At 38.2% G+C, this 144,179-nt stretch overlaps 2 protein-coding genes across 2 annotated transcripts; both read right to left on the reverse strand.

Annotated features, from left to right (window-relative positions):
* Positions 1-39,789: 39,789 nt before the first annotated feature.
* On the reverse strand, positions 39,790-110,518 carry LOC145991890 (uncharacterized). Its single transcript, XM_083127925.1, has 5 exons — positions 110,480-110,518; positions 99,516-100,517; positions 67,601-68,596; positions 44,011-44,137; positions 39,790-39,808 (listed from the first exon to the last, which is right to left on the reverse strand). Exons 1-4 carry the CDS (start codon positions 110,516-110,518, stop codon positions 44,105-44,107), a joined length of 2,070 nt encoding a protein of 689 aa, XP_082984051.1. The 3' UTR covers positions 39,790-39,808; positions 44,011-44,104.
* LOC145991287 (uncharacterized) lies at positions 55,867-57,956 on the reverse strand. The gene has a single exon (XM_083127275.1). It carries the CDS (start codon positions 57,944-57,946, stop codon positions 56,861-56,863), a length of 1,086 nt encoding a protein of 361 aa, XP_082983401.1. The 5' UTR covers positions 57,947-57,956; the 3' UTR covers positions 55,867-56,860.
* Positions 110,519-144,179: the final 33,661 nt, after the last annotated feature.

Here is a 144,179-nt window from a genome sequence, read left to right on the forward strand (position 1 = left end):
CAGAGCCTCGTTGCCATGCACAAACGCTATGTCCGGGGATGTGCTACGTGTAAGTGAGAGTAACATTGGAATACCTTACAACATGACGACGTTGAGGAAGACATTGGCCTAGACTATTCATCTGGATTTTAACGAAGATTCCCTAACCAGTGTAGTACGAGGGAGAGTCAAATGAAACCTTCGAAGTCCAACAAAAAATGTATGACAGACTGTATAGAGTTCAAATTTACGTAACGCATCAAGTATTTGTTACACAACAACCTCAAGGCTGCAACACTGATCACGTGAACTTCAAAACGACATTTTTCTCATTTTAAGATGTCGCCTCCTCCACACACTCGCACCAGTGAATAGCGCTGGTTTCTTGCCCGCTGGAAGCATCAAACTTAAATTCTCCCATAAATGAAAATTCATTATCTCTATTTGTACTTACTACACCAGCAATAACTACTCACTTTATCCGTGGAACTGTTTTTTTCTTATTTGTTCTATTAGTTATCTACTACCGCGACTCTCTTCCCAATTATGATTACACCAGCAAGTTCACAAACGAAGGAGGAAGTTCCACGATATCCTAAATTCGCAGGCAGATGGGTGGAAACTCCTTCGCAGTGGCTCAAAAGTGGCGGAATGTACATCCCAAAGATTATTGATCTTGAAGCATAAAGGCACTAACTCAAACTTGAAATTATATGTAGATCAACAAAATCTATGCTCAAGTTCAAGAAACTTGTGCAACCCTACATGAATAAATCTACTAGATAAAAATCAGACAAATTAAGGTTTTCATTTGAATCTTCTTGTGCTGTATTTAATGCCTGGAAGGTTATATCCCCCACTAACACGCTTTTGAGCATGCCAGTGGTTACGACATTCTACTTGTATGCACAACTGTACAGTGCGATGCGTAAGTATTGCTTAGAAAATTGTTCACAAATATTTTCATAAATTTTTCTCTTGCATCCTATGAATTTTTAAGGAATAGGTTTGCTTATGCAGAGGTTGTCATCCGCTCACTGGGAGCTATGTTTCACTTCTTGATTCTCTCAGTACGTAAAATAAATACAATAAATATGGTGGTGGACAATTTGCTTCATAATATGTATGCATCCAACTATACAAGTGCAGCTGTCCCTTATCTTGCAAGAGAGTGTATAAGATTGCAGAATTTGATCCTCTAATCCATATTATAGAAAATACAATACATAACACACACAAGTAATTATTGGGGGTGTGGTGAGAAGTTGACATAAACAACATTACGAGTACATAATTTGGGGGAGAAAGTGCGCCTATTGGTGTATGTGTTTGAATATCTTGGCTATAAAGTGTATTGTAAAGTTAGTTAAGTTGGTGTTTTAAGTCCACTTTATGCACAGTAAGGCTAACTGGGACTGAACCTACAGTTTAAAGTGGGATCCGAACCACTATGTGCCTCCACCGGGTATCGAACCCGGGACCTCTTGACTACAAGGCAACGACGCTACCATTGCGCCATCGGGGAGACCTGTATTGTAAAGGGTGCCCCAAAAAGATAACTTTGGCTAATTTTTATTTGGCTCATTAAAATACCCAAGGCAATTAGACTCAAGAAAACATTGAGTATAAAAAAAATGTAGGTATGTATACACACCAAGTTTGGGTCGGGTGGGCCCAGCCCAGTTTCCCCCACGTGGGTTTTTAAAAATAAAAACCACCTCGAAAAAAGACCACCAAAAAACCCAGTCAAAATTTTTTTTTTCTTTCAGAAAATGTTGTAAATTATTGCCTCAAATGCTTGTGAGATTCTACAATTGTCAAAATATTTTGGAAAACTTGAAAGAAAAAGCATAGCAGAACTTGTAATATTAAAAATAATGAATGTAGTACAAGTCATAGTGGTTTTTTTCAGGCTATTTTCCTCAAATCATGCTAGTAATTGAATTTTAACAGAAATAAAAATAATATGTATCCAATAAACAAAAAGGAAAAAGTATCATACATTTTTAGATAAAACGTTTGCATTGATTGATGCAGCGTAGTTGAACAAAGCTTATAATTTTGAAATGTGATAGCGCTTTGGTTATCAGTCACTCACTTCCTTATGTGGAGGAAACCATAGTGGCACATCATAGTTTCAACTGTGATGATCAATTGATACAAGAAATTGTTGCATGATTAAGCATTACAGAGGAGAATCTAGTACATTTTATTGAAATGTCATTAACTGTGGCATAATTAAATGGGAACACTCTTTAAATAATTTTTCTCATTTCTCATCATAATGGGTTACTTGCCTATGCAAGATAAATGTTATTTATGTTAGGTTAGGAGCTCTATACCTATGTAAGTCATCCACCTTCATGATCTACCAGAATTTCAGTTTTTTTTCTTACTTTTTTCAGGGTGTAGGATACTCAAGTAAATACAGTGCAAATGTATACTTTCATACTTTGATCATTTTTGTCATTTTGAAACCTTTGAATAGACTATAGTTTTGACCTTTGTGCATGGAACTTACAGGAGCATTATGTACTTGCACTATAATTTGACAATACAGTTATCAAAATATGATGCATAAGTTAGGGTGGATGGGCAGAGAGCGATAAGTCATCTATTGAGTGGCCATGATAACTGTTGCAAATTTAGAATCATTTAGTTAAATTATTTCTACAGCTAGAAAACTTGTGAGCAAAATAGGGCAATGTGTTCCAAGATGGTGGATGAAAAACTGATTTTTTCCATGTTGCTGGCTATATGCTATGCTCTACATTTTTGGAGGAAAATGAATTAAACTGAGTTATTTTAGAGATTTCATTGGTTCACAATTTTGCAGTAAAACTTTTAAAATAATATTTCATAGCTTAGGAGAGGAGTGGTAGTAAAATCACAAACCTTGTATGTATGATAAACCTTTTGAGTTGCAAATTTTTATAGCTGCAATATAACTTGAAGGATTGGTCTCACATTGTATTTGAGAAAAATTAGTCATCATGCTTAAAGATATTAGATGGGTTTAACATGTCTTGTGAGAGCTTTAAATTATGCTCATATTTGACTAGGTTACATTTTCATAGATTAAGAAACACAAGCCTCAGCAATGTTATGGCATCACTTGATCTTGAAGATTTTAATAAAAACTCTGTAATATAGTGTGTTTTAAGAAGGGTGGGGTAAGACACTAATTTTGGGACCATGTAACTGCAGCAAATTTAGAAGTTTTTAGCTAAAATTAATCACAACTAGATACACCTCGGGAATGATTTTGATTTGCATTAGTTCAAAGCATTTCAAGATTGTAGATGGAAAATGGATTTTTCATGTGCTGAGGTAGGTTCCAAATTCTGAATGACACTTTCAAATGCCTAAGCTACATTTTTGAGATTAAGAAAAGAAACTCTTTCAAGAATTTTAGGGTATCACTTAAGCTATAGTTTGATAATAAATGTTTTGAAATATAGTGCATGTTTGGGGAGCGTTGGGGACCAAATTGGGGTTCACTAATGTTTTGAGCATGGAAAATGCCATTTTCATAGCAGTCAGATATTTTGGAGGATGTATAGGGTATCCATTTTGACGAAATCAACCAGACAATTAAATATGGGAAACTTATAATTTGGCATGGTTAATACATGGAGGAGATATTTATGCTTGAAACATCCAGAAAAATAATGGGAAAACCAACTGTGATAAACTGTTAACAAACTGTATTGAAGCAGATTTAAAACATTGTGTTGCATAATATTTTTGGATTATTAAATGGTATATGGCATAAAAAATGTGTTTGTAGCTGTAACATAATTCATTGTAACATTGACACAACACTGCAATCACAAAATAATTTGTTTCATAAACTGAAGTTCGGAATGGAATATTCACTAATAGTATTTACTAGCGCTGAGCTGATACCACTTTGAACCTATACCGATGCCGATACTCTTACCAATTCCCACCGATACCGATACTTAGAAATTGCAAAAAATATATTTTTTTATTTTAAATGTTGGTGTGTAAATATTCTTCTCGAATTATATGCATCACTTTACCAAGAAATTTGCTTTAGAATATTCAAGAATTACATCAGAATATTAAAATTGAAGTTAAATACAGTTTCTCGTGCAAAATTGGTGCAAAGTAAATATAAAGTTTGAATTTTGCATAATTTCCAGGGTAATTAGACTCCGAGAAAGAGTCGCGCGGAATTTTTCCGGATCCCGTGAAAGACCAAAATGCTGGAAAAGTATTGGCTGTTATCAATAGATGAATTCCAACCGAAACTTTCCGATACCGGTACATCGGCATTGGTATCGGCTCAGCCCTATTTAATAAAAATGAGCTGCATCGTGAAGAACATATTACCATAACATGCTTAAATTTGAGTATCATTGCAGAGGGAAGAAAGTACCAAGACTGATTGATAAAATTAGAAGTCTCACTGTAAAGAAGTTAGTTATTTTTTTTCTGGGAAGAATGGTTCCGACACTATTCAAGTTGATTTGTTGTTACTTGTTAATGTGTTCATCATAACAACTAATCAAAATTGTGTTATGTCTACAAACGATGATGCAACCAATTTTATATATATATATATATATACCGCGTGAGGCACCTAAAAGTACCACCTGAAATAGCGAAGAAACCAGAAACAGTAGCGATGTGAGGTTTGCGGGAAACAATAATATCAAATGGGGCTCGTAAATCGGAGGTATGGGGTGGGTCGAAAAATATCGACAAATGGGGCATCTGGAGCAAAGTCATATTTTTTTTTAATGGAACGATATACAATAACATGCATAATATAAAAGAGCTCACGCAGAGAAACACAACGCCGTTGGTCTCATGCATCTACTGCACATAGGAACGAAGATATGGCCATGTGAAAATATGTAAACAAACTAACAAGTGGCCCACTTGACCGTCAGTACCACGGCATGTAAGACTTCTCAGGTGCCTGACAGAACTGCCTTTAAGCAGAGCAAGTTTTGATAGCAGGTCCACGAGATCGTGTTAGTTCATAGCAAGCAGTCGTAGTGGTAAGAGCGAAGATTATGGTGTTCACAAACATAGAAAAAGCGGACATGATCCTGATTTATGGAGAATGCCGAAAGAATGCCTCAGAAGCCTACCGTGTGTACGCAGAGAGATATCCGGACAGACGACAGCCATCTCGACGTCTGTTTGGTAAGTTATTTATTAAATTAAGAGACACCGGAAGTGTAACACCAAGAGCACGTGTGCGGAACAAGCCAACTACAGGTGAGGCAGGTGCAACAAATGTTCTCGCCGCTGTTGCTGTGAATCCGCACGTTAGCTCCCGTGAAATTGCCAGGGATGCTGGGATGAGTCAGCGAAGTGTATTGCGCATTCTGCACACACACACGTTTCACCCATATCATATCTCCCTCCATCAGGAACTTCACGGGAATGATTTTGTGGACCGTGTTCGGTTTTGCACATGGTTGTTACGACACGACACACCCGATTTGTCACGTATCCTCTTCATTGACGAGGCAACTTTTACCAATCATGGAAATGTCAACCTAAGGAACATGCACTATTGGTCGGTGACAAATCCACATTGGCTTCGCCAAGTGGAACGCCAGCGCCCATGGAGTGTGAACGTGTGGTGTGGTATAGTGGGTGAACATCTCATTGGCCCTTTTTTTATACAAGGGACACTGAATGCTGACCGATACATACAGTTTTTACAACATGAACTGCCTGTACTATTGGAGGACATACCACTTCAGACAAGGAGGGAAATGTGGTACCAACATGACGGGTGCCCAGCTCACAGTGCAAGAAAATACATTTCCAAATCGTTGGATTGGACGTGGAGGGCCTGTCAAATGGCCGGCTCGTTCCCCAGATTTGACACCGTTAGACTTTTTCCTGTGGGGAAAGCTGAAGGACATTGTCTACCGGGATGTGCCAACAACTCCAGAGGATATGCAACACCGCATTACTGCAGCCTGTAGGGACATTCCCGAGATGCTACATTCTGTGCAACGATCTTTGCGTGGGCACCTCGTTGCCTGTATCGCAGCTGACGGCCACCACTTTGAACACACACTTTGACAGGTTTTCGCTTCTTACGCAGTGGTTCTTCGACATACTGTCATGGTCATTTTCATTATGCTGTAACACTGTCAAATACATGGCGCTGACGATGTCTACTGTATTTTTTCTTCCTTTAACACGTTCTGTCTTCATCTTGTCCAATAGCTTCCGACATCTCATACTTGTACATGCCGTGGTACTGACGGTCAAGTGGGCCACTTGTTAGTTTGTTTACATATTTTCACATGGCCATATCTTCGTTCCTATGTGCAGTAGATGCATGAGACCAACGGCGTTGTGTTTCTCTGCGTGTGCTCTTTTATATTATGCATGTTATTGTATATCGTTCCATTTAAAAAAAAATATGACTTTGCTCCAGATGCCCCATTTGTCGATATTTTTCCCACCCCATACCTCCGATTTACGAGCCCCATTTGATATTATTGTTTCCTGCAAACCTCACATCGCTACTGTTTCTGGTTTCTTCGCTATTTCAGGTGGTACTTTTAGGTGCCTCACGCGGTATATTTCCCCTTGTTTGGTTGATTGATTTGGTGTATTTTGCTTCTCTTTTCTGCCACATTTGGCTAATCACGAAGATTAGAATGAGTGATGATATGATGAAAGTGATGAAGGGACATACAAAGAATACCCATGCCTAGGCTGGTATTCGAATCCGGGACCTCTGACATTGTAGGCATTTATCTTGTTAAAATAAAGTGTTATTAGTCCTCACCTATAATAAGGTGCCAATATAGAGTACCGTTGTTGACCGTCAGAAAAAAAATCACTGGTTATAACATAACCAGTTATATGCCAAAGTATGTGTCTCCTCAGGGAATGCAACCCTGAAAACTGATCACAAAGCAAGGACATTAACTATTACACCCTCCTGGATGAGTAGAATCAAACTGTTGGACGAATATTCTAAATGTTAAATAGTTTTTGATTCAGTCAACTATACCCTATTCCAATTATCTCTGAAGCAAGGCTGCACATAACAGAGAAGGGGAGGAAATTGAGTGGGCAGAGCAAAGCAGTGCACACTCCTGCGAAGGGTGATACTGTAGAGTGACTGTAACTGGTGGAGCCATTTCGCGTCCCTATTTGCGCGAACACTTGTTTTCATTTGCCTGCTTCAGATATAGTTGGGACAGGGTATAAAGCAATACAAATTGAATGTTAACTGTTAACGACACATTACTTCTAGGTATTAATATATTTCATTTTTAAAATATATATTTTTAAATTAACATGAAAAAACACAATAGAACCCAATTTTGCCCGGGTTTTATTGAATCTTATTTGAAAAAACCGAAAAACCCACCCGGGTTGGGTTTTTTCGAAAAAAAAAAACGTGCAAAATGCCAACTCTGATACACACACACTTTTAAAATCCATAATACAAATATTTCGAAAACGAAGCCACATATTCACATTACGTTTTTACATGATTGTAACCTGTTGAGACGCACTTACAGTAAAACAGTGTGATCACAAACGAATTGTGTTGCCACCTCAGAATAAAGTGTAGGATCTACATTTTTTATTATCTATATACTTCAAGTCTGGATTGAATCTGGAACTCTCAGCACAGACTCCGTGGGGGAGTGGTCAATGTAACACATCAAAGAAAAAAGCAAAGTAAAACAACCAAAATAGAAATGAAAATAACATATTTGGGTTTTAATTTGTAACCAAAGAACTCTACAAGTAGAAGATGGGGACAGCAGATTTTTGTTGAACATATTTTGATCTACTATAACACACTGAATATGTCCATAATATTAAATAATAGTCATCAAAATGAACTACGTTTAATTATATTTACATATAAAATCACGTATAGCTGATAGCTAGACATATTTATCCCTCAATAGTTTCATACACGTTGTACTCAGAATTAGTTCCCAAGGAAATAATTGGGAGGTATTCACAAGTTTCGTTTTGAATTCGAGGTACAAGATATCCTGAACTTGCAATGTCTGAAAAGGTATCCACATATCCACCTGAATCATGTTGCTGAGGATCTTGATTTAAGTTTCTTAGTTCCAAGAGCTCAATTCTTCTTTGCTGTTGATTATTTTGAGCGTGTAATTGAAAAAGAGAGAAAAACACAAAAATAGCCAAGATCCCAACGAAGAACATAAGCAATATAGTTACGTATATAAGCACAACCTTCTCATTCTGTTTCTCTCTCGCATCTTCTTCCTCTCTCTTATCCTCTTTGTCCGTCGCTGTCTGTGTGGTGGTGGTCGAGTCGGATACCACTGAGTTTTGCAGCTTTGGTACATGAGGGTTACTTTGGGTACTTTCCTTTGTTGGTGGTGTATCCTCCTTGTCTCTCTCATCCTCTATCTCCGTCACTCTCTCTGTGGTGATGTGCGAGTCGGGTGTCGATAAGTTATTTCTTCCTTGCACCGTTAACATTTGTAGGATACTTTGGGTACTTCCTTTTGTGTGTGATGTAGAACTCCCCTCACTCGAGTCTTTGCAAGATCTTAGATGTTCCAAAGCTGTAGGAACGTTAAAGGGATAACAGGCGTCTGAAGATACATGCCTCATCCGGGCCCATTTAAGGAAACTGAGCATGGGGCAATCACATACGAAATAATTTCGGTAAACACCAAGCCGTTTCAAATTTGGTAATTGGTCGACTACATCAAGATCAATGAATTTTAATTTATTATTTGGTAGATATAATGTCGTTATATTTTGCATTTTGGAAAAGGTCTCTCTTGATAAAGTTTCAATGCTACATAAACTTAAAGACAATATTTCTAAGGAGGGTGCATTGAGAAAAGGCTCATTTTTCGGTATTTGCAGTTGTGTATTAAGTGATAAACCAAGATAAATCAGGCGACTATTTTCAGCAAATGAATCAGGATGAATCGTAGTAATGTGGTTAGTACTAAGAGATAGATGTGCTAAATTTGTAAGTCTCGAGAAGGCAGTGCTTGAGACTGACTTTATATTATTATGATCTAACAGCACAATTTCCAGGTTTTGCAGCCCTTGGAAATCATTGGAAGACAATTCGGTAATTCTATTATAAGCACCATTTAGAAGAATGTAATTTCCTTTAAGTCCATACGGTATACTTAACAACTCTTTAAACATGCAGGCTATTGATGGTCCGGAACATTCGCACACAGTACAGTTAGCCTCAACTATTTTCATAAATGTTGCAAGTATTAATATGAAACAAAAATTGATTTCCATTCCTCTATGATGTTGCAGTGAAATTTCGTATCTGCAAGTAAAAGAAAACAGTAGTGGGTAATTTTGAATAGTACCTGTCACACACATACACATATATACATACATACATACATATTCCCCCGAAAACAATAAGTAGACAATTATTAAGTATTTAAATTGCATTGACTTCTTAATGAGTGAGCGATATTCAACTTGACGTCATCACGCATGCACGTTGAATACGCACGAAGTCCGGCAAACACATACGCGGGTGTAAGGGAAAGCGTATGAGAGGCATTCTTACAGCCAGAAAATTTTCGATATTTTATACTTACACATTCCTCATATGGCCATGATAATCATATCTTGAGTCACTTGGGAAAAGACCACATGCATAATGCTTACCTGTCATGTTTTCAAAGCAGGATTGGATCTGTTTGCCCGAAATATGACGGCGGGAGTGATTTCGCGGAATGAATTGTGGGCGAAATTGTTCGCTAAATATCATCCATTGCAATACTGGCATGTCTACAGTTGCTCTTGTGACTATCAGGAACAATTTTTCATTTATCTCATATAATTTATAACTTGAATACCATAGTAATTGAATAAATTCTGTGTATATTCTTGTTCAGCATAAGTAACACTATACAAGACCAAAACCTTCATATTAAAAACTCTTTGGTAAATAGTATTATATTTTTAAACAAAACGTTAAATTTGTTACGAAAAAAATTGACTTGAAGATTAATTTAAAAAATATAAACACTTGAGAAGTTGACGATATTTTATTGATATTTTTACACAAGCAACAACAATTCTTCTTGTATACAAAGGTAGAATTGAAGTCATTAAATCCAAAATCAAAGATTCTAGAGGCATGTAACATTTTGTCCAGCTTCTTTTATAATACGTTTTGAGCTGATATTTTGAAATCCAAGCAAGATAACGATGTTCTGCGTTGATAAGAATGTGCCACATTAATGGAAAAACAAAATATAAATGTAACATTGCCACATGACCAAGAGAGTTGCCACCTCGGAAAAAGATCCACTTTTCTTGCAAATCAAACTTCAATAGTTTAATTTGCCATTTCAAATGTATATTTTAAGCAAATCCAAATACCACATACTTAAATCACTGTTGAATACTTTAGAAGTTACAGATGTCTCAAGATAGAGATAGCAGGTTTGTACAGACGTAGATTTTAGGTAATGCACAAGATATTGAACTACTTTTTGTAACACAATGAGGATACAGTAATGCCTCCAAGCTTACTTTTCGGTGTTGCTATTTTTATGTTATTTACTGTATCTGAATATTTTACTAGAAATAGGAGACACACATTATTTGCACACACAAAAATACACTGAATAAAGAGGAGGAGCAATATATGCTATTTACAGCAATTGCAATTTTCACTTGAAAAGCACATTTGTGGAACATCGATGCAAATTTCTGATACCAATTTGATTTTTTTAAACGCAGATTCGAAGTATCTAATCAATCAGTACCTTGTCCATAAAAATAAATAACTTTGTTCTGAAGTAGCAACACGCTTTACATTGTGTTTCTCACTTTATCATCTTACCAAAACAGAACGTGAATGTTTTTATTTTGCTTTGTTTTCAAAGTATTTACATGGTGGATTTCTTAACTACTCAACTCGTGTCTCTTCGTGGGTGATATAATACCATTGTTTCACAAACTCGAAACCAATTCCGAAAATTGTTGGCTTGTGCATGGGGTTTTCCGGAAGCCGGGGGAATGTATGTACCTCGTAGGGAATCCTAGGTCATTACGGATATTTTGCAAAGATCTACTCGTCGTGATTATAATCTCTCTATTATAATATAATCTCTCACCAAATTTATATCTGCTTTGCCTTTAGATATATTGGATAGTCTGCCGACAATAACTTCTTTTATATATAAAAAAAGGTAAAGTGTTCCCCTGTGCATAGCACCACGCCATGAAGGCGTATAGGGGGTGTGGGGGTAACGCCCCACACTTGTCACGGGCTGCTAATTTAATAATAACTAATTAACTCAATTAACTCAACTGAACTGAGCTTAGCAACGCAACAACGAAGAATCTCTCGCCTCACCTGCTGGGCGAATTAAACATTACATGAAATATAATACGGTCAGGATAAGTGCCTAACAGTCGGAGTTACCGAGAATAAACCTAGGAGGATTTGATTTTAAATACCTGAAATGACGTTACATAATACTACGGTGTTTCTGAATATACACATATATATTAAAGCACAGATAAATACACATTACATCTTGCCCTCTTTCACTCGATCTCACATTCATTCTCTCATTCTATGGCATATTGCGACAATATGACAAATACAAAGGTTAGATTAATTACTACTTTGACCATACTCTTGCTATGTCTTGGCTACATTGCCTTTTACAATTTATCGTTTAGGATTTTAAGTATAAAGTGAATAATTGTTCCTTGTGCGAACCCCTTCTATCTTTTCTGAAGGTATAAATATATTCAATGAACTATTGTTTGCTGTTAACATAAACTCTCATCTTTAACATTTGATTACTCCGCCGGAAAACAGATGTCTAGGGTTGCCATAGCACTGATTTAAGTTATGCAATGATTTGATTTTACGCAGATTCGCGGTAGATAGTCGTCATCTTTCTCACAAACGCACATGGTTGGATCTTACCTTCGCTGCATTCCCTCTGACCTGGGTTGGGTGAAAGTGGTCCTACAGTTCTGGAAGGCCTCCACGCTCCATTGTTGCACTTCACGGTTATCCTGGTTGGCGAAAGTGGATCAGTCGGCGGCTCCATCTGGCATCCTCGGATCCTGGCTTCACTCGTGCACTTCGCAGGGACGTCCAGGACGGTACACGTTCACTGTCGACTCCATACGACAACTTGCGCAATAATAGGTCAATTCTTCGCGGTCACTCGTAAGTACAGATACGTGACTTGGGCGATGAGACGAACATACGCGATGAGCCATTCGCGGTTTCACATGGATATCAAATATTATTAACTTTCACTACTTTGGACGTTGTTTCGGACGATTCACACGGGTGGACGTGTCTGGCGTTATTCTCACATACCACACGTATGTGCACGGATGCGTTGACGGCGAGGGGGAGGAACCCCTGGTTCTATTCTGCTCTACTCCATGGCTCTGAAACACTCACTCGCGGAAAACAAATCCAGACCTCGAGTCCGCTTGCAACTCGCAGCTCGGTCGCGCGTAGCTCACACTCCGGTGACGATTGTATGCAAAACTGTGCGAAACTGTGTCTCGCTATTCCTTTTATTCCAGATTTGAACGTAGTGACGCTGTACCCTCTACGATCAGGTGCTTGTTTATTGTTTCTGGTGCTTTGACCGTTGTCCTCCTATCCTGGCCAATGCTCACTCCGGTCCTTAACCTTTGGTAGCAGCCCCTCGCGCAGAGATTAGGCTAACTCTTCCTCTTTTGTATTCAGTCACGAAAAGCAGGAACAACTCGGTAGGGTAGCGTCTCCCTTTCAATTCGGCGATGAATCTTTAATAAATCATAACTCCCGTATTTCTGTTCTGATTAGGCTCAAATCTTGGAATCAGTACTTTGATGATGTGTTCTTCCGCTGGTGAAAATCTCATCCAATTCGGTCCATTGGTTTAGAAGTTGCATTTTTCTTGATATTCCCATAAGAATGCATGTAAATCCGAATTCGGGCGAAAAACGGTGGTTGAGCAAGCTAGTGCTGGCTAAGACAGTTCGCTAGACACCTGTATTCGCGACGGATATTAATATTACTAATTGCAATTAATTCCTACTAACGGGCAATTAGATTAATTACTTGTCACTCAATATTTGACCGTTATAACATTCCCCTCCTTTTAATTATGATTTTTTTTCAGAACGAACTTGCGAGTGACAGGAAAAAATTCATACCACATATTAATGATATTTGTTATTGATCGCACACATAGGCGTCTGAATAGGGACTCGAACCCTGGACTGTATAACTTTTAACTCAACATTACAATGAAGTTATACTTTCTGCAATTGTGATATAATCATGAGAATATAAGCGAATATGATAAAGTATACAAGAATACAATATAAAGTACATTTTGACATCGAAATCTCAACGTATATTACCACATATATACTAACTTTGGATACACCCTGTAGTTTTATACATAATAATGTGAATACTGAATAATAAGCCAAATAAGATATAAGTAAATATTTGGGTTGCAATTTGTTCCCTCTCACACATATGTTTGCATACATCTTGCATTAATTATAAGAAACGTCTACATTTTTTGCCTTTTAATATAAAAAAAATAATCTCTAATTTTCCTATTGTTTACTTTACAATCGGGGTGGCTCTAGTGCAATATTTTCTTCAGTGTCTCCTTTGACATGAGCCGGACTGACAAAGGAGTCTTCTAGTCTCCCGTCGGGCCTTGAATATCGGTTATCTGCTCCAGAGATCGCTGTTCTTGCCTCAGTCTACCTCGTCTGGGTTGGTAATCTGGGGAGAGTGGGTCCAAGTTACGGCTAGTAGACGGTCTATTCCAATCGAGTAAATTAGCACCAGTCTGTGGGGACACGACTGTTCTAACCGAATTCACAGCACGATTCCTCTCAACTTGACTCGGGTTGTTTTGACCCCGGCAGTGTTGCCATCTCGCGTTTTCTCCTCCCTATCGTCTCTGAAGTGGTGTTGTTGTGGGCGGCGATTGCTGTACTGGCCTCGCTGGGGATAAGCTTCTCTATAGTTCCTCCCAGAGTTCTGTCTCCGACTATCGTTCGTTGCCAATTTTACTTTCGGGCATCCCTCTTGCCTTTCTTCATCAAAATTTCCATACTTTCTCCTGTGATTCTTGTTTTCCCAGGATGCTCGTTTCTCTTGCTCCAGTGCGTCCAAATCGCAAAGAATCATCGACATCGTGTCCAGGTTGGAAAGTGCGTCTCCGGTTAGCTGACGTTGCACATAATGCGGAAACATTGCGCGTATTGCGGCTAACATTTCAACTGGCTCAATTCCGGGCTTCAGGGCGTGGAAATCACTCACTCGCTGCCAAAAGAATTGTTTATAGGTGATTTTCTGACTCTCATCAAACCTGCGATTTCTAAGCAAAGTGATTTTGCGTTCTACTAGCTGGCGACCTTGAAATTGTTGCAGAAATGCTTGTTCAAACTCTTCAAAGCTATTAAATAGTGGATTACGCTGCTCGAGCCAGATCCTTGCACTCCCTTTGAGTAATTTTCGCATCAGCCTCAAGTAGTCTGGGCTATCGACACCGTACAACAAACAATCTCTCTTGAAGTCCCCTATGAAGATTGAAGGTAAAGTCTCGTCGTGATCGGGGTTGTACGTTTGAAAATGATCTAGGCTGACCTTTGAGAAGATTCCGCGAGTATTGGACTCCGGGTTAGAAACACTGCGTGTCTCCTGCTGGGCGAAAGCGTTCAAGCTCGGCGAGCTCCCGCTCCGGCCGATGACGTCACGCGCTGCTTGGCGATCCAAGGAAGTTGGTGCTGATTGACAGGTCAGCTGGTTGGTCACGTCTGCTGCGACGAGTAAAGGAGTTGGGTTCGCATCACTGGACGTTGTCTCCAATCGGCGAATCTCTTCGTCCTCGTTTCTTCTCCGTTGCGTGATTTGGAAGTCCTTCTTTAATTCCCGTGTCGCCTCTTCCAGTCGTTCTAATCGGCTGGTTATGCCCGTCTGATTCTCGGTCGTTCTTGCGTCCAATGTTACCATAGCTTCTTGAACTTGACGTAACTCTACACGCAGATCTTTCTCCATTGTGACTACATTGTTGCTAGTCTCCTGATGCCTCTTTTCGCATTCTTTCTCCGACTGAAGTACTTTCTCCTTCATTCGGTCATTTTCGGATAGCAGTACTTGGAAACGGCGGTCCCATCTTTCTTCCCACTCTTTTCTTCTTCTTTCTTCCATTTCTTCCTTCTGTTTTCGGCGTTCTTCCTTCTCTCTCCTTTCGGCAGCCTCTATCTTCCGCCTTTCTTCTTCTTCTCTCTTCCTCTTCTGATCTCTTTCTTCATCTCTGGCTTGGATATAGCTGATTAGCTGAGAGAACATGGCCTGCACGTCCATCTTCTCTGGAACTGGCAACCCTGTTACCGACTGATCTTTCCTTAGATCCTTATCGACGTTATCGGTTGACGAAGCGCCTGCGTCTGTGGAATGCTCAACCCCTAGGCGGTCCATGGTATTGTCGGCTAATCGCTGGCGGCGTCGAGTGGTCCTTTGCATGCCAATCTCCCTTCTTCTTCTTCTTCTTCTCGTGGCTGGCTATCGCCGAAGGAAAAAATCAAAATTCTTTTCCTGGTTTCTGGTTTCAGATCCCGGGGATCGCACCCCTCACCTGCTTCCGTGTCATAACGCGTGTCCTTTTGTCCTTTATCGTCCGAAGTTAATAACGCCCATTGTTAATAAAATAATAAAATTCTCTAATAATTCTGCTATGGAAAAATGCTATAGTCGCGACAAATTATTTTCACTATTACACCATAAAAAACACACAAAATGGTTCTAGCTACACATCGATTGCATATTCAGTTAATTAAAATCACCGTACAAATTACACATTAATACTTTAAATGAACACGTCTTTATAGATTCTTATCAGGATTTTCAGTTACAGGTTGCAATTATTTAATTTTCAACAAAATCTTAGTTCCCCCTTAGCGTTAAATTCTGGTACCCTGTCGTAGACATTCGTAGGCTGAAGACTCTCTCTCTTTAAAAACAAGTATTAAATCCCCTTGGGTAATAGACATAACTGATTGTTAACCATTACAATCAAACTTAATAAAATTCACATTGAGTAGATAAGCAACTAATTAGAATACTCGTGACCTCCAGGTTCCTTACTAGCCTGCCTGTAACATCGTTCTACGAGCCTAATTCCTATTTGCTTCCTATTTGCCTACTCTTCTATTTGCCTATTCGTCGATTATTTGGGCCTACTTTTTACACCCCTACTTGTCTATTCACATACTCGTCGATTATTCGGCGTACTATTTTACTTGCCTACTTATTTTATTTACCTACTCGTCGCTTGTTCGGGCAACCTTTATATGCCTACTCGTCGCGTGTTCGGGCGACTTTTTATATGCCTACTCGTCCCCTGTTCGGGCAACTTTTTATATGCCTACTCGTCGCGTGTTCGGGCGCCATATTTTGTCACGGGCTGCTAATTTAATAATAACTAATTAACTCAATTAACTCAACTGAACTGAGCTTAGCAACGCAACAACGAAGAATCTCTCGCCTCACCTGCTGGGCGAATTAAACATTACATGAAATATAATACGGTCAGGATAAGTGCCTAACAGTCGGAGTTACCGAGAATAAACCTAGGAGGATTTGATTTTAAATACCTGAAATGACGTTACATAATACTACGGTGTTTCTGAATATACACATATATATTAAAGCACAGATAAATACACATTACATCTTGCCCTCTTTCACTCGATCTCACATTCATTCTCTCATTCTATGGCATATTGCGACAATATGACAAATACAAAGGTTAGATTAATTACTACTTTGACCATACTCTTGCTATGTCTTGGCTACATTGCCTTTTACAATTTATCGTTTAGGATTTTAAGTATAAAGTGAATAATTGTTCCTTGTGCGAACCCCTTCTATCTTTTCTGAAGGTATAAATATATTCAATGAACTATTGTTTGCTGTTAACATAAACTCTCATCTTTAACATTTGATTACTCCGCCGGAAAACAGATGTCTAGGGTTGCCATAGCACTGATTTAAGTTATGCAATGATTTGATTTTACGCAGATTCGCGGTAGATAGTCGTCATCTTTCTCACAAACGCACATGGTTGGATCTTACCTTCGCTGCATTCCCTCTGACCTGGGTTGGGTGAAAGTGGTCCTACAGTTCTGGAAGGCCTCCACGCTCCATTGTTGCACTTCACGGTTATCCTGGTTGGCGAAAGTGGATCAGTCGGCGGCTCCATCTGGCATCCTCGGATCCTGGCTTCACTCGTGCACTTCGCAGGGACGTCCAGGACGGTACACGTTCACTGTCGACTCCATACGACAACTTGCGCAATAATAGGTCAATTCTTCGCGGTCACTCGTAAGTACAGATACGTGACTTGGGCGATGAGACGAACATACGCGATGAGCCATTCGCGGTTTCACATGGATATCAAATATTATTAACTTTCACTACTTTGGACGTTGTTTCGGACGATTCACACGGGTGGACGTGTCTGGCGTTATTCTCACATACCACACGTATGTGCACGGATGCGTTGACGGCGAGGGGGAGGAACCCCTGGTTCTATTCTGCTCTACTCCATGGCTCTGAAACACTCACTCGCGGAAAACAAATCCAGACCTCGAGTCCGCTTGCAACTCGCAGCTCGGTCGCGCGTAGCTCACACTCCGGTGACGATTGTATGCAAAACTGTGCGAAACTGTGTCTCGCTATTCCTTTTATTCCAGATTTGAACGTAGTGACGCTGTACCCTCTACGATCAGGTGCTTGTTTATTGTTTCTGGTGCTTTGACCGTTGTCCTCCTATCCTGGCCAATGCTCACTCCGGTCCTTAACCTTCGGTAGCAGCCCCTCGCGCAGAGATTAGGCTAACTCTTCCTCTTTTGTATTCAGTCACGAAAAGCAGGAACAACTCGGTAGGGTAGCGTCTCCCTTTCAATTCGGCGATGAATCTTTAATAAATCATAACTCCCGTATTTCTGTTCTGATTAGGCTCAAATCTTGGAATCAGTACTTTGATGATGTGTTCTTCCGCTGGTGAAAATCTCATCCAATTCGGTCCATTGGTTTAGAAGTTGCATTTTTCTTGATATTCCCATAAGAATGCATGTAAATCCGAATTCGGGCGAAAAACGGTGGTTGAGCAAGCTAGTGCTGGCTAAGACAGTTCGCTAGACACCTGTATTCGCGACGGATATTAATATTACTAATTGCAATTAATTCCTACTAACGGGCAATTAGATTAATTACTTGTCACTCAATATTTGACCGTTATACACTTTCTTGATCCGGTCGTGAGTGGGGGTGATGTGATCAGCATCACGCCCCTGACCGCCTTTACCCCCCAGGGTTTCCCCCAGGTACCCATGTTATTCGACGCACTTCTTTTATAAAGTTGACTTAAAACACCAACTCAATCAATCAATCAATAACTTCTTTTACCTATATGTACGTCTATAAAATCAACATTAGATACTCAATTGCCATCCACATATATAACTTTATTCTCCACCTATAGAACTATACCCACGCAAATATGGTTGAACACAACACAAACTTAGTTTTTTTTAATGGAAACCCCATTCTATTTTTAGCTCATCTGAAAGTACGGAAAAAGTAATTGAAGGGCCAGGGGGAAAAACGATGAATGTTCATTCGAGACAATTTGCCAGGAAATGAAAAACAAAGTATTTCTTTTCATAAGTACGTTAATATATGCCAAAATAATAATGCGTTTTTCAGGCACTTCTCATCCTTTCCCAACCAAGGCCGTTCTCATTCTTATAGTACAGCTTCTGAACTATCAGATGGCGTTGCGATCTCAAAATGGGCGAAAAATCGACATTCATCGTTTTTCCCCCTGGCCCTTCAATTAAGAATGGCGTTTGTTGCATTGTAATACGTCAAGTAGTTCTCAAGTAATTGTAACGCGAAGTTGACGCTTGAAACAAACATTCTCACAAGTTGATTCGTGTGTCGTATCATGCATATCCCCCTTTTGACGCCATTCGTGTATCGTAACAAACATGTTACTCTTCTGCGTAGCTTTGCGTTGTGCTTAGGAAAGTTGTTAGGATCCAACAACTGCGGGTTACAATAAAATGTGTAGTTTGTACATAAGTAAGCTTTGACACAAATTATCTAAAATGATTTGATACATCTTTCTGAGTTAACAAATATTTGTACATTACAAATTTTAAACATTCCACCATCAGTTACATACATAAAGATTAGTACATTAACATCTTTCTAATTTTTAATTGGCGTCCATTCATTTACGTGATAATTTTTAGTACACCGGAACAATCAACTCTTCTCGTTTGGTCATGAAATCTTTAAGTTTTCAACTTTTAAACTTTGCATCTTATATTCGTACATTTTTCTCTCTTTCTTTCTAATTGATTTATCAATTTTATCAAATGAAGCAAGGGCGTAACAAAGTACACGAATTAACCATACGTTTTTTTCAAACTCTAAAAAGGCCGAGATGATACTTATTTATGGCGAGTGTAGGAAAAATGCAGCCCAAGCGTGCAGGCTGTATACACGACGAAATTTGCGCTGTGCTCTGCCGACAGCCATAGTGGGGATGCGCCTTCAAGCTCAACTTCACGTTACAATTTACTTGAGAACTACTTGACGTATTACAATACAACAAACGCCATTCTTAATGATTTTTTGCGTACTTTTAAATGAGCCAAAAATAAAATGGGGTTTCTATTTTAAGAAAAACTAAGTTTGTGTTGAAAATCGTACTTCCTTACGTAGTTGAATGTATTGTGTCCGCTAATTTCATGAGCCCCTCGCATACCTTTATATCTGCGAAACAGTTTTTCAATATTTATTGTTGTTTACGAAATATTTCCGGTGGTAATTTTAGGTAACTCACCCGGTATACATTTATCTGTGGTGTTACTTTTGCCACACTTTTCATTGTGATACAGCTGTGTTCCTTGGCAACCGGTAACTGCTTCTTAAGTACAGTGTTAGCAATTTAAGCGATTGCAACCATTCCTCATGCATAAATGTTACACAACAATATTTAGTTTCCATGCACAATAATATGATAATTTCTGAACTGATTCTATTTTTTCTGTATGGCATTTAGTTTCTGAGCTCTATCTACTATATCTATTCACTACCATATTCTAGTAATGAACGTAAATTTTGACTTGTAAAAACGTGAAATTTAATAACGTAATTGGAAACAACGAAGTGTGTTTTTCTCATATGAATTTGTATTTATTAAGATTAATTTGAATTGCATTGTTTTCGCACCATGTCACGGACACTTCTGGGTTGTAACAAACTCACTGATTTTCCATGATGTGGTCACAACCCAGAAGTGTCCATGACTGTACCACTCTCAGAAACGTAACATCTCTTAAGTTAAAAACCACCCTATACCTTTAAGATGCAATACTCGTAATATTAATAACTGCAGTTTTTCTCGCTACAATTGCATTGTTTTGTCATATAGGCTATCTCGATAATTCAGTGCATTGAAGAGAAGATACTAAATTATTCTTACCTTTTCCTTATGTAGTATGCTCCTTCAATTTCGAGTTGTAATTGAGCAAGGAAAACACAAAATTAACAACTGTCTACATTACGTAAATACGATAAGCAATGATAAGACAATAAATATCAGATAAAAAAGCAGTTGTTCTTTAAGCATTCTATTGTGCTCCATAAGAAACTTGTAGGGCATATTAGTCGTCCGTATGTGGGTTCAAAAATTCCTGACTAAAGGACGAAAATAGGGAAGGAAATTATTTCCACCACCAGAAGAGATGTGAGATGTCGTTATGGAGAATGAAAGAAGAAACAGCTGGAAAATAATCTAAAGTAAAAAATCTGTCTTTGGCCACTATATCATTTAGGAAGGCGAATTTAATGTGGAATTTAAAATGGTTATTAGCACAGCGCAGTATGACGCCAGGGGTCCCGGGCTCAAATCCAGGCATGGACATGGGTATTCTTTGTGAGTGACCCTTCATGAATTTCATCGTATCGTCACTCATTCTCATCGTCTTGATTAGCTAAAGTGGCAGAAGAGTAACGCAAAGTAACAAATGAAATCCATTCTTTTCTTCTTTGCGATGCCAGAGGCCAGCATATCTTCACGATTTGAAGTTTATCCTCATGCAAAAGCAGAGTAAATTGTTTCGGCAATAGTTCGTTAATTATGTCATTCATTTTCGTTCACTACACGATGCAGCACAGATCATTCAAAACATATATACGTAATTCACTCACTCAATACACTAAAGAAAATCCACACAGTAAGAAACCTAATTTTCTTAAACTTCCTTCAACGTGATATCCACTCACAAAATGCCCTTTGTCATCTCCAGCCAGTCAGTCTACCCCAGCCAGTTTGTTGTTTTGGCCTAGAGGACAAATTCCCTATCACATGCCAGCCACTCTTTTCCCGTTCCTGTAATAGTAGTTTAGTTTCAAAATTTCCCTTACCTGGGAAAATTTCATGCTGGTTAGCGCATTGGCATCACTGTAAGGTTTTACCGCAGTTGTAAAATGAAGAGTTCCATGTCTAAGAAGCCACTACAAATATGTCACCGACCACCTCCAGGCGCTGGTCGGGGAAGAATTTAACCGCTGAAGTCTGGTGGCAGTTTTAAAGGAAAGGAGTCCATCCCCATGTATAGAGCGAGCACAAGGAAAACAGACCTTGGACGAAAAACCCCCACGCAGCCTTTTCTTCCATTCAGCTCGGGCCATAAGGAAGCATGGTCCACTCTCCACCTCCTCTCCTCGCGGGAGTACAGTGCACAGGAGTCGTTTTCTCCCGCGGTCGTTGTTTGAGACTGAAGCATCAGTCACATTTGATAGTCGATCATTTCCTGTATTTAATCTGGGCTTCGGCAATAGCCTAGGTAGCCTAGAATATACGTGCCTGCAACCAGCTACTGGGTGACGTGTGGTCAGTATGACGAACCCCCAGTCGTTGTTGTAGGTTTCCTTGACTGGGATATGCTTCCTACTCATTCATAGCTCCCCATTTTATCAGGATGGTGGGTGGCCACTGGTTTCATACACCGGCCGAAATCTCAGGACAAAAGTTGTTACGCTTCCCTTAGGAGACGCGAACCTGCGTGCATCCCATAGCCGGAGCCCAAAGCATAATGCCTTAGACCGCATGGACGCAGTGTATTAATTAGATATAGTAGAAATAAAACATCAATGCAGACTTGCAAGTAAAATAAAAATCAGAAGTCTGATAATTCTGCCAATTCTTATACATATGAAAAGATGTTGATTTACCGACGGTATACCAGGTTACATGAGTGAATACGCCACTGATATCATTAAAAAGTAGATGAATTTGAAAGTTTATCTTTTTGGATTTTTTTTATTTACATTCCTCTCCTGTCCACTTTTACTTAGTTGCTTTTCAAATTCCTTTGCCTACATAATGTACAAATGCATGCTAGACACGAGAGCAATTTTTTAAAAAAATAATGTATGAAGAATTCTGCATTGAGGAGAAGTGTCTCCATAGTCAATGTCATAAAGCCGGCCCCTGTGGTGGAGTAGTTATCATATCGCGCTATGACGCTAGGGATCCCAGGTTTGAATCCTGGCCTGGGCATGGATGTTTGTGAGTGTTCATTCATCAAATTCATCATGCCATCATTCATCTCTATCTTCGCAAATTAGCCAAAAGTGGCACAAAAGGCGAAGTAAAATAAAGCAAATCAATGAAATCAAATGTCAAAAAAAGGAAAACAGATTTTTCAATCACAATATTCCCTACCATTTATTTATAGATCTTACCTTTGCATTTTTTAGTTGATCATTGTGGTGTGAGCAGCACCATGCTCTGTGTGCACCTATCTTCAATTTAGTTCAACCTTGATTGCCAACTTTATCATGAGTAGTGTTTTAGAATAAGCAACTGGTCATACATGTTCAGGAATTGAAGCCAGCTCACTATGTTTTCTGTTAAATCAAATCTACCTGTGAATTTAATCAGGCATAAAATGAAATTACTCTATACTTGCCTGTTAAAGGTTTTTGCAAATGGTTGAGAAGCTGGCCATATGAAGTTCTTTCCTCTGATGCAATGTGTACATTGTAGAAAGCACAAGTCAACAAACCAAAGATGATTTGGAAGTTACCAACTATTATAGTAATAACCTCCTAATTGATAAGGTAAATTCAATAAAGTTGAGAAAGTTGAGCAGGAACTTTGAACATCAGCATAAATGATTGAGGGGGAGTCATAACATGAACATCAGTTCACAGGATGTTAGCAAAATTAATCTTAACGTGTAATTTGTATTAAATCTGAAGTTGTTTTTTTTTTGTGGAGGGGAACAAATACCTCCATTGCTCCCAAGTGATACCTCTAATTTTGAAGGTCTCATGTTTCTCATAATGTTAATTCAAATGATGTGTAATTAGAGTTACCAGATCACTGTAAGGGAAATGTAGGACATGCTGTCCCAAAATGTAGGACACAACACATTCTCAATAAATAGGACATATTTCTATAGAACACGTTAGAAAGTAGTTGAAAAATGACACTTTTCAGTTTTTAAAAAAATGAATTCTCAATGAATTTTTAAATGCAAGATTTCAAAACTTGTAATCATACTAATCTCTTACTACTTGATTTAAGTGGTACTTCTCAGAGGAGATAATTTTTATCAAAATTTCAGGTTTAATCAAACTATATATTTATGTTAGAGTGGACAGTCAAACTCTTTGAAATTATAGGGACCAATACCAAACATTTTACAGACTTTATGAAAAAATAATTTCTCTCGTGAGTCTGTTGTGCTGATGGTAATGAAAGTACTCTCTCAACATTTGAATTATGACCTGTAATGGCAAACAAATATTCAGCAATTACCGAAATTTAAAATGGTTCCAGATGTTTCATCTTGGGTATAGTTTTTAGTTCAATAACAGGGTATCTACCAAAATAATGCTTCCAAAAATCTTGACTTTTTCTGGACTATTCTAGACCCCTACTTAGGTAAAGTTGAAAATTAGTAATTAAGAAAATAAATATTTATTTAATGAAAATCCGTACCAAAGGGCCAGTTAAAATGAAAACTGAAGCTGAATTTAAGAAGAGAATTAGATCTGCTATCTCGTATTAGTGCATTCTGAAATGTGTTTGGCAGACAAGCGAGGCTTTGGCATCTGGACTCACATCCTCTTATGTGGGGTTTGTGTCGGTTGTCCCTATATGTTTGTGACTATCCATTCATCCATCTTTACCACCATTCATCCACATCTTCGTGAGTGGCCAAAGGGACAGAAAAATGTAAAGTAAAATAAACTAAATCAACCAATCAGTAGCAAAATTTCTTGACCATAAGAATAATGTATTGCCTTTCTATTGATTTCTTGACCTACTTGTTGATTTTTACTTTTTCTTGACTTTCTTGACTGGCAGACACCCTGAATAACTTTGTTCTCTATACTCCTGCTTTACAATCAAATTATATTGAATAAGAATGGGCAACACATTGTTCCATCAGTATAAACCCTAAGGCAAGAAATTCTGCTCAGGAATTGAACAGTGACGTTATCAGAAAGTGGTCCCAAAACTTTGTTCATTAATTGCTTCTGTTTTCCCGTTTGTTTAATAGCAGGACAAACTTTTTTCTTTTTGTGCAATGACTGAATCAAAATACATTTCACTATTGAGTTTGGAAGCGCAGTCCATAGACTTGTAACTTGCATGATTTTTTTTTTCTTTTTGTGCAATGACTGAATCAAAATACATTTCACTATTGAGTTTGGAAGCGCAGTCCATAGACTTGTAACTTGCATGATTTTTTTCTGTTACGTATTTTCCTAATTAATATTATGAGACGCTCAAAATGTAGGACATTTATGATATTTTAAAAATTCCTCCCAGACGCCGGACATAAGGCTAAAATGTAGGACATGTCTGGGAAAAAACGGATGTCTGGTAAACCTATGAGTAATACTACAATGGAATATGTTCTGAAATATAGCCTTTCCCTGCACATTACAACATGCCATTAAGGCACATAAGTTCAGAGATAAGTGCCCCACCCACACTATGATTTCAACCGTAGTGGAAGTGATGTGATCAGCAACATGCTCATCATCAGTCAGACAGTTACCATTGCCCAACACACATTTCAGAAAGTGTTACTTCGATCGTGATCCTCAGTTGTTAAAGCCCAAGTAGATAGGGAACATCGCTTCATTCTTAGTTGCTTCAGCATGCCAAACTTTCAGTTAGGTATACTGAGTTCCCTCTGATATGCTGAGTTCCCTGTGATTCCCTAGTACTCCATTTCAAAGCCTCTCTCAACCTGGTCCTCTTGTACTTCTGGCTTTATCATTATGTGCCACCCTGTATCAGGGTTGGCCCGGGTAGGCCCAGCCCAGTTTTCCCCAAGCAGGTTTTTTCAGAAAAACCCACCAAAAAACCCAGTCAAAATGTGTTTTTTTTTTTTTCAGAAAATGTAAATTATTGCTTTAAATACTTGTGAGGTTCTATGATTGTCAAAGTTTTTGGAAAACTTGTAAAGAAAGGCTTATCAGAGCTTATAATACTAAAAATAGTGAATGTAGACAAGTTATAGAGGGTTTTTCAGGTTGTTTTCCTTGAATCATGTTAGAAATGAACATTTAACACAGAAATTTTTTGATAAGTCATATGCCTTTATTTATGCAGCATACTTGAACAAAACTTATAATTTTGAAATGTGGGAGCACTTTGGTTATCAGTCAGTTCCTTATGTGGGGGAATCCATAGTGGCACATCATAATTTCAACTGTGATGATCAATTGATACAAGAAATTTTTGCATGTTTAAACATTGCAAAGGAGAATTGAGTAAATTTTATTGAAATGTCGTTAATTGTGACATGATTAAATTGGAACACTCTTTAAATGATTTTTGTCATTTCTCATCCTAATGTGTTGCTTGCCTATGCAGTAAAATGTTATTTTATGTCTGGTTAGGAGCTCTGTAGCCATGCAAGTCATGTATCTTCATAATTACTACAATGTCAGCTTTGTGCACAAAACTTGCAGCAGCATTATGTACTTGCACTATAATTTGACAATAAAATTATCAAAATATAGTGCATGATTTAGGAGAAGCATGAGTTAGGGTGGATGGGCAGAGAGGGATAAGTCATCTATTTAATGATGATGATAACTGCTGTAAATTTAGAATCATTTAGGTAAAATTATTTCTGCAGCTAAGAAAACGTGTGAACAATTTGTTTCAAGGTGGTGGATGAAAAATTTATTTTCCACATGTTGCAGGCAGGCTCTATGCTATGCTCTACAATGTTTTTTTTTTAATGGTCTAGAATACATTTTCAGAGTATAAGGAATTAAACTGAGTAATTTTAGATATATAATTGGTCCGCAATTTTGCAGTAAAACTTATATAATAATATTTCATAGCTTAGGAGAGGAGTGTAAGCTCACACACGTTCTATTTTTGATAACTGCCATAAATTCAAAGCTTTTGAGTTGAAAGATAACTTGAAGGATTGATATCACGTATTTGAGAAATATTGGTCATCATGTTTAAATATAGTACATGACAGACTGGTTTAACATGTCTTGAGAAAACTTTAAATTATGCTTATATTTGACTAGGTTATATTTTCGTAGATTAAGAAACAAAAGTCTCAGTAATGTTACGGAATCACTTGAGTTTTAAGTTTTTAGTAAAACTCTGTAATGTAGTGTGTATTTTAAGGGTAAGTCACCAATTTTAAGACCACAATAACTGCAGCAAATATAAAGGTTTTTAGTTGAAATTAATCACATCTAGATACACCTCGAGAATGATTTTGTTTTTCATTTGCATTTGTTCAAAGTATTTCAAGATTGTAGATAAAGAAATGATTTTTCTTATGCTGAGGTAGATTCCAAATTCTGATAGACACTTTGAAATCTCTGCCTAAACTACATTTTTGGATATTAAGAAAAGAGACTAGAATTTTAGGGCTTCGCTTAAGCTATAATTTGACAATAAATGTTGTGAAATATAGTGCAAGTTTGGGGATCGTTGTGGACCAAATTGGAGGTCACCATTGTTTTGACCATGGGAATTGCCATTCTCATAGCAGACAGATATTTTGGAAGATGTATAATTTGGATGAAATCAGCCAGACAATTAAATACGGGAAACTTATAATTTGGCATGGTTAATACATGGAGGAGGTATTTTTGCTTGAAATATCTAGAAAAATAAATTGGAGAACAGTAAACACAACATATGAAATAAATGAGATAAAAAATGCGTTTGTAGCCATAGCATAATTCATTCCAACATAGGCAGGCACAACACTGCATTCACAAAATAATTTGTTTCATAAACTGAAGTGCAGAATGGATTTGATTCATTTGCTTTTTTTTTAATTCGCTTTTTGTGCCACTTTTGGCTAATTTGAGTGATGATATGATGAAATTGATGAATGGACACTTGCAAACATCCATGCCCTGGCTGGGATTTTAAACCAGAATCTCTGGCATTGTAGCACGATGTGCTAACCACTCTGTCACAGGGGCTGGTGAAGTTCACAATGGAGTATTCACTAATCGTATTAACTAAAAATGTGCTTATTCTTGAAAAATAAACTTTAACATGCCTACATTTGACTATCATTATGTAGGAAGAAGGTAGCAAACCTGATTGATAAAATTAAGTCTGTAAAAAGTTACAGTTATTGCTTTTTTTTCTGGGAAGAAAGGTTCTGGCACTATTCAAGTTGATATGTTACCGTGTTGTTTGTTAATGTGTTCATCATAACAACTATTCAAAATTGTGTTACGCTCATAAACGATGATGCATCCAAGCATACACACACACACACACACATATACATTTCTCTTGTTTGTTTCACTGGTTGATTGATTGATTTGCTTTATTTTACTCCTCTTTTCTGCCACATTTGGCTAATCGCAACAAGTGATGATATGATGAAGTTGATGAAGGGGGACAAAGAATACCCATGCCCATGCCAGGATTCGAACCCAGTACTTCTGGGATCGTAGGCATTTCTCTTGTTAGAATAAAATTTTATTAGTCCTCACCTATAATAAGATGCCAATATGGAGTACCCTTGTTGACTACCAGAAAAAAAAAAACACTGGTCATACAATTTTTGTACCCCCATCCCCTGCAGTCTGATTCTTGGATACCCCAAAGTATGAGCCTCCTCAGGGAATGCAACCCTGAAAACTGATCACAAAGCAACAGCACTAACTATTACACCCTCCTGGAAGAATAGAATCAAACTGTTGGATGAATATTTTAGAACAGATTATGTTAACAGAATTGTTAAATAGTTTTTGACTCAGTCAACTATTCCCTGTCACAGATATTTCTGGAGTAAGGGTGCACATAGCATCAGAGAAGGGGAGGAAATCAACTGGGCAGAGCGAAGCAGTACATGCTGCTGTGAAGGCTGGTAACTGCAGTCGCTTGCCCCCCTCCAGGCAATCCATTTCTATCTCCGGTGGTGGAGCCATCTCACGTTACTACTTGCGCAAAGACTTGTTTTCATTCGCTTACTCCAGAGATAGTTGGGACAGGCTATAAAGCAATACAAATTGAATATTACAATGCATTACTACTAGCAGAAAAAATATTTCATTTTTAATATATATATTTTTAAACATAACCTGAAAAAATCCAGTTTTACCTGGGTTTTATTGGGTTTTATCCGAAAAAACCCACCCAGGTTGGGTTTTTTCGAAAAAACCCAGGCAAAATGCCAACCCTGCCCTGTATCCTGAAACTGTGCAGACCACTGGTGAATGACATCTGTCGATGAATGATAACTAAAGCCCGGATTTTTATGTAATATCAACCCCTAAAATATGTACATAAATATGTAATAAAAATGTCTGAAATATGTAAAAAATATGTAAATTCATAATGAAATATGTACTATAAATATTTATTCCAAACGTTACTTCCTATTTTTGTTACATTTTTTCCTCACAAAGGGATATGTTTATTTCAAAAAGACTTACAAAAATTGAAGTTACAATATTACAATGCTTACATTAAGTATTTTTTATGTTTTTATAGAGCAAAAATATTAACCACAATTTGAATATATTCAATATTTAATATACAATGTCACCAGGTACCATTCAAAATGTTCAGTAGTAAATTTTCGTTTCCCAAATTTTTCACTCAAAAAGCACTTACAAAAATTCAGGTTACCTTTGATCTTGGGGCAGGCACTGTATTTAATTATTTAACTTACAATATGTTACCAGGTACATTTCCAAATGTTCAGAAGTAAATGTTTGTCGCCGATCAGATAATATGTTCTTGTACGCAGAGAAACTTCTCTCCACATCACAAGAAGTAACCGGAGCGTACTTCAGGAGGTGAATGTGGTCGGGAGAAATATCATTGGGAGGGTTAACTGTTTCACCATTGAGAATGCGGCTCACTGTAAATAAGCTGACGTAACCTGGGTTTTTTTCAGTCACTGCATCAAATTTTCTTCGAGCTTTCTCTCCCACATCTCCTCCAACAGCAGACAGTTTCTTTCTTGCATCCACATATATATCCATGGCTTCCAGGAGAGGAAGCCCAACAGTTTCAAGTTTGTTTATGCTTGTATCAATCCAACCAAAATTGCTGTTTATGTATGCCATATCGCAAGCAAGTTTGGTGTCCTTGAAGAGATTTTGAGCAGTGTGTTCCGATACAGCTGAGTCCGCCGAAAATGAGTCAAGCAGAGATTTCACTTCTTCAAAATGTTCGTTGTAAAACTTACTTGCCCGGATCCAAGTGCCCCATCTAGTAAGAATAGGTTCCGGAGGAAGTGGTACACCTGGCCAGTTTACAACCTTGTAAACTTGCACACGTTGTGGTGCCTTCAGAAACACCTTTTTCGTGGAAGAAATAAGTTGGTTGACTTCCGGGAAATTGCCTCTCACCTCCTCAGCAATGCGTTGGAGAGCATGTGCCAAGCAAGTAAAGTGGATCAAGTTAGGATAAAACACTTTAAGTGCCATAGCAGCTTTTAACATGTATGACGCACTGTCTGTGAACATGAGAAGAACTCTCTCTTCTTGTACGCCATCCGGATACAACAATTTAAGACTGTCATTCACAAATCGTGCTATGGTGGAATGATTAGTACGCTCTAGAACTTTGCATGCAATGAGATGTGGTGTAGATGGAGAATCAGCAATTAGCGTTCCAACAATGAAATTACTTACATACCGTCCCAAAGTATCAGTTGTTTCGTCGATGGAAATCCACACATAGGAACTGCCTACTTCTGCCCTAATTGATTCTAAAGTTTCTTTGTAGGAATGTGGAAGATATCGCTTTCGAAGGGTTGACTCGTCAGGAAGTTTATGGCCACAATATTTTACCAGAAAATCCCGGAACTTCGGTACTTGAATTTTATACCAAGGGATGTTTGCTAATCATTGCTTTGCACATTTCCTTGTAAAACACACTGAATGAAGAATCCTCTTGCATCTGGGTTAGTAAAACTTGCTTCTTTTCACTCCGTAGTTGTTTGTTTTTCACATGAAGTGAAGTGCGAACATGTTGATCTAATTGAGACTTCATAGTGCACCCAACTTTTTTATCGCACACTCGACAAAAAATAACTTTACCATCCGTAGTAAATGCATCATCGACTGCTATCCAAGATCGCAGATAACGAGATAACGAGGAGGTAGGCAGAGCCATTCCAGCTTTCTACAGCTAAAACACTGTTTAAATACTGAGGCAAGCTCTTCTTAAAACTCCAATGGTTAAAATGAAAAGGCGACGAAATATATATACGAAATTCTACGGTTGAGTTAACAATACTTCATTCAAGATTTGTCGCCGCCGGCTGCAAAAATCAAAATGATCACAACAATATACGGATGAATGGTAAGTGCCTCTCAGCATTGTACTTGCCGCCTTCCATTGTTGGTTCTCTTCGATTGCTGTGTGTTGCTTGCCGCTCCATGTTACAAACTGGAAACTGAAACACTGTCGAATCTTGATGTAATTGTTACGATGCGGCGAATCAATGAACTGCTATGTACGTACAACGAAGGCAAATCGCACTTTTAAGTTACTACATTTTTTTAGACCTGGAAATGGGGAGGGGAAGTGAGAAGATACTTTTTTAACTAGTAAGCCAAAAGTTCATTGGATTTTCCTCTTAAGGACTGTTTTATGTAAAAAATATTTCATATCTTAGGAATATTTAGTAAAATATGTAAAAATATGTCATATAAAACTTCACTGTGACATCTCTACTGACGTAATTCGTCAATATATTTTAATTTCACGCTTGTACATATAAAGGAAAAAATATGTAATTACATAGAAATCCGGGCTTTAATGATAACTAACAGATGATAAAAACCCTTTCTTCGAGCCGGGATCCACCATCTTATGAAACCTGTCTCCTAGCAACCAAATGCATAATTACCTATTACAAACATAAAACTTTGAGTGTGTTTCCATCAATCAGTGCAGTTATAAATGTCATATGTTACATGACTTGACCGGCGCCAGCCCCTGTGGAGGAGTGGTTAGCACATCGTGCTGTGATGCCAGGGGTCCCGGGTTCAAATCCAGGCCTGGGCATGGACATTAGAGTGTTCAATCATCAATTTCATCACAATCACTCATCCCCATCTTTGCAAATTAACCAAAAGTGGCACAAAAAGCGAAGTAATATAAAGCAAATCAATGACGACCTGATCAGCAACAAATATTGAAACCCCAACAATCATTTTCAATTACCCTGTACATGTATGTGTAGTGTGTGTTCTTTTGATACATTTAAAATTGTAGCACAGTTAAGGCTAACAACTTTTATGAAGAGTACTTTGTAATTCCTTTTGGCTAAACCAAGTTTTGTGTATACTATGCTATATAGTTGTATTACAGGGATTGACTAGAGGTTCATTTTTATCTATTTTCAAATTTTTCTCACTGGTCTCCATATCTCTGATATCAATCATAACATTCTTTCTGGACATTTCATTTTCATGACAGGAAAGAAAAAATAGCATGTGTTTTTATTTAGGGAATATATTAAATATAATTCACATTACATTTCGTATGAGTTTATTACAATTAATTCCATAGATATTACAGTTGTGCACATTTCAATAAACATCAGAACATTTTTATCATGAACAAAATAAAATTAATCAGTTAAAAATATTTACAAATTTGAACCTAAAAAATCAAACTGAATACCTATTTAGCAACACATTTTACAGAATTTTAAATTTAATGAAATACATTCCCTTAATTACTGTTTTAATATTATTCCTTTGTGATTTCACATCATAAAAATATACAACTATTGTCTAGACATGTGCCATGTATTTCTAAATTTCGAAACTACTTGTGTCCATCAGGGAAGGTGAAGATTAAATGCACATGATTGATTGATTGAGTTGGTGTTTTAAGTCCACTTATGCACAGTAAGGCTTATCTGCACTGGACTTACAGTTTAAAGTGGGATCCGAACCTCTATGTGCATCCACTGGGTATTAAACCCGGGACCCCTTGATTACAAGTTGACAATGCTACCACTGCACCATCGGGGAGGCCCTAAAAAAGCACATGAGTTAAGAACAAATTAAAAGTTAAGGATAAAAGTAAATAATACCTAATGGCCAGCCAGACAAGAGTGTACATGTGTCATGAAGATTTTATATTTTTTATGATTAGACATTAATCATATTTAATCTGGAGTACCTGGTCTCTCCAGTAGCACAGTGGTAATGTAATTGTCTTGTAATCAAGGGTCCATGGGTTTGATACCTGGTGGAGGTACATAATGGTTGAAATCCCACTTTAAACTGTAGCTCCAGTTTGATCAGCCTCTTTGTGCATAAAGTGGGCTTATGGGTTTGAGTCTGCCAAGGTTCAGTCTCTGGGTTTTCCGCCTGTGTATAGGACCGGTGGCAACCCACCCTCATGAGGAAATTGGGGAGCTACGAGTGAGTAGTGTTATCCGGTCTCTGAAAACTCATATAAAGGCTTATGTTTCGACGTGCTGACCCCACATCACCCCATTTCCGGTTGAAGAATAGGCCAAGGCCATTTCAGGTCAGTCAAGCCACGGATTATTATTATTATTATTGTTATAAAACAAAGTTAATTCTAAGACTAGTGCTGTAACAAATAATGAAAACTAATGATATGATGAAGCAGGAAGTCGACTGATTTCAAAATACTTGCTTATGTATTTTTAAACTGAGATGCGAATGTTTAACCAATTCTGTTAACGGGGTCTGCATCTACATTGTCTTTGTTAAAAACACTGTTGCGACCTGCTTTTCTTGCTCTCTCATTTAACTCTTCTATAATTTTCCACATGTTTTTTTTTTATATTTATAAGACAGAGTCAAATGAAAGCCAAGATGTTACTTCGATGAAAGCAAATTTATGTGTCAGGGAAATGCACCCCTGGCACTAAGACACTTGTCCACTGTGTAAATTAGTCTAGTGATTCCTAGAAGTCCTTTGGTAGCTGGGTTAGAATTTCTGTGACTGCCTCCTGCGTGTTTGTGACCTTTCCTCTATAGTTTACCAAACACACGGAAGTCACACCATGAAAGGTCTGGATTGTAAAGAGTGTGCTGAGGGGTTTTTCAATTAAACTCCACTAGAGTTTGCAGTGACTGATTAGCTGTAAGTAATCTAATCACATCATACTGTTCGTGGAGTATCCATTGTGATACAGATCTTTGTTTGTTTAGCATGCAGGACCCACTGTACTTTGCATCACAACAACAATGCAGAAAACAACATTATGGGTTTTTGAATTAGTCATATGGATTGCCAAGTCACTGGACTTGACCTAGGGAAAGACTGGCTTACTTTCATTTGACTCACCCTTATATAATGAACTTCACACTTAGGGAGATTTCACACTGAAACGACATGCTACAAGTGTTGCTTGGAAGTGAACCCTCAGTAATCAATTGAACCTTTCGAACTGAAGCAACGTGACAAGCTGCACGTGTTGCTTGTCGCTTACCTGTCACTTGGACTGTTTTTTTTCTCAACACCATGCATCGTGTTGCTTTAGTTTGTTGTTCACACATCAGCAATGAATGCTTCACCCCATTGAGCTATTGAACTCTAGAAGAGAGCCAAACCAGCAACCTTACAACATTTTTGAAACTAATTTGTTGATATAATAAAGTATCAACATGTACAGAGCCACGGTAGGGCCTCCCAGATGGCGCAGTGGTAGCGTCGTTCGCCTTGTAATCAAGGGGTCCCGGGTTCGATATCCAGTGGAGGCACAAGTGCTAATACCGTGCGTTCATTTCGATCTGCATCCGAGAGATCGGGAGAAGTGTGGCGGGCGGCGCTCACGGAGATGCCGACATTTGCGGCCTGTAATGCCCGCTTATTTTTATGGACTAATGCAGACATTTATATAAATATTGCAAAACGAGCACTAACCTGTGTTATAACACGCAAAATTTCTTGTGTAATTTATCACACAAATAAATACGCTTTAGAAACGATGTTAAGAGCCACAGATAATAAAACATTTTAATCATAGTTTTGACCAGTAACGTCCTGCTTAAGTTTATATCCTTGAAAAAGTTTTGTATCGATGAGGATCGTTTGGAGGTTTCGAATGTGCAACACTGTATCAAGATTACGCTGCAGACGAAACCGTCAAAAGTCAATGGTTTTCGTGAGCTTCCTTGCAATCCGAAATCTTCGAGCTCGAGTTTTTGTTCCTTCACGACTAGATTAAGACAGAGCTGTGAATATAGTGGCGAGCAGATGTATACCAAGAGCATGTTAATTTCGTACTGTGCGCAAGAGTGTTATTCTTGGTTACTTGTCGTTACTTGTGTTATTGCAGTGTGTGTGTGTGTTGTGTCAGTGAGACGATTGGAATGCCAGCTCAAGTTTCACTTTAGAACAAAGAATTTTTATGTATGACACTTACGTGAAAACAGACTCGTCTCGGGAAGTGTGTAGGCAATTTGTACATAAATTCCCGAGCGTTTCACCTCCACATAGAGATACGGTTAGACATCTTGTCCTTAAATTACGATAAACTGGATCGTTAAATTTTAAAACACCTAAGCAAAAACGAGTGATTCTAACCGAAGCAAAACTCGATGAAATTGGTGCAGCGTTAGAACGTTCTCCAAACAAACCTCTACGCCGTGTTTCACAGGAGATGGGCGTGTCAAAATCATCAGCACATACAGCCACTAAGGTACAAAAATGAAAACCGTACTCTTATAACAAAGGTTAGTGCTCGTTTTGCAATATTTATATAAATGTCTGCATATGTCCATAAAAATAAGCAGGCATTACAGGCCACAAATGTCGGCATCTCCGTCAGCGCCGCCCACCACGCTTCTCCCGATCTCTCGGCCGAAGATCGAAATGAACACACGGTATTTTAACCTGGGTCTTTGAGAAAACTATTTCGAAGCATCAAGTGAACATTTTCAAGCCTATCACATACATTTATCTGCATCTATCTATCTAACTATATCTATATCTAGTGAAACAAAGGAAGGAGTGTCACAAAGGTTAAATAACAGGGGAATGGGAAACACTCACCAGTGTTGCACCTTTTACTTGTTATATCTACATCTAACGTATAGCTATGTATATATGACTATGTTTTGTCTTAAGTGCTCAAATTATTGTGTTAGAAAAACTAGTGTTTAACATATCGAGTGAAAAACGATGGATCTCACTGACCTTACAATGCTTTTTTGATAGTGTGCTAAAATAGCACATACAAACTTTGAACTAGAAACTATAAATTTTTTTTTAAAAAAAACTGACACCTTAATATTTGACATCTGAATTGCAATGACATATTACAGAATGTTTGGCAGATCATGTAGTACCATATGCACCATTCATAGGCCCGGACTTTGTTTATGCATTTGTACTTACTTCAGTTTCTGCAACATTTAATTAGCCTTCGAATCAGAATTTATGCGTTATCACAAAAAATGCAAGTGTCCTGTTTATTTTGTCCAGCAGTGTAGAATTGTACTATTCTATTGTGCTATGCATTTTTTATATTAAGATCAGCCCTTATATTAGGTTTTTTCATTTATAATAGAATATTGAAATGATTTGCCTCTGTGAATCCTCTATTTTCTTAAAAGTGTGTTTGAGAAGATTACTATCATATATTTTATGGTTTAATTGTAAGAATTAAAAGTTTTTCAAAATAATGATTAATGTAGTATGTAAGTATATAACTCTTATATTTTATGCATTAATATACCAAGATTTGAGCTTTAAAATATTCAAGAATTTCATCACAATATTATAATACATGTTATTTAATCACAAATCAAATTTTCCACATAATACTGGTGCAAAATTAATGGAAACTTTAAAATTTGCATAATTTCCAGGATAATTAGACTCCATGCATTTGTTTATCCTGCGAAGGTATTGGTCAATTTTGGTAAATAAATTCCAGCCAATACTTTCTGATACCGATATGTTGGCATTGGTATTTGCTCAGGCCTAGTTGAAATCTTCAGTGATTTGTAGTTACTAACAATACTTAGTGCTTTGTGTACACAGTATATCCATGTAAAACACATCCACGGGATATTACAATATTTAAAAAAAAAAAATTCTGTTATTTCATTCAGAAGCTTGTAACAGTATTTGTGTTAAGTCTCTTGGTAGCATTGACTTCTGTATTAGCTCATATGGCTGTGTGGTCTAAGGTGCCAGGTTTTGGGCTTGCACTACAGGATGCACCCTGGATCGAGTCTCGTGGGAAGAATGTAATAACTTATTCTCCTGAGATATTCGACCAGTGTATGGGACTAGTGAACACACACGATCATGAGTAAATTGGGAACCTACAAATGAGCATTATAACTAGGGCTCGGATTTTTAGGTAAATCAATATTTTTTCTGCAAGTGGATATGACCTCGTAAGTGAGTTACAAATTCCGATCACGGTAACTGGAGCCTATATACCAAATTTTATTTCACATAAAAACACATTTTATATTTTTTTAAATGTAAATACATATTTCTTAATATTCGTTTATAAATGCATAAAATGCATGTTTTGTCACAGAAATTCCACATAAAATTTAATATCTACTTAAATTTTCTTATATTTTTTTTAAGATATCCCAGAAAGAAATCATTGTGTAACATTTCAAATGTATTGGACAGTGAACAGGAAGAAAATATTGGATATTTAAGCGTGAGTGAAATATCATGCCTTAAGTATGCGAGGTTGAGTTCGTGTGACATGAAACGAACATTTTTGCAGTATAAGGCACTGTTTCTGGACAATCGTCAGTCCTTTGTGATGGACAATTTAATGATAACAGTCGTGGTGTATTGTAATTCACCATTATTCACCAAAACATGCTAATTTCATCTGGTGAGTAGAGCTGTTTTAAGCAGAAATTGTTAACATTTTTAGCACATAAAAATGCATATTTTCCATGTTTAAGTACATAAAATGTAAATATTTTCCATATTTTGAGCACAAAAAAAATTATTTGTCTGATTTTTAGCACCTAAAAATCCGAGCCCTGATCATAACCAACCTGGTCACAGAAAACCTACAATAATTACTGGAGGTATGTTGTCTAAATCACACATCACCCCGTAACTGATTACATGATCCCACCTCTACTGTGGCATGTGGGAGTGAGGTTGGGAGTTGGTAGGTAGGCCTTGACCGTCAAGGGTTGTTGTGCCACAGGTTATTTATAGAGGCACATATTTTTGGTAAATAAAAAAGCAAAATTTCGTTACAAAACAGTCAAGTTTGGGTTCAATAGTGGTAAATAGAATAAAATTTTGATGTTATAGCGGTGAAAATCGGATCAAAGTTGACATTTTGGTTTTAAAATTATGAATGTAATCCTAAATTTGATTTAAAAACTATATTTATTGCACAAAATAAAGATTTCCCTTCTAATAGCACATTTATGTAGTTAGCAGAATATTAAGTTTATTCCTGTGTATAGGAATCCATTTTTGCTTCTCAAATATTTACATCAGAATTTATCAATTTTCCATGAATTGCATAACTCACAGGATACTTCAAACTTCAGAAGGTGTTGCGTTGGTAAATAAACTCTAAATTTCATGTTTAAGAGTATTTTGTATTTCATTTCATTACAAAACAGTTTAGGAAAATGCACCTCACATCTTTCAGAAACATGAAGAATGAAAATTGCAGTATGTTATTTCACATTTCGTGTTTTCGTCAAAAACAAAATATGCATGCCTGGTTATAATTTTTATTGCTAGCCTCTAACACTAGCTAGTAGTAACACTAGTTTTTGTTCAGAATACACTCTTTAAACTGCAGACACAAGTCTGCTTTTTCTGTCTTTTTAAGAAGTGTGCTAAAAACAAACCCTGTCACAATATTCTGCATTAAAATCAGAATGAACAAAATATATATGAATTATCAAATGCATTAATAGTTACTGGGAACTGGGCTATCAATTTCTTCATAAATATGTTGGGGAATTCTTTCTTCAGAATTGCTGGGTGTTGGAACAATACGAAGATAATCATGGTAATCGGATGGTTGTCTGGGCTCAAGATATTGCCTACTATATGTGGTTGAAGGAGCACTGGAATACCTTCTTGAATTTCGGGTAAGAGTTGGTGTTGGCGAATACCTGACACTTTGTTCCCTCTGTTCATTTTCTTGTTTCATTTTACTGATAACTGTTTCTACAAGCTTTACATCTCTCTGCTGTTGGCTTCTCTGAGAACAATGCTTGATACAAAATGCAAACAGGACAAGAATTATAATGCTGCTAATGATAAGTAGTACAAGTATGGTTGAATCGGAAAGCAAAGTTGTAACGTAACTTGAGCCTGAAGTTTTAATATTAAAATCATTGTCTCTCTTAACCAAATCATTCTTAGTTTGACTTTTCTCTGTTGAGTGTGTTTGTGTTTCATGTGATTGTGATTGAAATTGATCCTCCTTCATTGATGATATTCTCTCAGTTGACGAGAAGTCATCTTCCACCATTGTTACAGGGGTGGTTGCACAGTCTGAGCTTTGCTCATGGTTAGAACATATGTTGTCATTCACGTCTATGTTGTTTTTACTAACCCAATTTTTAATATTCTGCATTGGACAGTCACATTTTAGAGAATTTTCATTTAAATGAAGTATATCAAGGTTTTCTAAGTGTTGGAATATATCTAGGTTTAGAGATGTTAGCTTGTTGTCCTCAAGGTAAAGGGAATTTAGATTATTCATAAGAGAGAAAGCATGTTTTGACAATGTTCCAATGTTACAAGAGCTTAATATTAATGTTGTTAATGTTGGTATTTTTAGAAAGGGTCCATTTTGTGGTATTTGTAGTTCCTTATTGTTGCTTAAGTCCAAGTACTTCAGCAAACTGTTTTGTAGAAATGTGTCAGGATGTAGTTGTGTTATATTGTTATCCTTAAGAACAAGAATTTCTAAGGACAACATCCCATAGAATGCATTTAATTCAATAGTCTTTACATTGCTGGAACAGAACTCAAAGTTTGTAACTTGAGACAGGCCTTGGAAAATACTTTTCTGTATTGTTTCAATGTTGTTGTTAGAAAAATCCAGTTCTTCGTATCCTCCTGTGAGATTGGGTGGAATATGTTGCAATCCTTTTCTGCTGCAATCTATTATTTCGGTAGAGCATTGGCATTTTTGTGGGCAATTTTCTGTGGCAACACTTGTCAGCAAAGTGATGAGCAACCATATACAAGAGTTGTTTTTGCTTTTTGACATCTATGCATTGATTCACCTGCAAGTAAAGGAACCTCTAAGAAATTGGAATTCATACTTTTTTCTGTACATCATATTTGACCTCTGTTTTCCTCTGTTTTGTCTATAAACTTTTAATCTTAAGTACCATAGTTCAGGTGTATGAAGTTCAAGTTGAATAAAACATAAGATAAATGTAAATGTTAAAATGCATTACCATATTTCTTTAAATCTAAGGTGAATTTTTTTGAAAATTTTAGTCCACATTGAATTCAATGCTGTCTTCATTTCAAGTATATATGCAGAAATACACCACGATTAGGGCTGAGACAATAGCGATGTATTGGTATATGCCAATACCAGTGGTATCAGTATCTGTAAGTATCGGTTGAAATTTTTCCACAGATGCCAGCCAATACCATTGTTTCCTTTCAAAGGTTCATTTACTTTTTCCAACTTACCTTTGGCTTTGAAGAAAAGTGAAAAAAACAAGAATTTGTGCATTTGTTAATTGAATGTGGACTCCAGCAAGTACGTGACAAAGAGCCATATGCAGATAAGACTCATGGTCAAGTATCTTGTAAATCAAGGGTACCGTGAAATTATCCCCACAGGAGTTCCTTTGAAGTCTACCAGGCTTTGATCGTACAGATGTGGCCTCGTGTAATAATAATCCCAATGAGGTCCCTGCAGCCAACGAGGCACCTGGTGTATTGTGGACATCTCTCTCTTTAAGATCCCCTGTAGTCATCGGCCATGTGAGTGGTGGACGTATCTCAGATATAGTACTACGTAGCATATTCCTGGAAATTCTAATACCTGGGCTAATCCCCCTTTTCCTTTCCAACTTTAGACTTTTGTTTGTCCTGACCTGTATAACTGGGTTTCAACAGGCATGTTTTGACACAGGGAACGTGGCAAGGGAATAATTTTCTTTGAACAACAGTTGATTGCACTTACTTTGTGTAGTGATGGGTTTAGATATCCTTCCACGCCAAGGGATAGAACTAAGCATTTAATTTTTGTAGAAATCATTTGCTGAAAGTATATATGTCAAAAGTAAAGTAACCTCGGAATATCACTGTACCGAAGTCAATCACCTGATATAGAAGCAAGAGACTGGTAACATTTAATTCTCTACTTACATTTAATTTATTATTTTTTATTCTCTTTGTTAAAGCACATAAAAGAAATGAAGTAGGTTTCACAAGGTAGTTTTACTGTTACTTTCAGATGTCGTATCCGGGGCTGGTAAATTGCCAATTATTCTTGTATCCACGGATGATTTAATGTTAGTTTGGAAGGAGTGATCCCTTAGTTTTAGAAGAAGTTGAAGGGGCATGATCTCATTTTTCAACATGGGGGGGGGGGGGGGTAAACAGGTTTGTTGTTCCGAAACAAGGATGTATTTCTTTCTGTAAGTGTTGAAACAATAAATTACTTATTTGCGAAGAGCATGCCGTCAAAATTTAGATCTTTTCCTAGTTGTCAGTGCTAACATTAAAGTGATAAAGCCATTCTTCACATTAAGAATCTCAGTAGTTATATTCTATCAACACACACAAATTTTCACTTTCCACGTGAAATGTTTACCTTTTCGTGTTTCAATATCGTGAGTGTGTTTGGTTGTGCTGTCTAAGGCAATAATTTGATACTTACATTTGCATGTTTGAATCCAAAGCAATATGAAACTTTTTTTTCTAGCAAAACCATTATTAACTTTTTGCAATGTGATATCAAAACTGTAGATTGAAAGAATAAAATTGAGAATTTTGCTTAAATCAACTTATAGATGATATTAAATTAAATGCGAGCCTCAGCTACTGGACGGGTCACAGGTGGCAGTGGCAGATAGTGAAACATCCTTCAGATATGAGGGGAGCTGCAAATAAGGGAAAACCCAAATAAGCAGTACTGGATCGAGAAGGCAAGGCTATCAGGGTGTGGAGGGTGTCCAGTGGCATGAACATACTCAGCAAATACCACAGATAGCCATCAACAGCCTTGTGTCATGGCGAATAAACACCGCCATAGAAGTGTTTGCCCCCACTGCCTTGTGGGCCTGGAGGGATCCAGAAAGGCTAAGGGGGTTGGAACCCTGACAGAAAACAAGGGTGTACCCAAGAACCCACAGGTGGCAGCCCCACCACCCAGGTGTAGGCTGTGACAGCTTATTAGCCGACAGCCGAAAACAGACAATTTGAGATAAGAAAGAAGGAAGCCAGACTGAAAATTAGAGATGACGCGAGCTATGAATAGGGACATTGAATATTGGAACACTGACAAGAAGGACTGAAGAAGTTGTGGATCTAAGGGAGAGAAGAGGGATCGACATCTTTGGAACGAGCGAAACAAAATGGAAAGGAAGAGGAGAAATGGAATTGAGGATAGACTATAAACTGTACTGAGCAGGAACTGAAGAGGGCAGACGAAGTGGGGTTGGATTTGTAGTCAGAAGCGGAATAAGTGAGGATGTAGAAATGGTAAATGACAGAATTTTATGAAACTAAAAATGAATGTAAGAGGGAAAGTAATAGAAATAATTCAAGTGTATGCCCCACAAACAGGATGTACAAGGGAGGAGAAAGAAGAAGTCTTTCGGTGATTTATAAACTACGTTCATCACTGCACTCTGCACTCAGTAATGGGTCTCGTCGTTACCTTGTAACCAAGGAGTCCCAGTTTCAATACCTGGTGGAGGCACATCACACTTTAAAGTGTAAGTTTAGTCCCAATTAGCCTTTCTGAGCATAAAGTGGACTTAAAACAACAAATCCACAATGCACTCGGTAAGTAACTCCACATATAAACCATTCCTATCCAGATTGTGTTGTTTTATTAGTTTCTTATAACACCATATTTTTTGGACAATGAGATACAATTTTCTTTTTTCAAAAATACTGTCTGAAATTTAACCCTGTCTTATTGTCTGAATGTCAGTTAGTGCAAGTTGAAGTGAAAACTAGTAAAATCCATTACTTTATGATTTGGCCATTTTGGCAAAAAATGCATGCTCGACCAGCACTTGAACCTGTGTCTCTGGCATACCATACAGTTTCTCTACCAACTAAGCTACCGAGCCAGTCCTGGTTTCACCTGATCTTTCACTCTTGCTGTTTTATTGTGTGGAATTGTTTCTGTCGGTGCTACCAAAACAGGATCTGTTGCCTTTGAAACACTGTAGATGTCGACATTACCTGGTTCCACCCAGTGTAGAGATATGAATTACATCGGCAGCTCAGTTGGTAGAGAAATGGCATGGTATGCCAGAGACCCAGGTTCGAGTCCTGGTTGAGCCTGCATTTTTCACTAAAATTTCTACACAGGAAAATCCAGGTTTTCACGGCAATGTGAGAGACTACGAGTATAAACACCCTTTAAGGAATGTTGTAAACAGGAAACTCTGCTTCTCATATCTCTATTCATTTGTTCTGTTTTGGCTTATCAGTACCGGGCTTACCATAAATGTGTAAGATTGCCAACAGTTTTAAGTGATGTTTAGTGATCAAGCTTTTGGCACTTTGAACTAGAGTAAATTTCTAAGCAATGCTGCCTGTACAGAAGAGATTCTCATACAGTGATGCATTTAAATTAATTGAATATAAAGTGTAATGGTTATTCCTTGTACAGTCATGGATACTGCCGGGTTGTAATGAATACATTAACTTTTAATGGAATTGTTTCAAGCTGGCTTTGTCTGTGACTGTACCAGTAAGGTACTGATATTTTAGATGAAAATATGATAGAGTTGTGGTTCGAAAAATGCAGTAAATGTTTCAAATTCAGTACACGAAATAAACACACACACACACACACACACACACACACACACACACACACACACACACACACACACACACACACACACACACACACACACACACACACACACACACACACACACACACACACACACACACACACACACACACACACACACACACACACACACACACACACACACACACACACACACACACACACACACACACACACACACACACACACACACACACACACACACACACACACACACACACACACACACACACACACACACACACACACACACACACACACACACACACACACACACACACACACACACACACACACACACACACACACACACACACACACACACACACACACACACACACACACACACACACACACACACACACACACACAAAAACTAAATGTGTGTAATGAAAATAAAAGAATCATGGATGTAATACTTACAATTTTTTGATGTGATGTTAAATCTTGGTGTAGTATGAGTTTTTACATGTTCCATCAATTTCCATTGCAAGTAGTAGCCCAGCTTTTGAGTTGATTAGCATATATCTTCTGTATCACAACGCAGAATCTGTTTTCATAAAATGACATAATATTCTTGCGATTAGAAAAAAACAAAAACAAATGTACATTGAATAATATGAACCTTTGTTTGTCTGTTGCTGTGTTTGAAATTAACATAATTTATGCTAACCCTGTATTACACAAAATACTATTTGCTGAAAGATCTGATATTTCAGAGCACAAACAGTATAAAATTATTTTAGTAAAAACTTCACGTGTGTTTATTTACACAATGAAAATTGTGACAAATAAAGTAGGAATAGACTTTTTAATTATTTCTGACCCAGATACTTTTTGTCTATGGAAAAGTTGTAGAGACGCTTGAAAGAACATTTTTGTCAAATGAACCACTTGACTTAGCTATTATAGTTCAGTGGGAAACTATTCACAAAGAACAATATGTAATGGGTGAAGGAACATGTGTTTGTTTATTTTATTTTTTTCTTTGTTTGCATATTTTGTGGCCCAGAAATGCTACAGACTACTGATTCGATACTGGTGCAGTGACTCATTCAGAAATGTTTACTATATGGTTGATCCCACTGTATGGTGACAACAATTCCATGTAACATGTGCAACTGCAACAGTATGTGTTGCATGCACACCACACTTCTTTTTCCAGATTGTAAAACTAGATAATCCGGATTTTTGAGGAATCTGCATTTTGCAAGATAATACATATTTTGCAAAAAATCAGGATTTTGGAAAATATCTGGATTTCAGAAAAAATCTGATTTTGGAGGAAATCTGGATTTTGGAGTAATTCGGATTTCGAGTTAAGTCTCCTGAATCTGATTGCAGACAAGTCCATTTCCATACTGGGAAAAAAATAGCAGTTAAGTAACTGAAAAGTAATGAGATTTTGTGTTGTGGTGGCAACCACATTGTTTGATGTTGGTTTTAGATTCCATATCAGTGATAGCTGTTACACAAGAGTAGAATTTTCATTGATTCGACAATTTTGCACTCAATGCACACCCACTGGAGTACTGCATTGGGCCACTTTTGCTTGCTCAAACTCGATGGAATCTCCCATGCTCGAACGTGATTTACTCGAGTATATAGAATATCAAATATCATTTCAATGTGACAATAATCATACAAATATATATATATATATATACCGTGCGTCCATTTCGATCTGCAGCCGAGAGATCGGGAGAAGCGCGGTGGGCGGTGCTGACGGAGATGCCGACATTTGCGGCCTGAAATGCCCGCTTATTTTTATGGACATATGCAGACATTTATATAAATATTGCAAAACGAGCACTAACCTGTGTTATAAGAGTATGGTTTTAATTTTAGTAGCTTAGTGACTGTATGTGCCGATGATTTTGACACGCCCACCTCTTGTGAAACACGGCGTAGAGGTTTGTTTGGAGAACGTTCTAACGCTGCACCAATATCATCGAGTTTTGCTTCGGTTAGAATCCGTCGTTTTTGCTTAGGTGTTTTAAAATTTAAGGATCCAGTTTCTCGTAATTTAAGGACAAGATGTCTAACCGTATCTCTGTGTGGAGTTGAAACGCATGGGAATTTCTGTACAAATTACCTACACACGTCTCGACACGAGTTTGTTTTCACGTACGTGTCATACATTAAAAAATCTTTGTTCTAACGTGAACCTTGCGGCTGGCATTCAAATCGTCTCACTGACACAACACACATACACACTGTAATAACACAAACAAGTAACTGCAAGTAACCAAGAATAACACTCTTGCGCACAGTACGAAATTAACACGCTCTTGGTTTACATTGCTCGCCACTATATTTACAACTCTGTCTTCATCTAGTCGCGAAGGAACAAAAAACTCGAGCTCGGATATTTCGGATTGCAAGGAAGCTCACGAAAACCATTCACTTTTATCGGTTTCGTCTGCAGCGTAATCCTGATACAGTGTTGCACATTCGAAACCTCCAAACGATTCCCATGGCCACAAAACTCTTTCAAGGATATAAACTTAAACAGGACGTTACTGGTCAAAACTATGATTAAAATGCTTTATTATCTGTGGCTCTTAACATCGTTTCTATAGCGTATTTATTTGTGTATATAAGAGCAGAACTTGGATAAATTACAGAAGAACTTTTGCGTGTTATAACACAGGTTAGTGCTCGTTTTGCAATATTTATATAAATGTCTGCATATGTCTATAAAAATAAGCGGGCATTACAGGCCGCAAATGTCGGCATCTCCGTCAGCGCCGCCCGCCACGCTTCTCCCGATCTCTCAGCTGCAGATCGAAATGGACGCACGGTGTATATATATATATATATATATATATATATATATATAAAATTCGTGCTGGTAGTTTCAGCCCATAATCATCTATTCATTTTCATATATTGCTATGTATTGGTAAGATAGACTAAATTACATTTTAACATGGAGATGATGACTATGTTCACTTTAGTTTCAATTTCACTGCGTTTTACACTTCGCGAAGCCCACTTGAAGGCCCACTACCACAGATAAATTACGGTTGTATGTGAACTACTGGGCTTCGAGCGTATACTGATAGTTTGCCTGTTTGAGCATTATTTGCTCAAGCAAATTCCGTAAGCCATCTAGAGTCAGCAAAAAAGCCTTGATGCAGCACTAACACACACCATCTGATGCCAAAACAATATCATCACTTGCACCTACTTCTTTACCCAGAGCTCAAACAATGGAATTCTATACAACTAATTTTTCTTTCTGCTTTCGACGAAACTGTTCATGCTCTCATATGTCATATGTACAAACATTCAGATTGCGTGTAATTGTTGCGGAACTGATACCAACTTTGTGTTAAGCTATGCCAATTATTGTTGGCCAAAAGAGAATACATATAAAAGGTGGCGCAAGAGTCGTCATCCTATTTGAACTGACCTTTATTTTGGCATCTAGTTGTTTATATCAGTAGTGTTTTGTCAGTTAAATAGAAGATACTCACGAAATTTATTGTGTGTGAAAATTAATAAGTGTACCCCACAAGAACGTGGAAAAATTGCGACAATATTTTTAAGGAATAATCTATCTGTAATCTTGACACAATGAGAATTTAGATGATACTTTCCCAATCGTCCCCAGATTTGACCGCTCCAGATTTTTTTCCTTTGGGGATATTTGAAGTCATTGGTTTATGTGAATAAGCTAAGCCAGAGATGTTACAGCAACTAAAGGACAATATTCAGCTTCCCTGCAGATTTCCAACACCATGGAAAATGCAATAAAAAGAGACCAAATTTGCATCAATTCAAATGGTGGCTATTTATTGGATGTTATCTTTAAAAATTGAGGACATAAATCTTACAAGTATCGATAAAAGTTTAACACAAATAAACCTAATTTGTTTAATGTAAACCCCAAGCTATAGGCTAAGAAAATCAGCTGATAACTTTTCCGCCACCTTGTACAAGTACTGATAAATGTAATGCAATCAGCTCATTGAAGAAGGGAAATCCACTGTATTGCTAAGCACGGCCAGCTTCTATATAATTTTGTTAATAAAATATTAAAACAGGAAGACAGGGTGGAACAGTTTTACAAAGCTCTACTCCGAGAATGCCATAAAATAGGTTTAAGTGAAAACTTGCAGAGGTTGAAAGGGAGAAAGAATGGTTTAATCAGGAAAGCGATTTATCTGAAGGCATGATTTGTTATAATTGTGTACAATTATATAGTAAGATTGTTTCTTATTGACTTATTCTACAATCTTGTATATTTATTTTCCTCATATATTTATATATAACTATATTTGTTTCAAGTCTGCTTTATTGTGGGACTGCAGGTACTGTTTAAAAATATGGAAACTATCTTTTTTCCACAGAGAATCGAACTTATGATTTCATAATTATAAATTTTTTGCGATTACGTAAGTCTATTAAACTATTGTTAATATCTAGACAACAGTGAAAGAAAACTACATAAAAATTCATGTCAGTGCTCTAGATGGAATTCTAAGCGTATGTAATTTTTCATATTTTGAAATATCCAAGAGGTTTTTTGAATGGAGAGGAAAATTTGAAAAAAAATCACCCATTCGCATGCCAAAGGTCCAGCCAAGCCTTAAGGCTTGTGGAGCAGGTGGAGTGTTTTCATCAGGATATAAATGAAATTGAGAGCAATACCAGATTAGTTGGGACACCTCAATGTTAGCAGACTACTATTAGTTTCTCTACAGGGAGGTAAAGAGCTCATCATACAAAAAGAAGTAAGTCCATAGGAGTCAACTTCCAAATGTAATATGTAGGATTTTTTGTTATTCCCATATACAATATTGTTTATACCTTTGCTCCATGATTACAAAGAAACTACTTATTCTTCTTCTAATGTCCTTTAATCCTTTAAGAATATTATACTGTACAATATCATATTTAAGGTAAGAAAGCTTGAAGGATATGTTGTCAGTTTGGTGTACATGCTGTATATGGTAGTGATTTTCGGACCACACTGTATATCTAAAAACTGTGAGGTGGTACACAATTTTGGATAGCGTTTCTGAAATCTGCACATATGAGTTAGTGAAGAAGACCATTTTGTTTCTGATGCAGAGAAAAAGTTAAAACTTGTTACACAGTGTAATCAATTGACCAATGGGTGTGTGAGTGCAAAGGGAGGTGGGGTGCAGATTGAACCATCTCTTCACACATTATGCACATGCCCAACATTTGTATTGTTTTAGGAATCTAATTGGGAGATTGTGTACGTACCTGATGTTGTGTACCTCAAGCCTTCAACACTTTATCTTATGTTCTGCAGAATTGTTATCATGTGAAAGATAAGAGGACTTCAAATATGATCAACTTTATTGATTTTTGCTTTATCTTGAATTTTGCACGTTATAGATGTATTTCTGCGAAAGAAATATACTTATTTATAGCATATATTAAGTAGAAGGAAATTTATTTTCTTAAATTATTTCCTTCTAATCAGGGGCATACCTAGTTTATGGCATGCATTGTATGAGCCCTGGTGTCACTTTAAAGGGTTACTACTGAGCAGTTTTATTAACAAAGCTGTATTTTTATCATTATGAGTAATATTAGAACCAATGATGAATTGTTATTTATTTTAGAGCATGAACTCAAAAAGCAAGACTTGACAAAGTAATGACTATTATTTTTAAAATGTGGCTTACATTTTCTTTCTTTTTTAGTGGTTTCATCCTAGTTTCCCAGGACTTTTTCAGGCTTATACCAAGATAAACTCACACACTACACACAACCTCACATGGTACTGCACCAGACCACTTTTGCTCACTCAAACTCGTTCGAATCTCCCACGCTCGTTCGTACCGCACTCGTAACGGAATGATTGACAACGTCCCATATTTCAGAGCCTAATAAGCAGCACTATCAACCTAAAACCCATACATGGAAGGAAACCACTCTATGCAATTACAATTCTAAATCCGTATATTATTATGTAAGACTCATATACAGTACATATGAAAGTACGCAATATCTACAGACTGAAACATAAAACGGATACACATGCTTAAGCAATTACAAATATCATATCACAGTGCAAGAATGACAGTATTTTCTACGTGTACATCATTGTTCACTTACCGAAAAGGATAATCATATTCTGTGAAATAATAAAATGCAGTTATAACATTCAATTGAATGTTATTTTAATGTGACAATAAGTGCAGAAGCATAAAATGTCAGTCTAGGCAGTTTCAGCCCATAATCATCTATTTCATTATCACATATCTCGGTAAGATATACAAAACTGCATTTTATCATGGAGATGATGATGACTATGATCAGTTATTTTCCAATTTCACTTCGTCTTTTACTTCACGATCCATACCACTACCATAGACAAATTATGGAAATATGTCTACTAATAGAGTTCGAGTGTATTTCGCTCGAGCAGAAGACTTATCAATTCTGTATGCCATCTAGCGTTACCTGTGCCGCTCGAACTAGAAATGCTAATTTCAGCATACTATTGTTCACTCTACACTTCTAAGGAAATGAATAATTTGTCTCCTTATTTCTTCCTAGGCAAACTGTTTTTTCCACCTTGCAGGTGTCATAGTTGGCTGTTTCTCCCCTCCCCTCCATCCTGTGACCTACTCTTTTTGTCTTCTCTCCCCCCCTCCTTCTGGTGGCACTAACCTTCCCTTTCTCGTTTAGCTGGTCTGGCAAGTTGAAATCTTCCACTTTTGTACAGAAAATTGACCATCGATGCTGGCTCTGAAAACCTAACCAACTTAATAAAACATTTAGAAAAAAACAACATAAATTCTATTTATTGTGAATCTTTGTCTTAAGAAGACCCTGTTAGAGGGTGGAAATGTTACGTTCTTAGTGTATATATTTTTTATACAATAAATTTTGCCATGGTCAGCATTTGATTGTTTTAATAACATGGAAACAAGGCTTAACAGTGTTACCATAACCAACTTAGCGTACACATGCTTTTTTATTAGTTAAACCCATTTCGTTCCAATTTCCCCTTCAGTTTTGTTCATTTTCTCTCCCCTGTTTATGCAGATGTTCTTGGCATCTGCCACTTTTCTCTCTATTTGACTTTCCCTCCACTGTTTCATTTGTATTTTCTTAAACCTGTGCCAATATGTCAACATATGCTTGCTCAATGCTGTTCTTGGATCTTCCATCTTGTTCTCTCCATCTTTCTCGTATGCTTTTCTTTGTCTCCTATTATCTTGCCATCTCTCCTTTTGCATCCTATCTCTTTGGGTTGATATCGCTTATTTATTCTCTTTATTGCTTTCTAATCTCTGACTGTGGACTAAGTTCTTTCATTTCTTGGATATTCTTTCTTATCCATTCTTTTCTCTTTTCTCTTACATAAATTATTTGCCTGTTGCCTTAGTTCTTTGTATTTGTTACAATTACTTCTTATTTCTCTTTGCAGCATCTTCATGCTTGCAGCATTTTTTTTGGTTAATTATTTGCTGACATTCTTTATCAAATCACTCTTTCTTCCTTGATGTTTTCTCTTTGCCTATTACTTCTTTTGCAGGTTCTGTTAACACTTTTATAATTCTTTTCCACTTCCCTTCTATTGTTTCTTCTTGAATATTTTGTTGTAACTTATTTTTAATTGCTGTTTGATAATTCATCTTATTTTCTTGATTGTCAAGTTTTGTATAGTTCCATTTTGTTCTTCGTATGTTCTGTTTGGTTGGGTTATTGCTTAATCTTGCTTTTAGTTTAATTTTTACAAAAAAAATGGTCTGAATCACAATTTGGTCCTCTTTGGCTTCTTCCATCTATGATTGTTGAGGAGTGTCTCTTATCTATTAAAACATGATCTATTTGATTTACTGTATCATCATCATTGTCTGGTGATTTCCATGTGCCCAAATGTATCTTCTTATGTGGAAAGTAGGTGCTTTTAATTACCAACCTATTTCTTATTGCGAATTGTGTTAGATTTGAATTTGAACTTAAAATTTTGGGTGCGTCAGAGCTAAGGCTATTTTGCACCCGTCACATTATTCGGGGTCCAGCCCCTTATCGTTACACATAACAACTCTAACGTTGCATAACTAAAATCATAAAATATTCTGACTTTCGTTAAAAGCTGATTTGATTTGATTTGAATTTAAAATTTTGGGTTCGTCAGCACTAAGGCTATTTTACACCCGTCACGGGGTCCACCCCAGTTACCCGGTACCCTCCATATCTGGAGAACGTTCCCTTATCCGCCACCTACGGAGGCACCCGATGGGGGACTAGCAACCCTGCATGGGCTGTGATTTATTATTATGGCATAAAAATCTGATTCTGTAACTAGTTTACTCATCATTGAGAAATTGAAACTTGGAAATTTATTGGAGTATATTTCTTGTAGGATAATGCATGTTTGCATGTGTTAGCTTTCATTATCAGAGAAAATCACACAAAATCATTAATAATACACTTTACATTTTTATTCAGGTGTTCATGTGTTATTTGTGCCTCCCCGATGCCGTAATTGTAACGTCATAGCCTTGTAATCAAGGAGTCTCAGGTTCGATACTTGGTGGAGGCACAGGGTGGTTCGTATCCCACTTTAAACTGTAGTCCCACTTAGCCTATCTGTGCATAAAGTGGGCTTGATAATAACCCACAGCTCTACAGCCCGTGAGGGCCTTGGCTTACCTACCGACTGCTGGTCTCCTTCCCACACTGTTCCTCTGTCACCTGTTGTAGTGTGGAGATCTTAGACCAGTATTGGGGTGACGGGTGGTCAGCCCGTCGAACCCCCAGCCATTGTAGGTCTTCTCGACTGGGTTACCGCTCACTCATTCGGAGCTTCTCAATTTCCTCACGATGGTGGGTTGCCACCGGCCCTATACGTAGGCCGAATAAATTCCGACCAGAGCCGGATTCGAACCTACGCCGTCCTGCAGCGAACGATCTCAAGGTGAGTGAACGCCTTAACCCGCTCGGCTACGGAGGAGGACATAAAGTGGGCTTAAAGAAACAAATACTCAAATTCATGTGTTATTTTTTTTAAAATCCTGTAAACCTGCATAGAAGTAAATTATCCTCTCAGTATGGCCTAAAATCTTTAGGAATGTGCTGCCATATTCTTAGATTCAAGATGCCATCAAATGCAGCTTAAATATTGCTTCATCTTTTTATAAACGGAAAAGATCTTCCAATTTAAGGTGCAGAGGTGTACTTATCGGTAATTTTTAGAACAAAACTACCATAATAAAATTTCGTTAACTGTGATTTTTATCAATTCCGGTGTTTTGGTAAAACATCAAGGGAAAAAAACATGATCATTGAAATTGGTAAATACACTATTCTATATTACGCTAATGCCATGGTAGCCTATATTTATATGTGTTTGCTTGGATTCAAGATGACATCAAATCCAAGGCACACCTTAATTTTAAACATGCAACCCTCCCCCCAAATAAAAAAGGTAATTCGAAGAAATATAATATATTTATGACAATTCTCTGAATGTTAGTGACAATGGTTCAACATTAGCATAATGTTATTTGGACATTATCCGTTGTCCTGTGCTTTAGAATAAGTATAGTTTGAAGCACTAGAAATGGATAATGTCCAATTAACATTGCATGCTAATATATTTATGCCCTAATGTACACAATCATTATTTTTTTGCAATAAAGTTTTCTTCACCATAGATTGTTGACCTTATAGGGAAATAAAACCTAAATTGCACATATATATTTTTATTCAAAAGAATAAATAACAATTTCCAGTCTTATTCTTTGTTTCAAGGCACATTCATGACAAACCACATGTCTTCCTTTACTTAAACAACATATTTTGAAGAAGAGTGGAGAAAGGCAAAGAAAGTTTATTTTGCATCACCAGTACAAGCATTATTTTTATGAACAATATCTGGTCAATTATTTAAAAAAACAGTTTTTGTACCATGTTGCCAAAATATTACTTACATATAAAATCTATAAGTATTTTTATGATCACCAGATGACTAGATTGGATCATAGATTATAATCTAATCTATGAGAGAAATAACCAGTATCAATGTGCTAAAAAAATGCTTTGAAGATAACTGTAAATCAGTAGCATATTCTGAAAAACTGCAACAATTCTTACTTACTTTACATATATGTATTACAATATAATAGTAGAAAAAAAAACAGTATGTCAAGTTTTCCTGCACTTTACAGGCCCTGAAAGGCTACAGTTGATTGATGTAAACAATGTAAACCATGTAAAATTTCTAGGGTTGATCATCGATGATAAATTAAATTGAGCATGTCATACTGACTACATCTGTGATAAACTCACCAAAAATCTTTATCTATCACAATATAATATCAAGGAAATCAATATGAATCTTTATTATGGTCTTATTTATCCTCATGTACATACAAAAAGAGTATTCACACTACACAGTGGCACAGAAACGGGGGATACAGGGGTACATTGTACCCCCCCAAAATTTTTGAAGGGGGTACTAAATCCATAAATCTGATTGTACCCCCCAAGATAATTTGACCATGCAAGATGCTTATGTTAAAATAACCTATTTTCAATTCAATCATGCAACGTCCTGCTCGAGAAAGGTGCCTACTACACCTACACGAGTACGTCAGCTGGATGCAAGTCTACTAGCTTGGCAACGACCAATCAGTTTTACCCATTATGCTAACCTTTTTCTCCAGGGGTGGCATGAGAGACTATTTCACTCAGGGTTCGGGAAAAAGTACACTGTCTAAAGTTAGAGAAAGTTTAATGACTATAGCTGGATACACTGTAAACGTTGTAAGTTTAGCACACGCCCGCATAGGATATTACACTCACTGGCCTATGCACTGCCACACAATGGGGAAAGAATGGCTTCTGCAACTGTTGCAAACTGAGAACAGAAACACTGCTGCTGCTGCCCTCTGCTGTCGAAAATGTAGTTCCAACTCGTTAGGAATGTGCTGTCCTTGTGCCGGCTTCTGTAGCTGAAGGCTTTTTACAGGGAACTGTTGGCTTTTGGGGAAGAAGGGGCATCTATTAAGGTCACCCTCACGATAACAGGAGTATTTTATCTGACCTGTAATTTTACCTTCTGGGTGGTTGCCTAGAAACCCAACTCCACATTACGCTGGCAGGGTGCCGCAGGTTGATAGGGGAGAAAGCAGAGCGGGGCCTCTCACTCTAAAGTGGAGTTTATCTCTCTCGGCAATAAGCAGAGTGGGGTATCTCTCTCACTCAAAAGTGGAGTGGGTTCTCTTGCCAGTGGCAGAGTTCAACCTCTCTCGCTGAAAGGTGGAGTGCAGCTTCTCTCGCTCGCAGGCGGAGGACAACTTCTCTAGTGTGCTTGGCTTCTCGCAAGAACGGAGAGCATCTTCCTTCCTTCCTTCCTTAGGATGCTTGGCCTCTTGCAAGAGTGGAGTGCACCTTCTTCCAGGTCAGTTTTGTAAGAGATATCTTATCGTGAGCCGACCTGAAAGCCAACTGAAGAAAATGGATATTAAACCTTTTCTTCGAGCAAGGCTTCATCTCCAGGAAGCTATCAACTCGCAGCAAGCCACGGCACCTAGCGACCTGTTGAGTGAGATGAGTCAAGGCAAAATGGATAATAAACCTTTTCCTGCTCTGACAAAAATAGGCAATAATTAGGCTGGAGAGTTCAATGAACTAACCAATCTCTAACTATGCACTGGTAATGAACAGGCTGGAAAGTTCATACGAACTAACCAATCACTGATGCTAATAATTTTTTCTCCCAACTGAAGAAAATCTGCTCCACGGCTGGTTACATAGCCTCGGTTCAAGTAGCGCCTCTAGTGCCGTTCACGTGAACTATGTGGAACCATGCTAGAGCAGGCAAGGCCATCTCTACGGCAGACGATTGAACTACGTGCTTGAGGCACAAACGATAAATACATATTATAATATTAAACGTGTGCTAAACGTTAATATACAATTATAAGATAAATATTACATATTCTTTGCGACCATGCAGGGCCTTATTAACAGAATAATAATAAATTACTACTGATAAACACAATTATCAAAGCAGGTATTAACACATGTAACATTAAGCAAGTAAATAAAATAACTTTGAACATAATAACAATGGTTACATATACACTGAGTAAATAAACATCAGTGTCCCTGATGAGTATTATCTCTCAGGATCATGACAATCAATAAGAACGTTTATATTGTTTATAACTTAAAAGTATTATCTCCCTAACCATAGAAATTCAAACAATTGTAAACTTGTTCTACTATCCAGACATACCAAGAATATATCTTATTGGAAAGGGAGGGATTTCAGGATTTCTCATTTCATCATTTTCACTTTAAATGCCTACATAGGAAGGTGGACTTGATTAATTCTTCTTGTAACATGTGCAGTTTCAAGTCTCCTGGGGGAAGCATAACGACATTTCCTGAGATTTCGGCCTGTGTATGGGACCAGTGGCCACCTACCATCATGAGGAAGTTGTGGAGCTATGAATGAGAAGGATAACCCGGGCACGAAAACCTACAGCAATGACTGGGGGTTCATCGTGCTGGCCCCTCACATACTGTTGCACCACAGGTTATTTTTTTTTTTTATAATTCATACATAAAGAGAGCTATGAAGGACATTAATTTAATTGGCTCTAAAATTTGTTGTTCAATGAACTGACAATTTGGTGTTGTAAAATGCAATAGGAATTGTTTACACCCCCCGCCCCTCTCAAGCAAAAAGTGCAATTCACACATTAGAATACAACCTAAATGAGTATATCTCTGCAGAGATTATTGTTTATATGCAATGAGTTTGAGAGAACAATTGATGTTGAAGTTGCAAGCATGTTTTTGGCAGAGAGCCATTGCAAGCATACGTCAGGTCATTTTAAAAAGTATGTTTCTGAGAGCTGTCATTACAGGAAAACCTGTCTAGTTTAAAACTTTCTTACTTATGCTTTGTGAATTGAGCAACGAGTCTGCATCAACCATCTCCCCTTGAATAAAAAATTCAAGAGTTTAAATCACACCATATATCTACAAATTTAACAAACCGTTCACTATGTTCATTTCATTTCATCTGTACATCATTATGCAGAAATTCACCCCCCTTTTTTTTACTTTTCATTTACATACAATACCAATGCATCAGTCAGTTACCAGCATGTATGTGTCTCTATCGTTCTGTTAAGACCCCAATGAAATATGCTTTTCTGGTTATTTTAATTTCTTATCTGCTGTTTGCTCTACACTCAACCCAGGTGACCGTGCTATTTATTTCCAATATCCAAAGACAACTATACCCCAATGCTCAGGTACTTTTGATTCCAGATCCTGATTCCACTACCATTTGCTGAAGCGGTGTTTCTTCTTGTGATTGCTTCCTTTCACAACGTGTTTCTACTTGTGATTGCTTCCTTTCACAACGTGTTTCTTCTTGTGATTGCTTCCTTTCACAACAAGAAAGTATCTTATCCTTGTATATTAAAATAATGGCACCAAGTAAAATACACACCACTCCAATAAGTATAAAAGTTGCTACATGCCAGCTTTCACAGTATTGTGCGGATTCCACATTTTGGTTTGTACTGTTTAAAACTATATTCCCTGTATCTACTGCTGACTTCGTACTATACTGAAGTGTGGTTTCCTCTTCTGACAAATTACTCACAGTTGTCATTTCACCAGGCTCATTAGGACAATGAAAAGTAAAATTTTGCCACAATGATTTAAATGGTTCCTTGCAATCCGGCTGTTTCAGCAGTGAAAACTTTTCTACATACAAGTCAACCAATGGCTTCAGTGAACACGAGCAACTCCATTCGTTGTATCTTAGGTCTAAGGTTTGCAGATGTTGAAGTTTATGAACTACATTCACAGATAAATACTTCAAGTTGTTGTTTCTGAGGTTCAGGGTGGTCAAATTGAATAGCCCATTGAAGTAGTTGTCTGTAATATTAACTATGAAACAGTATGACATATCTAATTCAAGCAATGAAGGTGCATGGCATAGGAACATGTCATTTGTTGTATTTAATGGGTTATATCTTAACTTCAAGGTAGAAAGTTGTGGATTCATGTTAAACACCTCAATGTGTAGTTGCCTTATTCTATTTGAGGATAGATCTATGAGTTTGAGATGCGTTAATCCATGAAAAGCCCGCTTTCCAACAGTTTGCAAGTTACAAGAAACTATGGTTAGCTTTGCGAGATGTACTAGTTTCTTTCTTTCAAATACATTGTCTTCAAGCTCAGATATATTGCACTGCTTCAGTGAGAGTATTTCCAAATCTGTAGAAAGATCTTTAGGCACTTCTGATTTGTTTGTGCACTTTGCTTCAGTGATAGATGTACAGTCACAGTTCTCCGAGCAATTGGTGTTAGCGTAAGCACCCATTGAGAGTACTACTACTGTGGACAATACTAAAAATGATGCCATTGTTTTGTTGAGTATCTGAAAAGAAAGGAAGAAAAATATGTGTATTGTCCATTAAAAAATAATGGAAATAATTAATACTAGGATGTTTTAAATTGTAAATTATTAGGTTTATATACATACACACACACAATTTATTATATTACATGTAGAGGAAAGAGGTGGTGGAAACAGAAGTGAGTTACTAAGCTAGGCAGGTCACTTCTATTTCTGCCATCTCTTTCTTCTATGACTAAAGATGCATTTCATGGCCATGAAAACTTACATTTTTCCAGTGTCTGGTGAGTGTTTCCTATTTCCTTCTCATTTTCTCTTTGTGGAATTGAATAGTAAACACTTCCCACACAAAATGAAAATTTCTATTCATGTTAAGGGGAATAAACAACGCGGTTGATAATATAAGATGTAAGCGAGTTACTAAAGTTATATCTTAACTTCAAGGTCAATGGCATAGTATGCCAGAGACCTAGGTTCAAGTTCTGGTCGAGCCTGCATTTTTCGCTGAAATATCTACGTAGTACTAGTACATCTCCAGTGGCCGCGGTGGCTCAGTCGGTAACGCGTCTGACTACCATGCTACCGGGGTTTGATCCCCGGCCGGTTCAAATCCGGGAACTTTTCTAACGATGGAAGCGGCCCCGGCGTCGAATAACATGGGTACCTGGGGGAAACCCTGGGGGGTAAAGGCGGTCAGGGGCGTGATGCTGATCACATCACCCCCACTCAAGACCGGATCAAGAAAGTGTGGGGCGTTACCCCCACACCTCCTATACGCCTTCATGGCGTGGTGCTAAGCACTTTACTTTACTAATTTAATAAAATGAACATGTATTACTGGAGCATATTATGTAAAGGGAATAGACATGAAAAAATGGTACCAAAATGTTCGGAAACTATTCAAGTTTTATTGGCAATAGGAAAAAAATCAATAAATCTCCACGTGAGCACCCTTGGTAGCACGGAGTACATCTAGTCGAAATTCAACTTTTCGCCATGCATTAGCCAACATCAAAGGAGGGATTGATGTGATGACTTGGGTTATCCGTTGTTGCAGAGTTGCAAGATCGGATGCAGGAGTTCTGTAGACATTGTCTTTCACATAACTCCATAGAAAAAATCTAAAGTGGTTATGTCTGGAGATCGTTCAGGCCACGCCGTCGGTCCATCTCGACCAATCCATTTTCCAGGAAATGTCTGTTCAAGGTAGGAACGAACCTCCAGACTCCAATGTGGCGGTGCACCGTCTTGTTGAAAGATAACATCTGGGTGGTATTCTAGCAATTGAGGAACAACAAACAATTGCAACATGTCGAGATACACTCCAGATGTTACGGTGTCCTCACAGAAAAAGAATGGTTCGATTATTCTGTCATGCAGCAGCGCGCACCAAACGTTCACCTTCGGGTTGCCCATGGTCGACTTCCTCACCTCATGAGGGGGCTCTTTACCCCAGATACGCACGATGTTTGAAACTGTCTCTGCACTGTTTTTTGTGACCTGCTCTCATGAAACCACAGGACACACTCAGCCTTTTTCTGATTTGTGTACATTTCCGGTTTGCTGGACACTGGCACTGCTACACTACTGCAACGGTACAGAAATCTGAAACAAAAAAAACTTGAATAGTTTCCGAACATTTTGGTACTATTTTTTCATGTCTATGTTGCATATAGCGGATACAGTTAATTTTTGTTTTCATACAAACACTTCTCGGACACCCGGTATATTAATTCAAAGAACACAAACACACACACAAACTGATATTAACCGAATGGTCACCAAGATAGTCTTTTTGCCACCCCGGTCGCGTGCTAAAAATGAGACACTGTTTTCTCCAACTTAAGTTTCGTTTTGAGAAAATGTAAAAAATATTTTTGCACATGTTAAATGAACGCGGACTCAAGATTTAGCTACCAGCAAGAAGTCTGTGACAGAAAAATCTAAGTGCAGATAATAATCACAGCCACGTCTCCGCAAATCAAGCTTAAGATGGAATTATCACCCTAGGAATTCGCAGTTTTGGTTTCCAGTTTTCCTTTGTATCTACCCACCAGGTTTTGTATGTACAGGTGCGGTCGGTGTGAAACAATAAACCCAGCGTACCCCGATGGGAAGGGGGGGGGGGGGCAGAGAACAGCTTAATTTTAAATCTATTCTTTTCCATCTACAACTACATTGCATGGATGCAAGGACTCAGAACAGGGGGGGCAGATGAAGCTTGTGCCTTCTAGCTTAAAAGTTAAAGGTGGAAAACAATTCGAGACGAAAGCGAGAGGACGCGGAGGTCTAGTGGGTAGGGCGTCTGACTGTCACGCGGAGAGCCGGGTTCAATTCCCGGGGTGGGTTATCTAAGGTCGGAATTTTTCCGGCCTTTTCCCCAGCATAAAGCGGCTCCGTGGTTCACCCAGCCTCAAATGAATAGGTACCTGGGAGCAACCTTGGGGAGTAAAGGCAGCTGGAGCATGGTGCTGATCAAATCACCTCCAAAATGTCCGAGATCGAGAATGTGTGGGCCTTACCCCCACATTTCGTAAATGTGTCTTCATGGGACGGTGCTATATGCACGGGTAAAAAAATCTGGCACGTCATCATACGAATAAATGGTGTTACCTCTCCTTGAGGTCTAAAACTAAGGCATCAGCCCTGAACATGACGTTTAATACAAACAGTAAACTTTTAATAAATCTAAATGTCCAAGAAACAAACGTTCCTTCCTTGGTTGTTCCGCCTCTACCCACAAATGCTTTCGTTATTGCCTGATGTGAAGAAACCACAGAAGAGGGACAAGATCAGTGGCGTACGCAAGGGAGGGTTACCGGGTTTAACCCCTCCCCTTGAGCTTTTGAAATATTATGGAAAATGCTGTAGAAAAAATTAAAAATGGCTAATTTATCGCAGTCAAAGATCTGCGACAGTAATAATAATAATAATAATACTAATAATTATAATAATTTTGAATTATTATTCCAATGCAGCATGGAGAAAAACAACATTCCAGACGCAATCTAAGCGGCCACAAAGTTCAATTTTGCAATTCTTTTGCAAAAAGTCGTGCAGTCTCTCGCGAGAATTGTGAGAATTCCTTGCTTCGTCGCAGTGTGCCGACGTTATTGCAAACGTTCCTCCCGGTACTGATTTTGCATCCCCTTGTGAACTCTCAAGTGATGCTGAGTCTACATCCACATCATTAAATAATGTTGAAGAAGTGCTTTGTGAATCACCTAGAAGTGATAAATGTGTTGGAATGTCTATAAACTTACTTTTGAACGAAAACATAGACTCAGTGGAATTTGGCAACATGTATTCTCGCGCCTCATCATGATTCTGGGTGAGTTCCATAGGTAAAGGTAATGTAAATTTCACCGTGCATATAGCACCGTGCCATGAAGGCACTGGTAGTGGTGTGCTGGGGCCCACACATTCTCGATCTAGGCCATTTTGCAGGGGATGTGATCAGAACAATGCTCCGGCAGCCTTTATCCCCCAGGGTTGCTCTCAGGTACCCATTGATATAAGGCTGGGTGCGGAGACAAGGCTGGATAAATTCCAACCAATTCCGGGAATCGAACACGGATCTCCCACGAAGTTGTCAGACTAGACCACCGCGGAACCTTGAATGAGTTTCATATTTTGATTATTTCAATAAATTTAATATATTTGCTTGTTTTTATGGATTTTCTTCACACTTAGAATGTCTCAGACAATTATTTCGTAACAAGAAATTTTAAAAAAATGTATTTTTGTTCTATTGCTTTCATAAATATATTTATGTAGATCTCTACTACTAAATAATAGTAGTGATATAAGAAGTAACAGCAGCTGCATTAGTAATATTATTAGTAGTAATTAAACTAATTAATTAATTAAGCATTATTAATTCATTAAAGTATAATAAAACAATGGTAATGTGAATTTGTAGAAAGTTCTCGAAATAACCCCCCCCTTGATGAAATCCTGCGTACGCTACTGGGCAAGATTGTATTTTTGCTCCTTCCCCCCCAGTCACTCTCTAAAAATGAGACTACATCTATATCAACTTATCTTGGTTTTGAAGAATATTTGGAAAAATATTTTTGCTCTAAATTTGTGAACTTGCACTCAAGTTTCCGTTAACAGCAAGAAGCGCGTGACATCGCAGTCAGATCTCTGCAAATCAAGTATCCTCGTAGGAATTTGCTGCTTCTGTTTCCAGTTTTGGTTATAAGCTCGCAAAAGGTCATCGACCATAGAAAGAGCGCACCTTGCAAGTTCTTGGAAATTCAAGTGTAGGCTAATCTCCCCTTCGCTTTCCAAATTTAGACTTGGTCAGACGACACAGTTATTGTTAAGAGTAGAACAACTGAAGTAGGCGTGTTTCGGCATTTACTCTGGAAATTGTAGTGATGAGTTTGGATTTCTTTCCGCACCAAGATATAACTGTGCGCATGTACGTGTAAATAACTTGCAGAAAGTACACCGACTGCAAGGTCGCGTCGGAAGATCACTGCACTGCACTTAGTTGCCTGATATAGAATCAAATGACTGGTAAGTTTTACTTCTCTCCTTACGTTCTTTTAGTAATTTATATTTTCTGTGTGAAAGGGTAGAAAAAGACGAGACTAGAGACAGACAAGTATCGTCTCGATATACTATCTGCCCTTTCTGGTTTTAACGCTGCAAACTTTAAAGTGTATGAACCACCTGCTCTCGTGGGAGGAAGGATCTTTTATTCCTTAGACACTTTTATTAAAAGTTTACTGTTTGTTTTAAACGTCATGTTCAGGACTGATGATTTAATTTCAGACCTCAGAGAGAGGTAACACTATTTATTCTTATGTTAACAGGTGATTTATTTTTACGTTGGGAGTAGTAATTGTTTAGTTTTAGATGGCAAGATCGAGGCATGATCGATATTTAAGACCTCTCGGGGGTGAGAGGGGGATGGTCTTTCTTGACGCCTCCAGTCTTGTAAAGTTCAGACTGATTTCATTCAAATGCAATACTAGGTACCTAGCTGCTACGATAATTACAGATCAAAATATCTAATTTTAAAGCTGTTGGCTTGGTGTGGCGACTTTACCCATATTTGATACCTCGGCCCTCTCCAACCATGCACTACATTTGAAAGTCTTCCTTGGAACACTTTAGCCTAGCAAATGTTCTATTATTACAGAGAGTTTCATTTTTTAATCTCAATCTGTGAATAGCAGTCTGAGATTTGCAAATATCAGTAAAAGGTGAAATAACCGTTTGTTTTTTTGCGCCACTTTTTTTTACTCCTTTTCAAAAGCAGAAATGTCTTGTAAACCTCGGATCTTAGGTTTCTAACCTATTTTTTCCTTTGGAGGTAAATAAGAAATATCAAGTTATGTCGGCGTTTCATTAAAAAAATGCAACAACTGATGAAGTTTTATAGAGCCTAAAATAACCTATTTTGCTTGTTGGAACCTATTTTAGGTTTATGTGCCTAAATTAAACCTTTTTTTTAGGTTTTTATATATATTTTTTAGGTTTTACAGGATTTTTATATCTCACAGAGATATTTTCTCGGTTTGGCGACGAAACAATTCAATGACTTGCGTGTTTGAAACAAGTTTTCTGTCTATTTCCCTCTCCCTCCAAGTCTATGATGTTTTTCAAAGCTCTAAATAAAAAAAAGTCTGACACCACGGATACCTGCACTCTGTGGCGTCGATTAGAGGGTGCAGTTGCCTCCTACTTTTTGCTCCCGCACTATGCACTCTTAATACTAAGCCTTGTCTACTAAGAGAAAATAAACTTTCCTTGCGCCCCCGTCCCCTCCCCTTCCCAGTTTTGGGAGCCAATCGCCTCTACTGCCTGCATAGTCCAAAGTGCAAACTTCTGATCCACATGGTCTAGCTCACTTTCATGTCAGTTCAGTCCTTTTGTGGCATTCACGCCTTGCGAAGCAACATTCCAGCATTCAAATTTGACTACGTTTCCGTTGAAAGATAAAATAAAACATCTGCTTGTACCCTTTTTTCATGTTTTACCAAAATTCACGCATGATTTCCAGAGCCAGTAATTCTCGCATAATTCCCAGAATACAAAGAATTCCTAGTGTAAGTGAGTAGCCACCCTGATATTGTGCAACAAATTTTACATACTAATTCATTTTTCATGTCAACAAGTCACATTTGCTAATAGAACAAGTATAGTATTGCAATAATGATGCATACAAATGAAAATTTTGTTAGAAAATTAATATTTCATTGTTACATATACCTACTAAAATTTATTACGGTTCTTGTGATTTTTTTGACGATTGTATCTAATCAGTACTTATCAGGAATTTTGAACCATTTAAGTTTTGGGACCTACTTCAGGATTTTTCGAGCCTAATTGAATATTTTCATAACTTACTTACTCTGGTGTCAGCCAGAGTTCCATTTGCAGGGTGTTAAAGATGGTTTAGTGGCACCCGTACAAGCTGGAGCTGCAGTATCATCTCTCTGAAGATGACCCACATAGGAGAATGCAGTTTTGTGAATGGTCTGTGGAGCAAATTCGTCAGGACCCACACTTTGCACTGCATATTCTGCATTCTGATTCTGATGAAGCAAATTTTTGTGTGAATGGGGAAGTGAATAAACAGAACATGCGGTATAGATCCTCCGAGAACCCGTTGTGGAGAGATCCGATCAATTTGGTTGGTGCTGGGAAGGTTACAGTGTGGGCCGGGATCTGGGGGACACGTATCATTCGCCCATTCTTTATCCATGATAATTTAAATGCAGAGGCTACTTGCAATTGTTACAAGAACACATTTTTCAGTCAGTTTTGACGGATGATGGCAGTTTCCCCTCATATTTTCAGCAGGATGGGGCACCACTTCATTATGGGTGACAGGTTCGTCACTATCTGTACCTCCAGTTCCCTGGTTGATGGATTGGTTGGCGTGGGTCAGTGGAATGGCCTCCCCGATCACCAGATTTGACCCCACTCGATTTTTACCTGTGGGGTCATGTGAAGTCAATCGTGTATGCCGAAAAGATTCGGGATGTGGGTCACTTGGAGCAACGGTTAATGGATGCCTGTGCAGAAATCATGCCTCACCTGAGATATTGCTCCATGTCCACAGAGCGTGGGGAGAACGGTCTCAACATGTGCATAGCACAAGAAGAACAGCATATTGAACACATTGTGTAACTTTCATATGCCCATAACTTCCTTATCATTAAAGTTTTCATAAATCTGTCTTCAACACTGAATTCCTGGTGAAATTCTAGCCCAAAACCATACCACACATGCCTCCCTTCCCATTTGAAAAACGTTTGACCCAAGATGGCGGTCACCAAGATGGCGGACGTTGTCATGACATGCACCAAAAAGTTTCCCCCTAGGCCTAACATATCACTACCATGACCAATTGCTGCAATCTACACTCCCTTTCATTTTATAAGGGGTGGTCAGCAACTTTTGACTCACCCTGTTTATTGTAATATGTATACTTTACATATGTATGGTGAGAGACATGGTCCCTAACAGAAAGTGACATGATGATTTTAAATAGGTGGGAAAGGAAGATATTACGGCGAGTATATGGACCAGTGGTAGAGAATGGATACTTGAGAATAAGAACGAACCAGGAACTGTATGATTTATACAAGGACTTGGACATAGTAGCAGATGTTAGAAGAAGAAGACTACAATGGTTAGGGCATATTATAAGGATGGATGAAGACAGATTGTTAAAACGAGTGTTGGATGGTGGTAGACCTGGAGGAAGGAGAAAAAAAGGAAGACCTAGACTGAGATGGTTAGAGGATGTAGAGAGGGATTTGAAGGAGCTTAAAGTTAGAAACTGGAGGAGGAGAGCAGCAGATAGAGAAGAATGGGCGAAGATCCTGAAGGAGGCCAAGGCTCTCAGAGGGCCGTAGAGCCAAGGAGTGAGTGTAGTGAACACCAAAGAGGAAACCACTCAAGCCGGCCTCCCCTGTTTATTATTTTTATTACGTCCAAAGTAAATACGTATGTTGTTTCAGGAAATTGGGTCCTCATTTATACTTTAAACGAATAGCACTGGCAAAAATATATTATTTTTCTTCTAAATTTCCAAACCACCCACCGACAGGAGACAACTTTATAATAAGAACTTTATGGACTTATGCGTAGTTTATATATAAATAACATGGATGTGCAATGTAGCAGCAGGAACTAACGGCATCAAACTGATATGCTGGATCGGAGTTTGTTTGCTTACGAGGTTCACGTTACCCACCAGTGGCGTAGCATGGACATTTCGGGTGGGAACGCCAAGTCCGAAGGAAGGGTCGGCCCTTTCTTGCTTAATACGTAATTTACGTATGGTATTAGTCGCCACAGGTATTGTTTATTTGCCTGAAGTCAGCTGGATTTTCAATAAAACATCATCCATGCATGTTTTAGCTAGAAAATTAGATGCCTCACTATGCCACAAATGTTTTGAACTCTGGTGTTTTATACCTTTCTGCATGACGCAAGTCATTAAGAAATCTACCTGAATCACAAGCGCCTCTGCACAACAGTAGACGTCATTGTTGTGGAAGATCCAACTACTGATTGATTTGGTTTATTTTATTTCGCTTTTCTACCACTTTTGGTTAATTGCGCATATGAATATGAGTGATGATATTGATGAAGGGACACTGACAAAGAACACCCGTGCTCACGCCGGGATTCGAACCAGGGACCTCTGTCGTCTTGGCGCACTGTGCAAAGTAGAGTGGATGATCCAAATATCGCACACGCTACTGACGTAACAGTGCCGATTAGTAATTCAGACCACTGTTTATTACATCTTGAGAATGCTGATAAACATTTTAAAATAAGTTTGTCCAGAGACCATTCGATGTTAAGGGTTTTCAAATGAATGCTAAACATTTCCATTGACACAATATTAAGTAGTTAGATAATAACGAAAAAATACAATAAAAAAATTAATAGTTTTGCGGGTTAAGTGGTAGAGCAGCCACAGGCTGAATTTCTACCACGAGGACTTCACCAACTTACTTGACAGAAACTGTGTTGATCTTTAAGTTTCTAATGCACATCGCTGTTCGTGCGATAAATCATACAATGCAGTGGCCATTAAGAAGAGTATATTTGAGATTGGTAAAGTTACGTCAGTCAATATTGCGTATTGTAGCATCACATATCACGAGTTGCATGAGCGCGAAGAGCGAAGAACCGGGTAGGAATTCTACCGCTGTCGTCTGCTTCAGAAGGCAGGAAGGTCACATGAACCAATCACGGTAGACCTCTCTGCTCCGTACGCTGGCGTAAGAGAGAGCATTTACGCGCGTGCTGTAGAAATCGAAGCTTTCCCTCCAGAAAGGCAGCAAGGAATATAGAGTCTTGTACGCCGAACCTGCTCGGCGTCCGGCCGGAAAAGGCATTGAAAAGAGATGCTAGAACGAGTGTTGAGAGTGGAGCGTTGCAAGCGGATTGCGAAAAATAGCTATTATAATGCCATGAAGGTCAAACATATATGAAATAAGTCACGTTTTACTTTATAATCACAGCATTTAAGCATTTCTGAAATTGTAAATCTGGGAACGCCGGGCGTACTATAACGCTACGCCACTGCTGGCCACTATCTCTAAATGTTAACAAATAGTAAATGAAAATAATTACCAGCAATGTTTGTCCTGTGCAACTATGTGTTTTCCTGGAAGAAATGTAGGCTTGACGAATGGAATATCTTTTTCTTCTTAGTGTCAACAGCAGGATAGCTAAAGTTGCGGCGGCAAACACGATGGCCCCCGTGAGGAATCCAAGCGCAACTGGATACCAGATTCCAACGGTGATGGGTTCTTGGGGAGGGAATGTAACTTTGTTCGCAGAGGAACATATATGCTCCTTAGCCTCGTATGTTATCCTTCCTTCGACGATCTTCGGTTTCATGCAGGTCGGAGGCTTCATTCGGACCTTTCCCTTCTTTTCCAAGTCTGACAGTTTGCACAGGTCGTCGCAGTCGTAGCAGGACCACGGATTGTCGGTCAGGTCCAGATCGACAAGGTCGTTGAGGGGTTCCAGAGTCTGGTTCTCCAGTTTCTGGAGCTCGTTGCCGTTCAGGTACAGGTACCCTAGGTTGTTGACGTTCGAGAAGGACTTGTTCGGCAAGGTTTTGATGTTGCAGAAACTCAGGTCCAACCTGTTCAGCGATGGCGAGTTGATGAACTTCGAGGATATCTGCAACACTGGATTTCTTCTCAGAATCAGTGTTTCCAACCTTATGGTTTGGACGAACGTGTACGGATCGATGAGTTCGATGTTGCTGAACGACAGATCCAGGAATGACAGCTGGTTCAAATCCTTGAAGGCGTTCTTTGCAATGTTGTTGTGGGACAACTGTAGTCCTGCTTGCTGGAATACCCCGTTCTGGAGGCTGGTCATCATGTTTTCTTGCACCATGAGGACCTCGACGTCATTGTCGATCTCGGTGGGGACCAGGGACAGGTTGTTCCTGCTGCAGTCAAATGTTTGTTTCATGAACTCATTCTTGCAGGAGCAACCCTCGGGACATAGTGCTCTGATTCCCGGTACAGATAGCAAGGCCAGTACGAGGAAGATCATTTCTCGACCACTCACCACCATGGAGACCATTGGTTTCAGAGACTGAATTAAACCCTGAAAAGAAAGAAAACGGAGTCAATACAGTGACTCTATATACTATACTAACTAGAACTAAATTCCTTGGCGCAACAGCTCTCTGACAGCCAAAGCCTGCCAGTTTATTTGGCTTTCGAGACCGGAGCCCGCTACTTCTTCTTGTCAAGGTGTTCTCCAATTAACATGCTGGACCAACACCGACATTTTTTGAGTTTACACGAGAGCAAACCCGGAACAGCTCACATAAAAGGCGATAGAGCTAACCATTTGGCTAAGCAGAAGCCCTTATACAGCTGAACCTGAGTTATACGGATGCCAAGGTGAAGAGAAAATAATGCGTATAACTGAGAATTACTTACAAATCAGATTTAGATTTCATGTCATATCATTATTAAAATATTGTAATTGCATATATCTTGATATATGTAATACAGGTTATTTCTGTGATATTTATTTTATTTGTTATTTATTTATTAAAAATTTGTTTTAAATGACGGAGTTAAGGCTGAAAAAAGCCTTTTCTTTCACTCAACCATACACATGAAATTATAGACTACATTATTATATTAAACACAAAGTATAGAGTGGTAAATTAACGAATCTAAAAGTTTGATTCTTAAATACATTCCATTTGCCACTTTATTAGAGAACACTTTGATACTGAAATACTACAGTAGACTAGACACTATAGTTTATAGTTGCACTACCCAACTTTGAAATATTGTCAAAAATAGCGTTTCTTTTACTTATGACTAGACGTCGGATTTTAGGTTTTTAACCTATTTTTATTCTTTGCAGGTGTGTCAGAAATAAAAAAAGTTATGTCAGTGTTTTGTTAAAAAACGTAACGACTGATGAAGTTTTATAAAGCCTGACAAAAACATTTTGCTTGTTAGAACCTATGTTAGGTTTATGCTCCTAAATCAAGCCTTTGTTTTAGGTTTTTATGTATTTTTAAAGGTTTTACAGGATTTTTATGTCACACAAAGGCATTTGCTTTGTTTCGTCACGAAACAAATTCAATGACGTAGTGTTTGAAACGTACTCTCTGTCGACTTCCCTTCCTCTAAGTCCATATTGATTTTTCAAAGCTCTAAACAATGCAAAATTATCTGGTGCCACTGTTACCTGTACAATCCAAAGTGGTCTGATCTGTGTGGTCTTGCTCAATTTCGCGCCACTTTGGTGCTTTGTGGCATTCACGCCTTGCAAACTAACATTTCAGCATGGATGTTTGCACCACTGACTATATTATGATGAAATATTATTTTCAGCATGTAAGATGATCCTCACAGACAAAATTGCGGAGTTTGACTGTGGATAACATGAAAAATATTTTTGCCTATATATATGGCGAAGAGTGAATTTTAATATCAAATTTCCAATGGTAAGTTCTGCCATCGCCGAAGGGTTAGGCAACACACATAACGTTATGCAAGATAGTGCGTATTTCAGGATATAGGTGTCCCATTTTCATTACCGGTGACTATACCTAATCAGCATTTTTCAGGAATTTTGAAATATTTTAAGTTTTTTAACCTACTTCAAGATTCTTTGAGCCTAACAAGATTTTTAGGACCTATTTTAGGATTTCTAGGACCTGTTTTGGTATTTTTCGAGCCTATTTTAAGTTTTTTCGAACCTACTTTAGGATTTTTAGAGCTTGTTTTAGGAACCTAAAAGCACACTTTTTAGAACCTAAAAATCCGAGGTCTAGTTATATGTTAAAATTTTAAAAATATAGCGCCAATAAAATGAAATATCATATTGCCTGAATCTCATCGACTCCCTTCGCGATTAGCACAAAATGGCAGAAAAGTGAAGTAAAGTAAACTAAATCTCTTATTTCTTTCTAACTCTTTCATTCAAGCAAATCTTATTTAGTATGCGACGTTTTTGTTAAAATTATTCTACGATTTATAAAATGATGAAATGGTAAATGAGAACACGGCCAACTTTCTTTGCAACACATCGGTCAGAAAGTTTCAGAAACATGGATTTTCTCAGTATGACTGCACGTGTACTTAATCCTCTTTTAAAAGTAGCGCGTTTTCAGATGTCAGTTTTGTCATTAAAAAAAGGAATGTCTCAATACCATCATGCCTAACTTCATGCAAAGATCGAGAACCAGGCAGGGATGGAAATTTGCGGTAATTATCGTATCGTAAGACATAATATTTCAGTTTTCATGAATTAAGCACCATTTAATGGAATTATAAGTAATACAATAATCCGTAATAGAGGCCCCGGCCTCCTCTTATCTCTTATGAGCCACTGTGGATATTCATATATTCAATAACTATAGATATATGGGGAAGAGATTGTAAAACCTGGTTGACGGATTTAAAAACCTGCCCCCCACTCCAAAATAAGTTCCGACATCCCTGGAGTGGCGCATATTGTATCTACCAATATCAGTTGTAACCCTGTCATCTTCCATGCTTAGGCAAATGCAAATCTCGCAATCAATCTGGCATGCAAATCTGTTCAGACACAAATTGTGGCAGTGGAGGCATTCATCGGAACGGATTCCATGCAGGAGATGCAGCAGGCACTGAGAAACATCAGGGCGCCATAGAATACGTCGCCTTCGACCTGGAGACTTCTGTTTCTGCATGCTGCCATTGTCTCTCTATTGTCTGACTCATCATATCATAAAAATAGGAATTGTAGCTTTTCTAGGACGTGATTCGAACAAGTGTTTTCGGGTTTCCAGCCTCCCCTGCTAGCAGCAACACAGGAGAAGGTCTGTCCCACTACAACAGTTTTACCTTTTATTCGGCACACCTCTGTGAAATTAAGTAGAATTCTCGGAAGACATCCACCACTCAAGACCAAGGCTCTTCTCCGCTCAGTCAAGGATAATCTGAAGCTCCACATTCCAGGAGTATACCGTATACCATGCGAGTTGTGGGACACCACATATAGGCCAAACAGGACGTACCATTGAACAGTTACGTAATGAACATCAGTGCAACATCAGATAATTCCAAATAGGATTTGGTTTGATTTGGTGTTTTAAGTCCACTTTATGCGCAGTAAGGCTAATCGGGACTGGACCTACAGTTTAAAGTGGGATCCGAACCACTTGTGCCTCCACCGGGTATCGAACCCGGGACCCCTTGATTACAAGGCAATGACGCTACCACTGCGCCATGGGGGAGGCCCATACATACAGGAAAGTCAGGACTTGCAGAACACATCATCACAGAGGGACACAAGTTTTTATTTGCTGACATCAACATAATAGTCAAATGTGCCGGTTACTGGGACTGACGAGTAAAAGAAGCCATAGCCATATCACGGTAAAGCACCAATCTCAACAGGGACGTGGGACTCCAGCTCAGTCATGGCTGGAACCCACTCCTCCATAAAAAACAAAGGATCACAGAGCGAGGATCCAGAGTGAGCCAATAAGAAGACAGAGTCCAAACCACATAATATTTATATATGTAACCCTACACTGGTCTCCATTTCTATATTCCCTGATGATGAGAGCAATGTATGCGCTCGAAATATTGGAAGCCAACATAGACTTAACCTGGGTGGTAACCCAAGAACACTTTTGTTCGAATCATCGTATCATGTTGTGATGCTTTAGTGACTATTATTGGACTCTTGTCACAGTACCCACTGCATCTCCTGTACGGAACCCATTCGGATGAACGCCTCCACTACCACAATTTGTGTCTAAATAGGCGAACATTCCATAGCAGAAGGATTGCGAGATTTGCAGCTCAGGATTTCACCAATCGAACGCAGGTTTGTGCGGCCTGCCATGCTCCTACGCTGTGAAACGTTGCTGTTGATTGGCTCGTTCCAAAGCAACATGTGCCGCGTGTCGCTTGTCGCTCCGGTCTGAAATCTCCCTAAAGGAGCGTGTCGCTTGTTGCTTTGGTGCGAAAACCCTGTATCGTCTGTCGCTTCAACCTGAAAGCTATCTTGTGGAAATTTCACACCGAAGCGACAAGCGACACGTATAATTCACACCCAAGTGACACAATCCCCTTCAGTCTGAAGGAAAACATTCACCCCTCAACCGTGAACAACGGACCGAGGCTACAAGACATCTGTTCGAAAGGTTGCATTGACTACTGAAAGTTCGCTTCCAAGCGACTCGTGTCGCTTGTCGCCTGTAACTTTGGTGTGAAAAAATCTTCCTAACAGGAAACTCTTCGAACCGAAGCTACTCGTCTCGCTTGTTGCTAGCTTCTTGTTCTGCTTAGGCCGTTTTCTGGATACCGTGTATAGTCGCGAGGATTGTTATGCGCGATGCATGCTTATAAACTGAAGTGTCCCTGTCGTTCGTTGCTTCAGTGTGATACTTCTGTGTCGCTTGTCACATTGAACAAGCCACAGGAGATAAGCGACAAACAAGAAACATGTTTCGCTTGGATACGAACCCTCAGTAAACGTAACCTTCCGAATCGAAGCACCACGTGTGTCTTGTCGCTTCCGTGTCGCTCAAATTGGGTTGTTTTCTTAATATCGAGCGTAGAATCGCCTCGATCTGTTGGTAGTGTCCGTGCGGTGAATACTTTTATCATAGACGGAACGTAAGGGGATCCTGTCGCTTGTCACTTCAGTGTAAACCCCCGTGTGGCTTGTCGCCTGTCGCGTGTTCCTTCTGTCTGAAAGCTCACTGCGTGTACGATGGATAAAGAGTGGATGGGGGCTAGAAAAGCAAGGCAGATTCTATTCATTATCTAGCTATTGATATAATCAACAAACTTTATTTGATATACTCATGTTCTTATGATTAAGGAATGATATTTATTCTCACTATAGCTACAGTGAGCAAAGTCATTACAGGTTTAACCCATTTTCGAGAATAATATTTTGTGATGTCTCCCAGTTATAACTTTTGTTGGTATAATATCCTGCATTACTTTTACGAGACAAAACGAGACGGGACGAGACGAGACGGAACAAACGAATATTTTCGAGACGAGACACGAGATAAGACAGCATTTACACGAGACGAGACAGACCAAAGTCTCGTCTCGTCTCGTGGGCAACACTAGTTTATAATAACATTGCTTCTACAGAGGGAACGGTATATGCTACAATCACGCTTGTTTTTCGTACATACTCGCAAATTCATTATCTTTCCATCTGTTGAACTACTGACACTTGAAATAATCTATTTATATCCGAGCGCCAGGTACACGATTTAGAAGCGAGGTGAAACAGGTTCTGAACTAGGCAACGCCACACGTCCGTGATTCGCTGGTGCTGTTCAGCCGTTCAAGGCCATATGCAGGAGATTTGACGCGCACTCTACCCACGCACATTCCCGTTTTTGTCCCTATTAGCCCCGTCTAGTTGGCTGCACTTTTTGACTCGCTTTGACTCTCTTTGCACCGAAGCGTCTAGTTGGTTGCACGGTGCAACACCGAGTCGTCTAGTTCGTTGATTTGGAGTCAAGTAGTGTATTTGGTGTCTGCACCACCTTCCGGACCGGTGCAAGTGTGGTGTATGGTCACGTGGTGCGTGATAACTATTCAAATGACTTTTTAAAGCAGCAGACAGGAATTTTCTGAATCTTCTGAACTTGAACACCGTTTTCCGTCTAGTTGGTTCAACGTAATTTCCTTGCACCACCCTGACACTGGATACACCTGCACTGCACCGAGTGTCAAAAAGTGCAGTCAACTAGACGGGGCTATTATTGGGTGCATTTCACGGAGTTCCTAATGAATTAAGTTTTGTACACTTTCTGTTTCGATCGAAGCTTCAGTTTAATATTTTCCGTGTTAAAATATTTTCGCGCAATACAAGTTATTCTTTAAAAAAAAATAATTGAATGAAAACAATTCAACTTATTATATTACGATGTTTATTTTGCTGCATACTAGAGCCGGTGTGTGTTCAACCTACGGGCAAAAATCATTGAACTTCTGCCAGGGCAATGGTGTCGATCCGATTTGATTTGCGTGCATCATCGAATTATTATTTGCTTGACTCTTAACGGTGATTGTTATTTCGTGTACAATATCAGAAAAAACGTGTTAAAATATTGATACAATCATTACCTGGAATAGCACATGTTATTTGAATATTCTGCGGCTGGTGTCCCACCCTTTCAATCTATCTCGTAAACGTGGTAACTTTCTCACTTAAAACACTGCACTGTACAGGGTGGCTCAATAAGTAACTTAACACCCCCAGTACAAGGCCACTGCAGCGCGCAACATGGAAATGGCGATGACCAATCGTTATATGGCCAAGGAGGAATCACATTGACGCCACTCACACGGTCGGCGGCCATCTTGATGTCCGCCATCTTGAATTCAACTTCAGAATTTTAAATGGGAAGGGGGTCGTGCGACATATCAAAATGGTCTAGAATTTTACGAGAAATGCAATGGTGAAGGTTTTTTCGACGTATCTTTAACCAGTAAAAAGTTATGACTGAATTCTTGTACCAATTTGCTCCTTTTCGAGGTGTTAGAAAAATGCCTTAAAATTTGTTTAGCGCTTCGGTAATGCATCGAGATCAAAGTGACGTCTATGGAGAGACGTTCGCATGCCATTGCACATTATTTTAATCGGATACATCCATGAAGAGCTGTGCATTATGAATGGTTGTCGCGAACAATTTACAGTGTGACGCTTCCATTCAATTAAAAGTCCTTCACAGTGACAAGGCTAATGTTTATGTTCATAAGGAAGTTCATAAACAGAATATTCGATGCTTTTTATCTGATAACCCATTTTCGACAGATCAAAGCTGAATGGTTAGTGTTGGTAAGTTAATGGTGTGGCGTGCTGTGTGGAACACGATTGGTTAGTCAATTTTCCATCAACGGAACCTTAAATGCTTAGGGCTACTTGGATTTGTTAAATAAACAGTTTTTTTCATCCTTGCTTATGGAAGAAGGTACTTTTTACAGAGTTTTTTTCAATAGGGAAGAACACCAGAACACTTATGGGAACGTTATGAACCTGTTTTTGTCCAAAGTTAGTTATCAGATGACAAGGGTCACATATTCTGTTTATAAACTTCCTTATGAACATAAACATTAGCCTTGTCACTGTGAAGGACTTTTAATTGAATGGAAGCGTCACACTGTAAATTGTTCGCGACAACCATTCATAATGCACAGCTCTTCATGGATGTATCCGATTAAAATAATGTGCAATGGCATGCGAACGTCTCTCCATAGACGTCACTTTGATCTCGATGCATTACCGAAGCGCTAAACAAATTTTAAGGCATTTTTCTAACACCTCGAAAAGGAGCAAATTGGTACAAGACTTCAGTCATAACTTTTTACTAGTTAAAGATACGTCGAAAAAACCTTCACCATTGCATTTCTCGTAAAATTCTAGACCATTTTGATATGTCGCACGACCCCCTTCTCATTTAAAATTCTGAAGTTGAATTCAAGATGGCGGACATCAAGATGACCGCCGACCGTGTGGGTGGCGTCAATGTGGCCTTGTACTGAGGGTGTTAAGTGACTTATTGAGCCACCCTGTAGTGTAAAGAAAAATTTCAAAAACACTAATACCACATAATTAGGTGTGGTCTGCACAGATATTCACCCTAGAATGGACCAATAAAACTAATAAGTAAGAGATATCTTACTTCCTCCCGGCACATGATCTCCACTTGCAATCTCTTGTGTATTTTTTCGCATTCATCTTTGTATTTTTCCATTTCTTCCTTTGTCTGCCTCATCTTCTTCTTTAAAACGTCCAAAAGGATACCTTGCTGTACATTTGTTGTCAACTTGAAAGTTTATTCACACACACACACCAACTACAGACACTAAAACACACTCCGCCCGTAACACACAAGATGGTGGACGCAGTCGGCACGGCAGAGAGAACACTTGCTGGCTGACGACCGAATCACTACTGGCTGCGCCTCGGGAGCAAGTTGTCCTAATAAAGTAGTTCCGTGTTTTAAGGTACAGCACGAGCAAGTGCGAGCTCTTGAGGGTGCTTTGTTGTTATTTTAATGTATGAAATGTTTCTTTTATAATTTCAAAGATGAAAACTTACTAGTAATGATGTGAACTTCAGCAGGTGGGTGTATTCCTGCGCAAGGCTACTTGGAAAATAGCGCTCGCTCTGAAACTTGTTAGCAAACATGAAGAGCTGCGAGGGGATAAGGGAAATCTAAATGCTGTGTGGAATGCTAAATGATCGTGAGGAGATAAGATAAATTTTATTGACATCTCAAGTGTGTATGTGTTGACGAATATAGAGAAACACATCATCATTTTTGCTAAATTAGCGTAAATGATAATTTATTATTTCGTGTTACTTTTTCTGTTAATGTCAGATAAAAATCTTCATTTTTTCTAGCTACAAATGAAAATTAATGCAACAAACTGGAAATAATATTGAACATATTTGTAACCTAGAGGGCATCTACAAAATTAAATTTTGACATTGAAGAACAGAACTAATGGATGACATAATGGATAAATTTTCCCAGATAAGAGATCTTGGGAGCGTAGGTTTGGTGAAAGCATGGACTTCCGGCTGAACGCGCTAACAAAACTTCCAGATAACAAGTAATGGGTATATCATCGTTTGTAATGTCACCTTTATAAAGCTGCCAATGAATTGATCTCTTACTGTACGTGGAGCATCCTGTCTTTACATTCATGGGCTTATTTCATGATGCTGATCACAAGGTTCCCAAGTTAAAACCCACATTAATGTTTGTATTCTTTCATTTATTTCATCAGTCACATCCGTTGTGATTAAACAAGACAATGAGAGCAGACATAATAAATGAAAAGTAGAACACAATATACAATCAATCAGGCTTGATTTGCGCTTTACTCCGCGTTTCAAGAAATCATTTACCCCTGCTGCCAAAACAGTATATTGATCTTCCATATCTCGCACGATACAAGAAAGGTTCATATGTCACGCAAGTGATCCAGGTTTGATTCTTGGAGATCTCGACAGAGATCTCGACATGGCACCGCTGCAGTGCGCTGTTATTGGCTATCGCCATATGCAGGAGATTTGACGCGCACTCTAGCAAACTATTGTAGGTGACAGCACCCCTGTTGTGTCCCCACGCTTTTGATGAGGAGCAATTGTTCTCCCATTTAAATACATGTGGAATTTGATGCTGAAGGTGCTGCTATGGGCGCTATTCACCGGATGTTTACATTTCTGTGCTTCCTTGACGCGGGCGGGGACTGCACTTCCGGTATTGTAAAGAACAACATTGATTTAAAGGTGTAAAGGCAGTGTCTTCGGAAAAGGAGACAATATTTGTGTGGCTTTTGGTTTCAACATAATATAGGGAATAAACAATTGTTCTCAGGTATCTATGCATCTTTTCAGACAGATCCGATACGGAAAAATCAGTGGATTTGGGCAGTGAAGCGAAAAGATTGGACACAAACACCAAGGGAGTAGGGTCTGCAGTCGGCACTTCATCAAATTAAATGAAAATATTTTACGTGTTTCCAAAATTATAATTGTCTAACGCACATGTGTTGATTAAATTATAAAAAAGTTGGAAAACTAATCGCAAAAGTGGCTTCAGTTTTCGCGTCCGATCAGCGTTGCAGCGAGCGTTCCAGTTATACACGGTGTCCGGCTTAGACCTTTAACATTACAAAAGAGTATAACTTTAGTTACATTCAATTTCAAATGAAACTTTTTGTTTGTATGGGACTGGCAACTGTGGCCATTTGCGAGAATCAGCAGTACTTCGAGTTGACGTGACGCGCATGCGCGTGTAACGCATAAATTCCAAGATGGCGGAGTTGACGGTTCAGCAGAAAGTGTTCTGCGTTCTATCATTGGCAGAAAACAAATCTGTGAGGCTTTTTCAACGTGCTTTCCGCCGTGAATTCAATCTTCAACGTCACGACAATGTTCCTTCCTATTTGAGTATTGCTAAGTGAGATAATCAACTAAGAGAAACTGCAAGTGTTGTGTCGGTGCGCGGGAAGTACGCGAAGGGGAAGGTATCACAGGAAAACATTGAAGTCATTTGCACTGCATTCACAAGAAGTCCAAGAAAATCAATAAGACGTGCAAGTTTAGAGCTCAAATTCCTCGGTCTACTATCCATGACGTTGTGAACAAAAGGTTACGTCTACGAGCGTACAAGATCCAGTTAGATCAACGAAATTATCCTGATGATAAACCTAAAAGACAGACGTCTTCGGGCAAAATGTTAACCGAAATTGCCAACAACAATGCTTTTCTGGACATGGTGTGTTTTTCTGATGAAGCTGCATTCCACACGTGTGGCAAAGTTAACAAGCAAAATTGCCGTATTTGGAGAATTGACAATCCTCATGAGTTTCGTGAAATTACGAGGGATTCGCCAAAAGTTAATGTGTGGTGTGGTTTAATGAAAGAGAAGATAATAGGCCCGTTCTTCTTTGCTGAGGAAACAGTGACATGCTTATTTAGACATGCTTCAGCATTACGCTGTGCCTCAAATGCCTCCAGAAACCATTTTCCAACAAGACGGAGCCCCGGCACATTTTGCTATCATTGTACGAGAATTTATCGATGAGCATTTTTCTAGAAGATGGATAGGAAGAGGTTCTAACCCATTTACTTGGCCTCCGCGCTCGCCGGATCTTTCCACCCTAGACCTTTTCTTTTGGGGGTTTATCAAGGACCAAGTCTGCAATGTGCCCGTCGAGAACTTGGAAGAACCGCCTAACAGAATTCGTCAGGCTATTAACAATGTGACCCCTCAAATGCTAGTGAATACCTGGACGGAATTGGAATATCGGTTCAACATCTGCCGTGCCAAAGGGGGGGCTCATATCGAGGTTAAGTGAAGTGCTGGTGCTGGGACAGAAAAATGCATGAGTTTTTCTACCAAAATGTAAGTTTTGGTAATATAATTGGGTTTCTCTTCAAAATTAGTCTATGCTCTTTTGTAATGTTAAAGGTCTAAGCCGGACACCCTGTATATAGCCTAGGTGAATGGTCGGACAACTTCGTCGGCACATGACAGCAACGGGAGAGAACGGGACGGATCGCTTGCCAATCCGGACACGGCCCTATCAAAATGCACTCTATCAACCAGGCCATCCAACATTTTGACACACTGTTCCAATGAATGAGGGATAGCCATTTCACATTTTTGGAATTTTGCAATGTGTTGACTGTGTTCAGAGAAACGTGAGTTCAATTCTACTACAAAATGGTCCAAAAATGGAGAACGTAAGTTTACCTTGTAATATTCTTTTGTGCTCTCAGCTGGTACATTGTTCCCTCAGATTTGACGGCTGGGTGTTCTAGTAGTTCTCTTCATTTCTTCATCATAGTCTCTAAGTAGTTTCTTTGCTTTGGATTAAATTTCACTAAAGTTTTCAGAAATTTCTTAGGTTTTTTTATCTCTATTAGAAAACTGACATGTTCACAGTACTGTACAGTCCACTTTTTTGAGGTGCCCAACATAATCTTTCACTGCATGAAAACAAGTTGGTTAGAACAAGTGGAGATATTTCGAACTTTCCACAGGCTACATGGTGAAGAAACTGAAGAGCTTGCTGAAATATTTCTCTTCTACTAGTAAATTGTAAAGTCTGTAAAGTTTCTACAATTAGCGAATACAATTCCACAAGTCACGCTAGTTAGTATTGATACTTTTCTGTCCATCTTGTGTGAAACAACTTGAGAATGTTACGGTGTTTCCCTGGTTTTCTTACACTGCGTTTTTAAAAACCAAATTACGTTAAGAAGACTCGAGGGGGGAAAAAATTATAATTGATTTGACAGTCCAAAGGCAGTTTCTTATCTCAGAAATTCCGAAACTATCAGGAAATTGCAGACATTTGGTCTGCAGTTCCATCTGGTGTGTGAAATTACGTAACTTCCTTCCCATCCGTATCCCGTCCTATACGTCTCGAATTTAGGAGAATAAAATGAGTCCGAAGAATTTTTTATGAACAAGCGGATAGAACAGGTAATCTGGTAATTTTACTGAACCAAAAGGGCGGGTTGGACCCGTTGAACCCCCCTTAAATATTCCCATGGGTCTATGGCTGGAATAGATGGTTATTATTGTATGTCGTTATCATAATTCCTCCCATTGGACGATGAGATGTGACGAAAAAAGTGAATAAACAAAGAAAATAAAAGCCTATAATCAAGGCGTCGCAGGTTCAATCCTCTTTGGAAGCATATTTCACAGTGGTTCGGATTCTAATTTAAAGTGTACGTCCAGTTCCAATTAGTCTATCATGAACATACAGTGAATGGAATCAAACTGGCCTGTTAAACTTGGTGGTAAAAGGAAGAACATTTGAGTATTCAAAAATATTTAGATATCAAAAACACTAGCAGTTCGGAAGGGCGCCCTCCCCGTGGATCCATACCTGTTTCTATCTCAGTATGTTTCATTTGTGTAAGACATTCTCTCTCATAATTCTGAATATGTACTACTAATGCCTACTAACAATTATTTGTTTCTAATCCTGTTTTGACGCTTTCAGGCTGTTCTCAGTATTTCAAATTGTATTAAATAAATATACACGTACTTACATTTATACTTAAAATAACTTTCTGAAAATCCAGGGAGGGCTGCAGGAATCAACTGACACCTTTGACCTCTTCTCGTCTCACCTGTGATTAACGTGGACACTGTTAGTTCTAATTTTTTGCTATCTTTCGACTCATAAGTGTTATCAGAGGAAAGATAAGCTTTATTGACTTTTGAAACTGTCGAATCATGGTACTGTGCTAAAGACAAGTTATCGATATAAGGAAATGAGGAAGTGTGCAATGCTTATATAATCATGAAATCTGTATTGAATGAACAAAAGAGGACAAAGAAAAATTTGTGTGCCTCATTGCTCTTGATTTCTAATGTCCAAAGCAGCAATTTTTACTACTTCATTCGTAATGTTTCCTAGAAGAATCATAATTTGTAACCTGTACAAATAATTGGTGTTTGTTCAAAATTCATCCCAACTATAATACTATTGATTAGGATTTAATATTGCTGTGTGTAAATGTACTTTCCTTAATTTATTATCAATTTAAGAACTTCGTTATTACCAACATAGTTGGGTGATAACACCAGTTTGCAACGTATTCTTTAAAGTTCCCTACAACATTTGTTTTTGGATTTCATCTAGCCTTTTGCTATTCTGTACTCTATATTGCACTGTGCTTGCCTCCCTGATGGCGCAGTGGTAACGTCGCCGCCTTGTAATCAAGGGATCCCGGGTTCGATACCTGGTAGAGACACATAGTGGTTCGGATCTTAATTTAAACTGTAGGTCCAGTCTCGATAAACCTTATTGTGCATAAAGTGGGCTTAAAACGCCAACTCAATGAATTAGCCACGATTTCTACTTTTTCTGAGTACAATTTTAACCCCCTAGAGTGCATTATCCACTTTTATAATTCTAGCCCCTCCCCCCCCCCCCGCCCCCAGAAAAACATCCTGCGTACCCTGCTGGGTGGCGCGCGTGTGTATACGAGAGTTGATTTTAATTTAACAACGTCTGTTGTCAGTCTCTCATTCTCTCTATCTCACTCTACATACATACGTGATGTTGTTTATTGATTGAAGATTAGGCACACACAGGAGATGTACTACTGTAATTAACATCTCTACGCTGGGCAGTGACGACGCCAGCCTCAAATAAGGGGGCGTAGGGGCTACAGATTTCGGAGTCAAATTCTAGGGGGTGCTAAGTAATGCCGGCTTAAAGGTATTTACTTAATACTTTACTACGGCATAATTTTACCAGTGACATATTTTACAGTCAGACGTAAAGATAAATCACTGAGATGTTGCATTTTGTTCCATCGCATACAAAAGTATGTACTTTTAGGCATGAATCTTTTGTCAAATAAAATACAATAATTATATTGTTTTATTTTCCTAATCCATTATTGAGTGGAATATCATCACAGACTTACTATTCATATGAAGAGACAAAATACACTATATAAAAACTACACTCATATCAACTCGCTGGATATACGTACAGATACAACATGTAACATTATTTTTATGTAAAGAGTGTGAAAACTTTTTTGCTGAAATGAGAAAATGAACCACAGCAAGAAACTTCGATAAGATACATCTGTTTTTATGAGCAACTAGAACCTTGTTTAAATCCAAAGATATTGCAAGCTCTTCAAAGGACAAAATATATAGAGCACTCAATCTCTCGTTGCTAATTCGATTAAGAAGGTAACACTTGATTTGCAGGCGTTGATGGAAGGATGCACATTTCAATAACACAAAGCTTATAAAGTTCGTAAAAGGCAATTTTGAATATTTCAACCATTGCAAGCAGCTGCTGCAACCCTTCATGAATGATCTTTATTTTGAGTTCCTTTCTGCCTCATAGTGTGCCATAACTCTAAACTGTCCAAAGCACAACAATAGGCAGCAGGGAACGATTGCAGCTTTCGTGCTTCAGAAAAGCGACACTAAATAAAGTAGGTATCAAATGAACAATACCACACTTGAATAGAAATTGTGTTTCTGATACAAATTGAAGTGCGTTAATGATACAAATTCATCTCCCAATAGGAGACAAATACATTGAGATAAAAGCAGTGAATATAGTTGCAACTCTTGCATTGGGCATTTTGATTAGTGAAAAAACTGCTGAAGATCATAATTTTATTTCAAAATATATTATGCATAAAAACTGATCAAAATTGGATCGATAGTTTTAGCTACATGGAATCAAATTTGGCCACTACGTAATGCTACATGTAACACTATTTATATGTGAAGAGTGAATATTTTTTGCTGAAATGAGAAAATTAATCACAGCAAGAAACTACAATATGATAAGCCTATTTTTATGAGCATAAAGGCTGATCATAATTGGATGAATAGTTTCAGATGTGCTTCAAAGATTGATTCTCCTCTGTGAAATCGTAATTGGCCACTGTGACGGTACAGCAGACATTATTTTCTAGATCACAAATGCTAATTAATTAATATATAGAACTAGGACTGCGAGCAATAACATTTCCCAAGCGTGCTGATTTTCGCAACGTATTCCAATGATTACTTGATTGGATTTGTATTAAGATCCACTTTATGCACAGTGGCTAATCGGGATGAGAGCTACAGCTTCTAGTGGAATCCGAATCACTTAATGAAATATTACCTATACCAGGGATTGTACCCGGGACCAATTTTATCGATTAAATTTTAATATTTCCATTATTTCGTATTATTTAAGAATTAGGTAGTTTATGTAATCTTCGATTATTTAACATCGTATTTCTCCCTCTCGAATATTGGCAGAAAGATAAATACAAGAATAAAACCAATGAGAGAACATCGCTAACACTCATGTAATTGTCGGCATTCGAATGAGAAACTAACAAACAGAAAAGAAACATAACGCTTCTTTAGATTTTGAACGTCGTCCTACTTATAAAAATGTATTTATCACACCTGTTAAGACCTATTCCGAAATATAGTGATACGATTTATAGATGCTAATAATTGTACCATTTAGCTGTATATGCCAACAATCAAAGAACAACTTCACAGCCACTGGATACGCCCACATACCAGACAGGCAGCAGATTTTGTAGTAAGTTTGGTGACTCCTAGTATAACACCATTAAGCCTTGTTTCCATGATTATGAAAAACTAAATATGCTGACCAAGGCAGTAATTTATTTTATTAAAAACATAAACTAAACGTAACGTTTCAACCTTCTAGCAAGGTCTTCTTCAGACTCTGTATCAAGTACAAAAGTCTTTTGTACTTGATACAGAGTCTGAAGAAGACCTTGCTAGAAGGTTGAAACGTTACGTTTAGTTTATGTTTTTAATAAAATAAATTACTGCCTTGGTCAGCATATTTAGTTTTTCATGACTCCTAGTGTTGCCCACTAGACGAGACGAGACGAGACTTTGGTTTGTCCCGTCCCGTCTCGTGAAAATGCTGTCTCGTCTCGTGTCTCGTCTCGTGTCTCGTCTCGAAAATATTCGTTTGTCCCGTCTCGTGTCCCGTCTCGAAGGGTTCTGTCTCGTCCCGTCTCGTTTTGTCCCGTCTCGTCTCGTAAAAGTGATCCGGGATATCATGCAAACAAAAGTCAAAAGTAGCAGAAACCCGAAATATTTTTCCAGAAAGTGGGATAAAGCTCCAAATATTTTACCCATTGCGTGGTGAGAATAAATAAGGTTCGTTAATCATGAGGACATTAATATTAAAAATGCAGTTTGTTGGTTACTGATTGCTAGGTATCTTATGAAATCTACCTTGTGGTTTTTCTCGCTTCATACAACTGTCTATCCATCGTACATTTATACCAAGTTTGTTAGAACCTGTCCCGTTTCCCGCGCTAGCGATTGCTCGACAGTATTGGTGCCAATGAGAAACGAGAAAAAAGTCGTCTGCTGGGCAGCGAGGAGCGAATGGAAGCCAGAAGAGAGGAGCTTACGTAGACGTTGTTGTCACGTTGCGTATTTTAATTTGCTGCCTGGCTTTGGCTTTCCCCAGCACGGAGTTCAGGCGGTCTTCAGCAGCAACACCGCTTGGTTTATGCTAGAAAAGCCAGCGATCAGCTACCGCGGGAAGCCGGACAGGTTGTAACAAACACGGTATAAGTAAGTGCTCTTTTTCATTACTGCTATACCTTTTAGAAGTCTTGAAATGTTTTCCAATAGACCTTCTTTCTTTCTGAATGTCGAACTTCCGTGCACTATGAAAATGTACATTTTTTCTTTAAATTCTAAGCTTGGCGCTGGAGAGCAACAAAAAAGTTTTTAAATGTGTAGTACGAACACAAAATACTATTTAAAATTTCAATATTTAGTATATTACAAATAGAAAGCATTTATTGTTCTTAATATTGTTAAACATCTTCTATGACATAAGTTTCAACAAGTGTATCTTTGTGATATTGTGCTGTTTCTTATGCTCAGCTTATGACGCACATACTTCTTTGTTTTCCCTTTAGCCTCTAAGTCCGGTACCACCACCGCTTGATCTAATTTATCCTTCGGCAGGCACGCATCTAGAAATATATGTCGGGGGAGGGTGTCTGAGCCAAGTATTTCAGAAAAAATGATAATAATAACATTAACGACAACAATTAAGCAAATGTTTAAATTAATGCATTAATATAATTCATAGGTCTATTCACTTGAATATGTATATTAATCAATTGTTATTGCATGACATGTTACAAAGATGGTAGAAGAATAGTAATATAACAGCACAAATATTAGCTAATATCTAGCTTACGTGTAGTTAAGATCGTCAAAATCTGCATAAAAACAGCTGTCCTGGCAAGAAAATTAATGTCAAAAAAGGTGATGAATTGAATATTTGCTGAATAACAAAAAAAGATGTTACATCCAGTTGACGAAAAATAAAGTTCCTGATTAATATTTTATGCTCATTATTCTAAGTAGTAGCGTACATAAAACTTCATTGATACTGTCATTCAAAGCAGTATGATCCCAATAGAATCCTTGTTTTCTAGTAAGTTCGGCAGGAATATGTAACCCTCGATTATGCTAAACAAATATATTTTTTGTTTAGCTAGAGCAAGGCCCCAGGAGGATGTAAGAAGCCTTTCCTGCAAAAGTGTATGTTTTACGAAGCGAAGAAACGTGACAAAACCACCACGTATGGAAGGCAAACCTGCATTAATTTTATATCGCACGTTTACAGATCCGTGCCTACTGAAGTTATAAAAATCCCAACTTCAATGATTCTTTTAGACATGCTATAGTTAAAAAAATATGTTTAGATGCACCCAAAGTGCATCATTATCAGATTATGCATATAACGTGTTATTGGAATCAACAGATTTATGCAAATTGTTGTGCCTCCCCGATGGCGTAGTAATAACGTCGAGGTCTTGTAATGAAAGGTCGTCGCGTCGATACTCAATGGAGGATCGCACTTTAAACTGTAGGTCGGTTCGCGATTTAGCCTATTTGCGAATCAAGTGGACTTAAAAAAACAAAAAAAAACAAAACAATATCAACCTTAAGAATATTAGAATAAACTAATTCACCCGCAGGTAAGTCAAATTTCACATATCCTTCTTCATCTTCGTTCATAGACTTCCTGCAATGCTCTTGTGTTGCATCCCACCAGGTGCGAAAAATGTGAAGTTATTATTTCCCCGGACTACGTTATTTCTTTTCATAACAGTAAGGCTAAATTCTTGTTTTATCTGAACTTTTAAAAAATGTGCAAAATACGTCTCTATCTTTAAACAACCACCCTTTCTCATGCATGTTCAAAATAATCCCACTCTGTCTCAGAAAACCTCTTCCTAAGATCAAATGAAGCAAACAACTTAAATTTCCTATCATTTATACAAACAGTAGCACATATCACGTCCTTTGGTGCAACACTGTCAACAGCTAATGTTACTTTCCTCGTCCTAATAAATTTACTTCCAACCAGTGACGGCGCCAGGGAATTTTGACTGGGGGGGGGGAAGGCTGGCAACAAAATATTGTAAGGGGGCAGTCACATTAAAACGCCCGAAAACACTACACATATATATACTTATATAATAATAATTATTATTATTATTATAATTATTATTATATTCATGTATGGTGTTTTGTGTGTGTCTTTTATTTAGAGTGGACGTTTACTGCCTAAATTTACTTCTTGATTACGAGTTTATCTCCACATGATTCGTTTTAATAAAGACATTAATTCTTTTTTATTGGTAAGTTGCGTTGTCTCTATGGCCTATTTCAGTATTGAAAGACATTCATAATTTTTATAATTCATCGTCTTTCTTGAGATGAAACTACTGATATAAATATTTAAGTTATAAGATAATAATATAAATGATGAAAATAATGCTTCTAAGAGTTTAATTTTCTTGCAAAATAAACGTGACGTTGGAAGAAATTAATCTTCTTAAGTATTAGAAACAATGTGAGGCACTTAGTGAAGTGCAATTCTCCTGTAGGAGAATTCTGCTCTATGTGCTTTGGAGAGCACATTGCGCACCTTTGGTACGTCCAGGACTTGACATTTCTTCTCAATGGCAAGAACAGCCAAATGAGGCAGTTTGCATCCAGCACCCTGTTTCGAGCAAGCCTTTTCAAAGATTTTAAGGACAACCATCTTCGTAACGCTGAAGAGTTTTGGGCAAAATTTGTGTTTCACCTTTCAGGGAAATGTTATCACAGGATAAAAAATCAGACAAAGGTTACAGTTATCTCATAATTCAAGAAATATTCTGACCCTGCCAATACTTACTCTTACTCTACCACTCCAACGTATGTCTGTGATACCCACTTACAGGCACCTATGGAGTTCGTGGGAAGAAGTTCTTCGATTTTGATATGTACGAGAAAGAGCGAACCTGCATCTAATGATTGAAGAGTGGCAAATCCTAAAAACCGTTCTTTTACCTGCCCGCGATTTGTTTTGAATCGTATTTTAAGTGTAATTTGCATTTTAAGGTTCACGTTCAATACATTTCCAAATAATATCCCCTCATTAGCTTCAAGAGTATCGAAGAAATTCCCTTTGTTAAGGTTTCCTCAGACTCATCATCTCGAAATTCAAGTCCCTGAATAGTAAGAAACCGCGATGAATCCACAACTGACATGTAGTGTCGGGTTTTCTTCGATTCCTTTGGTCCTGGGTTCGATACCCAGTGGAGGCACTTTAAACTATGAGGCCAGTCCCGATTAGCCTTACTGTGCATAAAGTGAACATCAAACGCCAAATCAACCAACCAACCAAATCTTGAATCAACTTTGAATGTCTTTTACTAATTAGCGTTGTCACTAATGACCACGATTAGAATACTTTGCCCGTACTACAGATGATGTCTTGTGGTCAAGAAAATATTCGTGATGTATTAAAATCATCCACATTCAACACTTTTTCCCAGTTCTTAAGACTGGTTAAAACTTAGGTTAATCTCGGCTATTACAGGACATAAATGAATGAGAAATCACCTATGCGTTCGAATCTTGGACGAAGCAAATTAATATTTGTTAATCAAGTTGGTATTATAAGCAGGAAAGTGATATCATGCAGAATACACCACTTCGAAAAGGTGAAAATCGTCATACTCTTATAAATGAACTCTCTTATTATTCGATATTTAATTAACTTCAGTTGGGGGGCCCGGGTGGGGGGGGGGGCGAAGTGTCTGACATGGGGCGTCCCCCTGCCCCCTCTGGCGTCGTCACTGCTTCCAACCCTCTAATAACTTCGCTGCTGATAGCCTCACCTTCGAAATGGAAGCTTGTTTGTCGGCGAATAATACAAATAACTTGTGTTCACTGTCCCTCTTTCATTCAAAGTCTGCCGTTTTCCTTTTCAGCTTTTCCTGCAAAACTTCCTGTCAGCAATCAAACCAAATTACAGAATTTTTATTGCCCTTCCCTTGCATCAACTTTCATTCCTACTTTAGGCCTGGATTTATGGCACGTACCCGCTACCGCAGGTCAACCTCGCCCTATGTTTGGTGTTTGCCCCTGAAGCAACGGTGTCCATTGTTCAAAGCGAAACCTTTGTCAGTGGGGAACGGGGAAAAATAGTCTCGGAATACACCCTGGTCGTAAATAAGCTCCCGCCACCCTGGCATTGCTGTCAGCTTCCCTGTGAAGTTCGATAAAACTACTTTGTGAAATGTGTTTAATAACGAGTGAAAATGTAGACAGTAGATACTACATGTATTTTGCTCATAAACTTGAAGGCTAAATTTACAGAATAAAAATAACAGCTACAACATTCCTTCATCTGATTTACAGAAAGGCTAATCGGGACTGGAACCACAGTTTAAAGTGGGGTTCAAATCACAATGTGCCTTCACCGGGTATCGAACCCGGGACCCCTTGATTACAAGGCGACGATGCTACCACTGTACCATCGGGGAATCCCCTCATAGAACAAAGTTTCCTTCTACGACGATTATACAGAACTTAGTGCACTTCCTTCATTTGAAATCTATTCTATATCAGCCTCAGTATTTCGTTATTACAATCCAAGGAATAGTATTCTCCTTAAATAAGAAATAAAGAAATAAAAAAAAGCATTGGAAATAATCTTCAAACGGACGTAAAAAATCGAATCCAACCACCTGCAGAATGCCTGAGGGAAACAACAAGAATTTTCTCAACATAGACATATCCGAAATTTCCATAACATTCTAATAATTTAAAATCTTGTCGTGGTTCCCTGTAAACACTAAAATCACCAAATTACTTCTTTCCATATTTCCCGTATTTTCTCCTCCTCTTTAGCTCTCAGCTGTTCGGAGTGGAATAATGCAAGATTATTTGTCCCTAATTATCTCCTTCTCTTAGTCTTGCTTATATCTTGGACTCCTTAATAACTTTCCCAACAACTCCTAATCAATTTGTACTGCCATGTTTCCTACAATGCTTTTCCTACTTCCTAATAACAATCACTTCTGTACACCCTTTGATGTAAAAATTAAATAATAAAAATAAACCATATCCGTCGGTCCGTTTATCTTTCCAACCTATAGAACTGAGACTATTTTTACAAGATAAACCTCGGACGCAGACATTCCACGATCTTTTGGCCCCTCCTTCCACCTTCTCTACCTGCCGTTTTACTTGATGTTATTCAGAATTGTATTAGTATCTGGAGTACTATTGTAACATAAAGTTATTAACCTGGAATATTTTTTTTAAAGAAAATGGGGAGTAACGCTGTGTTTCGAAAGAGTATAGGAAATAAGTTTAGGTATTCATTCATGCCTCTCTCTAGAATAGTCTTCTTGTTTTGACTTAATACACGCTTATCAACGTTTCTAATTGAAATACTTTATTCCAAGCAAACAAGTATTTGAAACTGATTAAAAATTTTGCTTTTATTTTTTCGAGACATTCGAGACGAGACGAGACTTTTCAAAAGCCGTCCCGTCCCGTCTCGTGTCTCGTCTCGAAAACGAGACGAGAAAGGCATTCCGTCTCGTCCCGTCTCGAATTTCAAAAGGCTTGTCCCGTCCCGTGAGCAACACTAGTGACTCCTGATTGACCAAAAGCTTAGTATCAAATGATTAGTGGCCACTGTTATCCAGGCATATCTACATCTGCCCCCCCCCCATCTTTGGTTTTAGAACACATCGTAATAAAGTACCCTTGTGATCTAATCGAACTAGAATATGTACTTGAACATTGTACTTGCCCCAATGGAAAATGTAAACTTATACTTTTTAAGTTTTCGGTCGAAGTGTGTGTACCGTACTACAAAAATCTAGGGGGCTACAGGGGGGCTGAGGCTTCAGCCCCTCTGTAGCGCCGTCCCTGACGCTGGGAGGAACCAGGGACACGTAAAGTATCTGAGCGCTCAGCGAGCAACGTTATCGCTCAGCTACTTGACGGCCAAATAGGCGTTGCTCCGCGAGCGCTGCTCATTTGTTCGCTGAGCGAACTTGAACCTTGCTCGACACAGGTTTCAGCCACAGAATGTAGCGTTTTTGTGTTTCGATCTCGTGAGGCAACGGTGAAGAGGAGGAAAACTATATGATGATGGGGGGGGGGGGGGGGGGGTGACGATCAATGAGGAAATATTTATGATGAACGTCTTGCGATATAGCGTAATTACAGAGGAAGTTCAAGTTACAGAAGGTGAAGTAATATTCCAGTTTTGTAATTCGTATCAATCCCTAAGATTGTATGTTTATTTTATTTAAGTCTCTCTGAACGCTTCATGTTGACCAGGGCATTCACTTGTTTTTCTCAGCTGTCTCAAGCCTCTTAAGCATGTTTACAATGCATTGTGTTGTGCCATGCAAACCTCCTGAGCATTCAGGAAACAGGTAATACTTCTGGTTACAGAGTCGGCGGTTTGCATGGTAGCAATTATAATAAACACGATTCGGCATTGAGGAAGAGCTCGATGGCCTGGGAATATAGAGGGGAGACAAGCTGAGGGGAGATGGACTTTTGGAGTTGAGTTGGTTGAGAGAGGTGGTCAGCAAGGCAGGAGGTCAGTAGTGGAAGCACGCTTTGGTCAGCATAAGAGAGAAGCTTACAGAGGACTTCGATTATTTCGATTCAGCTAAAGACTTCAGATAGACAGGTAATTATCCTACACCCAGCCATGATACAGGTTCAACGGTTCACAAAACCCAACGAGTTACCATTGTCTTTTCTGTAGTCTAGTCCCTAGTGTAAATTTGTACCTTTCGCATTGCCAAGCAATAACTCGTCATGTCAATGACGAGTGGTCTCATCAAGAGCATGAATGATGAGTAGTTTAGATCACCCCAGCAATTAATTGCATAAACAAGTGGTTCAGATCCCTTCATTCTTTAGAATGACACGTGGTGGAGATGCGGGGCACCGATCCCCGTACAATGACACGAATTGTATTAAAATGAAAGTGTTCTTTATTCCAAATAATAAATATTAAATACACAGCTTAGTTTTGGAAAGTTGTGCAAGCATAGTTAAGAAGAGTTCTTAGTCTATGGTGATATATTTGGCTTGGAGGAGCTTTCTTTCAATTTCTTTGAATTACTTGTTTTTTTCGTTGGTTTTAGGTGATTTTGCTTGCTCAAAACAAGCGGCTACGCTATTCATGCTTTCTATCAGTCTTTCCAAAAACAATGTGTATGAGATTGGAAACAAAATGCGCATCGCTCACGGTGGTCTCGAGAGTGATTACTATGAGTGGTAAATTCTAACTCTAAGATGTCAATTTGCTCCGTGAATTACAGCAGGGACATGAGGATTGACATAATTGGATGGGTTAAAGTTACAGTGGAGTAAGTCACTTTTAAAAAAAAATGACTTGGACACAGAAACCAGATCTTTATAAGTCAATCTGCTAGCAGAAAACGTGAAGTAAATCAGAGATTCATTCAACTGTCAACAGATGACAGTTTAAGGTCTAGAGATAAAGGAAACAGCTGTTGTGTTGATCAGCAAAGTGCTGTGAGTCAGACTTGCTTTTCTTTTTAAGAAAGTGACTTACCCCACTGTAACTTTAACCCGTTCAATTATTTACTTACGGATGTGATTGACGCTAGTAACCCGAGAAATTGAAAAACAAGATATTACTCTTCCAATATCAACGAGACCCGGCGCCAATTTCGAATGTGCGTACGTACAATGCTACTTCTTGTCTTCGGTTTTGCTTGAAAAAAAAAAGCTCCAGCTCACCCATCTTTCCAGCGGTCGTGAAACCTCATTCAGTTCATGCCAAACTTGCCGTCCACATGCAATGTTTTGTTTGATCCATCTGGCATGATCCGACTGACGACAAAACATTACGTGTGGACCAGGCTTTGACTTGCACCGCGTGATATCTGCGCTTTTTAAGTATGTACTTATGGAAACATTGCTCGCTGCTTGGATCTCTTCAGTTCCTCGCACTGCCTGCGTCCGTAGAAGTCGGCAGTCTTGTGCAGCGCCGATTACAATGGAGTGCTATTTGTGGTGGTGTGTAGTGTTTCTAAGTGTGGTTTGCGCTCTCGTTCAATTTGGATATCAGTATTCCTGTGGTGAAAGAAGGAGCTCAGTCTTCTTATTTCGGATATTCAGTCGCAGAACACCAAACAGTCGATGAGATCAGCTCGGAAATTGAGCACAATTGGTAAGTGTAAATAAAGTTTTCGTAACTTGCCGGCATTTCTGATTGCAAGAGGTTTAGCATATTTGAGACTGTTTCAGTTATTTCTTAGCGTCTGAGGACCATCTTTAAAAACGTACTATTACTACTACTTTGAAAAAACAGAAAATTCCAGCAGTGTGTTACCAGAATTTAAGCCCACAATTAAGAGAAGAAGGAAAAAGGTTAAGAATAATAATTGAAATAAATAATACATACGTTTTCAGTAGAAAATTTTGTAATTGAAAATTATCCAAGTGTTCTTGAAAAAGTAACATCGTTATAAATTTTTAAAAATGTTATTCTAAGTAAATAAAATTCGACTGATATCTGGGAAAGAAAATAATTAGAATTTAACATTTTTCCCTTTCAACGAAACAAAATCGTCAATTATCCAATCAAAATTGACAATTGTTGCAATTTTTTTTCAATTCGCAAATTTTTTCAGTTTATTTAACCTCTCCTGACCCACCGAGTTGAATGATCGATCACTTTTACTTTTTCGCCGATTCATTTCTCGTGAAATTTTAGCCTGATTTGATATATCCCATCACCCCCTTCCCTTTGAAATTTTTGCGTCGAATTCAATATGGCGGTCAACAATATGCCGGACCTGTGCTTAACACACACAGCTAGCGATTTCCCTGTGCCTAACCTATTTCTTTCATGAAAAGGATAACTCCTTCACATTTTGTAGGGGGTGTTAACGGACTTTTGACTCGTCATACTTCATGTAATGAGGCTTTTATCAGTCACATAGTTACAGATATTATTTTGTATCTTCTGATCCCATTGCAGTCCCAGAATGATTTTTAGATATATTTTAGAGTATGGCATGAGGAACCAAATATATTACTTTCACGATTTTTGATGATGACATGCTTTGAGATATTCAAGGTCAAAGGTCAAGGTCACGTGACAAAATTATATTTTTATCCAACTGTAGGCTTGTTACATATCACTGGAAAGCTTGTTCAATTCCCTGTACAATAAGCTTTATTTGAGCTTCCTAGGCGAAATAGGGGCGGAGTTACAGAACATTTAGTATAGCTAAGCGGGCTCAAAAAGGGCAATTTATGCGAACTTTGACCTTGAATAATTTTAAAATTACAAGACGCACTTGACTCAAGAGTTTCATAGTTTCTAAGTTCCATGCATAGTTTCAACTCCCCAAATTTCATGAAAATCGGAGATGGTCAGGTTGAAAATTGCACATATCTGTGTTGATTTGGCATGGAATGACTCCTAAATACATTGAAGTTCATGTTATGAAGAAACAAATTAAGTTAAGGTGCTTTTTTAAAGGCATATTTGGCCATTTCTACGTGATGGAACATATTTTGATAGATTTTCGGTTATATTCAGCATATTTTTGCTTTTCCAAGGAATACAACAGCCATTTCTGAAGTGGATTCGTTCTTACTCCCATGTTCACTCAAGTTGTATAATTTTTTACAATATACGTCCCAATTTACTTCCTGAAAAATGGTGAAAAAAGTAGGATTTCTTTCTGCTGCTATAGCTGCTTTGGAACAATCAGGAGTACAGTGGGATCCACTAGTATTGCTCGGCAAATTGTCCATGACTATTTAATTTATTTTTCTGTGACACCCTGTGCGTTTTAAGCGATAGATTTTTATGTATGCTGGTGCAGAAGTTGTTTGGAGTTTTCTTTTAATTCTTGAAGTTCTTATTGGGTCCAATAAAGTGCACGAACATGGTGATGGACAATTTATACGGTAATACTCATGAATCCCACTTTACCACTAGTGGACCAGATAGAAGTTGTGAATAAAACTGCGAATAACTTACATGGTGGGACAATAAGTTCCAATGAAAATGCGGAAAGTTTTGAAAAACAAAAACAAACAAGAAAAAAACTAAGGGTATCATCATACATTGTGATCTATTGCAAAAATTTTATTGGGATAAAAGTTTTCTCTCGATACTACAGAACTTGAGCCGAATGACATTGTTTACTTCCAATATGCTCCTCTTGTGTCAGCCGAAGTAGAAATAAGCTTTTCTCAGTACAAGACTTTGTTGACTGACAATAGGCAATCATTTTTATTTGAAAATTTACAGAATGTACTCATTGTACATTGCAACTCAGGGCTCATAAAGGAAACTAAAAATAGTATCTGAAAATATCTCGGTATATGTTAAATATTGATGTTTAAAACAATTAAGTTTTCAAATTATGGTGCATATTTTTAAAAATTTTAGAGCATTTTTTATTTTGCATATTTTGGTGATTTTTAGGTCATAAAATTCCTAGCAGTCCTGGTTATGACTAATGATGTTTGCATTTTTTACACTTTCTATTTTGCACGAAAACTAGTTTCTTCAACAATGAAAAAACCGTTTTGAAAACTGAAAATAGGAATACAGTTTTTAAAAATTGAAAACCAGAAAGTGTTTCGAAAACCGATTTGGGTGGGCAGAACATTGGCCGTAACACTCTTTCAAGGCAACTTACTGTCGAAACCGTTTTTTTTTTAGAACTTTATTTTTTCTGCCCACTAGGGTGACGAGATCGGAAGTCGACCAATTAACGCACCCGGGCAGCCTAGTGCGGAGCTGCACTTGTAGCACGCAAGGTGTATAAGGAAAAAGAATGACATTAGCCGTGGACAATTTTTCCTACAATTACATTCAATCATACCATGACATTTGTTAGAAGTAGAGATTTTTATTTGTGCTACAAAAGAATACGATTTTATTATTAACCAAAAGAGGGATTTGTATGTTTTTGAATCCACTTGATGCATAGATAATCAGAACTCGACGTCCAGTTTAGTGTGCAATCCTAACCAATCTGCGCCTCCACCGGGCATCAGACCCGAGACCCCTTTATTACAAGTCTACAACGCCATCGGGGAGGCCCAAATCGTACGAGTAAACCATTTTTTGGGACTCTTCGCTTTATTTTATGACATAAAATTAGGAAGCCCAATAAATAATTTATTACAATAGCTTGATATTTTGCCGACACAAAATATTGAAAAGTTTTCATCTTTCTCAGTGGAAAGAAGTTGAAATCTGCATGAAGCGAAACGTGACAATGAGTGTCAAGAAAAGCATCTACTGAAACAAGAATTGTAATCTTTGTAGCCACGTGAAGCATATACAGATGACAAAGCTCTCGAGGTAACCCGTTCAGATGTTCAAATACAGAAGCAGAGTCAGGACAACTTGTGTCACACTTATCAACCACCTCTAATATGGAAATGTGGTTTCTTATCACGTACTGTTAAGGTAGTGACGAAGAAGGCATAAGACAAAGAAATTGCGGTAATGAACGAATTTTTACCCCAAAACATGTTATTTCCATGTCACATTCGGGGTTCAAATAAGTATGACTATGCGGATTTTACTCTTTGGTCATTTTCTCAAAGGTAATTTTGAGAACGAAACATGTTAATGTTTATGAAAAGTTTTTAAATTAAAATTTGAGAAATGACAATTTAATTCTTTTTCGTTGTTTCTTAAATTGTCTTAAATTTCTTTGTCTTATGCCTTCTTCGTCACTACCTTAACAGTACGTGATAAGAAACCACATTTCCATATTAGAGGTGGTTGATAAGTGTGACACAAGTTGTCCTGACTCTGCTTCTGTATTTGAACATCTGAACGGGTTACCTCGAGAGCTTTGTCATCTGTATATGCTTCACGTGGCTACAAAGATTACAGTTCTTGTTTCAGTAGATGCTTTTCTTGACACTCATTGTCACGTTTCGCTTCATGCAGATTTCAACTTCTTTCCACTGAGAAAGATGAAAACTACTAAACTGTGGAACATAGATTTGTTGTGGTTAAAGATAATTAACATGAATGTTAGGTTTTGGATGAAAAATAAAACCGGTCAAGTACTTCATGTGCAAGTTGTTAGATGGGGGATGTTTGTTGAAGACTTCGGGAGTAAGAAATTTTGAAAGGTTTAAACAATGTGACAGTGGAACAAGGGAGACGATGATTTATGCAAAGTTGTTTGCTAGGTGTGAGGGATGATGTTCACATTCCACTCCCACTCCCACTCTTAGCACTGTCTTGAATACCCGTCAGAAAATGGACTCAAGGTTATCATCTTATCGTCTTCGATTCTCAACGGGGACACATTTTTGTTAGCTCGGATCACACTTTAATGCTACAGGACCAATACAGCCTAGCCTATCTATGAATCAAGTGGACTTACAATGAGATTTTGCCAAAATATTGCAACAAGAACATGAAAAAGGAACAGAAAATTCATACTAATTTCCTAAATAATAAATAAATTAAGGTACGAAGTAAATTTTAATAAAAATAATTAATTCTACTGCACGCCGGACCAACCGCGTCAAAATCAAGTTATCACGGTTGGTCCGGCGTACTGTCAGAATATTTATTTATGAAACCATACTATAATTTGAGTTCGCAATTTAAGTTTTATAATTGTATGCCCGTATAATTTTCGTAGCGCTTTCAAATCAAATGATGTCATTAATATCCTCTCTACTATGGAATATTTTTCTTTATGCAGAGTAGTGGACTTACTTCTTACTATTAGATCATATCTTATCTTCCACAATCTATAAATGTACCTTATTTCTAAATTATACGAACTGTTAGTAATATTAGAATTAAACTGAATCAACGATTTTCCAAGATTTATCTTCTTTTTTGGGCTGAGGTATTTCAGAGTCTTGGCGTATCTGAAAATGTAAGAAAAGTGATAAGCATATTTTCAACAAGATTCTATAGTTAGAAATAAACATGAGAAACGTTTATTTCAATACAAAGTTAATTACTTGCATTTATTTCTCCTCTTTTTAATTATTGAACACATAGTTATGACCAAAGTTGTTTTTATTCTCCTAGATGATCTGTACTGGGTTTTAGTTCTAGGCTGAATTCTAAATACAAACATGCTATTTGTTCATTGACTTCAGTTGTAAACATATCTTCCAAAGCTTTATTTTAACTATACAGCCGAAAAATCTTCATGAGAGTGTTGTGTTGCATAATGCTAAAATAAATAATTTGTTGCCTCAAAAGATGAAGCTACAAGCAAGTTTCTAAAAGCATCAGATACTGAATACACACTGAAATAGATATGTTTTTATGTATGAATATTATTAATATATTATGCAGTTCGTTGAAGTGTAACATATATTTTACGAACTTTTTTCTAAATAAAACAATTCTTGAATATTATTAGTCTATCCTGATGTTAGATTAATGTTTCCTTTTTTTGAATGTAGGAAATAAGATTAGCCTATAGGCTATGTTGCATAACGAATTAAATATTAGTAATTTCAACTTCCATGTATGTGAGAACTTTTTTTTGTCTTGATCTTTGGCAAACTATTGACACGAATAGTATTAATGAAAGTAACACCAAAGAAGAGACCACTCAATTGAACGAGTGGTTCAAATAGACCAGAAGTCGCTAAACTCTCTGGGTCATTGAGCTACTTAACCCATTGGGGGTGCGGAAAAGGGGGGAGGAGGGCTATCTGAATACAAGGGATGCACAACCAGTCCCTGACTTTGCCTATAATACCCACGTTCAGCAAATGGAGAAAGAAAGTTTACCTGACACGAGAGAAGAAATGCTCTCTCTCTCTTGAAACCCAGTGTTGGGGAGAGAATTCAAAAAAAGACTTCACAAAATTTCGTGTTGGTTAAGAACCACTATCCAGTATTTCATGTGGTTTCAGTCAATAGCCGGAACGCCAACCACAGATGAATAGACACGAGTACTACTACTACTAATGCATATTAAAATAACAATGGTATTTATAATTATTATTATCAGTGTTTATGGAAACAAAGTTTCGGTGCGCTTCAAGTTGGGTTCTTTTTATCTATTTGTTATTGTGTTCATTACAATAAGTACTGTAAACATTGTGGTATGTTCATAAATGATCCATGTAGACACACGAACACACACACACACATTTTTTTCGTTAAACTAAAATGCTTTTAGTTTTATTCTCACCTATAAAAAGATGCCGATATGCTTATCTTTGCATACCGCCTAAAAATGGCGCTGTTTATTATTTTTAATACGTTCAAAGTAAATACCGTACGTATATAAGCACAATATATAGTTTATCACGCCTGTCGTTTCAGGAAATTGGGTTCTCATTTACATCTTAAACGAATAGCACTGACCAAAATATATTATTTTTTTCTAAATTTCCGGACCACCCACCGACAGGAGACAACTTTATAATAAGAACTTTATGGACTTATGTGTAGTTTATATATAAATAACATGGATGTGCAATGTTGCAGCAGGAACTAACGGCATCAAACTGATATGCTGGATCGGAGTTTGTTTGCTTTCGAGGTTCACGTTAAGCCTGTCCACTATCTCTAAATGTTAACAAATAGTAAATGAAAATAATTACCAGCAATGTTTGTCCTGTGCAACTAGGTGTTTTCCTGGAAGAAATGTGGGCTTGACGAATGGAATATCTTTTTGTTCTTAGTGTCAACAACAGGATAGCTAAAGTTGCGGCGGCAAACACGATGGCCCCCGTGAGGAATCCAAGGGCAACTGCATACCAGATTCCAACGGTGTAGGGTTCTTGGGGAGGGAATGTAACTTTGTTCGCAGAGGAACATATATGCTCCTTGGCCTCGTATGTTATCCTTCCTTCGACGACCTTCGGTTCCATGCAGGTCGGAGGCTTCATTCGGACCTTTCCCTTCTTTTCCAAGTCTGACAGTTTGCACAGGTCCTCGCAGTCGTAGCAGGACCACGGGTTGTCGGTCAGGTCCAGATCTACAAGGTCATTGAGGGGTTCCAGAGTCTGGAACTCCAGTTTCTGGAGCTCGTTCCCGTTCAGGTACAGGTACCCTAGGTTGTTGACGTTCGAGAAGGTCTTGTTCGGCAAGGTCTTGATGTTGCAGAAACTCAGGTCCAACCTGTTCAGCGACGGAGAATTGATGAAGTTCGAGGATATCTGCAATACTGGGTTTCCTCTCAGAATCAGTGTTTCCAACCTTATGGTTTGCACGAACGTGTCCGGATCGATGAGTTCGATATTGTTGAACGACAGATCCAGAAAGGAGAGCTGGTTCAAGTCATTGAAGGCGTTCTTCGCGATTTGCTTCAGACTGTTGTGGGATAACTGGAGTTCCTCGAGTCTCGTCAGTCCTGCTTGCTGGAACACCTCGTTCTGTAGGCTGGTCATCCTGTTCTCTGGCACCATGAGGACCTCGACGTCATTGTCGATCTCGGTGGGGATCGAGGACAGGTTGTTTCTGCTGCAGTCAACGGTTTGCTTCATGAACTCATTCATGCAGGAGCAACCCTCGGGACATAGTGCTCTGATTCCCGGTACGGAAATCAAGGCCACTACGAGGAAGATCATTCCTTGACTATCTCTGAAAGGCTGCCTCAAATCCTGAAAAGCAAGATACGAACTCAGTACACTGAACTTGCATTGTATTGGTCTTTACTTACAAAGATAAAACTTTAATAGGCGGCAGCGGAAAAAGAGGTTTCTTATTCATGGGCGTAATTAATATTATCCACGGAAAACAATAACATCACGCAAGTTGACAATATTAAAATAGGTTATTCGAATATAAAACCAAGTGAGAGTCTAAAATATCTTGGTGCGTACCTAGATAAGAATTTATCCTTTTCACAACATATGAAGATTATGTGTGCACGTGCAGCACCTAGAATCAAACAGTTTCAATATGTCTGCAAATATATACACCTTGCTCACAAATTAGCGTTCTACAAAGCATTTATTAGGCCGTTACTTGAATATTGTTCCTCTGTACTCTATGGAATTAACATAAATAGCACCAACAAATTAGAAAAAATGCAAAATTGGGCAATTCGTAGTATAGGAAATACACCACACATGACTTCACGATCGAGCAGAGAAGAACTGCAACTACCCACGCTTGAATCCAGACTAAAATATGCGTTCCTACTCAAAATTCATCAGGCAATTCACACACACAACCACTTACTAAGCGGCAGGGTAATTATATGAGTAGTGTATTTTATGCTATTATAAACTCAAGAAAGGAAGAGCCCCTCTCAAGCAGATTTGTTTACACTTAAAACTAGCTCAACATGCCCATATGAGCTTTTTGCTCAAGTGTGGAACCCTGTCTAATCCAAGATTTTTGTGAAAATGCCCTCATGGATTCCATGAGAAAGGAAGAGCCCCCTCAGATTGATTTGCATATACTTATAAAAGGCACTTCTGTGAGATTGTTATCCATAAACTTGTCAAAAATATGCTCCTCTTGATATTTTTTTTGGCCACACTTAAAACTAAGCCAAGATGCTTATAAGAGCCACATACCCATACCCACCCATATTTACTTCCGGTCTATTTTTGGCTATTTCTACCTATTTCTGCCCACTTCCGGTCCATTTCCGGTCTATTTTTGGCTATTTCTACCCATTTCTGCCCACTTCCGGTCCACTTCCGGTTTGACTACTTCCGGTCCACTTGTGGCCAAGTTGTGGCCTATTCCTGGTTTATTTATATTGTATTATGCTGTGCAACAAATTATTATCCAATAAATTATTAGATACGTGTTGTTTTCTGATTTGTTGCTTATGACATAATGTGATCATGTGTTATATTCTGATTGGCTTATTGTTTCAGATGTGTTGTTTTCTGATTGGTTGCTTATGACATAATTTGATGATGTGTTATATTCTGATTGGCTTATTGTTTCAGATATTTTCAATGCGGTCCGTGCTTAGGGTATATAAAGAGATTTTGCATTGCATATCAGCCAGTATTGTAAGAGCTGTTGAAGAGTAAGGTTGTATTGTTCCAGTGCTGCTTATATTTTTTAAACACAAAAATATTGCAGATTTGTATAAATTGAATTACAAATCACACTGCTGAACCCAACTGATATTTTTTATCCAGTATAGAGTTTTGATTTGAACCCCAAGAAATTGTATATAAATACCAAAGCCAAAAATATTAACACACATACACACATACACACACACACACACACACACACACACACACACACAGCACAGTGCTGAACCCAACTGATATTTTTTATTCAGTATAAAATTTTGAATTGAAACCCAGGAAATTGTATATAATAAACAACAACAAAAATGCCGAATCAAAAATATTGCAATCAGTGCAATAAAAATATATTTAGCTCTAATTGGGCCAGACACCAAAAGATTTGTAACCCAGACAAATACAGAACCCCCACAAAAATATGCCCCAAATGCAATAGAAAATATAACATGCAATACTTCACATATACACATAAAGGCACTTGCTCTGCACAGTCATCAATATTGCCCCCACAAGCATCTACATCTGGTCTGAAAAGAAAGAATGAAGTACCTCTTAATGCTGGACCGGCAAAACAGCCACGCTATGAACCATTCCATAGCAGTTTTAATGCCCAACTTAGGGATTATCGGTTTGTATCAGAGCCAAGATGTGGTATTGAGAATTTTTTGAACAGTGTTAATCCTGATCTGCAGGCAATTCTAAATGCACAAAATGGCTCTTATAAGCTGTCCCTCAAATTGTATGCACAATATAAGAAACCAAATGGCACAAAATTTACACAGCCCCACATAACAGAAACTGTACCTGTATATTCAAATGCAAATTCAGACACAATAATAAGCAGTTTAATAGATCAATTGAATATTAAACACTCTGAATTTGCAGCAAAAGAGTCTGGATGGAGCCTATGCGGATCTCCACACAAGTTATATGTTAATATTTCTGAATTCAGCCCATTGCAAGGATCTACATATCTGCCATTACCTGATAATATTAAAAACAGAAGAGCCGTGGTTAATATAGAAAATACCGACCAGAAATGCTTTTTGTGGTGTATATTAGCTGCTTTGTTTCCAGTTTCAAGGAATCCTGAGAGAATAACTTATTACAAACAACATGAGCACGATTTTGATGAAGCAATGAAGGGTTTGGAATATCCAATGTCTGTTCAGAATATTGATAAATTTGAAAAAAGGGCCAGGGATATTAATGGCAAACAATTATCTATTAATGTATTTATTTGTTCCACTGGCCGTGGCAATTGCTTGATAGAACCTCTCAGAATCAGTACAATTGATGATGATTCTGCTGTCCCGATTGATTTGCTCTTAATTGAAGAGGATGGCAAATATCATTACACTCTGATACATAATCTTGAGGCTTTAGTCAGAACACAACTAGACAAATCTAATAGAATATTTAAGTTGTGCAGAAGATGTTTAACTGTACTTGATGGTCAAAAAATGGTGAAGGGGGTTCCGGAAAAAAATGCAGAAATTGCCAAAAACAAGTTAATTGAGCATCTGAAATATTGTGGCAACCATAAACCTGTTCATATGGTGATGCCCAATCCAAGTGAAAATGCAAAATTCAATAAGTTTGAAGCCTTGTTGGAACACCCAGCATATATTGTCTGTGATTTTGAATCGAACCTCAAACCTCTTGCATTCTGCAATCCAGATCCTGAAGAATCTTCAATTACACCATACCAGCTACATGAACCTTCCAGCTTTTATTATGTGGTTGTACAGGATGGTGTTGTTACCAAAAAAGATTCATACATGGGGCCAGATGCCATCAAAATATTTGCACATAGAATAGAAAATGAGTGCCATGACATAGCATCTAATATTTTATTAAAATCAAGACCCATGTTGCCTTTAACAGAGAAACAGATTGAGGATTTCAACAATGCAGAAAAATGCCCGGTATGTGATTCTGAATTTTCAGATACAAATATCAAGGTGAAACACCATTCTCATACAGATGGTCGATATAAACAGGCCCTGTGTAATAGCTGTAATATTAAGATCAAGAGACCAAGATTTGTCCCCATATTTTGCCATGGAGCATCCAATTATGATTTCCATCATTTGATCAGGTACGAGGGGTTTGAGAAGCAGAATTTAAACATTTTAGCTGAAAATGATGAGAAATATATATCTATTAGCAAAATAATTAAAGTTAATGGAGTTCCTATTCACATAAGATTTCTTGATTCTTACAGAATTTTATCTGCTAGCCTGGCTACACTGACCACTCAATTATCTGATGATCAATTCAAAATCACATGTGCATTGTTTCCAAATCAGGATCTGAAATTAATTAGGCGAAAGGGTGTATATCCTTATGATTATGTTACAGATTTTTCTAAATTTGATGAGTGTTCCCTGCCACCACAAGAACAGTTTTACAGCAAAATCAGAGGATCTGGAATCACTGATGAGGATTATCACCATGCCCAATTGATGTTTAACAATTTAAAATGCCGGACATTTGGTGATTATCACATGGCATATTTGAAACTTGATGTGACCCTCTTAGCAGATATAATGCAGGCATTCAGAAAATCTTCTATGCAAAATTATAAACTGGACCCAGTGTATTTTTACAGTGCCCCGGGCCTAGCATGGGCTGCAATGTTTTTAAACACCAAAAAGCCATTGGATCTGATCCAAGATCAAAATAAGTATCTGTTTATGGAGAAATGTATAAGAGGAGGGACGGTGCAATGTTCTCAGAGATATGCCAGAGCAAATAACAAATATATGCCTGATTATGATCCAGCACGGCCATCAAATTATATACTGTATGTGGATGCAAACAGCCTCTATGGTTATGCCATGATGAAAAAATTGCCACATGCAGGGCTTGAATGGGTTGAAGATTTCAATATTGAAGATCTTCAGGATTTTGATGATAGTAATTATGGCCTCTTCTTAGAGGTTGATCTGACAATTCCAGATCATTTACATAACAAATTTTCTGATCTGCCCCCAATTCCTGAGGTTAAGTGCTCACCTGGCTCTAAACAGAAGAAGCTCATGATGACACTGGAGCCAAAACAGGGTTATGTCATATATTACAAAAACCTCCAGTTCCTGATAAAACATGGTGTTCAAGTAAGCAAAGTTGGAAAAGTTTTGAGGTTCAGGCACTCAGAATGGTTGAAACCATACATTAATACAAATACAGAGCTTCGAACATCTGCAAAGAGCCAATTTGATAAGGCCTTGTTTAAATTGATGGTCAATTCTGTATATGGCAAAACAATTGAAAATGTCAGAAAACATACCGATGTTAAAATAATTACTGACCCCAGCCTGAGCAAAAAATTGGTTGCAAAGCCTAATTTCAATTACAGAAGAATTTATGATGAAAATATGGCACTTTTCAACATGAAAAAAACAAAAATTAAGTTTGATAAACCTATTTATGTAGGGGCTGCGATATTGGAATTGGCCAAATCACATATGTTAACATTGTATTATGATGTGCTGAAACCTTTTTATGGTGATAATATAAAATTGATGTACATGGACACGGATAGTTTTATTCTTGATATTAAAACAGAAGATGTTTATCAAGATATGACCCAGCCTGAATTGTTTAAATATTTTGATACCAGTGAATTGCCAGGCCATTTGAATATTCAACCCCACAACAAAAAGGTGCCCGGCAAGTTAAAAGATGAGACACTTGGTGATGTTATTGTGGAATTTGCTGGGTTAAGTGCCAAGATGTACAGTTTTAAAACATGTAGTGGTGTTGCTGCTAAAAAGGCCAAGGGTATTGGCAAAGTAGCTGTGGAAAAAGAGCTTAAATTTGAAGATTATAAAAATTGCCTCAAATCCCAGAATTTAATCAAAACATCAGAATCCAGAATCCAGAGTGTGGATCACTTATTGACTTCAAATGTTGTAAGAAAAGTGGCTCTGGACCCACATGATGATAAGAGATGCATTTTGTCATGTGGCATACATACTCTACCATGGGGTCATTGTGATTTGAAAAATGGCAATCAATGCCCAATTACAGAGCATGATTTGAAATAAATAAACATGCCTATGAACTTATTTGGGTTCAAAAAACGGGCTATTATGGAGCTGCCAACACCACAACCCTCTTCTGATATGCTGTCTAAACTAAGTGGCTTGTTAATTATTCATCTGAACAGCATATTTACAGATGTTGATGATGAAACAGGCAAAATATTGTACATATTTAACAATAATTTAAATCATTACCAATTACCTGTAGGTGGGCAATTACAATTTATTACAACCCCTGAGGGTGATGTCAAAATTTCAGTAGGGAGAAATATTTACAGAATTAAGCATTCAAACATGGTTTCTGGCACTGTTTATACTGTTTCTGCTGGTGACTGCTTATATATTGAAGTCCCTGGATCCTATGATAAGCTTATACCCTTTTTTATAGAATTAAGAATCAGATACTCTATAATAAATAACTACTAAACAAAATGCCTAATGATATTTTTGGCCATACAAGACATGAAGATCACAGTGATGAGATTTTGATGCTTGATGTCAGAGTCAAGAAATTAAGAAGTGATTTACAAGCTTTACAAACCACACTCAATGCCAGTCTTCAATTAGAAATTACAAATTTGCAATCACAATGCATGGACCCTCTTCTTAAAATTGATTCTGAACTCAAATTGCTGCTTCAGAAATATACTGATTTGGCCACATTGGATAATTTTCAAAGTTTAGAAGAAGCTGTTGCAGCTCTTCAAGCCAAATTTAAGACCCAGGCTAACAACTCTGAGCAATTGAAACAGCAATTAGAAGAGCAAATAAATAATGTCCAGTCACAGCTCCAAACAATTATCAAAAGCATAAAATCACAAGAAGATTTTGATCTAGTGATTTCCACTCTAAAAAAACAGATTCAGTCACTCCAAATACCTAATCTGGACCCTCTGAACAATGCCATAGCCGAGGTTAAAGAAAAAATTGAGACACTTGAAAATTTTATGAACAATTTGCCATCTTCTGATGCTTTGAATGCAATAACTCGGAGTGTGGCCAATATTAAGCTGCAACTTGAAACATATGAAGATTTTGGAAAAATTCAAAGTTCCATAACCCATCTTGAAGGTACAATAGCAGCAGTGCAAAGTGATTTGGCAAATGTACTTGAATCCCGATTGCCTGGGATTGTAGATACCCTTGTCAGTGTCCAGCAACAAATCACAAAACTTGAAAACCTCAACACTGAATCTGAACTGTCTCATTTTCATCACTTGATAGATGATATCCAAACAAAACTTGAAATTTTACAACAATCCACACCCTCTCAGGCAGATATAGCCCTGCTCCAAAATGCTATGCAAAATGTGGCTGATGCTTCTGAATTAAATGATGTGAAATTGGCACTTGAATTTTTGCAAAATACAGTATCAAATCTGCCTACATCACAGGAACTTAAAAATATTAAGAGGGCAGTAAATAGGATATTGAAATCAGAAGATATCAAGAATATCCAGGCAGAGATCAAACATCTCACTCAGACAGTGGCCACTCTTCCAACCAATCAACATATTAATGAACTGCATGCCCTGTTTGAGGATATCAGAAGACAGGTCCATGATCTTACAGCACAAAATTCAAAATTGGCAATTGTTGAAAATTTGCAACAAATTATAGCTAATATCAAGCAACAGCTAGGAACCATGGAATCCAATCAAGCAAATGCTCTGTCTGTTTTTGCCACCCAGCTACAAGAAATTGTGCAACAATACAAGAGACTTGCTGTGGACATAAAAATCAAGCCGGGCCATGATGATGTTGTTAGGACCATCAATGAGCATCTTGAATCTGTAACAAGTAGATTGCTCACAGCAGAAAAGGAAATAACAGGCATAATTGAGAATCCAAAACATACAGTAATTCTTGAATTGTACAGCATCCCCAACAAAGAATATGATTCTCCATTTACACCAGGTGGCAAAATATATATGCTGTCCCCTGCACAATTTTATTATCAATTTTTTGTTGGGGGCACATTGAGACCAATCAAGATCAAATATTGGCTTCAGCCACAGTCACACCACTACCCTACATTATCAATAACAAATGCTGATAACAAAGTGAAAATCACCAGTGTAGAATTAGAGGATTTTACAGACCCCAATACATTAGAAACAGCCTATACTGAAGATGATGGCTCTTTGGAATTTAAAATACAGATAGGGGACAAATTATATTTAGAAAATCCTGCAGTATCAGCTGCTGAACACCCCATAGTTGCAATATTCTTGTTTACATATTATGTCTAGAAAAATTATTGTTGATGAATTACACAGACAGGCCCGACATAATTTTAAGAGACTCCCAGTAGTCACAAAAAGCATAGATGATTTATGGCAAAGCGACTTGATTGAAATGGCAAGTGGACAGTTGAAAAACTTAGACAAAATCAACAAGGGCTACAAGTATCTTCTCACTGTTATAGACACATTTTCAAAATTTGCCTGGGCTGTGCCACTCAAATCCAAGACTGGAAAATGTGTTACAGAAGCTTTTAGAACAATCATCAATCAGAGTGGAAGATCCCCGCGCTATTTGCAAACAGATAATGGCAAAGAATTTTATAATTCAGTGTTTCAACAATTTATTAAAAGCCAGGCAATAAAACATTATTCGAGTTACAGTGATCTCAAGGCCTCAATTGTAGAGAGATTCAACAGAAACTTTATGACGGTTTGTAGTCATAATTCCCTTGGGGTTGAAACGTGAGCCAGCTGCAGTAATATTCTGATGGTTGGAAAACTAACCTAACCTGTAGAGATTGCTTGTCCGTGCTGTGATTGCATACGTAACTCGGAGAAATTCCCGAGAGAGGGCAGCTGCTTACGGGGATAAATTGAGCTGGAAGCCAAAGTTAACAAATTTAACCGCTAGAGATCGCTCTTTGTATTAATTTAAAAGGGAACAAGTACTAGTTGAATTAGTATTAAACATTATTAAACTTTTTGTAGAAATTTCAGTTTATTCCTTAGAAACTTAACTGCCATCAAATATTTATTTATAAATTCATGTGAATATTTTTTAATCTAATTGTCGCTCGATGAGGGACATTTTGGCTAATCAGTTAAAAACAGTAGTGTTCGGAAACTGGGAGGCGGAAGCGATAAAAAAAAAAAGGAAAGGGGGACATCAAATATCTAATATTCTAATAATAAGGTTTTAAAGATTGGATATAAGTATTTGTTAATTATACCTTAACACACACGCACGCACTCCTGTCGTAGTTAGAAACCTGTGGACGTTAAAGTGATTTGAGTGTGAACGTGTGATGGTGTTTGGTTATCAGGTGTTCGGAAACTGCGTCAGGCGTGGAGGAAACAATGAACGCATTCCAAAAGATGGAGGGAAAAGTTGTTAGTCGACAAGAAGACGGCGCAACAGAATTGAAAGGTTTGGCACGGTAATGATCGAAAAGGGAGATCGAAAAAGTACTCCCACCAAAATGGGAATCCAGATTGATTGTGGTGATTTAAGCAGTGAGTAACGACTGCAAGGACTGTGAAAGGTGAGAGAGGAGAGCTCGCCCACGAGGTAAGGCCTTTGTTATTCCAAGTGCAGCGACGATCGAAAAGAGGAATCGACGTCGAGTGAAAGTACTTTCTTGTTTGTCGCGACGAAAGAACATAAAATAAACGCCACGTACAATTACTAGTTATAGTACTAACTGTCAATCGTGTCATTCACGATACTGGTACGCATTATTAAGCTCAAATCCAGACGTGCATGTGGCTCAACGGAAGCCGCCATGTTGACCAGAGAAAAGGATATCCTTCGTCGACGAAATTCACTTTAAGTAGATCGAAACTAAACTATGTGTAAAACGTTCCGCAGTTGGTAACTGAAGAATCGGAACAGAAATCAGTATCATTTTGTTCGTACGTTATAGTGACGTCACGCATGCATTTCTTCGCGTTGCTCGAGCACGAACAATTGGCACCATCGCTGTTGGGTTAGGGTAATGTCTAGTGCACGGACAGTTCAGATATAAATAGCTATTAAAAGGAACAATTGACTTTGGATATTGAAACCTACTTTCTCGTGATATGAGGTCATTTGGTAATTTCCAGTTTGTGCATGTATTGTGTAGTTAAGCTAGGTGCACCAGCTGGTCGGTCAGAACATGAACATATGTTTGACATTTAAATTTAACTTCAGTCTATTCTTGAAAAAGAGGTACCTCAGGTGTTCTTTCTTTGATGTCATAAGTACGTTAAAATTAACGTCATAGTTGTTAGATTGAGAATTATTACACACAAGTTGTTATTAGGTATCAAAGGACTGTCACTAAAAATAATTGCAACGTTTGATGTAAACTCGTATTCGTCAACAATTTGAATAAAATAGTGAACGTACGAATGAGTTAGATTTCACCCAGATGCATGTGAATGATGTTTAGTCCTCTATTAGTGTATGTTTACTAACTGTGAAACTTTCTTTCAGATGAGAGAGATGTCCGAATGTTTGTTTGACATTAGGGACATTTATCAAGTATGATAGTGAACTTACTCTGATTCGAATGCCAAAGGTGTGATAGTGGATTGACATATTCACGTCTTACCACAAATAGATTTCTCCGACTTGTTAAGCATGACGCAGGGAAAGGGCGCGAACGTCGAATAAGGGACTTTCAGTAAATACTTGGTGTTTCCGCTTAATACAGGGTGTTTTCCAGCAGATTGGCTAATTTTTGAATTTCTTATTTTTCATTTTAAATCAGTGTCAATTTGAAACTTGGTTGTACTATTACTTTCTAGCAAGGATTGACTTATTGAGACCAAACAATTGTCGCCGGCGCGACCGTACGGTTATTCTATGATGTGAGAGGGAATTGATCGTGAGAAAGTTAAGTAATGGGAATCTTGGATGTGGTAGGTGGGAGTGATGGGAGACAAATAACCTCACAGAATAGTTAGGCGTGGGCAACCCCGTTAGTGCGGACCGTAATAGGAGATTATGAGACTCAATCTGTTGAGTTCTCATAGTCTTGCTTGCTGGAGGGATAGTGAATTTCAGGGTGGAATTTGAGGGAATTTTAAATTCTACAAATTCGTGCTTTCATTGGTAAAATGGGTACGGAAGAAGATCCGGTGACTTTAGAGTCACTTTTGGCGTTCATGAAACTTAGTAATGATCAGCTGAAAACTGAGTTGATAGGCAGGTCAAAGGAAAATAATGATCAGCTGAAAACTGAGTTGATAGGCAGGTCAAAGGAAAATAATGATCAGCTGAAAACTGAGTTGACAAGCAGCTTTGCCAAAACTGCGGAGTCGGTTAGGGCCGAGCTTAATATTCTCAATGGAGAATTAAAAGCGGACATAGCTGAGCTTCAAAGAAGCACCAATGAGAATGTCGCAGAACTTAGGCAAAGGGGGGAAGATCTACGATTGAGTCTGTCTCAATATAGGGTTGAATGCATGACGAGAGCTGAAGCGGTGGAGCGAAAATATGATGTTTTGTCGGACAAACTGGAAACTGAAGTGCAAGGGGTGTATAAGGTGGTGGAACAGTTGAAAGCAGATCAGGTGGAACAGATTAGGAATTGGGGGGAGCGATTGGAGATAAAAGTGCAGGAGTGTACAGATGTGAAGAAGTGTGGGTTGGCACGGGAAGGTTCGGATCGACAGATACCACTAGATGTTCATGTTAAGGAGTTGAATTCCATAAAAAAGGAAGACTCTTCTCTTGGCATTGTTGATTTGGAGGGCCAATCTCATTTGGAGGGGGAAGTAGTTTCGTCAAGTATCTTGTCAACACTGAAAGCGTTGGAGACAACAATGTCTACCTTTGTAAATGCAATGTCTAAATGGGAAGTTAAGCCGAATGTGGGTGGTAACAGTAGTCAGAAGAAGGAAATAATAGGTGGTGATAATAGAGAATCGTTTCAGGAAAATGTTGTGGGTCATAAGAGGGGTAGGGCAGATAAAGCCACTTCTACCGAAAGCTCATGGTCGGATGGTTTTCTGGGCTCACATAAGAAAGTAAAAAATGTACGTTCTAGAACATCTAGTGCAGGTTCTTCAGACGAGATTAGAAAGATATCCTTAAGGGATGAGGGTTGCAATAAGAAGGGCTACCTTAAAACAAGACACAAGAGAAATAAATGTAGGTATTCAAAAGAGCAAGATTCTAAGGAGAGTCTAGGTCAGGGAGATAAGGTGGGTTTGAAAGAGGACCAAAAGGTCAGCTCTCACCATTCAAAGGTGTTAACGATTAAGCCACAGGATCTTTTGAAATTTCCTAAATTTGATGGGTTAATCACTGATGTGACACCTACCGAGTTTATAGAAAAGGTTGAAGAGCTTCTGGAACTCTATGGGATAGATGAACCTGCATACCTCCAATATGTACCTAAACTATTAACGGAAAGTGCAAAATTATGGTATAATGATAGAAAGTTAGAATTAGACAGTTACGTCTCATTCAAAGCGGAGTTCATAGCTCATTATGAGAGCTCTCGTTGGCGGAGTTCGTGCCTAGCCAAGATATTGAACACGCCGTATGTAAGGTCTTCGGATAATACAGTGCTGCATTTTTTCTCTAAAAACTTTAAGTTATTGAGATCAATACAGCCAAAAGCTGAGGAATCGCATATTATTGCTCAAGTGGGTACCTTGTTACCATACCGATTGCGAGAGCATTTCGTCATGCAAGATGTGAGCACGTTTTCTGATGCAATCCACGTGATTGAAAACTTTGAATCATTGAAGGAAGTAGGGTCAAAGAGGGAGCTCGCTCTTGGTCAAAAACCAAAAACTTTCAAAGGAGGGATAAATAAGGTATCGGTGTCTGTCCCGGGTTTGGATAAGTCACCTCCAAGCGAGAATATTGACTCGAAGGGGACATCGAGCAAAAACGATGGCAATAACAGGTTACGCTTTAGTCCAAAAAGCTTCAGACGATCGCGAAATGGAGGGCGTTCTTCGGATGGTGCAAGTTCGGGAAATGGCGAACAACTCATGCCGTAGGGGGTGACATGAGTTGGTTTAGGAATGATCCTCCTGTTAACCAGGTCTCTGTGACGGATAAGGCTAGTCTAGGTGAGAGTGAAAAATCCTTTAAACCGGTTCTGGAAGGTAAACAGTTAGTAGGAGACAGCTTGATGGTTAGATTAGCAGAGAAATTTGGGGGCTATCATGTGAATTTTGAAAATGGTGGTGTGAGGAGAATAGGGCTGTCAGTGAGTGGACAGACGAGCGAGCAACTAAATGAGCGACTTAAAACATGTACGAAGTTAGCTGACTCTGTCGTGGTAATGATAGGCACTAACGATGTCATGAAGTTTATGTCTGTGGATAAAATTAAACGTGATCTTACTGAGACGTTAAATTTACTTAAGGCCAGAACTAAAGAAATCCATTGGATCACTTTACCTGCTATACCGCGGACCATGTTAGTTGAATCTACGTATGGTAGAACGAGGTGGGAGCAAGTAAATAAGCATATTCTATCGTTCCATAATGGGGATTCTGTGAAGGTCTACGATATTACACATATATTTTTTGATGAAAAGGGGAACATTAAAATGGAATTATTTGAGGAATTCCTTGGAAATCCCTCTAAAGGAAGAGTCGATAAGGTTCATTGGAATAGGGAAGGAATGATCAGAGTCTTGGCTTATCTTAAGCAAAAGGGAGTCTTTTCGGGGCTAGGTCATTTCGTATCTAATCAAGGAAACCCAAACTACGGAACTAGAACTGATAAGAGAGAAGGTGTGTCCAACAGTAACAGTGGCCAGCATCCTTCGGGAAACTGGGCAGGGACTCTTACCAGCAAGCAGGGGGTGAGAGGAAAATGAATAATCCTGCTATTTATTATGTAAATATCATGAATGAATTCAGTGAAGAAGATTGGGGGGAAACAGTTGGTGTACAAGTACCCATGAATACAAATTTTAATGATAGGGCTTCTGCGATGGTGGAGGTTCAAATATTTGATCAAAAGTATAAGGCCTTGTGTGATACAGGCGCCGAGGTCAGCGTCTTGGCATTTGACGTTTGGAAAGGGATATCTTCCGTGATATCCAGGCCAAGGCTAGAATCTTCGCGTAACATAAAATTGGTGGATTATACAGGTTCTAAATCAAAGGTAGTAGAAGGTATCACTCAAATAAAGATTGATCTAGGGGGATATAATCTTTATGTGCAGTTTTTAGTTGTTAAGAAATTAAATGTGGATTTGATTTTGGGTCTTGATGTAATTTACAATCTTCAAGGGGAGTTAAATTTTGATCGAAATGCGTTTTTCTATAATACGCCTAACGGTCGCGTTTTTCAAAGGTTTATGCCTTTAGAGCAAGTGGATCTCCCACTGGGGGATATAAGTGTAGGGGAACTTACAATTGAACCAGAGATGGGTGAAAATAGGGTGATTGATTTTGCACAAAAATTTGATCACGATTGTTGTCTAAATGAACATGAAAAGACTCGGTTCACACACATGTTAAGAACTTACCTGGTAATGTTTTCAGACAAGCCAGGGCTATGTACCGAATATACACATAAAATGGAACTAGATACGGATCAGCCGATTGTGGTGAAAAACTACCCCATACCCATGGCATATCGCGAGAAGGTTAGGGAACAACTTCGACGGATGTTGGATTGGGATGTAATAGAGTTATCAGATTCAGTGTACCACTCTCCGCTCTTGGTGGTTCCGAAACCGAATGGGGATATCCGGTTGTGTGTAGATTTGAAGAAATTAAATCAGCACGTAAGGCTGAAACAATTGGCTCCTTTGAAAGTAGATGAGTTGCTATCGTCTTTTCAAGATTGTACGTTTCTAACATCTCTAGACATGGGCAACGCGTATTGGCAAGTTCCGTTAGATGTAAATAGTCGAAAATATACGGCGTTTTCCTTCGAGGGAGTTCTGTATCAATTTAAACGGGTCGTCTTTGGATCCATCAATGGTACAGCAGTCTTCGTAGATGTTATGAATCGAATTTTAGGGCCATATTCTGATTTTGTGGTAGTATATGTCGACGACATCATCGTGAAGTCAAGGGACTTTGAGTCACATCTCGAACATGTGCAATTAGTTCTAGACAGGTTGCATAAGGCTGGCTTCACGTTGAAGATCGACAAATGCCAGTTCGTAGTTCAGGAGTTGAAATTCCTTGGACATCTAGTCAGTACGCGAGGGTATAAGAAAGATCCTGCGTACGTTGAGAGTGTGCTTAGTTTGAATAGGCCGACGAACTTGAAACAATTACAAAGAGTTTTGGGTTGTTTTAATTGGTTGTCTAAGTATATACCAAACTTCGCCTCGACGGCCAGTCCACTTTATGAGCTGTTAAAGCAAAAAACTAAATGGAAGTGGACTGAGGGAGCTGAAGAAGCATTTGAAAAACTAAAGGTCTTAGTAGCACAAAATGTGACTCTAAATTATCCTGATTTTAACAAAATGTTATATATACAAACCGATGCATCTCTAATTGGCGTAGGTGGATATTGTTATCAATTGGAGGAAGGGGATGTTAAACCGCTGGGGTTTGTGAGCCGATTGCTCAGACCTTTTGAAAAAGCGTACACCTCCACAGAAATAGAGGTACTAGCAATATTGTACACGATTAGTACATTTGCCACTTATCTTAAAGGTAGAAAGTTTGTTATTGTTACGGATCACAAATCACTTACATGGCTCGAATCTGCTCATTCGTGGAATGCGAGGCTAACTCGTTGGTTCCTGCAAATCCAGCAGTACTCCTTCGAAGTCAAATATTGTAAGGGATCCGATAACATATTAGCTGACATCCTCAGTCGAAACTTTCCCAACATGCCAGATTCATGTTATATGATTAACGCTGTTACAGCTATGGATTTAGATCAGAAACTATTTTCAGTTGAGGAGTTGATTACGTCCCAATCGAACGATGTTGCGCTCAGGGAAATAATTGATCACTTAAAAGGGAAGAAAGTTGAAGGAAGTTCTAGGTCTAGATTATGGGATCAGACTTATTGTCTACATAATGAGGTGCTGGTTATCAGGGATTTTCATGTCGCATCCAAGATTCGTGTCTGTGTGCCGGTGAGTTTGATTGGTACAGTTTTGTTTCATTATCACGACACTCTGGGACATTTTGGGGCAGCTAAGACTCTAACCAGTATATATCAGTCTTTATTCTGGAAAGGTGTGAAGTCGGATGTGAAATCCTACGTCAAAGATTGTGAAGTCTGTCTACGAACTAAACCTAATAAACACCCCTCCAGATTTGTAGCCAGGATACATGTCTCGGATCGGCCGGGGGAAGATTTGTTTGTAGATTTGCAAGGGCCATTCGCATCTGGACCAAAAAGAGAAAGATTCCTGTTCACAATTTTAGATTCTGCTTCTCGGTATCTTGTGGCGTATCCCGTAGTTAACAGCAATGCAAAAACAATAATAAACAAGATAGTAAACAGTTATTTTGTTCATTTGGGGGTCCCGAATCGCATCTTTTCAGACAATGGGCCTCAATTCAAATCGAAACTCTTTCAAGACACTATGAAATCTTGGGGGGTTGCAATTGTATATATTCCGGTATATCATCCTAGCTCAAATATGGTTGAAAGGTATCATGCCGAATTGAATAGGCTGATGCGAGTTTTGTGTTCCGACAATCATGCCAAGTGGCCGGAAAAGGTATCACAAGCTCTGTTTCTTCTAAACGGTTCCATTTCCTCACAAACTGGGTATTCCCCAGAGGAATTAAGATTGAACTTGAACAAGAGCTTGATGGCTGTGGCATTGAAAGATCTGTTTCAGGATGACATTCCGTGGGATAAAAAATTAATCATGGCAAATCTTGCTAGCATTGGCAAACGGAGAGATAAACTCCAGAAACTTAATCAGAAAGGGATTAATCATTCTAAAATTGCCAGAGGGGATCTTGTTTTCATAAGGAATCATGCTCTCGGTAATTTGGGTAATAAAGTAATAAGAAAATATTGTGATTTGTTTCTGGGTCCTTATTTGTGTGTTGATAACAGTCAAGATTCAACATTGACATTGGTAGATTGTGTTACCGGCGAGAGAGTTGAAAACCAATCTGTGGAAAACTGCAAGCTGTGGAAGTGTACACAGCAAAAGCAAATGCAATGGATCACCAAAATGTTAAATTCGGGTTATATCAAAGATGATCAGGTTAATCCTAACTTGACAGACTCTCACAGGCTTAGAGGTTCGGTGGGAAGTGAGGCAAAATGAGGGGCGAAACGGCGGGAAGTCAGGTCTCTCAACTGACTCTTGTGGGCCAAGTGAAATCTTTCCCGCGGCGGATATGAAAATCAAGTAGGAAAGATTACGCGGCGGGCTGGCACAGAGCTAGATGACCTGTCACCTCGCTTCTTGGTTCTTCAGTAGTCTCTAAAATCGTTAATCAGACAAGCATTTGGGATCTCTCTCACTTTGAAGGTGGGACTAATGGGAACTGTGTTGTAATAAAATGTTGTATATAGTGTACAGAATATGAGTGTATGTCTATACTTAGGTAAAGTGAAAATTATTTATCTGTAATATGTGATGTGAAAGCTGTGCTGAGATACAGTTAGGGGGTGCAATGGGTTAGGCCCATGTTGAGCGCCATTTATGACGGTTTGTAGTCATAATTCCCTTGGGGTTGAAACGTGAGCCAGCTGCAGTAATATTCTGATGGTTGGAAAACTAACCTAACCTGTAGAGATTGCTTGTCCGTGCTGTGATTGCATACGTAACTCGGAGAAATTCCCGAGAGAGGGCAGCTGCTTACGGGGATAAATTGAGCTGGAAGCCAAAGTTAACAAATTTAACCGCTAGAGATCGCTCTTTGTATTAATTTAAAAGGGAACAAGTACTAGTTGAATTAGTATTAAACATTATTAAACTTTTTGTAGAAATTTCAGTTTATTCCTTAGAAACTTAACTGCCATCAAATATTTATTTATAAATTCATGTGAATATTTTTTAATCTAATTGTCGCTCGATGAGGGACATTTTGGCTAATCAGTTAAAAACAGTAGTGTTCGGAAACTGGGAGGCGGAAGCGATAAAAAAAAAAAGGAAAGGGGGACATCAAATATCTAATATTCTAATAATAAGGTTTTAAAGATTGGATATAAGTATTTGTTAATTATACCTTAACACACACGCACGCACTCCTGTCGTAGTTAGAAACCTGTGGACGTTAAAGTGATTTGAGTGTGAACGTGTGATGGTGTTTGGTTATCAGGTGTTCGGAAACTGCGTCAGGCGTGGAGGAAACAATGAACGCATTCCAAAAGATGGAGGGAAAAGTTGTTAGTCGACAAGAAGACGGCGCAACAGAATTGAAAGGTTTGGCACGGTAATGATCGAAAAGGGAGATCGAAAAAGTACTCGTGACCACCAAAATGGGAATCCAGATGGATTGTGGTGATTTAAGCAGTGAGTAACGACTGCAAGGACTGTGAAAGGTGAGAGAGGAGAGCTCGCCCACGAGGTAAGGCCTTTGTTATTCCAAGTGCAGCGACGATCGAAAAGAGGAATCGACGTCGAGTGAAAGTACTTTCTTGTTTGTCGCGACGAAAGAACATAAAATAAACGCCACGTACAATTACTAGTTATAGTACTAACTGTCAATCGTGTCATTCACGATACTGGTACGCATTATTAAGCTCAAATCCAGACGTGCATGTGGCTCAACGGAAGCCGCCATGTTGACCAGAGAAAAGGATATCCTTCGTCGACGAAATTCACTTTAAGTAGATCGAAACTAAACTATGTGTAAAACGTTCCGCAGTTGGTAACTGAAGAATCGGAACAGAAATCAGTATCATTTTGTTCGTACGTTATAGTGACGTCACGCATGCATTTCTTCGCGTTGCTCGAGCACGAACAATTGGCACCATCGCTGTTGGGTTAGGGTAATGTCTAGTGCACGGACAGTTCAGATATAAATAGCTATTAAAAGGAACAATTGACTTTGGATATTGAAACCTACTTTCTCGTGATATGAGGTCATTTGGTAATTTCCAGTTTGTGCATGTATTGTGTAGTTAAGCTAGGTGCACCAGCTGGTCGGTCAGAACATGAACATATGTTTGACATTTAAATTTAACTTCAGTCTATTCTTGAAAAAGAGGTACCTCAGGTGTTCTTTCTTTGATGTCATAAGTACGTTAAAATTAACGTCATAGTTGTTAGATTGAGAATTATTACACACAAGTTGTTATTAGGTATCAAAGGACTGTCACTAAAAATAATTGCAACGTTTGATGTAAACTCGTATTCGTCAACAATTTGAATAAAATAGTGAACGTACGAATGAGTTAGATTTCACCCAGATGCATGTGAATGATGTTTAGTCCTCTATTAGTGTATGTTTACTAACTGTGAAACTTTCTTTCAGATGAGAGAGATGTCCGAATGTTTGTTTGACATTAGGGACATTTATCAAGTATGATAGTGAACTTACTCTGATTCGAATGCCAAAGGTGTGATAGTGGATTGACATATTCACGTCTTACCACAAATAGATTTCTCCGACTTGTTAAGCATGACGCAGGGAAAGGGCGCGAACGTCGAATAAGGGACTTTCAGTAAATACTTGGTGTTTCCGCTTAATACAGGGTGTTTTCCAGCAGATTGGCTAATTTTTGAATTTCTTATTTTTCATTTTAAATCAGTGTCAATTTGAAACTTGGTTGTACTATTACTTTCTAGCAAGGATTGACTTATTGAGACCAAACAATTGTCGCCGGCGCGACCGTACGGTTATTCTATGATGTGAGAGGGAATTGATCGTGAGAAAGTTAAGTAATGGGAATCTTGGATGTGGTAGGTGGGAGTGATGGGAGACAAATAACCTCACAGAATAGTTAGGCGTGGCCAACCCCGTTAGTGCGGACCGTAATAACTTAAAAAATCTTATGTATAAACAATTTACCCTGCAGGGTAATTATAAATGGGTTAATATTCTTCCAGAACTTCTACATAAATATAACAATTCTGTCCATTCCACAATCAACATGAAACCCTCTGAAGTAACTTCATCTGATGAGCAAAAATTGATCAGCACTGTTTATTATCCTAAATATCGGCCAACAACAAGAAAGGCCAAATACAAGGTGGGTGATCAAGTAAGAATTAGTAAATATAAGCACTTATTCAAGAGAGGCTTTACAAGAAACTGGAGCAGTGAATTATTTACAGTGCTTCAAGTTAAACCCGGGACCCTTAACACTTATATAATAAAGGATCACCGAGGAGAAATTCTCAAAGGCAGGTTCTATGAACAAGAGCTCAGCAAAACTAAACAGCCTGACACATATCACATAGAAAAAATTATCCGCAGAAAAGGCAACAAATTATTTGTCAAATGGCTAGGACTCCCAGAGCACAGCTGGATCGATGCAAACAAAATAATAATATGAGCACCTGGGATGTTATAAAAAGGCTCCCAGAACCTGAACAACAGAATAAGAGAAATGGCAACTTGTTACCTGATAATATTAGGTGTCTTATTCTTGGGCCATCTGCTTGTGGTAAAACTACACTAATGGTTGATAATTTTTTATTGGCACCCAACTGGTTAGACTGGAAAAACAGGCACTTGTATGTCTTCTCTAAGAGCTTGGAGCAATTAAAATATCAGCAGTTGATGAAGCTATATGATGGATTGGATATTGCCACTTTTGAACCAGATGTTAAGCCACTTGATGAATGTCTCGATAATTCTGTTGTTGTGTTTGATGACATTATACTGGATAATCAAAACAAGGTTAGAAATTTCTTTACACAGGGCCGACACAAAAACATTGATTGCTTCTACCTGGCACAGACTTTTTCAAAAATACCCAAGCAACTGATCCGAGACAACAGCAATTTTATATGTGTGTTTCATCAGGACCATACCAACCTCAAACACATACATGATGAATATGTAGGTGGGGACCTGAGCTACAATGATTTTTCCAAATTTTGCAGCAGGTGCTGGAACCAGGACAGTTATGGGTTTGTCACAATTGATATGACAAGAACACCCAATAGTGGCAAATACAGAAATAAAATCAACAATTTTCTAGACATTGAAACATAAATAAATAACCATGAAAAGGCCAATAATTGATGATCTTAAAATAAGAGATTATCTTGTAAAAAGATTTAAGGGATGGAAATCAGAGAACCGGGGAATTTATGAAAAACACAAACAAACAGAACAGCCTGTAATTGATGCTATTAATAATTTAGGTAAGAATATCAAAACTGTTACAGAGCAAAATCAAAATTTGCTCACAGAGCTTGTACCTGTAGCTGCAAGGAACATATTAGATTATCCATTCACCCCACTTTCAAGTATTCATACACCTAGTCCTATTGCTCCTAGAAGAATTGAGGCTAGTCAGGATCCTATTGAATTGGGGCTTCTTGCTCAAAAATATTTAACCACACCTAAAGACAATAAAGATGAGGTTTTTGGCTTATATGCTGACACAGAGCTTGATGGTAGCATCATACATAGAATTGGCAATTTCAGAGTAACATTTATGGGAAATGATATAATTGTATATTCAGAATCTCGACTTGGAGAAAAAGGTGCTTTTGTTAAGTACTCCGGAACACCTGGATTGTGGGAACTCATGACTAGGAAAAGGCCTGGCAGCTATACAGATCAAGATTATGAGGATTACAAAGAAATATTAATAAAATCAGATGCTCTGTACCAGAACAATGATCCCACACAAAAAAGAGTCAAGTCTAGCAGTGGAGCAAAATACAATAATTTAATCAAGCCCATATGGTCACAGATCAAGACTGGCAGTGGAATCAAACAATACAACACCCTGCCTAAAGAATTTGTATGGGTTGATGATGTCAGGAAACTTGTAGATAGGTTATTGGTGATAGCTGGGGAGGAAAATGCTGGCAACCACAATTTTTACAATGAAAAGGTTGGAATTATGGACATGATAAGCACAAAATTGTCTAATTTTATAGTGAATGACACTAAGGGGATTGGATATCTCATAAAAATTATTAATACTCTACCCCCTAAATTTTGGAATATTTCTGAGGGTCGGGGCCTTGTTAATGACATTATAAACAAGCTGCCATTTGAACTACATATTCCAGGCTATCAATATTGTGGTCCAGGCACAAAATTGGACCATAGATTAAACAGAGGTGATCCTGGTGTTAATCCCTTAGATGCTGCTTGTAGAGACCATGATATTGCATACAACACACATTCTGATCTTGACAAGAGACATGTTGCAGACAAGAAATTAGAACAGGCTGCATTTGGCAGATTTGTAAGCAAAGATGCATCTTTGAGTGAAAAAATAGCAGCATTGGGAACCACCATAGCTATGAGCACCAAACAAAAATTGGGGTGGGGGTTGTGAATATGTATATAATAAACCTACAATGAAGGCCAAGGGTGTTATGTATCAAATACCTTATGCAGGTCTCAAATCTCTTAAAACTATTGACAGTCTTTTAACCAAAAAGCAGCACAAGAAAAAAAATTCTTGTATTGCAAAGGGTCATGGTATGAAATTGTTGCTCAGCACCCCCCAATTAAAAAAATTACAGCAATCAAGAAAAAAATCACATGTGGGGGGATTTATATTTACCATCCCTGCCATCTTAGCTGCTCTCGGGGCTGTGGGGAGCTTGGCTGGGGGATCAGCTGCCATAGCAAAAACAGTAATAGATGCCAAGAAGAATAGGGCAGAATTAGATGAGCAGAGGCGCCATAACCTGGTCATGGAGAAACAAGGCAAAGGTGTTAAAAGAGCCATGAATAAGTTTAAAAAAAACAAGAGCCGCTTACAAACCAAGATATTGAAGCTTTAATCAAGCCACTGGGCATCAAAAATTTTAGAGGTGTGTACATGTCTGATTCTTTACCAGAACAACCACTCAACAAAGAGTGTGGCATTGTTAATTTGGATGAGTACAAAAATCAGGGCACTCACTGGATTTGTTATCTTAAATATTTAAAAGATGAGGCATTTGTATTTGATTCATTTGGAGGTGTTCCACCTGAAAATTTAATAAAATATCTAAATTCATCTAATCTTTATTACAATAATGCCCGTGTTCAAAACTTCAAAGATGTTAATTGCGGACATTTGTGTTTATCTGTTCTTAGATATATGTCTCAAATAAATAAACCATCAATTGAAGATTTTCAAAAAGCCTTGTGGTATCTGAAACATCATGGGGGTATTTCATCTCACCAGCCAAAATTCAATATTGAAACTCAAATTACATGATGACATTGTATATCCCAAAACAATAGCTCTCAGGGCATTTTATGGCATGTACCTAATCCCCAATATTACACACCACAACAACAAAATTGCAATTGGTGATAAAAAAATTGTCATCACCCCAGGGCAATATAATCTATCCACTCTAAATGCTCAATTACCCAGAGGTGTAGTGTTAAGTCAAAATTCTGTCACTCACAGAGTAGAAATTGTATCTGCTACAGAAACAGTGGATCTGGCTACTATAGGAGAGCTGTTAGGATTTGAGAACAACACAAAACTTGAAGCAGGCATCAAACACACTGCTATGAATATACCTAAATTCTTGGCCATAGAAACTCTGAATATTCACTGTAATGTGGCAGAGGGTATGATCACCAAATCAAATGGGATAGGCTCTCACAAACAAACAGGCATCATTGCAACATTCAAACCTAATTCTGAATTCATGGAGCCTATCATCTATAATCCATCCCCAACATTATATTTTCCTGTGTGCCATAATAGAATAGATTATATTGAATTGATGGTCACTAATGAAAAAGAAGAATTAGTTGATTTTGCTGGAGCCACAACAACTGCAATCATAGAGATTAATATTTAAATAAAAATACATACAAGAAGAAAATGGAAAATATTGAGAGTTATGAGCTACAATCATTCCCCCCAAACAGGAGGACATTTGCAAATTTAAATCAACCCAACACAGAGATTGAGGTTGATCTTGATGCAGGGGATGGATTTATACACCCCCACAGAGCAGATTTATACATCAAATTTGATGTTGTAAAGCTCGATGGAACAGATTATCCGGCAAATTCAAATATAAGACTTGTAGACAATTTTGTACCTCATCTATTCTCTGAAATTGAGATCAGAAAGCATGGTGTTGTTATAAACAGAGTGGATTATCCCGGCATTACCTCCACAGCTTTGGCCACATTAAAATTATCCAAAACCGAGGCTTCATACTACAAAATCGGGGGATTTGAGGCTGGTGATAAGATATTATCTAAAAACCACACTGTGCTGTTCCCGATGCGCCTATTGCCAGGATTCTTCTCAGATTACAAAGATATTATGTGGAAGGGGGGTTTAAGAATTACATTTAGAAGAGCTGCAAATGATAACAATGCTTTGATGAGGTACAGTGCAATAAACCCTACAGGAGAAGCTCTGCCCAATACCTTACCTGATGAGGGCAAGTGTATTATTCAGACTATGGAGTTAAGAATCCCTGTTGTTGAGTATGAAGCCAGTTATGCTCTTAAATACAAAGCTGATATAATAAAAAATCCACAGATTCCTCTACAATTTTATACATATCAATGTGTACAAAAGCCCGCAACTGGTTCTTATTATGAATTTGATGCCACAAATTCATTCTCCAGCATTCAATATGACATGCCGGATTTTGTAGTGGTATTGTTTCAGACTGGGAGACACAACAATCAGGAAAAAAATTCAAGTAAATTTGATAACTGCAACATCAAGAACATATATCTTAAAAATGGCAGAAATGAGGTATTTCCTAGAGAAAATTACAATTTAGACATGTCCAAGGATGATTTCCTCAAATTATATGAAGCATTTACATCCTTCAAAAGGGTCACTACAGGCAATACTGACATGTATTACACACCAGATGAATTCAAAGCACAGAGACCCATGTTTGTAATCAATGCTTCAAAAAGAAAACAAGTTGTGGTGAATGACAGAACAAATATTAAAATTATCTGTGAATTCCATGAGGCATTACCTGATGACACCATATGTAGTGTTATTCTCATAGGAGAAAAATCATATGTTTATGATGTAAGAAATGAGAGAGTCACGGAGCAATTCTAGAAGAATTGCATTGTTTTAATATTAGATAAACAAATTGAGCCTAGTATCCAATTGAACTTAAACCAGAAGTAAATATGTATGTGTATGTAGGTGTATATGTGTGTGGGTATGGGTGTGTTTTGGCCTAGTTTTAAGTGTGGCCAAAAAAAAATATCAAGAGGAGCATATTTTTGACAAGTTTATGGACAACAATCTCACAGAAGTGCCTTTTATAAGTATATGCAAATCAATCTGAGGGGGCTCTTCCTTTCTCATGGAATCCATGAGGGCTTTTTTACAAAAATCTTGGATTAGACAGGGTTCCATACTTGAGCAAAAAGCTCATATGGGCATGTTGAGCTTGTTTTAAGTGTAGCCAAATCTGCTTCAGGGGGGCTCTTCCTTTCTTGAGTTTATAATAGCATAAAATACACTACTTATATGTAGTAACATGCATTATCCCAATCTGCGATCTAATAACACCAATAGTATCAGAGTACGAAAATGTAACAAGGCAAGATACAGATCAAAATCCCTATCATCGCTGGCAAGTAAGGCGTGGAATCAACTGCCTGTAGCCTGGAAAAAGGAGAGAAATTTGGCCAAATTTAAACAACAAATTAAGATGTTAATCTACGAATACTGACACCGTGCCTCATTTGCCCCCTTCACATACACTTAATTCCTATTTCTTGTGTATTTTTATTCCTTGTGTGTTTCAATTATATAGGCACACTTATATTTTTCCATATTTTATACATTGATAAACATTTAGCAGAATTGTATATCGTAACAAATTAATCTATGTAGGGCAAAAAGCTGTTTCTATAGTAAGATAATTCGTGTAAAAATACTGTAAGCTTAAGTGTAACCCTACTTCAAATAACAAATAATAATAATAAATTTGATCAGCTTTGAGGAAAATCAATGTAAGTATAAACAGTACCTCCCCAAAGGTTCTATTTAGAATCGTTTCTAATTAGAAATTCTTGGGCGTTAACAACGAATTCGATAAGAAACATGACTTGTGCTCTGACGTCACTTCCTTTAAGTGGAATTCAATGTGTTGTTCATGTTTCATTTGATTTCACAGGTAGCTTTATGAAAGTGTATTCTCTACCGATCACCCTTACGACTTGTGTCCTTACAAGAATTGACAACATAAAAGGGGCATGTGGCGCCCTCTTCACGCCTTGTCAAGCTTGTGAGGGAAATAACATCTCACTTTATTGAAGTTTGCTCGGAGCTGTACAGTGTTCAGATATTTTGGAGGGACCACGCCAACCAAAGCCCCCCTCCTAACGATGTACCTGTTATTATTTCTGAAACACCATTCTTTCACCGAACCTTGTACACATAGACATGTGTTCCACGTTCAATTAGCGATGAGTAGGGAGACAAATTTATGGTAAATAAAAACTGAGGAGAGCGGTAAATAAATTGTTAGATCAGCGGTATATACCAGCGGTGGAAAAAAAATTGGCACACACTTTTTTCATTATGAGAGGAAACAACATACAAAAGAGCTATAAATTGATAAACTACTTCATTTTTATATACTGTACACATACACAAGTACTTAGCTGTCCAACCAAAAATAAAACATCAACACAAAATCACTTAATTTCTAAATTGCATATCTCAAGTCATTTATTCATTGTATGTATTTAAAGGATATCCTTGCTGTCCAACAAATAAAATAATCACTACTGCACATACACAAACACATGTTGAAAATCACATGATGATAAACAAAATTCATTCATGACTGAACACAAATGACACCATTGTTTCCCTTGATGTGCGGGAACAGACTAATCTTATCGCTGCTACAGCTAGCAAGTTCAATGAAATTGGAAGTTGAGTAGACATTCGGGGGAAGAAAGGAATGTAGCTTGACAGGGAGCGAAGTTTTTGAACTGAGATTATGTGCATGGGAAATCCAAATTTTCAGCGTCTTCCTGATGTGATCGATGATAAAACGTTCTTCAGCTGCAAGTGGTAGGAAACTTTAGGCAAACATTACCTTACAAATCGACAGTTTGCTCGCACAACCTCGATTGCCGGTTTTTGCGTGTTTTCTACTTAATTTGATGATATTTCACGGTTATTTCGCGAAAAAGCGTTCATTTCGTGGAAAAGCACACATTTCACATTACTTCGCGAATAAAACTCGTGCATATTTCTTCATTGGGGGTGTAGTTATGTGCAGAATGTTCAAAATTGCATCTTTTTTTTTTTTTTCACATTTCGCGATTTCGCGCATCGCGAAAATTCAATGTTCCTAATGATGAGCTATTGCCCATTAAAAATATTTTACTGATCATTTCGACTTTAATTTAGTTTGTCGCCATATTGTTTGGCAGAGTCGAATAGTCCAAGAACTAAATCACCGAAAATCATATGAACTTCTATTGTTTATCTCTAGCTTTGAAGCTTTAATTGAAAAAAAAATGAGACACAGTAAAATTATGTATTACTTTTAATTTATTAATATATAAACAGTAACAATTCTCTGCAGTATAACATCATCTTAAAGTGTGACAACAGTCAATCGTTCCAGCGTTACATTTCAATTTTTTTTTCTGTCGATGTCAATTATTTCGTGTATCCAGCACGCCAACTTCACGATTACATTGTAGCTTTACCGCAGGACTGTATAAATTAGGAATTTGTATTTTTCTTATTTTGGTTCGAGGACATTTAATGGGGCAAGCGAGGGTATTGAGATGAGACAAAACTTTACAGTCTCGGTCTTGTCTCGACTTGTAAATGCCTGTACAGGCTCACATTCATCACAAAATGTATTAACTTTAGAAGTGCAATTCAGCACAAAGATGGAAGATGGATTATGAAGTGAGAGTATATCCACTTGCTTTGTTCTTCAGCTCTGTTAATCGAGGTTTCCTTGTTTCCTCTGTTCTTCGAAGGAGTTTTCCCAAACTTCGGTTTCTTCCGTGGCTTAAATAAATGGCGAACCTTCCTCACCGAAATTGCCAGGAACTTCAGTGAAGCGTTTGTTGTTGTACTATTTTTCTTCATGCTCAAAGAAGAATGTGGCAGTATTGCACATACGTGTGTATATCCAATGACTTTAACCAAGTGTGATTTTCGTTGAACACTTCTTGACTCACTGCAACCCACGTGACACTAAAGTTCACTCCTTGGTGCCTTTTCTGCAAGGCAAGAGATCTATAATCAACGTAAAATGACTATGATTAGGTAAGGTGATATTACATTACAATTTATTTAATCACACGTGTGTATTATTAGCACTGTAACCATGGACGTCCGCAGGATTTTTGCCAGGGAGGGGCAAGCAAGGTATTATTTCCAGAGGGGGCAAACAAGGCACATTTTCCCCCACAATAGTGTTGCCCCATCAGAAAACATTGCTTCAAATTGAAGTTATCATGTCCATGCAAAAATTAACATATATTATTGTGGCTGAAATAAAATTGTATGTGTGAAATATATAATTTTTGATTGACTATCGTTTTCCAGAGGAGGGGGGGCACCCTTGCTTCCCCTTCCGGACGTCATGGCTATAACTACTTAATTTATTCCTGAACTACATTTCGAAAGATTTTTTTCCAAATTTGTTTCCTGTATAAACGAGAATATAGAGTTAACACATCGCGATTTGAAATATTCCTTTCTTAATTTCTTATATTCACTCTGGGATGATGTTATTAGAGGGTGTGTATAGTCTGAAAATAACGTCTTTTCCTATAATTTGGGAGTAAGAAATCCATTGATGATTAGGCTGTCAAAATCAGTTTTCTTGCCAAGGCACGAAGTTGCTGTATTTAAGCACGAGATGGTGACACAGTACAAGTGGACTTTGCTGCCATCTGACAGTGAAGAATGGAACCGGACTGGAGCACAAATCGGATGAAGGTACAGCACTGAACCATTTATCTGTCTAACACAGTTCATTGCACAGATTAGAAATAGGTTAGGTTAGATTCATTGGCTGTAACGGAAAACTTTAGCGCTGGCTAGTAATCAGAAACATTAGACGGTGAGCCAACAGAAGGAAACAAGACAATTGCATCCAGTGACGTGCACTGAGGAGTAGCTAGTCTAGCAGAGATAGATCAATCAATCTCACATCTCGAATTATTTTCAAATCACAATATTTATTGTATTGTTGAAGCCACAGTTCACATGCAACACTTTTTTTTTCAGGCGCTTCTCGTCCCTCGGTGCTCTCAGCGGGCAAAGCTGGAACCCTAGCTCGCTCTTCCTCCACCTCACTCCAGGTAGAATGCAGCGGCGTAGTGCCCACGTAAGGCTTGTCAGTCCACCTTACAAGTTGAAATTATTGAAGAAAACTTATTTAATTCCCATATTTATCGCTTTAACGCAGACTGCAAGTAGAACTTTTAACGAAACAATTGAGGACTTGTTTTGATTCGAGTTGTTTCTCTGTAAGGCTTCTTGAGAGGACTTACGTGCGGGTGAATGGAAGAAATGATTTGGACTCGCCCATAGCGGGTGTGTTTGCTCGCGTAGTATCTGCTCAACCAATGACAGGGCGCCCCGATTCTCAGGCACTGTAAGCAAACTGTAAGACGCATTACAGTGGGTGCTAACTGGCGAGAATTTCTGTCCCCGCTGCGTCTGACTCATGTTTGCCACGGTCCGAAGAGAACCAAGAAAATCGACTCCCGTGTTGTTTCAACAATGCTTGACGGGGGGTGTAGCTAACAAAACGGGTGTCGTGTAAACTAACTATTAAGTTAACAAAGAGATGGTATAATGTTGGATATTACCTTCATTAGAAGCAGCGAAGTTAAAGATAAAAGAGGAATGTCTGGCAATCCTAGATCCGGCAGCGCCCGCAAAGTGAGGCGCGTGCATCCCAGTTGCCCCAATGTTAAAAGCATACGCGTAATACTTAGCGTTGTGATTTACAGATATATATATATTTTTTTACCTTTTCCTTTCACTAAGTTGCTTGATATGCTTTTCAAAATGTGCGCAAATATCGTAACCATGATAATGAGTAATATTCTCGAATGCATTTGCAAATTGTATCCTACGCATTTCGCACAAATGTTTTTTTAGTGAAAGAAAAATAATAAGAAGAATAAAAATATCACATGACCTTTCCAGAAGAAGGGTTTGTGTCTTTAACTAAGCTGAATGCGAAATTTGTCGGATCGAGTTACAGAATAAATGAGAATTTTCATTAAGTAATACATATGCTAATATTGTTAACATAGTGTGTGTGCATTTTGTGTTTGAAATTGAGTATGCCCATACATGACTTAGATTCAAATAGATTCTATTTAGTTAAAATATCTTTGGGTTTTCTTTGTCCAATATTCAGGTCAGGTTTATCTAAGGAAGTCTTACACCTTTCATACAATCACGCTACGCCACTGGTAGAATGGCCCCCGAAGGGAAAGGGAAGATTTCTGCCTCTACCTCCCGTGTCCCCTCGTTCCCCGCTCCAATGGTTGAAAGCCCGTGTTATCAGGTCCCCCAGTCTATCTCCTATATTTATTTATTTATTTATTCCTTGTTTTGGATGGCGAAGTTAAGGCACAAGCCTTTTCTTCCACTTAACCATCTCTACATTACATTTTATAAATTGATTTTTATAGCTAACTGTATGTTAAATATATAAAAAACTAAACATTTAAGATACCAAGAAATGATATCTATAAAAAACTAAGAACATTGAGATACCAAAAAAAAAAAAAAACACAAGAAAAAATAAAAGAGAAAGACGCAAAAAACATAAAAAATAAAGACAAAAATACATACACACTAAGTAAAAAAAATACACGTAAAACATAAACACACACGCAACAAACATAGTCAAATTACAGAAAAAGTCGGTGGGTGTTGGTCCTACAAGTTTACACGAAGGTTTAATTTTATTTCCCTGTTTTCAGTTCTGGTAAGTTGACTCCAGAAGATGATTTTTTAATTTTGATTTGAATTGGAGAAGAGAAGAAGAGTTTCTTATGTCGTTGGGGAGGTCGTTCCACGCTCTGGTAGCAGTGACCGTTAAGGAATTTCCATAAAACGTTGTCTTGTGGGAGGGAATGGCCAGCAGAGAGTTGTCTCTCGAACGGGTGGCAAAGGTGTGTGCTGAACTTAGGGGTTGAAATCGAGAAAGTAGGTAGGACGGCTCTCGTGAGTTTACTATTTTGTAGAGCGCTGTAAGAGCGTGAAAGCGGCGGCGAGTGGAAAGGTCGAACCAGCCTAGGTCCTTGAAAGCCGGGGTCAGGTGGTCAAAAAATTTGATATTATAAATGTAGCGCACACATGCATTTTGTATTCGCTGTAGACGTCTTGCAAGTTCACCGTTGAGGTCAATATATGTCAAGTCACAGTAGTCTATATGAGACAGAACTAAGGACTCCACGAGTGTTTTTTTTACTTCTTGTGGTAAAATATTTTTAAGGCGGTACAGCGAGTGTAATGCTGCGTAGGATTTTTTACATATGGCCTTCACATGGTCACTCCAAGTGAGGTTTTCGTCCACAACGACTCCCAGGTCTTTGACCGAAAGCGACAACGAAATGGGGTTTCCTTCGACAAGAATGTCAGGGATGGAGGACTTCTCTGTTGTGGAAATGAGCTGACGTGAGCCAATTAAAATACATTTCGTTTTCTCAGCATTTACTCGCAGACCGTTTGCCTGAGACCACTTGCAGACGTTCATAATATCATCGTTTAGGGCTTTGATGGCCATATTGATGCTTGTTTTAGGGAACGACAAATAACATTGGACGTCATCAGCGTACAGATGGTAATTTGTCGATTGAAAGTTTCCAGATATATCATTTACGTACATGGAGAACAGCAGCGGAGACAGGACGCTACCTTGGGGTACACCGCAATTCGTCGGCAGCCACGACGACTTATTGTCAGAAACGAATGTGCGTTGCTGTCTGGCTGCTAAATATGAGCGAGCCCAGTCAACAGCGGGTTGGGAAAAGTTGAAATAAAATGACAATTTCGCCAGAAGGATATCGTGGTCTACGGTTTGGAAGGCTTTGCTGTAATCGAGGAGAACTAGCATTGTCAAATATCTCTTATCCATCGCCGACCTTACATCATCCACCACTTTAATGAGCGCTGTGCTGGTGCTGTGATGTGGGCGGAAACCGGACTGGAAGGGGTTTAACAATTTTTTCGATTGCACATAGTTAAAAATTTGCTCGTGAACGATGTTTTCAAATACTTTTGACAAAGTTGGGAGAATACTGATCGGTCGAAAATCTTGAGCGCTTACTGGGTTGGTGATTTTAGCCAGGGGGCGTATGTGAGCGAGTTTCCAAATGCTTGGGAATGTGCCACTGTACAGGGATGTGTTGAAAATATCTGCAATTGCGGGTGAGATGTGGGTAGCGATATACTTTAACATGTTAATAGAAATTTCGTCTGCTCCGGTTGCATTGGATTTGATTTTATTAATTGTAGTTTGGACCTTTTCATGCGTTATAAAAGAGAAATCGAAACTATTGTTGTTGTTGCTTTTATGAACACTTATGGAGTCGATTGTACGTTTCTTAATTTCAGGATTTATACCTGATACGTTTTGGAAGTGGCCATTTAGTTCTTCTGTGGAGATGCCAACAATTTCATTACTATCATATTTTTTCCCAACGCCGAACATTTTAAGTTTATTCCACAGCGATTTCGGCTGCGATCTGTAGTTTAATAGTTGTCCCGCAAAGCAAAACTTTCTCTTTCGTATTTCCTGAGTGCACCGATTCCGAAGAATGCGGTATTCTTCGAAATAATCGTGTACTGATTCCAGGTTTGCTTTGAGTGTGGACTTATACCGCCTGTAAGCTGCATCCCTACGGGACATCAGCTGCAGAATCTCGGGGGTGATCCACGGGCTGGGAGGTCTCGAAACTCTTTTTCTTTTCACGGGCGCGTGCTTGTTGTAAATATGAAGGATGAGGGAGTTTAAGAGATTCACTTTCTCGTCAACTGTTTGAAAAGAGGACACGAGGTGCCATGGCATGTTTCCTGCTTCAATATTCAGGGCTCGAATATCAAGCCGTTTAAAATCTCTGAAGGAGATTACTTTTGGTTTATATTTATATGTTTTCAGAGAATAGGAAAGAAAAATAAGATCGTGCTTCGATATACCTGGGACTGGAAATTGTCCGAAATTTAGAATTTTTAGTGGGTTGGTTGTTAATATATGGTCAATAAGCGTCTCACTTTGATGAGAACGATGTGTGGCTTTTAACGAACAGGCTGATAGGTTGAGAGACGATATGGTGTCTTTGTAATTTCGTACTTCCGGTTTGGAGGTCAAGAGGTCGAAATTTACGTCACCAAGGATAATACAATTTTCGTATATCGGTAAAAAATTAGATATTTCTTTTTCGAAATTTTCAAAATCAGTTTTCGGGGGTCGATACACTCCGCTGAGGAGGATTTTTTGGTTGTTTACGTTTAGCTCAAGGATCAAATATTCCGAACTACTCGAGTATTCTCCTTGCGAACGAGAGAGGATTTTAACGGGAATGTTTTCTTTTACATATATTGCACAGCCTCCGCCTCTTTTGTTTATCCTGTCGCAACGATAAAGCCTGTATCCCTGCATGCTGACCAGGTGATCTGGGATCGACGAAACAAGCCAGCTCTCCGACACTAGAATTGCATCACAAGAAAGAGGGGCAAAAATAGTTAGGAATTCGTCGTAATGGGACAAAAGACTCTGACAGTTGACGTGAGCTGCGTGGAATGCCCTTGGGTGTTTGGCTAGCTCCTCCTTCAGTACCGTTACAGCAGGGTGGGAATGGGGAAGAGAAAGCGAGGGAGGGTCGGCAGAGGGTTGGGCGCTGGACTCGACTTCCATTTGGCATAGCTTCATAAAATAGGCCGTGGTTGGGCTTAGTGTTGCCATCTCTTTAAAATAGTTACAAAAACAACTAGGCTGGTCCGGGAGTGAAAATAAGATATGTTATTGGACTTACCAGTACTGAAACCAGGATTCTCTTGCTGCATGTATTGAAGTGGATGACCAAAATAAACTGGAGAACACCCGCATGTTACTTTTAACACTTGCACAGATTTGACATGAACGCACACACACTCGACATAAACACTTGAAATATGATTAAAATACACACACACACATAAACACATACACTTAAGTACGAAAACACAGAAAAACACACGGATGCAAACACAGTACATAAACTCAGAGATCCAGTACATTCGCTTCCGTCGTTGCAGTTTGCTGCTTCACCTTAGCGTTGTAGGAGAGATTCGAACTCGCGAGCTGTGTTGATGCTTGTCCTGCCGTTGCTGCCCTGGATGATGATCCGGCCATCGGACGTCCAGCAGCTCCTCACCCCGAACGTCTCCTTGGCACGGCGGAGAAGTTGCTGCCTCGTTGCCGTCAGGGATTCTGTTATCAGGAGGCCGCTTCCTTTGAGTTTCCTCTTGGCTCTCCACACGTGCTCCCGAGTTTGGTATCTCAGGAACTTCACGATGATCGGACGGTGCCCCTGCTGTACAACTTCGGCCGACGTACGAGCACGTTTGGGGCCCAACCTGTGCAGGCGATCCACATCGGAGGCACCGAGACTGATGCCAAGTTTCGTGGACAAAGTGTCCATGACAACCTTCATCGTATCTTCGGCTGGCGTTTCCGAGATGCCGTGGAGGAGGAGGCAGTTTCTTCTACTGTACTGCTCAGCGGCGTCCATTGCTTCCTCCTGAGACAGCATTCTGTTGTGAAAGCTGTCCATGTCCGAACGCAGCTCCAGTATCTGGCCTTTAAGCTCCTTTATATCTTGTTGGAGGAATTCCAAGATGGTGCTGCTTGGAGTTGTCTCTGCTGTGGCCGTTTTTTCCGTGGACTGAGGAGGTGGCAAGGACTTCAAAGCTTCCGACACTTTGGAGTCCAACTTGCTGATAGTTGCCTCCAAGAGGCTGCATCTCTTGTCCAGGCTGCTGCTGTTTTTCTTCTTGGAGGTCATTCTCGTCCGAAGGTAGCAACACTGAGTCGGAAGATCGTGGTCACCGCTAGAGAAGAGTGTTCCTCGGGAAAATGCGATGTCTCGTAATTGTAAAACAGCTTCTTTTTGTGGTTCCCCGCTTCCAATTTGAGAGAGTTTGTTGCTCACATGAGTCAGTGGGGCTCTGGCTACAATTTAGTTCATAGCACAAAATCAGATGTTAGGTTTTGCCAGAGAAATGTGGAGGTGAAATTCCGCACGAAACTACACACAGCCGATCTCGTCCGCCATGTCTCAGAAATATCTATAGGACAGATAGGGTATTAGATTCCCTTCGCTTCCTTTGTAAATCCTCTAAAGAACTAAGGATAATTTTTTCTGCAGTACTTATGTATTTACACTACATTTTTGCAGTTTTTTTGGGGGGGATTTCTTCTAGCTGTTAACTTCATATGAACGTCTGAACGTCGTCTCCTTCGATACCAGGTGGAGGTACATAGTGGTTCGGATCCCACTTTAAACTGAAGTCCAGTCCCGATTAGCCGACCTGGCATAAAGTGAACTTAAAGAAGGAGAAAACAACTCCACTCAGCTTTATATGAACGTAATTTTTCCAGTATTATTTTATGTCGCACATTTAAACAAATATATATATTGAGTGCAACGATGTTCAATGAGATCCAGTCTTCTCTGTACACAATAATAACGCACCTGCTGGGTACAGCGATTTCATAAGCAAGGGAAACAGAGTGAGGTGCGTACTATAGCAACGCATAGAAATTATATTTAAAAAAATTGCGCATTTGAAGCCTTCACGCCAACTAACATTTTAAAATATATTTTGAGCAAAGTCGCATGTAAATTGTGTTTATCTCGCAAAAATTCACTTAAGCATTGTGTCGAGTAGTGGTGGTGGTTTAAGCATTTAACGTGTTGCTATACATTCCACCTGAAATATTGCTTTTATATTTTCGTCTGTTACACAGCTGCAATTGTTGTAATAAGCAAGGAGTTGTCGGTTCATTTAGAGAGACAGACGGACTAAAAACGAATACATTTTTAATAAATATAATGAGTGCAAGGTAAAAGTATAAAATGCTGTTCATAATGGATTCTGTTGAACTGGATAATTAAAATAAAAGTCATGTAGCTATCTTTCTTCTCACCTCATCTTGCAAAAAAGTCGCCCAATAAAATATTGGGTCGATGCAAATTTTTGTTATTCCCTTTTTCTTTACATACCTTTTTCACTGTGCTGACGGAACCCCCGATCACTCCGCTGTGCGCTTGACACCTTGGCTTATGTCGTGAGATGCGCCCATTCGTTTCTTCTGGTAGAAATATCTCTTGGCACTATAATTTCTTTTGCTCCACTACACTATGATATTACCGTCTTGCCATTATGATGCAACAAAAAAATCACTTCAGAGAACCGCTATCACTTAATACAGTGCGTACGAACAAACACGCGAACTTGTGAGAGACCGAGTGCCTGGACAGAATGCACGTAAGAATTATTATGGCTATGTGGGTGTTCAGGCAATATTCATGGCAATAATGTAAACACAGAAGTGGCAAAATAAACTTTCGGCATCTCTACAATGCTTTCCTTTGCGCAACACATTGTTTCGGCTCATTTCCCGTCTCAAAGCTGCATGGACGCGGAGTTTAAAGGGCAAGCGGAAACGCTTTGCAACTAAGCTCACTTGCTCTTAGCAACGATGTGAATCGCGCTGGAACCGGTTGCCAAAAAAACAACTCGCTCTGTTGTTTTCAATTCGCATAGTGTGAAAGAATGAGATATGGAAATTTCATTTTTATTCCACGGCCATCATTTTGATATGCATTTCATGACCATTGCACTGACCATTTCCGAGACAGACTGCAACATCATAATTAATCATTAATTGTGGCTGTTCTACAGCTGATAGTACCATTATATTTGGCTGCGATATTTCCACATAACCAAGCTTCAACCACAAAAAAAAAAAATCATATTTTTACGACGGTTTTACACGAAGCTACACACAATTGAATTCGACTAATGTAAAAATTACACGAAAAACTACACTTTTACAAACATTTTTGTCTGAATAGAAAACAGACAGACTTTGCCTTGCTTTTGTCTAAAATCAGACACTTGAAGCTTTCCAATGAGGTATATTTGACTTTTTCCCTCCCAAGGAGTACAGTTTTACAAGCACGCAAACCCAGGGCTCAATATTTTTTGTCACTGATAGTAGTATAGGCTAGGAGTTGTACCCCCGCCCCCTTGTCCCAAATTTCCTCTTCCTTGTGAACAGTAATTCATAACACTGCTTAGAGTACTTAAACTGCTTATTGTTTCATACAGAAAAGGCATTACTTAACTGAGGAAAATATGTGACAGCTTTGTTCATTATTTGCTCGGTGAACAAGGAAGTACGTAGTTCTCCACATATTTTCTTTCGGATAAAGTTTGAAAGAAAAGTATTTAAGTTTATGATAGCTTTCAGCATCTGAAAGAAAAAAATATGAGTGGATGATAACTTTCCTTGATTAATTGATCTGAGGTGTTTACCACTTGACAGTTAAACTGACACTTTTTTTTTTTTTTTTTTTTTCAAAAAAATGTATATTGATGATATTTGTCGTGAATTGTGCAACGCAAGCATAAATATAGCAATGAATGTTGTCAGTTTTATCTACGAAGATAAGTTAGGGGATTATATCGCTCAAACTCATCACCCTCTAGAAAAAAACAAGAAAAAATTGACAAGGAGGAAAATCATCCAGATACCACAATTCACTTGTGCAGGGTGTCCAAGAAGTCCTCGTACCCCTAGATTAAATTACATAGTATATATATATATACTATATATATATATATTACATAGTAATATATATATATATATATATATATATATATATTACATAGTAATATATATATATATATATATACTACATATATATTTACATTATTATAACATCAGGGTGTCTACCAGTCAAACCTGGTTGAGGCACATAGTGGTTCGGATTCCACTTTAAACTGTAGATCCAGTCCCGATTAGCCTAACTGTGCATAAAGTGGACTTGAAATACCTACTGAACCAACCACTCTACCAGTCAAGAAAAAGTTAAGAAATTATGCTGCTTGTCAAGAATTTTATTTTTTAATTTTTTTAAATTTTTTTATTTTTTATTTTTTTACATTATAGTGAATTTACCTGTACTTGGATTTGTATAATTGCAACTATACCTAAGAAAGGTCAAGAATTTGGGATTTGTTATTTTGGTAGACACCTTGAACATACTTGCGAACTTACGAACTTACATTACGTTAGTTCATCGTTTGTCCCGTGCGTTGTCGTTCGTACACTCCCACACACGTTATTGCGTCATATGGCGCAATAACTGACATACGAATTCGAGCGAGCGTTCCACGTGACCTGCAGAACAAGGTTGCCAACCGCGAGAACGAAATCATTCCCAAACAACCGAATACCGGCCAATTTGAACATGGTCTCGACAGCATACATGCAAGTAGACCAGTGTGCGAACTAAGCTTTTTTGCTTTGGATGGAATGGAGGGATGCTCACTCAATGCCGTATTTGTGTCTTCATTTCCAGGTTGGGGAAGGGGTAGGTTTTTTTAGATATGCAAATTTGTATAAGTTACCAGTTAATAAACTCGACGATTGCCTTCCTGTTCTAAGTATCCAGGGCATCATACGTTATAAAATTTAGAACTAATCTAGAAGCAGTGTGTTTACATTCTAAGGAAACCCAAACCCAAACACAAAATGAGCTATTGAACTACAGAGCATTCCCTGACATTCGCTACGATACTCGACGGCAAGCGGCCCGGCATTAGCGCTTGTCTTTCCCGGTGAACGAGTCCGCGACAGTCGCTTATATTAAACCTCGTAAAAAAGTTTAGAGTAACAGCGTCAGTTCTGAATAAAAGTTGAAAGAAAAATGGGGAAATAAAGTATACAAAGACAATCCACACACCATCCGTGAGTTAAAAGAGAGTATTGTACGAAAAATCGGGAGAATTACAGTACACGAACTTGCACGTGTAAATGCCAATTTCCTTCGGAGATGCCAGGAATGTGTTGCAGCAGAGGGACATCATTTTCAACACCTTCTGTAGTCAAGGTTAGTACACAATATGAAAACTGTAATTTTAATAGCCGACTCTATTGACTGTCGCTGACCCGTTCACCGGGAAAGACAAGGGCTGATGCCGGGCAGCTTGCCGCCGAGTCTCGTAGCGAATGTCAGGGAATGGTCTGTAGTAACACTGAGAGAACTTGAACAAAATATCAATTGCGTTTTCAACTCAATGACGGCGTACGGCGAGAAATGTGATCTACGTATCTCCAAACGTATAAAGCTGACGAAATCCGTAATTCTTGCCATGACGGTAGGCTTCGTAGTTTTTTTGAATATTGATAGAGTAACGGTTTTATCCGGGAAGCTTTTTGTAAAACCTCTGCACCGGACGACAACAAACAAATAAACAATGAGGTATTTAAAGATAGAACTTCAGACGCGAAGTAGGATTTTCCAGAATGATTTTTCAATTGTGTTTGTTAAGAAATGGTATGCCATATGCTTTCAATTCCCTTTTTTTTTTGGCGGGGTTAAAAACATCCCTGGCGGGGATTATCTTCTGCAGCGGATAAACATTTTTGTGAGGGGAAATCCCCGGGATCTTCCCCGTTAATTCGTACACTGGTGTGTAGACACCCTTTTCGCGACCGCAACAAGAAAGAACCTCTACACAAGCTTAATCAGCTTCCGCTACAGCAATATGACCAGCAACAACCATGGGAGACACAGACAACACAGTGGCGGCCATTAAGGGCACGGGGGGGGGCAGTTGTCCCCCCACTTTCACTTTGCGCCCATGTATGCTAAACCTTATCTACCAAGAGAAAGAACTTTCCTTGCCCCCCACCAGTTTTTACACCTTGCCCTCCTAGTTTTGGAACCCAATCGCCGCCACTGCACACGCCTCACCAACAGGCTTACCGCACCAGGGAAATAAAACAGAACCGAGCCTTTGGTAACTTTTGAACAACACACACACGAAGTACAGTTAAAGTTTGTAACAATATTTGGAAATAATTTTTGAACTGAAAATTTCAAAAGCGTTCATGAATTTTACAGATTAAATTTTTAAGTAAAAACAGCGGCGGCGGTTGGGAGCCAATACTGTTGGCCAAGGACAGTTTACTTTCTCTTGGTAGACAAGGCTTGGCGTTAAGAGGCCATCGTGCGGGGCACCTTCCCCGAGTAACATTCATTAATATCATTTCGTAAATGATATGAACAAGTTACTTTCGGTTTAGTTAAATTTTCCAATAACATTATGGTTTATGGAAGTATCCAACGCTAGCAAAAGTCTCGCACCCTAGATTTCGTTTCGTCTCGAAGGGTTTCATCTTTTCCTTGTTTCGATGTTTAAAGGACCATTTTATTACGAGATATCTCGTCTCAATACGATCCCCTAATTAAGAAAACTCCCTGCTACAAATCATTATACATTATTGAAAAAAAAAAACATAGGTAAACTTTTAATTTTGGACGTAAAGTTCGCTGAGGTGTGCCTTAACATTTCCTCGTTAGAAGAAATGAACAAGCACATTGGTTAATCGTTATCAATTTTCAATTCATATCAGACATACATATTACTGTTTGCAGGAGTCCTTGAATTTTGATCCTTATTTGTTTTTGAATTGTCAGAAAGCAACACAGTTTCAGTAGTAATGTGATTAGGGTCTTCAAGTACTCATTCAACCACGTGCCATTGTCAATTTGATAAATTAGTTTCAGCTCTCATCCACGAAAACGGCCATATTTACATATCCCCATCTTGTTTACAAACCATCATAAACAAACTATCAACATTCAGAGAGTAAGCGGAATCCATATTTCTTTGAATGTACTACAAACTCCAACTTCCAGTAATAACTGGTGTCGTGCTCTATCACACACATACACATACATGTATGCGTATCCAGGATCTAGAATTGCTTTAGATCATCGAATTTTTCAATTTCAGGTCTTGGTAAAGAGATGAAACTTTGTCTTTTGTTTAAACATTTTTTTTCTGTCAAGTATATGATTTGCAATCGTTGGTAATGGACTAAGTAAATACTAACCAAGTATTTGAAATGAAGTGTTGATATGATGTATGATGTCTGTTTAAGTACACATGCGGTTTCCAATGCAGAAAAACTGACGGCTGTTGATATTTCAATACAAATTACGTTGAAAAAGTTTCCTGTTTACAAAAGCAAGGAGTGGCAAAATATCATGGACTTACTTTATCACAAGATAATGTAGCAAATACCTTTAGATGGCAAGTCAACAGATAACTTTTATCAAAAATATATTTTTATTTCTAGACTGAATGCAAGGCTTATTCCAGAGAATAAATAAAGTTCATTTGTATATGATATGTTGTATTCGACTACTTTTTATTTTAAAAAGAATGAATCACCTTTTACCCGTTTTCATGCTCCATAAAATTTAGAATTAACAGAAAATAGATTTTTAATTCACAACATTATAGGATTTTCAATAATTTCAGCGTATTGCAAGATAATTTTACTTACTGGCTGGTAGGGGGGGGGGTAAAGTTGACCGGAGCATAGTGCTGATAACATCATCTCCACAAATGGCTGAGATGCACAGTGTGGGGTACTACTTGCACATCTCCCACGTGCCTTCACGGTGTGTTGCAATGTGGAAGGAGTAGCTGTACCTTGTACTTAATTAACATTTTAAACATTTGATATATTTGGCTATTAATTGGCAAGTTTAATTATGGCCTAAAAGTTCAAAATATATTAACTTAAATGTTGGTTCTATGAACACAGCTAAACTGGTTCCCGAGTGAGGAAATTATGAATATGCGCAATAACAATAAGTGAAGAATGAAAAGGCAGTAGGGATAACAGTTGAACAGTGAATGTTCGGGAAGACAACACATTTGTGTGAGAAAATAAAGGATTCGTTTTCTAACTTTTATATTATTTCTATGTTTTTCCAGTTCGTGTTAAAGATAACCACATTTTATCTTCGCAAGAGAAAGGGATTGCCTTGCGTCCCTGTTTATTTTTGTTCCTTGCAAATGCAATGGACTAGGCTATCTGCGAAGCCTAAAGCCTAAAGTGTAAATCACCAACCCTGAGACCTTCTGTAAACAAACCGTCTCACCGATTCGATGTATCACTCCGCGTCAGCTGATTCATGACCGCAATCATCTGCTGTTACACTCATAGTTCGCCGCACCTATTCATTTTATATAAGAGCCTCTGAATGTGAGAACCCGCTCTCAAAACAACAGACGAATATGCAGCTGCATACATTGTTATTTTCTCGGTCATTTTCTCTTTCATAACCCTTAAAACTGTAGACACTGACACACCACTGCACTGGGATACCAACTTAACCACTTCTTTTACTGATTTCTCAGGATACCACTGACAGAACGTTACATAATTATTGAGTAGAATCTGTTTCTCGCCCCCTTTTCAAAGGCTGTCCTTGCTGGTGCTTTGAAAACAAGCTCGGAGAACACGGAGACCTTCCCACACGCATAGAACTCGGCATGTTATTTTTCTAAGGATAAGTCGGGCAATATTACTAAGTTGCACTACTTCCTTGCTGTTCACATTATTATTTTTAGAAAATCACCAATATTATAAAATATCATTATGTACACAAATCTCTAAGCTCATTGAAAGTTACAATGCATATTCCTACAAAATGATCACACTTATCTTGCCTTGCCATGTCACCAAGTTATTTTACGAAGTGCACTATATTTGGCGGAACAAAAATCGTTATTAGGATGCTTGTCAAAGTTTCCAACCGCAATAAATTTACTAACTTTCTTTGTCTTGTTTTGATCATCATCATCAATATATTTATTGGACTTACAGCATTGCATATGGCTGTTTATGCCCATTATATATTTCATTTACATAATATACAATTTACATAAAATCTACAAACAAATTTCAAATACACTCCTATCTATATCAAACCTTAGAAATATACATTACCATGTTATATCATTTTGTCTAAGAAACTGCAAGTAAAATATATTCAATTCGCATGCAAGAGAGAAGGCAAATTTATGGGAAATGATTACTGGTGCAAAGAGTTAACTATAAAGGTGAAGCAATAAGTACAAAAGAAAGAGCATTTGGTTTAAAGTGAGACGTCATTTGCGGCAGCGTATCCCATACTACAAATTGGCCGTTGTTTTACCTTACTTAATGTATCCTGTAACAACGCTGGATTTTCGTGTGGATTATTTAACTTCTGAGAGTTTGCAATGCTTTCTGTATACAGATGGTTTGGTTTACAGAAGGTCAGGGTTGGTGATTTGAACTTTAGAGAGTAAAATACACAATGAAAATCGGCTAGAAATTGTGAATATATTTAATCATTTCAACAAGATGATGACAAATCTCCAGCAGGCAACGTGATTTCCTATAAGATTGCAACCTTCTGCCGTTGGCATGGCAACGTGACTTCCTTGAAGACGCCGAGAAGGAGCAAACACTTATACACGATGTTCACGCGGAAATTATAATCTTCTTCCTACATAGCCTAGGGCTGTGTGTCATAGGAAGAGAGTGCAGATCTTGAACTCAGCATACGCCCCTGGGAATCACTACCCCCTCCTCTCCCCCAAAATCAAGATGTTTAATTCGCAGACTGCAAAAAGTCACAAGGAAAAAATAAACGAGAAGTTATAATTATGATAAAAATTAAGGAATGCAGATTGGAAATAAGATAGAACAAAGATTTTTTTTCTTTATTTCTCTTTTAAGAACCAAATCAAGGCGCCTACAGGAGGGAAGCGCACTTGAACCCCTGAGATAACTGTAAATAGTTAATGTAATTTTGAGCGATGAAATTGTAGCGATATATCATTATAAATAATATCGTTTTCTGCGATTTACAGGCTGTCAGTTACAGCAGTGGATGATATTCAACCTGGTCATCACGCAGTGCACTTTGAGAAGAAACCGCATAAAGATGGGCAAATAGATTCGTAGGTGTTACGTAAAACGTATGAAAAAGCCTTCTTACGAAAAATTTGCGATATTTTACACCTACACATTCCTCATATGATCACGGTAATCATATCTTAAATCACTTCTGAAATACCTACCCGGCATATTTTAAACGCAGGATCTGATC

This window comes from Lepisma saccharinum, chromosome 8 (genome assembly GCF_977018435.1).
Source record: "Lepisma saccharinum chromosome 8, izLepSacc3.1, whole genome shotgun sequence".
Classification (NCBI taxonomy): Eukaryota; Metazoa; Arthropoda; class Insecta; order Zygentoma; family Lepismatidae; genus Lepisma; species Lepisma saccharinum.

Bases quoted from the DNA above. Each gene is read 5' to 3' on its own strand.
- LOC145991287 (XM_083127275.1), bottom strand. From the start codon at position 57,946: ATGGGTGCTTACGCTAACACCAATTGCTCGGAGAACTGTGACTGTACA.
- LOC145991890 (XM_083127925.1), bottom strand. From the start codon at position 110,518: ATGTCAATCCACTATCACACCTTTGGCATTCGAATCAGA. The intron at 100,518-110,479 runs GTAAGTTCACTA...CTTGCTTTTCAG, and splicing joins CCTTTGGCATTCGAATCAGA to GATTTGAGGCAGCCTTTCAG. The intron at 68,597-99,515 runs GTAATTATTTTC...CTTTCTTTTCAG, and splicing joins GCACAGGACAAACATTGCTG to GGTTTAATTCAGTCTCTGAA.